Here is a 144,179-nt window from a genome sequence, read left to right on the forward strand (position 1 = left end):
GTGTGCTCCTCTTCTTTCTAGAAGAGTGACTTTTTGGCAAGGGGAGGTGATTTGGATGACAGTGGGTCTCTGCCTGCCTCCCAATACACTGCAGATTCATGAGGCACAAAAAAAATAAAGAACAGGGAGCCACACAGCCCAAGTAGAGCCACCAAATAGTTGGGAGAGTCAAAAACAAGAAGCGCTGAATTGAGTTATCCATATTTCTTTAAGCTACTCCACTTACAGGCACAGACACACACAAAAACACACAAAGACACAAAGACCCACACATGCAGACATTCAAAAATCACAACACTTCCAGAGACACAGAGCCCAGAAGATTCTGAGACTCCATGGTTCTGCAAAAAGTCTTACCTTGAGGGACCAACACTGGGGAAAACAGTAGGGCTATACCTGGAAATCACAGTGGGTCAAGTTTCAAAAAGGCTCACCCCTTCAATGTCTAGGCAGGTCTGAGGCATCTGATGATTCTTTTGGATCCTTAGGTATTTTGTGGTTTATTTCTGGGGTCTGCTTGATGTTTCTTCAGGCTGGCTCATGTCTGCCCTCTCACAGGATTATGGGACTATCTTGTAAATACAACAGAATAAATGGTGAGAGTCCACCGCCATTATCCCTCTACAGAGGTCTCCTTCTCTGTGAAGCCACAGAAACTTGTCCCTAGGCAAAGGTGGCATTTATTGTCAACCTACCCAGAGCTCACACTTCAGACCTGATGCCCTGAGACTAGCAAATTCGTGAGGCAGGCTAGGATGTCCAGCTCTCAGAGATGTCAGCTGCCTAGGCAGAGGATAATGGTACAGGCACATCTAGCCTGGTATGGGGAAAAAGGCTGCCTGTGATAACCCACTTCTGGATCCAAAAAGTCTAGATCATAGAGACCTTTTGGGAACTCAATGTAGTTGGGTTACACTGAAGCAGGAGTCTTTTTAAGACTGTGAGTTTGTCGCTGCAAACTTCTCCTCTGTCTCTATTCCCAAAAGAGGCTATGTGCAATAATCGGGTCCCATAGGGATTTGAATACAATTTGGTACGTTTTTGAGTGGTCTTTGGGTGGTAGAATCAACACTGAGAACCAAGAGGTAGGTGTCAGTGAAAGATGGTCAGTCTTTTGAGCTCACTGACTCCCTTCATTCTGTACATCACAGGGGCTCTATGGGAAAGGAAGAAACCTCGACAAAAGCAAGTCCAAAATAAAACATTTTTGTCACACCTCAAACTGGCCTCTCACGGGTGCAGATGAGGCTGAGACAGTGTCTCAAAGGCTGCCTGTGGAGATTGCAAGACAGAAAAGAGTGTCCAGTAGTGTTGATTAGGGGCAATGTATATCGGCTCTGAAAGGAAGGAAAATGAAGGCTCACTGGAGAGAAAAAGCTGACTGTGTGGGAGTCCAAGCAATATTCAAAGATTTATGTCAGAGGACCCAAAAGCCTCCTGAAAAGTGCAAAGAACTTCAGCCCTCACAAGGAGACCATGACCCACAACTTGGAACATAGCCAGCTTATGTATAGTACTTTTTGCTTCCTGAAATTTTTGGTAACTGAAAGACCTGTAGCGAGAGGCAGTCCCATCCAGCAAGAGCCAATGAAAGATCCACTCCACAATGAGGAAGGACCTGCAGATGAAGGGAAACAGAGTCAAGATTAGCATGCAAATACAGACATAGCGGCCTGCTTCTCATCTTACAGGAATCATGCAACCCTCCAATAAAACTGGGAGAACAAGAGTTTCCATGTTGGTGGCTGTAATGAGATTTATGCTATTAAAAGTATCTCATCTGTCCAGCCATTAAAACGTGACAGTTTTTAGAAAGAAACACTAATGCAATGGATTCCCATGAGAGTTGTCCTCCATGAACTGGGAAACTTTTATTGTAGAAGACATAGAGATGGACCCAGGAAACCATAGGCTGAAGAGAAACATGAAAGTCAGGAAAAGAAGAAACAAGTGTGGAGGCCACATCCCACCCAGCATCTATCCATCACACTCTCCTTTGTCTCTGGATGTGAATGCTCCCACATCAAGACTATTCCAGGATGGCCTCAGTGTGTCCTCAAAGTGTTCCGTGCACATTGCAGTACTTTCACCTGTACAAGGCTATAGAGTGGGAAGCACCTTCTGTGTCATCTGTCTTCATTTTTATTGCAGGTGATGTTGTGGGACCCCATGCACTCCTCACCACATTGTATCCCCTCAAACCTACCTGAAGTTATTGCTACTCACGCCCTATGTCCCAGGATGAAATCCCAAGATGACGAAGGAATGACCCCCAAGACATGAATCATCTGCTCGGCTGCAAACCAAATTCAAGGTTAATTCAAGGGGCCCTGTAGACAGGACTGCTCTTGTCTCTCTCTGGTTTGGCCACAAGAAAATGAAACACTGGGAGAAGTGTCTATTTGGTGTGATGTGCTCATCTTCTTTCTACAAGTGTGGCTTTTTTTTACACACACAATGCCACACACACAGTCAAACATCCAATATTCACATCACTCCCATAAAAACACACAGTCCAGCAGCTCCTGAGGCTGTGTTGTTGTGCCAAAAGTACCATCTGGGAGGGAGCCCCAGAGCAAAATTAGAGCCATGCAGACAGGCCACCAAAAGGTTGGGAGACTCCAAAAAAGGAAGTGCTCTACTGCATTAGCAACATCCATTTAAGCAGTCTTCATTTAGTCACACACGCAGAAACACAATGCCACACACACACACCGACATCCAACACTTGCAACACTTCAACAGAAAGGTTGGGAGACTAAAAAAAGAAGCACCAAAGTGAATTTGCCACATTATTTTAAGCACACTCCACTTGCACACACACACACACACACACACACACACAATGCCACACACACGCAGACATCAAAAACTCACAACACTCCCACAGAATAACACAGCTTGGCAGCCCATGAGGCTGTGTAGTTCTGCAGGAATCCCCACCTGGGAGAGAGCAACCCCAAGAAACACAGGCAGGCTGTACCTAGAAATCAGAGTGGGGCAAGTTTCAAAAAGATTCACCTCTACAACGTCTAGGCAGTCCTGAGTAATCCTGCAGATGCTTTTCTACTTTTAGGGATTTTGTGGTTCATTCCTGGCACTGTGCTTAAAGTTTCTTCAGGGTGACTCATGCCTGCCCTCCCCTAGGATCATGGGACAATCCTATGGATACCACAGAAAAGACCGGCAAGAGTCCACCACTGATGAAACTATACAGAATACTTTTTCTCTGCCAGCCACAGGGACTTTTCACAATGCAATGCTGACATTAGTTGTGATGCTACCCAGGGCTCACAATCTGGCCTGGTGCTCTCAGACTAGCCCATGCACATTCATGAGGCAGGCTTGGGAACCCAGCTGTCAGAGCTGTCAGCTTGCATAAGCAGAGAAAAATTGTAAAGGCAGAGCAGGTCTGCTATCAAGAAAAATGCTGCCTGTGGAAACCCACTGTGGGACCCTTAATGTCTCAACCTCAGAGCACTTTTGGGCCATTTCCGTGGTTGCATCCACCGAAGAAGAAGACACTTTGAGACAGTAAGCTGGTGGCTGGAAATTGCCCTTCTGACTCCATTCTCCAAAAAAGCTGTGTGCAAGAATCAGGCCTGATAAGCATTGGAATATGGTCTGGTGTGTTGTTGAGGGTTTTTTGGGTGACAGAATCATATCTGAGACCCCACTTGCAGTTGTCGGCAAAAGATAGCTGGGCTCTTGTCCTCATGGCATCCTTTTATCCTGGGCCTTGCAGGAGCTCTCTGGAAAAGGTAGGAACCATGGCAAAGGCAAACCAAGGTGGAGCCCTATTCTCATACATCGGACAGGTCTTTCACGGATGAAGATGAGTTAAGACACTGTCTCAGAGGCTGTCTGTGGCTATGGAAAGCCTGGAAATCATTTCTAGTAGTTCTGTTGAGGGGCACTGTTGATTTCTCATGAAAGCAAAGAAAAATCAAGGCACACCTGAGAGTCCAAACTGCCTCATTGTGCAGTCCATGCAATGTCCAAAGATTCCTGTCAGAGGAACAAAAAGGCACCTACAAAGTGCAAACAACCTCAGCTTCAACAATGAAACAATGACTCACAACCAGGAGCACAGCCAGCCTACCTAAAGTTGCTTTTGCTCTCAGAAATCCCTGGCAGCTAAATAATCTGTGGCCAGAGCCAGTATCATTCAGCAACACCCCATGTAAGAGCCCTTCCAGAAAGAGAAATTCATCCAAGGGAGACATGGCTGACTTCTTCTGGTCCTACAGGAATTATGCAGCCCTCTGATAGAAGTGGGAGAATAAGAGTTCCTTTGTTGGTGGTTGCAGTAGAAATCTATGATTTTAAGAGTATCAAAGCTGCTTAGTCATTAAAACTTAACGGTGTTTAGAAGGAAACTGTCATCCAATGGATTCCCATAAGAATTTGTCTCTGTGAAATGAACATGTTTAGTGTAAAAGTGGTTGAGCCAGACCCAGGAAACCCTAGGTTGGTGAGGAACATGGAAGTCAGGAAAAGAAGATGCAAGTATGGAGGCTACATCCCACCAAATATCTATCCATTCCACACCCATTTTGGCTGCAGGTATGAAAGCCTTCAAATTGGGAGTTTGCCAGGATGGCCCAAATTTGCACTTCAAACATTTTTGCATGTTGGAGTATTCCCACCTGAACACTGTGCCATGGCTTTGGTTGCCTGTGCAATTAAGTGACTGTGGGGATGAATTTGGAAGGACTTTCTGTGTCTTCTGTCTTCATTTTTTTTTTCAGGTGAAGTTGCGGGACCCCATCCACCACAAACCAGATTGCATGGTCACTCCTATCTAATCTTATTGCTGCTCACTCTACATCCCAGAATAAAATCCCAAGATAATGGCATAGCTCCTTCTCATGACATGAAGCGCCCACTCAGACAGGAACAAAATTCTTGGTAAATTCAAGGGGCCATGTGGACAGGAATGCTTGTGTCTCTCCTTGGGTTGGCCACAGGACAATGAAACACTAGGAGAGGTCTGTTTATTGGTGTGGTGCACTATTCTTCTTTCTAGAAAAGTGGGTTTTTTGCAGTGGGAGGTGATTTGGATACCTTCTAGTCTTGGTCTGCCTCTCAATTCACTGTGAATTCATGATCCACAGAAAAATGAAGAATAGTGAGCCCCAGAGCCCAAGTGGAGCCACACAGACAGGCCAATAAACATTGAGAGTTTTTTTTTCTTAAGAAGAGCTGAAATGTGTTAGTCACATTATTTTAAGCAGACTGCACTTACAGGCAGGCACACACACACACACAAAATGCCACACACACACACACACAGATTTCCAACACTCACAGCACTCTCACAGAAAACATAGCCCAGCAGTTCCTGAGGCTGCCTTGTTCTGCAGGAATTTCCAGCTGGTAGAGAGCAACCCAAGGAACACAGAGGCAGACTGTACCTTAAAATCACAGTGGGTCAAGTTTCAGAAAGACTCACCCTAAAATGCCTAAGCAGGCCTGAGAAATCTTGAAGATCCTTTTGGATCCTTAGGGATTTCTTGGTTTATTCCTGTGGCTGTTCTTTATGCTTCTTCAGGCTGGCTCATGTCTGCCCTCTCCTAGGATCATGAGACTATCTGTGGATTTCACAGAGAAGACAGGCAAAAGTATACCACTGATGCAACTCCATAGTAGTCTCCTTCTCTGACAAGAGGCAGGGACTTGTTGCTAGGCAATGGTGAAATTCATAGTGGTGCCTGACTGAGCTCACAATCAAGCGACATGCCCTGAGACTAGTGCTTGTGCATTTGTGACACAGGCTCCAGTACCAGGCTATCAGAGATGTCAACCTGCCTAAGCTGAGGAAAATGTTACAGGCAGAGATGCCCTGGTATTGGAAAAAAAGGTTGCCTGAGAAAACACATGATGGGACACTAAAAGTCTCAACCTCATAGCCCCTTCGGGCCATCTCCATGGTCAAGTCCCTCTAGGGAACATTTCAAGTCTGTGACATGGTAGCTGGAAACTGCTCTTCTGACTCCATTCCCAAAAGAGGTTGTTTCAGGAATTGGGTCCCTGGGGATTGAAATATAGTCTGGCATCTTGTTCAGGGTTCTTTGGGAGATAGAATCATACCTGCAACCCCAGAGGCGAGTGTCAGGGAAAGATACTTGAGCTCTTTACCTCACTGCCTCCCTTCATTTTGGGCCATACAAGGGTTATCTGGGAAAGGCAGGAAACACAACAAAGGTATGTCCAAGGTGAAGCTGTGTTCTCATACCTCGGCCTGGCCTCTCCCAGGTGCAGATGAGGTTGAGGCAGTGTCTCAGAGGCCATCTGTGACAATATCAGCCTGAAAACTCTGTCCAGTAGTGTAGTTGAAAGGCACTGTAGATTCCTGATGAAAGCAAAGTGAAATTAAGGCTCACCTGAAAGAATGGGCTGCCTTTTGATGTAGTCAAATCAATGTTCAATGATTCCTGTCAGAGGACCCAAAAGCCTCCTGTAAAGGGTAATCAACCTCAGCCCACAAAATAAGACAATGACCCACAACCTGCAGCACAGCCAGATTACCCAAAGTCCTTTTGGTGCTCAAAAATTGTTGGCAGTGGAATAATCTGTGGTGAGAGGCAGACCCACTAAGCCACAGCCAAATAAGAGAGTCCCTCCACAATGAGAAGGCCGTGCAGGTGAAATGAAACAGAGGCTAGATTACCACATAAAAGTTAGACAAGTCTTCCTCCTTCTCATCCTACAGGAATCATTAAGTCCTCCCATAAAAGTGGGAGAATAAGAGTTTCCTTCTTTGTGACTACAACAGGAATTCATGGTTTTATAATTATCAATGCTTCTCAGTCATTAAAATGTGATATTGTTTAAATGGAAACATTCACCCAATGGATTCCCATGAGGTTCATTCTTCTTGAACTGGGAAATGTTTAGTATAGAAGTCACTGGGCCATAAATCCTAGGCCAATGAGAAACATGGAAATCAGGAAAAGAAAAGGCAATTCTGGAGGCAACATCCCACAAAGCATCAATCCATCCCATTTCCATTTGGATTTGGGTTTAAAAGCTCTCAAATCGGGAGTTTGCTAGGATGGACAAAATTTGCATTGTGAATGTTCCTTCCATATTGAAATACTCCAAAATGAACACCAGGCCATAGAGTGGACTGTTTGTGCAATTAAGGGAATGTGGGTATGGAGTTGGAAGCACCTTCTGTGTCATCTGTTTTCATTTTTGTTGTGGGTAAAGTTGCAGGATCCCATACACAACTCAACAGATTATATCCATACCTTTATCTGACCTTATTGCTGCTCATACTCTATGTCTCAGGATGAAATCCTAAGATGATGGAGGAGTGTCTCTTCATAACATGAAGCACCAGCATGCCTGGGATCAAAATTTGAGGTTAATTCCAGGGGCCCTGCTGAAAGGACTGCTAGATTCTCTTCCTGGTTTGGCCACAGTACAGTGAAACACTGGAAGGTATCTGATTACTGGTGTGTTGTGCTCTTTTTCTTTTTAGGTGAGTTTTTTTTTTTTTTTTTTTTTTTTTTGGCCTGGAGAGGTGATTTTGATGCCATGACATCTAGCCACTCCTCCCAATTCATGTGGATTCATGATCTACAAAAAATAAAATAAAATAAAAAGAAAGAACATGGAGCCCCTCAGCCAAAGCATAGCCACACTGACAGTACACTAAAAGGTTGAAAGACTCAAAAAAAAGAAAAAACAAAAAAAGTAGTGCTGAGTGCATTAGCAACATTCATTTAAGCAGACTCCATGTACAGGCACACACACACACAGAAACACACACAGACACACACAGAGTGCCAAACACACACACAGACATACAACACTCACAACACTCCCACTGAAATACACAGCTCGGTAGCTCCTGAGGCTGTGTTGTTCTGCCAGGAGCCCCATCTGGGGGAGAGTAACCCCAGGGAACACAAGCAGGCTATGTATAGAAAATCAAGGTGGGGCAAATTTCAAAAACACTCACAGCTATAACATCTAGTGTGGCCTGATGAGTCCTACAGATTCTTTTGGATATTTAGGGATTTCCCAGTTTACTCCTGGTGTTCTGATTGCCATTTCCTCAGCTTGGCTCACATCTAATCTCTCCCAGGATCATGAGATTATCCCACAGTTCACACAGAGAAGAAATAACAGTGGGGCAAGTCTCAAAAAGACTCACACCAACAAAGTCTAGGCTGGCCCGAGGAGTCCTGCAGATTCTTTTGTATACTTATGGATTTCCTGGTTTATTCCTGGGGTTCTGCTTGCTGTTTCTTCAGGTTGGGTCATGTCTGACCTCTCCTAGGATCATGGGACTATCCTTCAATTCAGACAAAGAAGACAGGCAAGAGTCCACCGCTGAGTCACCTCCATGGAGGTTTCTTTGTCTGCCAAGAGGCAGGGACTTTTCACCTGGCAATGGTGAAATTTATTATGATGCTAGACAGAGCTGACAATCAGGCCACGTGCTCTGAGACTAGCATGTGCACATTCATGAAGCAGGCTCAAAAGATAGGTTCCCAGACCTCTCAGCTATCTAAGCAGAGGAAAATGGTACATACAGGCAGAGATGGCCTGGAACTGGAAAAAGGACTGCCTGCCAAAACACACTGAGGGACCCTAAAAGTCTCGACCTCATGGCCTCTTGAGGCCATCTCCATTGTCAAGCACCACTGGAGGATGAAACATGTAAAGATTGTGAGATGGTCACTGGAAATGGCTCTTCTGATTCCATTTCTGAAAGACGCTTTGTGTAAGAATCGGGTCCCATGGGGATTGGAATATAGTCTAGTGTGCTGTTGAGGGTTCACTGGGTGATAGAATCATACCTGCATCCCCAGAGATAGATGACATCAAACGATGTCCGAGCTCTTTACCTCACTGCATCCCTTCATTTTGGGCTATGCAGAGGCTCTCTGGGAAAGGCAGGAAGCACAACAAAGGCTTGCGCAAGGTGGAGCAGTGTTCTCATACCTCAGCCTGGCCTCTCACAGGTGCAGATAGGTTGAGATAGTTTCTTAGAGGGTGTCTGTGGTGAAAGCAGCCAAGAAAATTGTGTGCAGTAGTCCTGTTGAAGGGCAGTGTAAATGCTCCAAAAAAGCAAAGTATAATCATGGTCCACCTGAAAGAATGAGCTGTCTTTTGCTGGAGTCAAAGCAATGTTTAATGATTCCTTTCAGAAGACCCAAAAGCCTCCTGTAAAATGCAAACAACCTCAGCACCCAGAGCAAGACAATGACCCACAACCTTGAGTGCAGCCCACCTCCACAAAGTCTCTTTTTCTCTCTGAAAATGCTGGCAGCTAAATTATTTGTGGTGAGAGGCAGTCCCATCCAGCAACAGCCCAATAAAAGAGATTGTTCACAATAAGAAGGACTTGCAGATGAAATGAAACAGAGACTAGATAATGAGGCAAAAGCCAGACACAGCTGCCTGTTTTAGATCCTACAGGAAGGATGCAGCCCTTCAATAGATGTGGGAGAACAAGTGTTTCCTTATTGGTGGCTGTACTGGGAACTTACAGTATTAAAGGTATCACAGCTGTCCAGTCATTTAAATGTGACCATGTTTAGAAGAAAAAACTCATGCAATAGATTCTCATGAGGGTCGTTCTCTGTGAACTGGGAAATTTTTGGTGTGGAAGTCATTAAGCCAGACCCAGGAAACCCTAGGCCAATGAGGAACATGGAAGCCAGAAAAGGAAGAGGCAAGTCTACAGGCCACAACCCACCTAGCATCAATCCATTCCACTCTCATTTGCCTCCAGGTATGAAAGCCCCATAATTGGAAGTTTGCCAGATTGGCCCCTAATTTGCACCCAAATGTTTCTTGTACATTGTAGTACTCCCACTTAAACACTGGGCCATGATGTGGACTGCTTTTGCAATTAATGGAATACATGGATTTCATTGAAAGTAACTATTATGCCATCTGTCTTCATTGTTACTGCAGTGAAGTTGTAGTACCCCATTGACCACTCACCAGATTGTATCCTCACCCATATATGTAACCTTATAGCTGCTCACACTGTATGCTCCAGAATGCAATTCCAAGATGATGAATGAGTGTACCCTCACAATTGAACCACATGCTCAGCTGGAAACAAAATTCAAGATAAATTTGAGTCCCTGCAGAGGGGACTGCTAGTGTCTCTCCCTGTCATAAGCTCAGGACAATAAAACACTTGGAGATATCTCATTTTTGGTGTTGTGTGCTCCTCTTGTGTCTAGAAAAGTGGCTTTTTTTTCCACAGGTGGAGGTCATCTGGGCACTGGTGGATTTTGGCAAATGTCTCAATTTGCTTCAGATCTGGAGTCTGAAAGTGCCTAGCCACATTCCTTTCAGCTGACTCAGCTTACAAGCACACATAATGAAACACACACTTACGCACACAAACACAAAATAACACACACACACAGATATCCAACACTCAAAACACTCCCACAGAATCACACAGCTAGACAGCTCCTGAGGCTTAGTGTTTCTGCAGGAAGCCCCACCTGGAAGAGAGCAACCCCAGGGAACATAAGCTGGCTGCAGAGAGAAATCAGTGGGGAGAGATTTTTAAAAAGTCACATCTACAATATCTAGGTAGGCATGAGGAATCCTGCAGATCCTTTTGGATCCTTAGCAATTTTGTTTTTTATTCCTGGGGCTGTGCTTGATGTTTCTCCAGGCTGGATCCTGTCTGTTTTGTCCCAGAATTATTGGACTGTCCCATGGATCCAACAGAGAAGATAGGCAAGACTACATAACTGACACACCTTCACAGAGGTCTCCTTCTCTGTCAAGCTGCAGGAACTTGTCACTAGGCAATGGTAACATTCATTGTGATGTTAGCAAGAGCTTACAATCAGGCCTTGTGCCCTGAGACAAGTGCATGGGCATTTGTGAGTCTGGCTTGGACACTGGGCTGTCAGAGCTGTCAGCCTGCCTAAGCAGAGGAAAATGGTACAGGCAGGGTTGGCCATGTATCAGGAATAAGACTGCCTTCAAAATCCCACTGTGGTACCCTAAAAGTCTCGACCTCAAGGCCTTTTCAGGCCATCTCCATAGTTGCTTACCACTGGAGAAGGAAGCATTTCAAGAATGTGAGGTGGTTGTTGGAAACTGCTCTTCTGACTCCATTCCTGAAAGAGACTCTGTGCAAGACTTGGGTCCCATGGGGATTGGAATATAGCCTGGTGTGTTGTTGATGGTTTACTGGGTTGTAGGATCATACTTGAGACCCCAGAGGTGGGTGTCAGTGAAAGATGGCAGGACTGTTGACCTCACTGCCTCCCTTTATCCTAGGCCTCGCATGGGCTCTCTGGAAATGCAGGAACAATGACAAAGGTAAGTCCAATATGGAGCAGGTTCTCACACCCCAAACTGTCCCCAGATGAGCACATACGAGGTTGAGACCGTGTGTTAGACGCCATCTCTGGTGTTGGGAATCCTTAAAAATGATGTCCAGTAGTGATAGCAAGAGGCTCTGTTTTTTTTCCCATGAATGCAAAGAAACAGTAAGGCTTGTCTAAGTAAATGAGCTGCCTTGTGCTGGAGTGCAAGAAATGTTCAAGAAATGTTCAATGATTGCTGACAGAGGACCCCAAAGACTTCTGCAATGTGCAAACAACCTCAGTCTCCCTGAAATCCCTGGAAGCATCAGTCCCATCTAGCAAGAGCCCAATGGAAGAGCATCTACACAATGAGAATGCCATGCACATGAAATGAAACATAAGCTATATTACCAGGCAAAAGCCAGACATGGCTGTCTGGTTCTTATCCTACAGGAATCATGCAGTGTCCAATAGAAGTGAGAGAATGAGTGTCTTTTTATTTGTGGCTGTAATGGGAATTTACAGTTTTAAAATATCAAAGCTGTCCAGTCATTAAAACGTGACAGTGTTTAAAAGAAAACACTCACCCATTGGATTCCCATGGAGGTCGTTGTCTGTTAACTGAGAAACATTTAGTGAGGAAGTCCTTGAGCCACACCCATGAACCCTAAGCTGATGAGGCACATGAAAGTAAGGAAAAGAAGAGGCAAGTGTGGAGGCCATATCCCACCCAGCATGAATACATTCCACCCCATTTTGCTTCAGGAATGAAAGTCCTCAAATCGGGAATTTGCCAAGATGGAACAAATCTGTACTCCAAATGATTCTTCCACGTTGGAATACTTTCACATGAACACCAGGCCATAATTTAGACTGCTTGTGCAATGAAGGGAATGTGGTGATGGAGTTGGAAACACCTTCTGTGTCAACTGTATTTTTTGTGCAGGGGAAGTTGTGGGACTCCATCTGCCCCGCACCAGATTGTATCCTCACTCTTATCTGACCTTATTGAGGCTCACACTTTATGTCCCAAGATGAAATCCAAAGATGATGGAGGAGTGCTCTCTCATGCCATGAGGCACCTGCTCAACTGGGAACCAAATAATAGGTAAATTCAAGGGGTCCTGCAAAGAGGCTGCTAGTGTCTCTCACTGGATTGGATGGAGGATAATAAAACACAGGATAATGTCTGTTTTTTGTGTATGGTGTGCTTCTTTTCTGTCTAGAAGGGTGGCTTCTTTTGCAGGGAGAGGATTTCAAAGCTGGTGGGTCTGGGCCTGTCTCCCAATTTACTGTGGATCCATGATCCACAGAAAAATGAAGAAAACGGAGACCTGCAGCCCAAGAAGAGACACAGACAGGCCACCAAAATGTAAGGAGACAAAAAAATAAGCACTGAAGTGTGATAGCCACATTACTTTAAGCAGAATCCACTTACAGGCACACACACACATAAACCTACACACAATGTCTCACACACACACACACACCCAGATATCCAATACTTGCATCACCTTCACAGAAACACACATCCCAGCAGCCTGAATAGTTCTGCAAGAAACCCCACCTAGGAGAGAGCAGCCCTGGGGAACACAGGCAGTCTGCACCTAGAAATCACAGTGGGGTAAGTTTCAAAATACTAACCCCTACAACATCTAGGCAGGCCTGAGGAATCCTGCAGATCTTTTGGATCCTTAGGTATTTCATGGTTTATTCCTGGGTCTCTGCTTGACATTTCTTCAGGCTTGCTCATATCTGCCCTCTCCTAGCTTCATGGGACAATCCTGTGAATCCCAAGAGAAGACAGGCGAGAGTCCACTGCTGACGAACCTCAATGGAGGTTTTCTTCTCTGCCAAGCCTCAGCGATTTGTTGCTAAGCAATGGTGATGTTCATTGTGACACTAGTCAAAGCTTACAATCAGGACCAGTGTCCTGAGAGTAGCCCATGGGCATTTGTGCAGTGGGCTGGACATCTGACTGTCAGAGCTGTCAGCCATCCTAAGTAGAGTAAAATGGTACAGGCAGATCTGGCCTATGATCAGAAAAAAGCTGCCTGTGAAAACCCACTGCAGGACCCTAAAAGTCTTGATTTCATGGGCCCTTCTGGCTGTCTCCTTGTTAAGTTCCTGCTGGAGGAGGAGGCATTTTGACTACTGTGTGGTGGTCACTGGAAACTGCCCTTCTAACTCCATTCCTGAAAGATGATGTATGCAAGAATCAACTACCATTAATTGAAATATAATCTGGTCCATTCTTGTGGCTTCTTTGGGTGACAGAATTACACCTGAGACCCCAGAGGTGAATGTCAGCAAAGAATGGATGGTCTCTTGATCTCACTGTCTCCCTTCATCCTGAGCATTACAAGAGCTCTCTGGGAAAGGCCGGAACCAGGACAAATGCAAGTCCAAAGTGGAATAGTGTTCTCACACCTTGGACTGGCCTCTCACGGGTGCAGATGGGGATGAGAGAGAGTCTTGGATGCCATTTGTGGTGATGGCAAGTATGAGAAGTGTGTCCAATAGTGCTGTTGAGAAGAACTGTGGATTCCCCATGACAGCAAAGAAAAATTAAGGCTCACCTGTGTGAACAAGCTGCCTTGTGCTGGAATCCAAGAAATGTGCAATGATTACTGCCAGAGCATTCAAAAACCTCCTGCAAATTGCAATCAACCTCAGACCCCACAATGAGAAAATGACCCAAAACCTTGAGCACACCCAGCCTAATCAAAGTCTTTTTTGCTTTCTGAAATTCCTGGCATCTAAGTAATGTGTGACATGTCAGTTCCATCGAGCAACAGTGAATGAAATCTCCCCTTCAAAATTAGGAGGCCTTTCAAATGAAATGAAACAGAGACTAGATTACCAGGCAAAAGCCAGTTACGGCTGCCTGCTTCTCATCCTACAGGAATCATGGAGCCCTCTGACAGAAGTGGGAGAAAAAGAGTTTCCTTCTTGGCAGCTGTAATGGGAATTTATGGTTTTAAAAGTATCACAGCTGCCCAGTCATTAAAACGTGACAGTGTTTAGAAGAAAAAAACATGTAATAGATTGACATGAGAGATGTTCTCCATGAACTGGGATAAATTTAGTGTGGAAGTCATTAAGCTGGACCCAGGAAACCCTAGAAATATGGAAGTCCAGAAAAAAAGAGGCAAGTGTAGAGGCCACATCCCTCCCAGCATTAATCCATCCCACTCCCATTTGGCTCTGGGTATGAATGCCCTGGAATTGGCAGTTTGCCAGGATGGCCCAAATTTGCACTCCAAATGTTCGTTGCACTGTAGGGTACATTTACGTGAACACTGGGCCACTTGTGCAATGAAATGAATGTGGAGAATTTGGAAGCACCTTCTTTGTAATCTGTCTTTATTTTCCTTGCAGGTTAAGTTGGGGAAACCCATCCCCCCCACCATATTTTATTTTTCATCCTAATTGACCTTATTGCTGCTCACACTGTATCAGGATAAAACTTCAATACCATCAATGAGTGCCCAATCAAGACATGAAGCACCTGCTTGGCTGGGAACCAAATAATATGTAAATTATTAAATAAATAATTTAAATATATAACAAATAAATAATTTAAATTATTAAATAAATATAAATGGGGCCCTGCAAAAAGACTACTAGGATATCTCCCTGGATTGGATGGAAGACAATGAAACACTGGAAGATGTCTGTCTTTTTGTGTGGTTTGCTTCTCTTCTCTCTAGAAGAATGGCTTTTGTTTCAGGGGAAGGGTATTTGGATGCTGGTGGGTCTCAGCCCTCCTCCCAATTCACTGTGGATTCATAATCCACAGAAAAAATAAAGAAAGCTGAGCCCTGAAACCCAACTAGAGCCACAAAGGCAGGCTACCAGTAAATAGAAAGATTTAAAAAAAGCAGGGCTGAAGTGCATTAGCCACATTCCTTTAACCAGAATCCACTTACAAGCACACACATACACACAAAGACACGTAAACCTACACACAATGCCACACACATCCAAGCAGACATGCAACACTCACATCACTTTCACAGAGACACACAGCCCAGCAGCTTCTGAGACTGCATGGTTCTTACAGGAAGCCTCACCTGGGAGAGAGCAACCCAGGGCAGCACTGATGGACTGTACCTAAAAATCATAGTTGAGCAAGTTTCAAAAAGATTGACCCCTACAACTTCTAGGCAGGCCTGAGGAATCCTGCTGATCTTTTCAGATTCCTAAGGATTTCACAGTTTATTTCTAGGTCTCTGCTTGACATTTATTTAGGTGGGCTCACATTACCCTCTTCTGGGATCATTGGACAATCCTGTGGATCCCACAGAGAAGACAAGGGAGAGTCCACTGCCAATGAATCTCAAGGGAGGAATCCTTCTCTGCCCAGCTGCAGGAACTTGTTGCTTGGCAACAGTGGCATTCATTGTGATGAGAGCCAAAGCTAAAAATCATGCCAGGTATCATGAGAATAGTGCGTGCATATTTGTAAGGCAGGTTGGGGCTCCTGGCTGCCAGAGCTGTCAGCCTGCCTTAGCAGAGGAAAATGGTACAGGTAGAGCTGGCCTGGCATCAGAGAAAAGTCTGCCTGAGGAATCCAAATGTTGGACCCTTAAAGTCTCACCTCAGGAACACTTCTGGAGTCTCCTTGGTCAGGGCCAATGGAGGAGGATGCGTTTCATGTCTGTGAGGTGGTCGCTGGAAACTGATCTTCTAACTCCATTCCTGAAAGAGGCTATGTGCAAAAATCAGGCTAAAGGGTGTTTGGAATATTATCTGGTGTGTTTTTGAGGGTTCTTTGCATGATAGAATCATATCTGAGATCCCAGAGGCAGATATCAGCCAAAGATGGTGGGGCTCTTGACCTCACTGCCTCCCTTCATCTTGAGCTTTGCAGGGGTTCTCTGGGAAAGCAGGAATCTTGACAAACACAAGCCCAATGTGGAACAGTGTTCTCACACCTTGGACTGTCTTTTCCTGGATGCAGAGGAGGTTGAGACAGTGACTCAGAGGCTGTCTGTGGTGATGGCAAGCCTGAAAATGCTGCTAAGTACAGCTGTTGGGAAGCACTGTGGATGAAAGCAAAGATAAATCATGGTTTGACATTGGAATGAGCTGTCTTGTGGTGAATTCAAAGAAATGTGCAATGATTAATGTCAGAGGACTCAAAAACATCCTGCAAAATGTAAACCATCTCAGCCCCTACAACAAGACAGCAACTCCAGTCCTGGAGCACAATCAGCCTACCCAAAGTTTTTCTGTGCTCTGAAATCCATGGCACTAAATAATTTGTGGTGAGAGACACTCACATCCAGTAACAGCCTAATGAAAGCACCCCTCCAAAATGAGAAGGCCATGAAGATAAAATGACACAGGCTAGATGACCAGGCAAAAGCTAGACACGGCTGCCTGCTTCTCATCCTACAGGAATCCTGCAGCCCTATGATAGAAGCGGGAGAACAAGAGTTTCCTTGTGGACATCTGCAACAGCAATTTGTGGTTGTAAAACAATCACAGCCCCTGATTCATTAAAATGTGACAGTGTTTAGAAGGAAACACTCATGCAATGGATTCCCATGAAAGTCATTCTCTGTGAACTGAGAAAAGTTTAGTGTAGAAGTCATGGAACCAGAACCTGAAAACCCTAGACCAATGAGAAGCATGGAATTCAAGAAAAGAAAATGCAAGTATGGAGGCCACATCCCACCTAGGATCAATCAATTCCACTACCATTTGGCTATGACTATGACAGCCCTCAAATAGGGAGTTCACCAGGATGTCCTCAATTTGCACTCCAAATGTCCCTTTCACATTGGAGTACTTCCACCAGAACACCGGGTCATTGTGTGGACTGCTTGTGGAAATAAGGGAATGTGGGATGAAGTTGGAAGCACTTCTTCCATTTGTCATTTGTCTTCAATTTTTTTTGGCAGGTAATTTTGAGGGACCTCATCCACCCCTCACAAGATTGTATATTCATCCTTATCTGACCTTTTTGTGGCTCACACTCTGTCTCCCAGGATAAGAACCCAAGATGAAGGAGGACTGCCCTTCGCAACATGAAGCACCTGCTTAGCTGGTAACCAAATTCTACATAAATTCAAGGGGCACTGTGAACAGGACTGTGAGTGTCTCCCCCTGGGTTGGCTGCAGGACCATGATATGCTGGGAAATATCTGTATTTTGTTTTTTGTTTGTTTGTTTCTTTGTTTTTGGTGTGGTGTGCTCCTCTTCTTTCTAGCAGAGTGGCTTTTTTTTGCAGGGCAAGGTGATTTGGCTGCTGGCGTTTCTCAGCCCTCCTCCTAATTAACTGCGGATTTATGATACAGAGAATAATGAACATGGAGCCCCATAGACCAAGCAGGGAAACACATACAGGCCACCAAAATGTTGGGAGACTCAAAAATAAAAAGCACTGAGGTTCAGTAGCCACATTCTTTGAAGCTGACTCCACTTACAGGCACACACACACACATGCACACATACACACACACAAACAAGCAATGCCATACAAACATGCAGACATCCAACACTTGCAACAATCCCATGGAAACACACAACCCAGCAGATCCTGAAGATGTGTAGTTCTGCAGGAAGCCCCATCTCATATAGAGCAACACAGGGGAACGCAGGTAGACTGTACCTACAAATTACAGTGGGACAACTTTCAGAAAGACACCCCTACAACATCTTGGCAGGACTAAGGAACCCTGCAGATCCTTTAGGATATGTAGGGATTTCACCCTTCACTCCTGGGCTGTGCTTGAGGTTTCTTCAGGCTCTCTCACGACCTCTCTTTCTTGGATGGGATTGTCACATGGATACTACAGAGAAAACAGACGAGAGTCCACAATTGATGCACCACCATGGAGGTCTTCTTTTCTGCCAAGCTGCAGGAACTTTTCACTAGGCAATAGTGACATTCATTGTGATGCTAGCCAGAGCTCACAATCAGGCCATGTGACCTGAGACTAGCGCATATGCATTCATGAGGCAGGCACAGGGCCCAGGCTGTTAGAGCTCTCAGCCTGCCTAAGCAAAGGAAAAAGATACAGGCATAGCTGATCTGATATTGATAAAAATGCTACCTGTGAAAACTAACTGTGGGAGGCTAAAATTCTTGAACTGACAGCCCTTTTGGTCCATCTCTGTGATCAGGTCCTGCTGGGAAGAAAATGTATTTCAAGACTGTGATATGGTCTCTGGAAACAGCTCTTCTAACTCCATTCCTGAAAGAGTCTTTGTGCCAGAATCAGGTCCCATGGGAATTGGAATAGACCCTTGTGTGTCACTGAGGGTTCTTGGGGTGATAGAATCATACCTGAGATACCAGAGGTGGGTGTCAGTGAAAGATGGCCAGGCTCTTGACCTTACTGCCTCCCTTCATCCTGGGACTCACAGGGGTTCTTTGTGTGATAGAGGTATACCTGAGAGCCCAAAGGAAGTTGTCAGTGAAAGATGGCTGAGATGTTGACCTGACTGACTCTCTTCATCCTGGGCCTTGCAGGGGTTCTCTGGGAAAGGCAGAAACTTTGACAAAGGCAAGTCCAAGGTGGAGCCATGTTGTCACACTTCAAACTGGCCTCCCACAGGTGCAGATGAGGTTGAAACAGTGTCTCCAAAGGTGTATGTTGTGATGGCAAGTCTTAAAATGGTGTCTAGCAGTGTTGAGGGTACTGTGGATTCCCCAAGAAAGCAAAGAAAAATCAAGGCTGACCTGAGAGAATGAGCTACCTTTTGCTGGAGTCCAAGCAATGTTCAATGTTTCCAGTCAGAGGACCCAAAATTCTCCTGCGAAGGGCAAGCAACCTCAGCCCCCACAATGAGACAACGACCCAAAAACTGGAGGACAGCCAGCCTACCCAAAATCTCTTTTGCTGTCTGAAATCCCTGGCAGCTATATAATCTGTTTTGAGAGGCAGTCCCATCTGGCAACAACCCAATGAAAGAGATATTCCACTATGAATAGGCCATGCAGATTAAATGAAACAGAAACAAGATTATCAGGCAAAAGCCAGACACAGCTGCCTGTTTCTTATCCTACAGGAATCATGGAGCCCTGTGATAAAATTGGGAGAATAAGAGTTTTCTTGTTGGCAGCTCTAACAAGAATTTATGATTCTAAAGTATCAGTGCTATCCAGTCATTATAATGTGGGTGTTTAGAAGGAAACACTCACACAATGGATTACTTTGAGGGTTGTTTTCCATGAACTGGGAAAGGTTTTGTGTGGAAGTTGTTGAGCCAGACCCAAAAAACCCTAGGCTGATGAGTAACATGGAACACAGGAAAAGAAGAGACAAGTTTGGAGGGTATCATGTGAACAAGTCCCCAGTATTTCAATGCAGGTTCTTTTCTATTTTCCCTAAATGTCAGCTGCTCTGAGAAGTAAAGAGAAAGAGTACAAAGAGATGGATTTTACAGCTAGGCTACCAAGGGTGACATCGCATATTGGTAGATTCCGTAATGCCCAAGTGAGCCTCAAAACCAGTAAGTTTCTATTAGGGATTTTAGAAGGGGAGGGAGTGTGCCAACAGGGGGTAATTCGGAAAGATCACATGCTTCAAAGGGCAATAAAATATCACAAGGCCAAGGTAAAAATTTGAATTACTGATGAGGGTCTGTGTCCTGCTGTGCATGCATTGTCTTGATAAACATCTCAAGAGGAAACAAGTTTAAGAGCAGATAGCTGATCTGACTAGAATTTACCAGGCAATTTCCCAATCTTAGTAAGCCTGAGGGCACTGCAGGAGACCAGGGTGTATTTCAGTCCTATCTCAACTACATAATACAGATGCTCCCATAGCAGCCGTCTATAGAACTATCCCCAGAAATGCATTCATTCCCCAGGGTTACTCCATGTTGGGAAAAGGATTCAGCAACATTTCTTCTACTTGCACATCTGTCTATAGGCTTTCTGTGAAAAGAAAAATATGGATATATTCTGCCTGACCCCACAGTCAGTCAGACCTTATGGTAATCTTCACTTTTTCCCTGAATGCCACTGTTATTCTGTTCTTTTTCAGGTACACCTATTTCATATTGTTTAAACACCCATGTTTTACAATCAGATTTCATATTATTCAAACACACATTTTACAAACATTTTGTACAGTTAACACAAAAATCACAGGGTCCTGAGGTGACATACATCCTCAGCTCACAAAGATAACATGATTAAGAGATTAAAGAGGCACAAGAAATTATAATAGTATTATTTGGGGAAGTGATAAATGCCCATGAAGTCTTCACAATTTATGTTCAGAGATTGCAGTAAAGACATGTGTAAGAAATTATAAAAGTATTAATTTTGGGAACTGATAAATGTCTATGAAATCTTCACAATTTATATTCTTCTGCCATGGCTTCAGCCGCTCCCTCCATTCCAGATTTCTGACTTCCCACAACATCTCTCCCTTTCTTTTTATATAAATATGCCATGGGAAGGAAGTCGTTCATTTTCTCGATTTTGATCCAGGATTCTTCAACTTGTCCAGCACACTAAAAACCAGCTGACTAAGCAGAGAAATGTAGTTCCAAAATTTACTACAGTGGAGCCCCCAATAGACTTAATCCAGTCATGGGGGTTAGTCCAAAAGGATTTTCTGTCACCTGATATAATGCCTCAGCTCCAGGCACAATGGATAAATGAGCTTGAGAGGCTTCAAAAATGTGTTTTTTTTTAATGCAGTTATGTCCAATGATAAATTATCTTCCCCACCCAGAAGCCATCCTTTGACCATTTCCCATGAATGATCAGTCTCTTTGTAGGAATATGGTGTGATAAAGAAATCAGAAGCATTCCAATCACAGTACATTTGCATGTGATGTCAGAGACTCACTACCCAAACTCCAAGCCAAATAACAGTCTTAAATGGTTAATTTGATTAACCAGTTTTTGATCAATGCCTTGTTGAGAATTCCACATTTGGGTGGAATTGGCTTGCCAATTATTAACAAAATGAGCCATTTGAATAGATAGATGTAATGCCATTCTAGCACTGATGGCCATTGCAATGACTTTAATTAGGCCCATGATCACAGTGATTAAAGTGAAAAAAATCTCTTATATCTTTTGAGAATTCGCTTTAACACTTCATTAATTAAATGAACTGAGGGAGAGGATTCTCATGGTCTGGACAAAGTTGCTGGAATCCCTATTCATTCTGGATTTTGAATCAACATTACAATTTTTCTGGAGTCCAAACGGGAGTTAATACAAGTGTATAGATGACAAATAATGCATTGGACAGATTGACTGTTCATCCAAATTTTGATATTTCCCACTAACAGCATGTAAAGGGGCTTAACACAACTCTGTATAGAAAGAGTCAGGTTGGAGGTAAGCAAAGCAGAATTTCTGAATCTACATTGATACTGAGGGAGAGGGACGGTAGTGGGACAACAGACAGAAAAGTTTCCCCTTCCATACTTGTAGTCTAGACATGGCAAAAGCCAATTTCCAAAGTTCTTTGTGTTCTGGGCTCAGGAAACAGAATATCATATGACACCTCAGGACAGGTAATGCGTTTATCTTCCCATTTTAAGGGAAAGAATGAGCTGAACCTCCTATGCAAAGTAGAAGGATGATTCTCATTCTCCCTATAAGAAATAAAACAAGTAGCCTCCAGGCATTCCCTTCTGCCAGAGGAGCAATTGTTTTTTAAATAGGCCTTTGGTGTCTAGTCTATTACTAAACCATATGAGTCATTTTTTAATATCACTGCATGTGAGTTAACACAATCTTCCCAAATTAAAGTTTTAGTTGGGTTCTCAAAATGTTTAGGGCATTGCTTTCCTGCAAGTTTATATTGAAAGTATGGGGTATCTCCTATAACTCCCCCTTTCATTTCTCTTAAAGGAGAAAGGGAGAGGCCAGAGACAAAATATCCAGATTTCTCTGTAGCTAATCTCTCCAGAAGACAAGCAGCCCAGACTTGAGTTTCAGGATGGATACAATCAGGTGCAAGTCTGAGATACAGAGGTGGGTGTTTATAACCTATAGTAACATTAGATGCAGCACCTTCTTTCCTGGTTGAGTGGGGCAATGGTCATCTGTAGCTCCATGCATCTACACACTATTGTTAGTATAGATTTCTGCAAGAGCATCCATCCAGGTGTGAGGTTGAATGAGAGGAGGAAAAGGCACATAAGCCCAATAAGAATCATTTTGTGTACCAGGTAATTCAGTGTGAAAGGGAACTGGTGAGACAGAAAGTTTAATGAGGATAATCTTTTTTTTTAAGTTAATTTATTTTATTTTTTTTATTTTTTTATTTTATTTTATTTTATTATTATTATACTTTCAGTTTTAGGCTACATGTACACAATATGCAGGTTAGTTACATATGTATACATGTGCCATGCTGGTGTGCTGCACCCATTAACTCATCATTTAGCATTAGGTATATCTCCTAAAGCTATCCCTCCCACTGAGGATAATCTTTAAATAAATCTATTGTGAGGAGATCCAGTGCTGAAGGAGGAAGAGGAGAACAGAGGGATGTTATTTTCAGGCTATTAGAAATGGTGAGATTTTTATTTTTGTAAGGAGAAAAGGAAAGGTACTTAGGAGAAGTGGGATTAGTTAGAGGGGTCTCTGTTGTCATTAGGGAGATTTGAACCAGACCCATTTTGATTTGGTGTGCCAGCTACTGAGGAGTCTGCACAGATCTTACCATGTCTGAGGGTGGTCTCTGACACAGACGTCTTTTCCCTGTGGTTTTCATTGTCAGTATTCACACGAAGTTTAAGTCTCCCAGGGGGCAACCAGACAGGGGATTGATGATCTCCTGGTGAAATGCAAGCATATCCTCTCCTCCACGTTATAATTGTGACAGGTTCCCAGGTATTGGTTTGGGGGTTTTTCCATAATACCTGCTTGCTTTCATTTAGGGTGAATTTTTTGCCTGTACAATGGCGTTTAGCTGCAGTTAGATTATTGTCCTTAGAAAAGTTTAAAAATTTAAAGTAAACAATGCTAAATGTAACTGCGAGTTGGGGGGTAGTTAAATTATGTTTTTGTAGTTCAGACTGTTTGGAGAATTGAGTTTTTAAGGTGCAATTGGCCTGTTTCACCACAGCCTGTCCCTGAGGATTGTAAGGGATTCTGGTAATATGCAAAATTCCCCATTGTTGTATAACTAAATCAACAGCCTTACTAACATACCCAGAGGTGTTGTCTGTCTTTATTTGATATGGAATCCCCATAACTGCAAAGCAAGAAAACAGATGTTTTTTAACATGGGCCATGCCTTCCCTGGTTTGGCAAGTAACCCAGACAAAACCTGAGAAGGTATCTACAGAAGCATGCACCACGAAAGTCTTCCAAAGGAGTTAATATGAGTCACATCCATTTGCCATAAATAGGAATTTAGCCTCTGGGATTAATGCCAGGTTCCTGATTTGGAAGTACAAAAAGCTGGCACTGAGGACAGCTGTGAACAATAAGCTTAGTCTCTTTCCAGTTGAGAACAAATTTATCTCTTAATCCAGCAGCATTGACATAAGTGAGATTACAGAACTCTTGAGTTTCTGGGGTTACAAAAGAGACCAGTCAACTTTATAGTTACCAGCAGACATGGGTCCTGTAAAGTGGTATGAGATGTAATATATGTAATATATAAAAGGTGTTTGCACTGGTGAACCACCTGTTATAACCTTGAAAATAAAGAAGCCAATTCAGAATTATCAATATGGTTGATAGTAGTGGTTTCTATATTTTTAGTGTCATGCACAACAAAAGCAGAATCAGAGACAATATTTCAAATTTTGGTGAAATCCTGTAAGGCAGTAACTACAGCAGCTAACGCTGCCTTTTGAGTAGAGGTATAAAGGGTAGAAACAAGCTTGTCTGTAGGACATGTATAACCAGCATTTCCATTACTGGAGCCATCAGTGAACACTGTAATGGCCTCAGGAATGGGCTGATCTTTGGACAATCAAGGGACCATCCAAGAAGTCATTTTTATAAAATCAAACATTTTGTATTTAGGATAATGATTGTCAATAATGCTGATAAAATCAGCCAAGTGAATTTGCCACACTATGGAAGGTTGAAAAGCCACTTGAACTTCAAGCCAATTTAAAGGAACTACAATTAAATTTGGATCAAATCCAGAAATTTTGAGTATTCTATACCATGCTTGTACAATTAAGATGGCCATTTGGTCCAGATGAACAGAGAAAGTTTTTGACACAGAATGAGGAAGAAAACACCACTCCACTAAATCATTATGTTGAACTATTAGCCCAGTAGGGGAGTGTAATGGAGCAAAAACCAAAAACTGCAAAGGCTGAGACAGCTGTACTCTAGATAACTGAACAGTATGGATTCTTTATTCCATGAATTTCAGTTTTAGTAAAGCCCCAGGGGTCAAAGTCCTGGGAGTGTGGAGATCAGAATCTCCCCACATTGTAGAAAACAAATTAGACAGGGCATATGTTGGAATGCCTAAAGTAGGTCTTAAATAATTAATGTTATCCAAAATTTTTTGGAAGTCATTTAAAGTTTTCAAACAATCTCTCCAAATCTGAACCTTTTGAGATTGAATGTATTGTTTATTGGCCACCCTTCCTAAATATTGAACGGGAGTTCTCTGTTGAATTTTATCCTGAGCAATGTGTAATCCAGCCTCTGTGACTTGGTGGCTTAAAATTTGATGTCAATTAATTATTTATCAGTGGGTGCAGCAATTAAAATATCATCAATATAATGAAGAATATAGGCCTAGGGAAATAGGACTTGAACTGGTTAAAGCACCGGTCCAACATAATGTCAGATTGTAGGGCTATTCAGCATTCCCTGGGGAAGAACTTTCCATTGATAATGAGCTGCAGGTTCCTGATTATTGATAGGTGGTACAGTAAAACCAAATTTTTTGCAATTTGATTTATGTAAAGCAATAGGAAAAAAACAATCTTTAAGATCAATAACTATCAGAGGCCAATTTTTAGGTATTAAAGCAGGGGCAGGTAGGCTGGGTTGGATGGCTCCCGTAGGTTTAATTACTGCATTAATGGCTGTTAAACTGGTTGCTATCCACCACTTGCCTGATTTCTTTTTCACTAGAAACACAGGAAAGTTCCAAGGAGAGAGAGAAGGTTCCACATTTCCAAGTTGTATCTGTTCAAAAACCAAGTAGTTAAAGCCTCCAGTTTTTCTTTAGAGAGCTGTCACTGTTCAATCCAAACAGATGTGTCAGATTTCCATTGTAAAGGGATAGGATCAGAAGACATGGCAGAGCTAACCATTGAAAAGTATATCCTAAACCAGCACTGTTCTCTTTTACAGTAACTAGGAGGGGTTCAGTAATCCTTTCATGTTTTGGACCAAGACTGAGTCCTGGAACAAACTCCATGTTTTCCATTATATGTTGACTGGAAGCACTATAACAGTTATGTGGAATATTAATTTCAGCCCCCGCATTGTGCCAGCAAATCTTTACCCCAAAGATTAATAGGGATTGGTGTGATATAAGGCTGAATTGTACCATTTTGACCATAAGAGCCAGTGCAAGGCAAGATAAATTTGCTCTGGTAAACTCCATCAGCTTTTCCAACACCTACTAGTCCCATGTTAGTGAGATGTTTAAGCCAGGAGGAAGGCCATAAATTAGAGAAAATAATAGAAACATCAAACCCAACATCTACTAGGCCCTCCAACTTTTTTCCTTGAATGTGTATGATGCAGGTGGGCCACTGTTTAGAGATTACTTTAATCAAATAAGCACCCTTTTCACCACCAGAGCCCATCCCAGGGCCATGTGTCTCATCTCCTTTGTTTAAAACAGCATTAGGCAGTAAAACAATTGAGCAATTGACTCACCAGCCAGAAGGGAAACAGGAACTTTGGCTAACAGTATGAGTTTAATCTCCTCTAGGGAATCAGAATTAGTCAGACCAGTATGAACGGTGATTCTTTTAGCAGAGGTGAATGCCCTATACCAGGCCAACTAAACCTTGAGGTAAAGGGCCAGTGACCCCCATGGAGACAATTAAGGGCAAATAATTAGATAGTAAGTTTAGAGAAATAGTACAGAGATTGATCACCCTGTCCCCTATTGTGGAATTGGGCAAGCATTGTACTGAGACAGAAGAAGAGCCTGGGACCCATCTGGCTTGTCTGTAGGTAAATTTGTTTGTGCTGGTGGCTGTGTTGGGAACACTTGAAGTGGAAATGCAATGTTGGTTTGAATCTGAGGTGTCCCATTTGATATTGGGGTCTGGGATTGGCCCCACTTCCCTGGTTCTGTGGCAGGAGGTTTCCATCTATATCATACCTAGAGTAGCAAGTACTTGCCCAATGTTTACCTTTGTGAAAACATGGGCAAACAGTAGCAGCAGCATTTGGCCATGTTTGTTGAGCTGGCTTAGCTGCTCAACAGTTTTTAACAGTGAAATTTTTTCGAGTATGACTAAGTTGACTGCAATTATAGCAGACTCCAAGAAAAGGATCAGTGGAGCCAGTTTGATTGCTGTCCTTCATGGCCTGTGGCCACAGAATAACTTTGTGTGTCTCTGATCCATTGCTTTCACAAGCTTTAATATGTACAGGCAACAACTCTTGGCCAGGTAAATTTTGTCACTGGATGGAATGCATGGCCATTTTACACTTATGTTTTGCATTCTCAAAAGCTAGCACACGAAGGAGAATAACTTGAGTGCACTCATCAGAGACATATTTTTCAACAGCATCTTGTAATTAAGCTGAAAAATCAGGATATAATTTAGTGTGACCTTGTTTAACAGTAGTAAAAGAAACAGGAGCTTGGCCTGGGGCAAATAATTTATACCAAGCCCTCATACACACCATTGTTACTTGTTCTGTGGTAAGAGCATCAAAGCCTAATTGAGCATAAGTATTAGAAAAAATATCAGAGCCTGTGAGCTGAGCCTGAGTAATTAGAATGCCATCAGCCCAGTTTAGCTAAGCCTGTAGATGGGCCTCCTAAGACCATCAGTTACGGAATTCTAAATGCTGAGATGCGGTTAGAACAGCTTTTGCCAATCAGTCCCAGTCTAAAAGAAGCAAAACGACCTCAGTACAGAAACTTTGCAATACCATTTTAACATAAGGAGAAGTAGGACCATACTGAGTATAAGAATCTTTAAATTATTTTAAAATGTAAGATTGGGCGTTGCATAACGACACATTTCTATGCCTTCGGTGGTAGGAGGTTCTAGCGTGACCAGATCAGCTGATGCATCTAATCCACTTGTTTCTTTGTTTTGGCATAATTAACGTTGCATTGCAGTTTCAAGAAGAAGCATCTGAGACAGAACCAGCATAGACGTAATAGAAAATCATGTGTAGATAAGGGAACTGAGGGTGAGGGTGTTTAACCGGTATGGGAGTGTGAGAAATGGACATTGTGGGAGCAGAAGAGGCAGAAGTATACTGGTGATTACTGGCCTCCATGTGTGAAGAAGAGTACAGAGAAGCAGTCTTACTGGATGGAAGTGAATGGTTGAGGAATGAAAACAACAGAAGGGTGAGGGGCTACAGTGGATGTGGGAGGACCTGAAGAATTATAGATAAATTGTAGTTTTTGGTCCTGGAGCCATTAGGTGTCTCTGGAGCCAAAGGCTGCAAATGTTTGAAGATGGAAGAATTAGTATATATATGGTCCAGGGCTGTCTGAGTTGGGGCCGTAGGAGCTACAAGTACTGGCTTTTCATGAAAATAAGTAAGATCATCAGGTGGTGGCATTAAGCCAAAGTCACAGCAGTTAGATATTGAATTCTCAACATCATAAGGTGGGGGAGGAGTAGGAAAAAGGGGAGGCTGATCAGATAATGGAGGCTATGCTGCAGAGGAAAGCTGAGGAAGAGGTAAAGGGTCACCAGATTCAGAAAATTGTGGTAACTGTAGGAGGTCATGGGATTGGCATGTCATTAGGATGGCATGTACCAAGGCCCGATCACCCCAAACAGTGATGAGAACATAATTTCTTGTTGAAACCAGAGCCCAGAATGTTGCAACATGATCCCATAGTTATGTATCTAAGGTTCCTTTTTCAGGAAACCAAGGGCAGTGTTCTTCCACCACCTTGAATAGAGTGATCATATTTTCCATGGGCACTCAAACACTTCAACGTTTTAACAGGTCTACATCTAAGGTTCCTTTTTCAGGAAACCAAGGTCAATGTTTTTTCACTGCCCTGAATAGAGTGACCATATTTTCTATGGGCACTCAAACCCTTTCCTGATTTAGCCAGAGTTTAATATAGAAGAAGTAAGTATAATGTTTAGATGCCTTGTGACTCATAATTAACCCAGACAATACACAGGCAGACTCACCAGCCATCAGGGAGCAGAAAAAGTATTTCTCTGGCCTGAACTGATGAACATTTCTCCACAGCTACCAAAGAGAATAGGGTTCCAACATGCACTTAGGAGAAAGAAAAACCACGTTGGCATGCCAGATATCAGGGGAACTAGCCCCCGATATTTCAATGTTGCTTCTTTCTATTTTCCCTAAGTGTTGGCCAGTCTGAGAAATAAAGAGAAAGAGTACAAAGAGAGGAATTTTACAGCTGGGCCACTGGGGGTAACATCACACATTGACATGTTCCATGATGCCCACCTGAGCTTCAAAACCAGTAAGTTTTTATTAGGGATTTTAGAAGGGGAGGCAGTATACCAACAGGGAGTAAGTCACAAAGATCACATGCTTCAAATGGCAATAAAATATCACAAGGCCAAGGCAAAAATTAGAATTACTGTTGAGGGTTTATGTCCTGTGGTGTGTACATTGTCTTGATAAATATCTTAGCAGGAAACAGGGTTTGAGAGCAGACAACTGGTCTGACTAGAATTTATCAGGGTGGAATTTCCCAATCCTAGTAAGCCTGAGGGCACTGCAGGAGACCAGGGCGTATGCCAGTCCTATCTCAACCGCATAAGACAGACATTCTCAGAGTGGCCATCTATAGACTTACCCCTGAGAATGCATTCCTTCCTCAGGCTTACCCCATGCTGGGAAAAGAATTCAGGGACATTTCTCCTACTTGCACATCTGTCTATAGTCTTTCTGTGAGAAGAGAAATATGGCTGTATTCTGCTTGACCCCACAGGCAGAGAGACCTTAGGGTTGTCTTTGCTTTTTCCCCGAAAATCACTGTTATTCTGTTATTTTTCAGTATACACTGATTTTGCATTGTTCAAACACCCATGTTTTACAATCAGATATCATATTGCTCATAGACATGTCTTACAAACAATTTGTACAGTTAACACAATCAACACAGGTTCCTGAGGTGACATTCATCCCAAGCTTACAAAGATAATGTTATTAAGAGATTAAAGTGAAGACAGGCATAAGACATTTTAAGAGTATTAATTAGGAAAGTGATGAACTTCCATGAAATCTTTACAATTTATGTTCAGAGATTGCCATAAAGACAGGCATAAGAAATTATGGAAGTATGAATTTTGGGAACTGATAAATGTCTTTGAAATCTTTGCAACTTATGTTCTGCCATGGCTTCAGCCAGCACTTCCATTCAGGGTCCCTGACTTCCCACAACAGGAGGGCACATTCAACCCAGCCTCAATCCATTCCATTCCCACTTGGCTCCAGGTATAAAACCCCTCAAATTATGAGTCTGGCAGGATGGCCCAAATTTGCATTACAAATATTTCTTCCAGACTGGAGTACTCCCACCTGAACAAGGGGCCATTGTGTGGACTGCTTGTGCAATTAAGATGATGTGGGGATGGAGTTGGAAGCACCTTCTGTGTCATCAGTCTTCATTGTTTTTTGCAGGTGAAGTTGTGGGACCCCATTCACCCCACTCCAGATTGTATTCTCACCCTTATCTGACCTTATTGCTGCTCAAACTCTCTGTCCCTGAAAGAAATCCCAAGACAATGAAGGGGTGCCCCCTCATGATGTTATGCACATGCTCAGCTAGGAACTGAATTTCTGGTAAATTCAAAAGGCTCTTTGGGAAGACTTCCAGTGTTTCTCACTGGGTTGGCCACAGAACAATAAAACACTGGGAGATGTCTGTTCTTGGATGTGGTTTGCTTCTCCTCTTTCTAGAAAAGTGGGACTTTTTTTCCTGGGGGAGGTGATGTGGACACTGGTGGGTCAAGGAAGTGTCCACATTCACTGTGGATTCATGTTCTACTGAAAAATTAAAGACCAAGTAGCCTCGTAGCCCAAACAGTGCCACACAGACAGGCCACCTAAAGATAGGGAGACTCAAACAAACAAACAAAAAGAAGCACTGCAGTGCCTTACCACATTTATTTAAGCAGACTCCAATTAAAGGTGTACACACGCACACACACAAATACACAAAGACACAATGGCACAAAGCCACACCTACACACAGACATCCAAGACTCACAGCCCTCCCACATAAACACACAGACCAGCATCTTCTGAGGTTGTGTTTTCCAAAGGAAGCCACACCTGGGAGAGAGCAATTCTGGGGAACACAGGCAGGCTGCACCTAGAAATCACAGTGGGGTAAGTTTCCAAAAACTCACATCTACAACACCCATGCAGGCCTGAGTCATCCTACAGATAGTTTTGTAACCTTAGGGATTTTATGGTTTATTCCTGGGGCTCTACTTGACATTTCTTCAGGCTGGCTCATATCTGCCCTGTCCTAGGATCATAGAACTATCCCATGGATCCCACAGAGAAGACAGGTGAGAATCCATGGCTGATGTACCTCCATGGAGGTCTCCTTCTCTGCCAAGCTGAAGGGACTTCTTGCCAGGCAATGGTGACATTCACTATGATGCTAGCCAGAGTTCAGAATAAGGACTTGGGCCCTGAGACTGGCACACGTGCAATCATAAGGCAGGTTGGTTGCCCAGCTGTCAGAGTTGTCAGCCTGCCTAAGCAGAGAAAAATGGTACAGGCAGAGCTGGCCTGGTGTTGGGAAAAATGCTGCCTGTGAAAAACCTCTGTCGGATCCTAAAAGTCTTGACCTCAGGGCCCCTATGGGCCATCTCCATGGTCAAGTCCCATTGAAGGAGAAGGTGTTTGAGACTGTGAGGTGGACTCTGGAATCTGCTTTTCTGACTCCATTACCGAAAGTGGCTTTCTGTAAGAATTGGGTCCCCTGGGAATTAGAATTTGGTCTGGTGCATTGTTGAGAGTTCTTTGCTGATAGAATCCTACCTGAGAACCCAGAGGTGGGTGTCAGCAAAATATGGCCAGGCTCTTGACCTCACTATGCTCCTTCATCCTGGACCTCACAGGGGTCTCTGCAAAGGCAATAACCACCAAAAAGGCAAGTCCAAGGTGGAGCAGTGTTCTAACACCTTGGGCTGGCCTCTCACACATGCACGTGAGATATAGACTTTGTCCCAGAGGCCATCTGTGTGATGGCAACCTGAAAAGTGTGTCCCATAGTGCTGTTGAGGGGCACTGTTGATTCCCCATGAAAGGAAAGAAAAATCCAGGCTAGCCTGAGAGAGTGAGCTGCCTTGTGCTGGAGCCCAAGCAATGCTCAATGATTCCTATCAGTGGACCCAAAAGCCTCCTGAAAAGTACAAACAACCTCAGCCCCCACAAGGAGACCATGAACCTGGATTGTCCAGCTTACCCAAAGTCCCTTTTTCTCCATGAAATCCCTGGCAGTCAATAGATCTGTGGTGAAAGGCAGCCCTATCCAGTAACAGCCCAATGGAAGACCTCCTATACAATGAGAAAGAATGTGAAGATGCAATGAAAGAGAGGCTAGATTACCAGGCAAAAACCAGAAATGGCTGCCTGCTTCTCATCCTACAGGAATCATGCTGCACTCTGAGAAAAGCTGGAGAACAACAGCTTCTTTGTTGGTGGCTGTAACTTGAATTTATGCTTTTAAAAGTAGCACAGCTGACCAGTCATTAAAACTTGAGAGTGTTTAGAAGAACCCACTCATACAATGGATTACTTTGAGGCTCTTCCTCCATGAACTGGCAAACATTTAGTGTGTAAGTCGCTGGGCCAGACCCAGAAAACCCTAGGCCCAAGAAAAACATGGAAGGCAGGAAAAAAAGAGGCAAGCATTGAGGCCACATCCCATTTTGCATCTATCGATCTCACTCCCATTTTGCTCTGGGTATGAAAGCCCTCAAAATTGGAGTGTGCCAGAATAGTTCTTGTTTGAACTCCAAATGTTTCCTGCAGTTTGGAGTACTCCCATGTGAAAAATGGACCATGGTGTGGTCTGATTGTGCAATTGAGGAAATGTGTGGATGCAGTAGGAGGCAACCTCTGTGTAATCTGCCTTCATATTTTTTGTAGGTGAAGTTTTGGGACACCATCGACCCCTCACAAGATTATATCCTCAACCCTCTCTGACCTGATTGCTGTTCACAATTTCTGTCCAAGAATAAAATTTTAAGAAGATGGAAATTGCCCCCTAATGATGTGATGCAGCTGCTCAGCTAGGAAATGAATTTGAGGTAAATTCAAAAAACCTTGCAGACAGGACTGCTATTGTTTCTTCCTGGGCTGGCCACAAAGCAATTAAACACTGGGAGATGCCTGTTATTGGATGTGGTGTGCCTCTCTTCTTCCTAGAAGAGTGTTTTTTTGGTTTGTTTGTTTGTTTGTTTTTGTGTTTTTTTCTTTGTTTTTTTTGCAGGGGGAGGTGATGTGGACACTGGCATGTCACAGCCAGAGCCCAAATTCACAGCAGATTCATGATCCACATAAAAATTAAAGAACACTGAGCCCCACAGCTCAAGCAGAGCCACACAGACAGGTCACCTAAAAGTTGGGAAATTCAAAAAAAATGGGTGCAGTGTGTTAGCCACATTCCTTTAAGCAGACTCCACTAATAGGAACATGTACACACACACACACACATAAACACACAAAGGCATGAAGCCACATTCACACGCAGACATCCAAGTCTCGCCACACTCTCACAGAAACACAGAGCCTGAAAGCTTCTGAGGTGTCAGGGTTCTACAGGAAGCCCCACCTGGGAGAGAACAAATCTGGGGACCACAGGCAGAATGCACCTAGAAATCACAGTGAGACAAGTTTCAAAATGACTCCCCTGTACAACATCTAGGTAGGCCTAAGGCATCCTACAAATCCTTTTGTAACCTTAGGGATTTTATGGTTTATTTCTGGGGCTCTGCTTGACATTTCCTCAGGCTGGCTCATGCCTGCCCTCTCCTAGGATCATGGGACTATCAGATGGATCCCACAGAGAAGACAGTTGAGAGTCCACAACCAGCATACCTCTATGGAGGCATACTTCTAAACCAAGCCACAGGGACTTGTAGGTAGGCAATGGTGGCATTAATGGTGATGCTAGCCAGAGTGCACAATCAGGATTGTTGCCTTGAGACTAGCACATGTGCATTCCTGAGGCATGTTGTGGTACCTGAATGTCAGAGCTGTCAGCCTGCCTAAGTGGCAGAGAATGGTACAGATAGAACCAACCTGGTATCGAGAAAGATTTGCCTGGGAGAAGCCACTGTGGGATACTAAAATCTCAACCTCAGTGTCACTTTGGGCCATCTGCATGGTCAGGTCCTGCTGGAGGAGACATTTCCAGAGTATGAGTTGCTGGCTGGAAACTGTTTTTCTGACTCCATTTCTGATGGGTCTTTGGGTGATAAAATCATACCTGAGAACCCAGAGGCAGGTGTCAGTGAAACATGGCCAGGTTCTAGACTTCACTGCCTCCCTTTATCCTGGGCCTCTCAGGGGCTCTATGGAAAAGACAGGAACCACAATAAAGGCAAGTCCAATAAGAAGCAGTGTTCTCACACCTCAGACTAGACTTTCAGGGGTGCAGATGAGCTTGAGACAGTGTCTCAGAGGCCATCTGTGGCAAATAGCAAGGCTGAAAATGCTATGCAGTAGTCCTGTTGAAGGGCACTGTGGAATCCCCATGAAAACAAAACAAAATCAAGGCCCACCTGAGAGAATGAGCTGCCTTGTGCTGGAGTCAATGAAATGTTCAATAATTCCTGTCAGAAGACCCAAAAGCCCCCCAGAGTGTACAAACAACCTCAGCCCCCACAACAAGACAGTGACCAACAACATAGAGTGCAGCCAGCCTACCCGAAGCCCCATGTGCTCCCTGAAATCTCTGGCAGCCAAAGATCAGTGGTGAGGGGCAGTCCCATTCAGCAAGAGCCCAATGAAAGATCCCCTCCACAGTGAGAAAGGATGTGAAGATGAGATGAAACAGAGCCTGGATTACCAGGCAAAAGCCAGATACTCCTGCCTGCTTCTCATCCTACAGAAATGATGCAGCAGTTCTCTTATGGCTGTGGGAGAACTAGAGTTTCTTTATTGGTGGCTATAACCAGAATTTAGGCTTCTAAAATATTACAGCTGCCCAGCCATTAACATGTGACAGTATTTAGAAGGAAACAGTCATGCAAAGGATTCTCATGAGGGTCATCCTCTGTGAACTGTGCACTGCTTAGTGTGGTAGACATGGAGCCACACCCAGGAAACCCTAGGCTGAAGAGAAACATGGAAGTCAGGAAAATAAAAGACAAGTGTGCAGGGCACATTCTGTTCAGCATCAATACATTTCACTCCCATTTGCTTCTGAGTATGAAAGCTATCATATCGGGAGTTTGTTAGGATGTCCCCAACTTTGCACTCCAAATGTTCCTTGAACTTTTTAGTACTCCCACCTGAACAATGGACCATTATGTGGGCCACTTGTGCAATTAAGGGAATGTGGGGATCCAGTAGGAAGCAACTTCTGTGTCATCTGTCTTCACCTTTTTGAAGGAGAAATTGAGGTACTCTACTTACTTCTCACCAGAATTGTATCCTCACCCCATCTTACCTCATTGCTGTTCACATTGTTTGTCCCACCATGAAATCACAAGATGGCGGAGGAGTGCCACATGATGACATGAAGCACCCACTCAGGTGGGAACCGAATTCAAGGTGAATTCAAGTGGCCCTTCAGACAGGACTGCTAGTGTCTCTAAGTGGGTTGGGTGCAGGATGATAAAACACAGAGAGATGTCTGTTTTTGGATGTGGTTTCCTCCTCTTCTTCCTAGAAGAGTGGTTTCTTTTTTGCAGGGGGAGGTTATGTGAATGCCACTGTGTCTCAGCCAGTCTCCCAATTCACTGTGGATACATAATCCACAGAATAATAAGAAACACGGAGCCCCACAACCCAAGCAAAGCCACACCGACAGGCCACCAAGAGGTTTAGAGATTCAAAAAAAGGAAGCTCCGCAATGTGATAGACACATTCCTTTAAGCAGACTCCATTTACAGCCACAAAAACACATACACAAATACACACATACACACACAAAGCCACACACACACACTCAGATATCCAACACTCACAACACTCCCACAGAAACATCCCACACAGAAGCTTCTGAGGTTTTGTGGTTCTGCAGGAATTCCCACCGGAAAGAGAGCAACCCTAGGGAATACGGGCAGCCTCCACCTAGAAATCACAGTTGCGTAGGTTTCAGAAGACTCACCCACACTATCAAAAGACTCACCCACACAATATCTAGGCATGCCTGAGCCATTCTGCAGATTCTTTCAGATCCTTAGGGATTTTGTGGTTTTTTTCCTGAAGATTTGCTTCACTTTTGTTCAGTCTTGTTCACGTCTGCCCTCTCCTAGTGTCATGGGACTATCTCAAGGATCCCACAGAAAAGAAAGGCAACAGTCTATGGCCCATGAACCTCCACGGAGGTGTCATTGTTGGCCAAAATTCAGAGACTTGTCATTAGGCAACTGTGGCATTCATTGTGATTCTAGCCAGAGCTCAACGTTAAGGCTTCATTCGCTGAGACTAGCAAATGTGCAGTTGAGGATGGCTAGTGCACGTGGATGTAAGCTGACAGTCTGTCTAGGCAGAGGAAAATTGTACAGGTAGAGATGGCTTGGTATTGAGAAAAAGGCTGCCTGGGATAGCACACTGCAGGACCCTAAATGTCTCTACATTAGGGACCCTTTGTGTCATCTCCGTGATTGGGTACCTCTGGAGTAGTAGGCATTTTGAGACTGTGAGGTGGTGGCTGGAAACTGCTCTTCTGACACCATTCCCAAAAAAGGCAGTGTGCAAGAATCTGGTTCTAAGAGGATTGGAATATAGTCTGGTGAGTTGTTGAGTTTTCTTATTGGTGACTGTAATTGGAATTCACGGGTTTAAAAGGAACAAAGCTGCCCAGGCATTAAAACCTGACAGAGGAAACTCATGCAATGGATTCCCATGAGGGTCATTCTCTGTGCACTGGGAAATGTTTAGTGTGGATGTGGTTGAGCCAGGCCCAGGAAACTTTAGGATGACAAAGAACATGGAAGTCAGGAAAAAAAAGAAACAAGTGTGGAGGCCATATACGACCCAGCATCAATCCATTCCACTCACATTTGGCTCAGGGTATGAAAATTCTTAAATCAGGATTTTGCCAGGATGGGCCCAATTCACACTCCCACTGTTCCTTGCACATTAGAGTATTCCCACCTGAACACTGAGCCATTGTGTGGACTGCTTGTGCAATTAATGGCATTGGGGAATGGAGATGGAAGCACTTTCCATGTCATCTGTCTTTATTTTTTTTTCAGGTGAAGTTGTGGACCCCATCCACTCCTCATCAGGTTGTATTTTAACCCTTATTTGACCTTATTCCTGCTCACACTTTATGTCCCAGAAAGAAATCTCAAAACGATGGAAGACTGCCTCCTCATGAATGTGAAGCACCTGCGGGGCTGGGAACTGAATTCCAGGTACATTCAAGGGCACATGTGGACAGGAGTGTTAGTGTCTCTCCCTGGGTTGGCTGCAGGGCAATGAAACACTGAAAGATGTCTCTTTTTTGGCGTGGTATGCTCCTCTTCTTTCTAGAAGAGTGGATTTTCTTGCAAGGTGAGGTGACTTGGGTGCCGGCGGGTCTCGACACACCACTCAATTCACTAAGGATTAATGATCCACAGAAACATAAAGAACACGGAGCTCAGGAGCTCAAGCAGAGCCACACAGACAGGGAACAAAAAGATTTTGAAACTCAAGAGAAAAGAAGCACTGACATTTGTTAGCCACATTTCTTTAAGCAGATTACACTTACAGTCACACACACAAACATACACACACACACAAGGCCACACACACATGCAGACATCCAACACTTGCAACACTCCCAGAAAAACACAAAGCCTGGCAGCCTCTGAGGCTGAGTGGTTCTTCAGGAAGCCTCACCTCAAAGGTTGTGACCTCTCAGAGGTTCCACCTCAGTTTGTGATGGCAACACTCTGGAAAACAGGTGGGCTGTACATATAAATCAAATTGGGGCAAGTTTCAAAAAGATGCACCCCTACTATGTCAAGGCAGGACTGAGGCATCCTGCAGATCATTTTGGATCCTTAGGGATTTTACAGTTTATTCCTAGGGCTGTGCTTGATGTTTTGTCTGGCTGGCTGATGTCTGCCTCTCCTAGGATCATAGGGCTATCCCTAGGATTCCACAGAGAACAGAGGGGAGAATCCACTGTCAATGCATCTCCACAGAGGTCTCCTTCTTTGCCAAGCCACAGGGATTTGTCTGTAAGCAACAGTGGCACTCATTGTGACACTTGCCAGAGCTCACAGCACAGGACTGGTGCCCTGAGACTAGGGCATGCACATTCACAATGCAGGCTTGGGCAAGCGGTTATAATAGCTTTCACCCTGCCTAAGCAGAGGAGAGTAGTACAAGCAATGCAGGTCTGTGATTGTAAAAAAGGCTGACTCTGACAACCCATTGCAGTACTGTAAAGGTCTTGACCTGAGGGCCCATTCTGGTAGTCTCCATCCTTGGCTTTCACTGTAGAAGAAGGCATTTCAAGACTGTGAGGTGGTCACTGAAAACTGCTCTTCTGACTCCATTCCTGAAAGAGGCTGTGTGTAAGGACTGGGCTACATGGGGATGGGAGTATAGTCTGGTGTGTTTTTTGGCAGCTTTTGAGTGATGGAATCATACCTGAGACCCCAGAAGTGGGTGTCAGCAAAAGATGTCTGGGTCCTTGATGTCACTGTTTCCCTTTGTCCTTGGCCTCACAGGGGCTCTTGGGGAAAGGCAGGAAAAATGACAAAAGCAAGTCCAAGATGGAGCAATATTCTTACACCTCCAACTGGTCTCTCATGGGTGCAAATGAGGTTGAGACAGTGTCTCAGTGGGTGTCTGTGGTGATTGCAAGTCAGAAAGTGGTGTCCAGTGGTGCTGTTGAGGGGCAATGTGCACGTTTCATGGAAGCAAATAAAAACTAAGACTCACCTGACAGAATGAGCTGACTTACACTGGATAAGTCCCAGTAATGTTAAAGATTCCTGTCAGAGGACCCAAAGCCTCCTGCAAAGTACACACAAAATCAGACCCCACAATGAGACCACAGCCCACAACCTGGAGCCTAGCCAGCCTACCCAAAGTCCTTTTTGCTCCTTGAAATTTCTGGCAGCCAAAAGATCTGTGGCAAGAGGCAGTCTCATCCAGCAAGAGCAAAATGAAAGATCCACTCCACAATGAGGAAGGACATACAGACGAAGTGAAAAGAGTCAAGATTACCAGGAAAATGCAGACATGGCTGCCTGCTTCTCATCTTACAGGAATCACGCAACTCTCTGATAGAAGTGTGAGAACAAGTGTTTCCTTGTTGGTGGCTGTAACCTGAATTCATGCTTTTAAAAGTATCACAGCTGCCCAGTCATTAAAACTTGAGAGTGTTTAGAAGAAAACACTCATGCAATGGAATCCCATGAGTTTTGTCCTCCATGAACTGGGAAACTTAGTGTGGAAGATGTGGAGTCATTCCCAGGAAACTCTAGTTCAACAAGCTGCATTAAATCCAGGAAAAGAAGAGGCAAGTGTGGAAGGCTCATCCCACCTAGCACCAATACATCCAACTTCCATTTGGCTTTGGATATGAAAGCCCTGAAATTGAGAGTTGGCCCATATGGCCCTAGTTTGCACCCCAAATATTCCCTGTACATTTGAGTATTCCCACCTGAACACCGGGCCATGATGTGAACTACTTGTGCAATTAATGGAATGTGGGGATGCAGTTGGAAGCATGTTCTGTGTGACTTGTCTTCCCCTTATTTGCAGGTGAAGGAGAAGTGGGACCCCAGCCACCCCACACCAGATTGTATCCTCACCCCTATCAGACCTTATTGCTCCTCACACTGTCTCCCAAGAATGAAAACACAAGCTGACGGAGGAGTGCCCTTTACAACATGAAGCACCTGCTCGTCTGGGAATTGAATTTTAGGTAAATTGAAGTTTTATTGCAGAGAGGATTGCTAGTGTCTCTAGGTTGCCTGCAAGGCAATGAAAGAGTGGGAGATGTCTGTTCCTGGGTGAGGTGTGCTCCTCTTTCTTTCTAGAAGAGTCTATTCTTTCCTTTTTTTTTTTTTTTTTTTTTTTTTTGCACGGGTAGTTGATTTGGACAGGAGTGTGTCTCAGCCAGCCTCCCAATTCACTGCGGATTCATGACTCACAGTAAAATAAAGAAGATGGAGCTCTGCCTCCCAAGCAGAGGCACACAGAAAGGTGCCAAAAGGTTCGGAGCCTCAAACAAATGAAGCGCTGCAGGGGGTTAGCCACATTCCTTTAAGCAGACTCCACTCACAGGCATAAACACACACACACACACAAAAAAAATAATAAAGAAAAATAAAGAAAGAAAGAAAAACAAGGCCACACACATGCAATCATCCAACAATAACAACACTCTGACAGAAACACACAGCCCAGCAGCTTCTGAGGCTGTTGGTTCTGAAGGAAACCCCACCTGGGAGGGAGCAACACTGGGGAACACAGGAGGGCTGTACCTAGAAATCACAGTGGGACAAGTTTCAAAAAGACTCACCCTACATTGTCTAGGCAGGCCTCAGGCATCTTGTAGATGCTTTTGGATCCTTTGGGAACTGGCGTTATATTCTTGGGGCTTGGATTACTTTCTTTCAGGCTGGCTCAGGTCTGCCCTCTCTTAGATTCATGAAATAGCCCATAAATCACACAGAGAAAACAGCGGAGAGTCCACCACCAGCACACCTCCAAAAAGGTCTCCTTCTCAGCCAAGCCGCAGGAACTTGTTGCTAGGCAATGGTGGCATTCACTGTGATGTTAACTAAAGCTAACAGCTCAGTCCTGGTGCCTTGAGACTAGAGCACTCGCATTTGCAAGGCAGGTTAGGGCACCCAGTTGTCAGAGCTGGCAGCCTGATTAAGCAGAGTAACATGGTACAGGCAGAGCTTGCCTGGTATTGGGAAAAAGGCTACCTGCAATAACCCACTGCTGGACCCAAAAATTCTACACCATAGGGCCCTTTTGGACAGTCTCCATGGTCATGTTCTGCTGAAAAAGAAGTCACTTTGAGAGTGTACGGTGGTCTCTGGAATCTGTTCCTATGCTTCCATTCTCAAAAGAAGCTGTGTGCAATCCCATGGGGATTGGAATACCATCTGGTGAGTTTTTGAGGGGTCTTGGGTGGTGGAATCATTGTTGAGAACCAAGAGGCTTGTGTCAGCAAAATGTGGCTTGGTCCTTGACCTTATTTCCTCCCTTCACTGTGGGCCTCAGAGGGGCTCTCAGGGAAATGCAGGAACCATGCCAAAAGCAAGTCCAATATAAAGGATTGTTCTCACACCTCAAACTGGCCTCTCACAGGTGCAGATGAGGTTAAGGCAGTATCTCAGAGACTGTCTCTGGCTATTCCAAGACAGAAAATTGTGTCCAGTAGTGCTGATGGGGTTAATGTGGGCCCCCAGTGAAAGCAAAGAAAAATGAAAGCTTAGCTGCCCGAACAAGCTGACTTGTACAGGATTCCAAGCAATATTCAAAGATTCCTGTCAGATGACCCAAAATCCTCCAACATAGTGCAAACAACATTAGCCCCCACAAAGAGACCACAGCCCACAACCTGGAGCATAGCCAACCTACACAAAGTCCTTTTTGCTTCCTGAGATTCCTGGCAGCCAAAAGATGTGTAGTGAGAGGCAGTCCCATCTAGCAAGATCCAATGAAAGATTTACTTCACAGCGAGAAAGGATGTGCAGATGAAGCAAAACAGCCAAGATTATCAGGCAGATGCAGATATGGCTGCCTGCTTCTTATTCCACACATGTCATGCAACCATCTGATAAAAGTGGGAGAACAAGAGTTTCCATGTTGGCAGTTGTAACAGGAATTTACGTGTTTAAAACTATAACAGCTGCTCAGTTAATAAAATGTTACAGAGTTTAGGGAAAAAAAAAAAACTCATGCAATGAATTCCTATGAAGGTCTTCCTCTATGAACTGAAAAACTTTTAGTGTGGAAGTCACGGATCCAGACCCAGAAAAACTAAGGCCAATAAAGAACATGAATGTTAGAAAAAGAAGAGGCAAGTATGAAGGACACATCCCGCCTAGCATCAATCCATCACACTCTCCTTTGGCTTTGGGTGTGAAAGCATGCACATTAGGAGTTTATCAGGATGGCCCCAGTTTGTACTTGAAATATTCCCTGCACATTGGAGTACTTCCACCTGAACACCAGGTCATGGAATTGGAATCACCTTCTGTGTCATTTGTCTTTTTTTTTTTGCAGGTGATGTGGCAGGACCCCATGCACCCCTCAAAAGATTGTATCCTCACCCCTACCTGACCTTATTGCTGCAAGGTGGAATCCCAAGATGATGATGGAGTGCCCCCTCATGGCATGATGCACCTGCTCTGCTGGGAACCAAATTTGAGGTAAATTAAAGGGGCCCTGCAGACAGGATTGCAAGGGTCTTTCCCTGAGTTGGCTGTGGGACAATAAAACACTGTGAGATGTCTCTTTTTTTGGTGTGGTGTGCTCCTCTTCTTTGTAGAGGAGTGGCTTTTTTTGCAGGGGGGACGCTATTTGGAAAACGGCATGTCAGCTCGCATCACATTTCACTACGGATTTATCATCCAAGGAGAAATAGAGAACACGGAGCCCCACAGCCCAAGCATAGCCACACACAGCAACAAACAGAATGTTGGAAGATTCAAAAAAGAAGAATCACAGAAGTGCATCAGCCATATTATTTTAAGCAGACTCCACTTACAGGCACACACACACACACACACAAACACACAATGCCACACACAGGCAGACATACAACATTCACAACATTCTCACAAGAAAACACAGCCTGGCAGCCCCTGAGGCTGCATGGTTTTGCAGAAAGCCCCACCTGGTTGAGAGCAACCCCAAGAAACACAGTTGGGTTGTACCTAGAAATCACTGCGGGGCAAGTTTAAAAATGACTCAAAGTTTAGGCAGTCTTGAGGATTCCTGCAGATCCTTTTGCATCCTTAGGGATAGTGTGGTGCTCACCATTCTGGCTGGCTCACATCTGCCCTCTCCTAGGAATTTGGGATAAACCCATGGATACCACAGAGAAGACAGGCGGGAGTCCACCACCAATGCACTTCCACAGAGGTCTCCTTCTCCACCAAGCCACAGGGACCTGTTGCTAGGCAATGGTGATATTCACTGTGAAGCTAGCAAGAGCTCAGAATCAGGTCTGGCGCTCTGAGACTAGCTCATGTGCATTTCTGAGGTAGGCTCCGGCATCTGGCTGTCAGTTCTGCCAGCTTGCCTAAGCAGAGAAAAATGGTACTGGCAGAGACGGCCTGGTATCTAGAGAAAGGATGCCTGCAAAAACCCATGTCAGGAAACTAAATGTCTTGACCTCAGGGCCTCTTCAGTCCATCTCCATAGTCAGGTTTCACAGAAGGGGGAGGCATTTGGAGACAGTGAGCTCATCATTGGAAACAGCTTTTCTGATTCCATTCCCAAAAAGGCTATGTGCTAGAATCGCATCCCATGGGGATTGGAATATGATCTGCTGTGTTGTTGAGGGTTCTTTAAGTGATGCAGACACCAGAAACGGGTGTCAGTGAAAGATGGCCAGACCCTTGACCTCATTGCCTCCCTACATCCTGGGCCTCACAGGGGCTGTCTGGAAAAGGCAGAAACCATGACAAAGACAAGTCCAAAGTGAAGCATTGTTCTTACATCTCAAACTGGCCTCTCACAGATGAGGTTGAGACAGAGGCTCAGAGGCCATCTGTGACCACTGCAAACTGGAAAAGGAGGTCCAGCAGTACTGTTGAGGGAAAATGTGGAACCCCCTTTAAAAAGAAACAAAAAGAAATCAAGGCTGGCCTGAGAGAATGAAATGCCTTGTGCTGGAGTCCAAGCAATGTTCAGCGATTCCTGTCAGAGGACCCAAAAGCCTCCTGCAAAGTGCAAACAACCTCAGCCCTGATAATGAGACCACAACTCAACACCTGAATGGCAGGCAGCCTACAGAAAGTCCCTTTTGCTCCATGAATACCTTGACAGCCAAGAAATGTGTGTGAGAGGCAGTACCATCCAGCAACAGCCCAGTGAAACAACCCCTCCAAAACGAGAAAGGATGTGCAGATGAAAAGAAACAGAGCCTAGAATGTCAGGCAAAAGACAGACATGGCTACCTGCTCCTCACCCTACAGAAATCTTCCAGCCATCTGAGAGAAGTTGTAGAACAAGAGTTTCTTTGATGACAGCTGTAAGGGGAATTCACAGTATTAAAAGTATCACAGTTGCCAAGTAACTAAAACATGATAGTGTTAAGATGAAACACTCAAGCAATGGATTCCCAAGAGTATTGTCCTCTGTATTGGGAAACATTTAGGGTGGAAGATGTTTAGCCAAACCCAGAGAAACCTAAGCTGATGACAAAAATGGAAGTCAGAAAAATTGAAAAAAAGAGGCAAGTGTGTGGAGGCCACATACCACCCAACATCAATCTACCCCACTCCCATTTGGCTCTGTATATAAAAACCCTCAAATCGGGAGTTCGCAGGACGGACCCAGTTTGCACTCCAAATGTTCCCTGCATGTTAGATTACTCCCAACTGAACACTGGGCCATGGTGTGGACTGCTGTGCAATTAAGGGAATGTGGGGATGCATTTGGAAGCACTTTTTGTCATCTGTCTTCATCTTTTTTGCAGGTGAAAATGTAGGTCCACATCCACCCCTCCACACATTTTATCACCCACCTCTGTGATGTTATCACTGCTTACACTGTCTGTCCAAGAATAACCTCATAAGACAATGGGGAAGTGCCCCCTCATGAGGTGAACCCCTGCTTGGCTGGGAACTGAATTTGAAGTAAATAAAAGAAGTCCTGCAGACACGACTGCTAGTGTCTCTTCCTGGGTTGGCTGAAGGACAATGAAACACAGGAAGATGTCGGTTCTTGGGTGTTGTGTGCTCTTCTTCTTTCTAGAAGATGGGCTTTTTTTCTTTTTTTATTTCAGAAGGAGGTGGATTGTACCCCAATGAGTCTCAGCCAGCCTCCCAGTTCATTGTGGATTAATGATCCACAGAAAAATAAAGAACACAGAGCCCCACATCCTAAGCAGAGCCACACAAACAGGCCACCAAAAAGTTGGAATACTCAAAATAAGGAAGCACTGGATTGCGTTAGCCACATTCCTTTAAGCACACTCCACTTACAGGCACACACACATTCACGTACACACACACACTAAGACACACGTACATGCAGACATCCAATACTTGCAACACTCTCACAGAAACACACAGCGTGGCAGCTCGAGGCTGCATGGTTCTGCAGGAAGCCATACCTGGAAGAGAGCAAGCTGGGGGAACACAGGTGGGCTTTACTTAGAAATCACATTGGGGTAAGTTTCAAAAAGACTCAGCAGTGCAAAGTTTAGGCAGGCCTGAGGAATCCTGCAAATCTATTAAATGGTTAGAAATGCTGTGGTTTATTCCTGGGCTCTGCTTTATGGTCCTTCAGGCTGGCTCATATCTGCCCTCTCTTAGGATTATGGGAAAATCCAAGAAGAAGACAAGCTACAGTCCACCGTTGGCACACTTCCATGGAGGTCTCCTCTTCCACCAAGCTGCAGGAGCTTGTCACTAGGCAAGGGTGGCTTTCATTGTGATGCTAGTGAGAGCTCACAATCAGACCTTGTGCCCTGAGAATAGAGCATGAGCATTCGTGAGTTAGGCTCAGCGCCAGGCTATCAGAGCTTTCAGACTGCCTAAGCAAAGAAAAAATGTACAGTCAGGGCCAGCCTGGTATCACAAAAAAAGGCTACCTGCAATAAGCCACTGTGGGATTCTAAAATTCTTGACTCTAGGGCCCCTTGGGGATGTCTCTGTGGTCAGGACCCTCTGGAGGAGGATGTGTTTCTAAACTGTGAGATGGTTGCTGAAAACTGCTCTTCTGACTCCATTCCCAAAAGAGGCTGTCTGCAAGAATCTGGTTTCTTTGAGAATGGAATATGGTCTGGTGAGTTATTGATGATTTTTTGTGTGATGGAATCACACCTGAGACCCCAGAGGCAAGTGTCAGCAAATGGTGGCCAGACCATTAACCTCACTGCCTCCCTTTATTCTGGGCATTACATGGGCTCCCCAGGAAAGGTAGAAATGATGAAAAAGGCAAGTCCAACGTGGAGAAGTGTTCTCACGCCTCTGACTGGCCTCTCAGAGGTGCAGGTCAGGTTCAGACAGTGTCTCAGAGTCCATCTGTGGTGATAGCAATTGTGAAAAGGGTGTCCAGTAGTGCTCTTGAGGGGCAATGTGCACCCAGCATGAAAGCAAAGAAAAATCAAGGCTCTCCTGAGAGAATGAGCTGACCTGAGCTAGAGTCCAAGAAACATTCAAAGATTCCTGTCAGAGGAACCAAAAGCCTCCTGCAAAGTGCAAGCAACCTCAACCCCCAAGAAGGAGGGAAGCCAGCCTACTTGAAGTTCTTTTTGTGCTCTGAAATTGGTGGCAGCAAGAAGATCTTAATTGAGAGGCAGTCCCATCTGGCAACAGCCAAGTGAAATATACCCCCAACAATGAGAAAGTTCTTGCAAATGAAATGAAACAGAGCATAGATTACCAGACAAAAGCCAAACATGGCTGCCTGCTTCTCATACTACAAGAATCATGCAGCCCTCCAATAGAAGTGGGAGAATAAGAGTTTCACTTTTAGTGGCTGTAATGACAATTTATACTTTTGAAAGTATCACAGCAGCTCAGTCATTAAAACATGACAGTGTTTAGAAGGAAACACTCATGTAATGCATTTCCATAAGGGTTGTCCTCCATGAACTGGGAAACATTTAGTTTGGAAGATGTTTAGCCAGATCCCAGAAATTCTAGGCCAATGAGGAACATGAAAGTGAGGCAAAGAAGAGGCAAGTGTGAAGGACTCATCCCACCTAGCATCAGTCCATCCCTGTACAAAAGTCCTCAAATTGGGAGTTTGCCAGGATGGTAAAACCAATGTTCCCTGCACTTTGGAGTGCTCAAACCAGAAAACTGGGCCATGTTGTGGACTGCTTCTGCAATTAAGGGAATGCAGAAATGCAGTTGGAAGCACATTCTGTGTCATCTGTCTTCATTATTTTTACAGGTGAAGTTGTGGGACCCAATCCATCCCTCCTCAGATTGGATTCTCACCCCTAACTGACCTTATTGCTGCTCACACTCTCTATTCCATGATGAAATCCCAGGAAGATGGAAGTGAATAATCTGCTTGGCTGGGAGTCAAATTTGAGCTAAATTCAAGAGGCCCAGTGGACAGGAATGCTAGTGTGTCTTTCTGTGTTTGCTGCAGGACAATGAAACACTGGGACATGTCTGTTCTTCGGTGTGATGTACTCTTCTTTTTTCTAGAAGAGTGTACTATTTTGGTTTTTTTTGTTTGTTTTTTGTTTTTTGGTTTTTTTTTTTTTTTTCAGAAAGAGGTTGTTTGGAACCCAGCACATCTCAGCCAGCCTCTCAATTTACTGCAGATTCATGATCCACATAAAAATAAACAACGCAGAGCCCTGCGGTCTGAGCAGAGCCAGACAGAGAGGCCACACAAAGGTTGGAAGACTCAAAAAAGAAAAGCGCTGCAGAGTGTTACCCACATTTCTTTAAGTAGACTTTATTTAAAGGCACACAAACACACACACACTAAGTCACACATACACGAAGACGTCCAACACCCACAACACTCTGACAGTAGCATACATCCCGACAGCTTTTGAAGCTGTGTGATTCTGCCTGATGCCCCACCTGAGAAAGAGCAACCCTGGGGAACACGGGCGTGCTGTACCTAGAAACCAAAGTGGAGTAAGTTTCAAAAAGACTCATGCTAACAACATCTAGGTAGGCCTGAAACATCCTGAAGATGTTTTTGTATCCTTAGGGAATAAGTGGTTTATTCCTTGGGATATGCCTGACCTTTCTTAAGGCTGGCTCATGTCTGCCCTCCCCCGTGATCATGGGTCTATTCTATGGACCCCAGAGGGAAGACAGGCAAGAGTCCACCACTGATGCACCTCCACTCAGGTCTCCTTCACCACCATGTGGCAAAGACTTGCCGATAGGCAATGGTGGCCTTCAATGTGATGCTGGCCAGAGTTCACAGCTCAGGCCTGGCGTCCTGAGACTAGCTCATGCACATTCACAAGGCATAGGCAGAGGCGGCCTGGTAAAGAAAAAGAAGACTGCCTGCAATAACCCACTGCAGCACCCTAGAAGGTTGACCTTAGGGCCCCTTTGGGACATCTCCACGGTCTGGTCCTGCAGAAGGAGAAGACATTTTGGGACTGTGAGTTGGTCACTGAAAACTACTCTTTTGGCTCCATTCCTGAGAGGCTGTGTGCAAGAATCGTGTCCCATCAGGATTGGAATATAGTCTGGTGAGAGGTTGAGGGATCTCTGGGTGATGGAATCATACATGAGATCCCTGAAACACATGTCGACAAAGGATGGCTGGGCCCTTACTCTCACCCTCTCCCTTCATCTTGGCCCTCACAGTAGCTCTCTGGGAAAGCCAGGAATGACGACAAAGGCAAGTCCATGTTGGAGAAATATTTTCACACCTTGAAATGTCATCTCACAGGTGCAGGTGAGGTTTAGACAATGTCTAAGATTCCCTCTGTAGCAATAGCGAACCTGAAAGGGGGCAAAATAGTGCAAATGAAGGGATTGTGGAACCTCATAACATCAACAAAAAATTAAACTTCCCCTGAGAGAATGAGGGGACATGTGCTGGGGTTCAAGCAATGTTCCAAGATTTTTGTCAGAGGACCCAAAATCCTCCTCCAAAGTGCAAACTACCTCAGTCCCCTCAAGGAGACCACTACCCACAACCTGGAGCACAGCCAGCCAACTCAAAGTCCTTTTTGCTTCCTTAAATCTGTGGCAGCTAAAACATCTATGGTGAGAGTCAATCCCATGCAGCAACAGCCCAAGGAAAGACCCCCTTTACAATGAGATAAGACATGTATATGAATTGAAACAGCCTAGATTACAAGGCAAAATCTAGACACAGCTGCCTGATTCTCATCCTAAAGGAATCATGCAGCCCTCCAAAAGAAATGGGAGAATAAGAGTTTTCTTGTTGGTGGATGAAAGGGGAATTTACGGTTTTAAAAGTATCACGGTTGCCAAGTCATTAAAAAGTGACAGTGTTAAGAAGAAAACACTCAGGCAGTGGATTCTCATGAGGGTTGTCCTCCCTGAACTGGAAAATGTTTAGCTTGGAAGACATTGAGCCAAACCCAGAAAACCCTAGGCCGACAAGAAACATGGAAGTCAATAAACTGAGAGGCAAGTGTGGAGGCTACATCCCACCCAGCATCAATCAATCCTACTCGTATTTGGCTCCGAGTATGAAACCCTTCAAAACGGGGGTTTTACAGGATGGCTCTAGTTTGCACACTAAATGTCCTCTGCACATTGGAATCCTCCCACCTGAACACTGGGCAATGGTGTGAACTGCTTGGGCAATTAAGGGAATGTGAGGATGCAGTTGGAAGCATCTTTTGTGTCATCTACCTTCAACATTTTGCAGGTGAAGGTGCAGGACCACATCCACCAATCACCAGATTTGTATCCTCACTCCTATCTGTCCTTATTGCTGCTCACACTCTCTGTTCCAGAAGAAAATCCCAGGATGATGCAGGAGTGGCACCTCATGATGTCTAGCCTGCTCTGCTGGGAATTGAATTTGAGGTAAATCCCAAAGGCCATGCAAACAGGACTGCTAGTGTTTCTCTGTGAGTTAGCCACAGGACAATGAAAAACTGTGTGAGGTCTTTTCTCAGGTGTGGTGTGCTCCTCTTCTTTTTTGAAGAGTGGATTTTTTTTTTTTTTTTTTTGCAATAAGAGATGATTTGGAGCCTACTGGGTCATAGTCAGCCACCCAATTCACTGCGGATTCAAGATCCACAGAAAAATAAAAAACACAGATGCCAAGAAAAACAGCAGAGACAGGTCACCAAAAATTTGGGAAAGTCAAAAAAAAAGAAAACTGCAATGCATTAGCCACATTTATTTAATCAGACTCCAATTACAGGCACACACACACATACACACACACAATACCATACATATATGCAGACAATGAAACACTGAGAGAAGTCTGTTTTTCCATGTGGTGTGCTTCTCTTCTATCTAGAATTGTGGCTTTTTTTTTTTTTTTTTTTTTTTTTTTGTAGAAGGTGATTTGGACACCAGTGAGTCTCATCATGCCTCCCAATTTACTATGGATTCAAGATCCACAGAGAGTCAAGCAGAGAGACAAAGAATGCCACCAAAAACATTTTGAAATTAAAAAAAGAAAAAAAGAGAAGAAGAAGAAGCACTGATGTGCTATAGCAACATTACTTTCAGCAGACTTCACTAACGTGGACAGACACACACCCACAAAAACACACAATACCACACACACACGCCGACATCCAACTCTCACAACACCCCCACAGAAACACACAGCTGGGCACCTCCTGAGGCTGCATGGCTCTGCAGGAAGCCCCACCTGGGAGACAGCAACCCCAGAAAACACAGGTGGGCTGTGTTGGGAGGCATGCTGAGACTTGCCGGTGTCCAAATCACCTCCTATAAAAAAAAAAAAAAAAATCCACAATTCTAGATAGAAGAGAAGCACACCACATGGAAAAACAGACATCTCCCAGTGTTTCATTGTCTGCGTATATGTATGATATTATGTGTGCGTGTGTGTATGTGTGTGTGTGTGTGTGTGTGTGTGTGCCTGTAATTGCAGTCTGATTAAATAAATGTGGTATATTTCAAAAAGACTCACCCCTACAAAGTCTAGGCCAGCCTGAAAATTCCTGCAGATCCTTTTGGATTTCTAACAATTTCACCATTTATTCCTGGGGCTGTGCTTGATGTTTCTTTAGGCTAGCTTATGTCTGCCCTCTCATAGGATCATGGGAGTATTACAAGGATTACACAGAAGGCAGATGAGAGTCCACCGCCAATGAACCTCCACGGAGGTCCCCTTCTCTGCCAAGCCACAGGGCTTGTCGCTATGCAACAGTGACATTCATGGTGACATTAGACAGTGCTCACAATCAGGCCAGGTGACCTGAGACTAGTGCATGTGCATTCTTGAGGCAGGCTGGGGCACCTGGATGTCAAAGCTATCAGCCTTCCTAAGGAGAGAATAATGGTACAGACAGAGCCAGGCTGGTATCAGAAATAAGGCTACCTGCAAAAACCCATTGCAGGACTCTAAAATTCCCAGCCTCAGGGACCCCCTGGGCTATCTCAGTGGTCAGGTCCTGCTGGAGAAGGAGGCATTTTGTGACTGGGAAGTGGTCAGAAAAAACTGCTCATCTGACTCCATTATTGAAAGAGGCTGTGTGCAGGAATCTGGTGCATTGGGGATTGGAATATAGTCGTGTGTTTTTGAAAATTTTTTGGGTGATAGAATCATACCTGAGACCCCCAGAGGCAGGTGTCAGTGATAGACAGCTGGGCTCTTGACCTCACTGCCTCCCTTATCTTGGGCCTTGCAGGGCCTCTCTGGGAAAGGCAGAAACCACAACAAAGGCAAGTCAAAGTTGGAGCAGTTTTCTCACACCTTGGACTGGCATCTCATGGATGCAGATGAGGTTGAGACAGTGTATCAGAGGCTGTCTGAGGCAATGGAAAGCCTGAAGAGGATGTCCAGTAATGCTGTTAAGGAGCACTGTGGATTCCCCAAGAAAGCAAAGAAAAATCAAGACTCAGCTGAGGGAAAGAGCTGACTTGTGCTGGAGTCCATGCAATGTTCAGTAATTACAGTCAGAGAACACAAAAGCCTCCTGCAAAGTACAAGTATACTCAGCCCCCACAATGAGACAATGACCCACAACCTGGAGTACATGCAGACTACTCAAACTCCCCTTTGCTCCCTGAAATCCCTAGCAGCTAAATAATCTGTGGCCAGAGGCAATCCCATCCAGCAACAACACAATGAAAGAGCCCCTCAAAAATAAGGAGACCATTCAGATTAAATGAAACAGAGGCTAGATTACAAGGCAAAAGCCAAACACTGCAGCCTGCTACTCATCTTACAGGAATCATGCAGCCCTCCAATAGAAGTGGAAGAACATGAGTTTTCTTGTTGGATGCTGCAAGGGGAATTTATGGTTTTGAAACCATCAAAGCTTCCTAGTCATTAAAATGTGACAGTGTTTAGAAGAAAACACTCATGCTCACAATCAGGCCTGGTGCCCTGAGACTGCAGCATGCACATTCATGAGGAAGGCTCAGGCTCTGGCTGTCAGAGATGTCAGCAGCCTAAGCAAAGGAAAATGGTACAGGTAGAGCAGGCTTAGTATGGCCAAAAATGCTGCCTGCAAAAACACACTGCAGAACCCTAAAATTCTCAATCTCAGGGCACCTTTGGGCCATCTCCGTGGCCAGTTCCACTGGAGGGAGAGATATTTGGAACTGTGTGGTGGTCACTGGAAGCTGCTCTTCTGACTCCATTCTCAAAAGAATGCGCAAAGTGTGCAAGAATTGGACCCCTTGGGGATTGGAATTTGGTCTGATGTGTCGTTGAGGGTTCTTTGGGTGATAGAATCATACCTGAGACCACAGAGGCAGGTGTCAACAAAAGAAGTCCAGGATCTTGTCCTCATTGCCTCTCTTCATCCTGAGCCCTGCATGGCCTCTCAGGGAAATGCAGAAACCCCAAACAAGGCAAGTACAAGGTGGAGCAGTGTTCTCACACATTGGACTTGCCTCTCAAGGGTGCACATAAAGTTGAGACAGTTCTCAGAGGCCATCTGGAGTGAAAGCAAGCCTGAAACTGATGTCCAGTAGTGCTTTATAGAGGAACTGTAGATTCCCCATGAAAGCAAAGAAAAATGAAGGCTTACCTGAGAGATCCAGCTGCCTTGTGCTGCAGTCTAAACAATGTTCAATGATTCCTGTCAGAGGACAAAAAACCTCCTGCAAAGTGCAAACCACCTCAGCCTCTGCAAAGAGATAAAGACACAAAACCTGGAGTGCAACCAGCCTACCTGAAGTCTCTTTTGCTCTCTGAAATCCTTTGCAGCTAAATAATCTGTGGCCAGGGACAGTCCCATCCAGCAACAGCCCAACGAGAGATCCCCTTTACAATGAGAAGGCAGTACAAATAAAATGAAAGAGGGGCTAGATTACCAGGCAAATGCCAGACATGGCTGTCTGCCACTCATCCCACAGGGATCATGCAACACTCTGACAGAAGTGGGAGAACAAGAGTTTTATGTTGGCAGCTGTAAAGGAAATTTATAGTTTTAATAGTATCAAAACTGTCCAATCATTAAAACGTCTAGTGTTTAGAAGGCAACAGTCATGAAATGGATTTCCATGAGGGCCGTTCTCCATGAACTGGGAAATGTTTAGTGTGAAAGTCATTGAGCCAGATCCAGGAAACCATAGGCCAATGAGGAACATGGAAGTCAGGAAAAGAAGAGGAAAGTGTGGAGGCTGCATCCTACCCAGCATCACTTCATTTCACTCCCATTTGGCTCAGGGTGTGAAAGCCCTCAAACCGAAAGTTTGCCTGCATGGCTGCACTTTGCACTCCAAAGGTTCCTTGTATGTTGGAGTACTCCCAACTGAACACCAGGCCATAGTATGGACTGATTGTGCAATTAAAAGAATGTGGGGATACATTTGGAAGCATCTTTTCTGTCATCTGCCTTCATTTTTCTTGCAGGAGCAGTTGCAAAGCCCCTTCCACCCCTTACCAGATTGTATACTCATTCCTATCTGAACTTATTCCTGCTCACACTCTGTGTCCCAGGATGAGATACTAAGATGTTGGAGGAGTATCTTCTCACAAGCTGAAGCACCTGCTCAGCTGGAAGCCAGATTTGAGGTAAATTCAATGGGCCCTGTGGAAAGGACTTCTAGTGTCTCTCCTTCGGTTGGCTGCATGACAATAAAACACTAGTAGATTCTGTGTTTTGGTGTGGTGTGCTCCTCTTCTTTCTAGAAGAGTGGCTTTTCTTGCAGGGGGAGGTGATTTGGATGCTGGCAGGTCTTGGCCTGCTTCCAAATTCACTGTGGATTCCTGATTGATAAAAATAAAAAGAATACAGAGTCCCAGAGCTGAACAGAGCCACAGAGAGGTGCCACCAAAAGATTTTGACAATTAAGCAAAAAAAAAAAAAAAATAGAAGTACTGAAGTGCATTAGCTTCATTCCTTTAAGGTGACTGCACTTACAGAAATGCACCAACACACATACAAAAACACCCAATAACACATATACATGCAGACATCCAACTGTTGCAACACTCCCACAGAAACACATAACGCAGCAGCTCCTGAGTCTGTGTGGTTGTGCAGGAAGCCCCACGTGGGAGAGAGCAACTCTGGATAACACACGAGGGCTGTACCTAGACATCACAGTGGGACACATTTCAAAAAGATTCACTGCTGCAATGTCTAGGCTGGCCTGAGGAATCCTGCAGATGCTTTTGGATTTTTAGGCATTTCCAGGTTTATTCCTGGGGCTGTGCTTGTTGTTTCTTCATGATGGCTCAGAGAAGCCAGGAAGACAGAGAAGACAGGAGAGAGTCCATTGCCTACGCACCTCCACAGAAATGTTCAAGGACCCACAACCTGGAGTGCAGCCAGCCTAACTGAAGTTTGTTTTGGTCTCTGAATTACCTGGCAGCTAAACAATCTGTGGAGATAGGCAGTCTCATCCAGCAACAACCCAACGAAAGAGCCCCTTCACAAAGAGAAGTTTGTGCATATGAAATTAAACAGAGGCTAGATTACCAAGCAAAAGCCAGACACGGTTTCCTGCTTCTCTTCCTATGGGAATCACACAGCTCTCCAACAAAAGTGAGAGAACAAGAATTTCCTTGTTGGCGTCTGTAATGGGAATTACGATTTAAAAATATCAAAGCTGTCCAGGCATTAAAACATGACAGCGTATAGAAGAAAACACTCACACAATGGACTGCCATGAGGGTCATTCTCCATGAAGTGGGAAATGTTTAGCATGGAAGACATTAAGCCAGACCTAGAAAACCCTAGGCAGATGAGGAACATGGAAGTGTGAAAAAAATTAGGCAAGTGTGGTGCCCACAACCCATCAGGCATCAATCCATTCTACTCCCATTTGGCTCCGGGTGTGAAAGCCCTATAATCCCCAGGATGACCCAAATTGGCACTTTAAATGTTCTTTACATGTTGCAGTACTCCCACCTGAACACCGGGCCATGGTGTGGACTGCTTGTGCAATTAAGTGAATGTGGAGATGGAGAAGGAAACACCTTCTGTGCCATCTATCTTCTTTTTTTTTCTTTTTTTCTTCTCTTTTTTTCAGGTGAAGTTCCTGGACCCCATCCACCCCTCATCAGATTGTATCCTGACCCTTATCTGACCTTATTGCTGCTAACACACTGTGTCACAGGATGAAACCCCAAGAGGATGGAGGAGTGCCTTCTCATGGTGGGAAGCAACTGCTTGGCTAGAAACCTACGAAAATTCAAGGGGCTCTGTGGATAGGACTGCTAAAGTCTCTCCCTGGGTTGGCTGCAAGACAATAAAACACTGGGAGAAGTCTGTATTTGGTGGGGTTGTGCTTCTATTCTTTCTAAAAGAGTGTCTTTTTTTTTTTTTTTTTGCAGGGGAAGGTGATTTGGGCTTGAGTGGGTAATGGCCCACCTCCCGATTAACTGCAGTTTCATGATCCACAGAAAAATAAAGAATGTGGTATCATGGAAAATGCTCCCTCTCATAACCTACTGTGGCACCCTAAAATTCTCAACCTTAGGGCCCCTTTGGGATGTCTCTGTCTTAGGTCTCACTGTAGAAGGAGGCATTTCAAGACTGTGAGGTGCTTGCTGAAGAATGCTTTTCTGAATCCATTCCCAAAAGTGGCTGTGTGCAAGAATTGTGTCCTATGAGGGTTGGAATATACCCTGGTGATTTGTTGAGAATTTTCTGTGTGAAGGAATCATATCAGAGACCTGAGAGGTTTGCATCAGTGAATGACGGCCGGGCCCTTAACTGCCTTGCCTCTTTTTATCCTGGGCCCTACAAGGGCTTTCTGGGAAAGACACGAATCACAACAAAGGCAAGTTCAGGAGGAAGCAGTGTTCTTAACAAAGGAAGCTGTGGTCTCACGGGTGCAGATGATGTTGGAAAATAGACTCAGAGGCCATCTGTCCTGATTGCAAGCCTGAAAAGGGTGTCCAGCATTGCTCTTCAGGGGCAATGTGGACTTAGCATGAAAGCAAAAATCAAGGCTCAGCTGAGAGAATGAGCTGACTTGTGCTAAAGTCCAGGAAACATTCAAATATTCCTGTCAGAGGACCCAAAGCCTCCTGCAAAGTTCAAACAATCTCAGCCCCCCACAAAGAGACAATGGCCCACCACCAGGAGCACAGCCAGCCCAACTGAAGTCAATTTTGCTCTTTGAAATTGGTGGAAGCAAAAAGATCTTTGGTGAGAGGATGTCCAATCCAGCAACAGCCTAATTACAGACATGACTGCCTGCTTCTCATAGTACAGAGATCATGCAGCCCTTTGATAAAAGTGTGAGAACAAGAGTTTCCCTTTTGCTGGCTATAAAGGGAAATTATGGTTTTAAGAGTATCACAGAAGCTCAGTCATGAAAAATTGATGGTGTTTAAAAGGAAACACTCCCATAATGCATTTTTATGATGGTCGTTTTCTATGAACTGGGAAACGTTTTGTGTGGAAGATGTTGAGCCAGACCCAGGAAACCCTATGCTGATGAAGAACATGGAAGTGATAAAAAGAAGAGGCAAGTGTGGAGGCCAAATTCCACCCAGCATCTGTCCATCCCAGTCCCATTTGGCTTCAGGTTTTAAAGCTAAAACAGCAGTGTGCAAGTTGGCCCTGGTTTGCACTACAAATGTTTCCTGCATGGTGAAGTACTCCCACCTGACCACTGGGCCATGTTGTGGACTGTTTGTTCAATTAAAGGAATGCAGGGGTGCAGTTTGAAACACTTTCTGTGTCATCTGTCTTCACCTTTTTTGCTGGTGAATGTATGGGACCACATCTACCCCTCACCAGAATGTATGCTCACCCCCACCTGAACTTATTGCTGCTTACACTCTCTATCCAAGGATAAAATCCCAAGATGATGCAGGAGTGCATACTCACGATGTAAAATACCTGCTCTGCTGGGAAAAAAACTCAAGGTAATTTCAAGGGTCTATGTGGACAGGACTGCTAGTGTCTCTCTCTGGGTTGGCTGAATTGCAATGAAACACAGGGAGATGTCTGTTCTTGGGTGTGTGTTCTCTTCTTTCTGGAAGTGTGCATTTTTTTTTCATGGGGAGATGGTGGGGACCTTGGCTAGTCACAGCCAGCCTACCTATTCATTGTAGATTCATGAAACACATAATAATGAAGAACAGGAAGCCCCATGGCCCATGCAAAGCCACATAGGCAAGTCATTCAAAGGTTAAGAGACTAAAAAATAAAACACCCTGCAGTGTGTTAGCCACATTTCTTTAAGCAGAATACACTTACAGGCACACACACAGACACACACACACAAACACACAAAGTCACACACACACGAAGACATCCAACAATAACAACATTTCCACAGAAACACAAAGCCAGGTAGCTTCTGAGGTTGCGTCTTTCTGCAGGAAGCCCCACCTGGGACAGAGTAACCCCAGGGAACACAGGACGGCTGAACCTAGAAATCACAGTAGGGCACATTTCAATAAGACTAATCCCTAAAACATATAAGCACACTGGAGGCACACTGCAGATTCTTTTGCACCCTTAGGGATTCCATCTTTTATTCCTCTGGCTCTGCTTGACGTTTCTTCAGGCTGGCTCACATCTGCCCTCTCCGAAGATCATGAGACTATCCCATTGATCACACAGAGAATACAGGCAAGAGCCCACCACTGACGCAAATCCATGGAGGTCTCCTTCTCCACCAAGCAGCAGGGACTTTTCTCTAGGCAAAGGTGGCATTCATTGAGACACTAACCAGAGCTCACAGCTCAGGCCTGGTGCCCTGAGATGAGCACATTTGCACTAGTGAGGCAGACTTGGATGCTGTCCTGTAAGAGCTGTCTGCCTCTGTAAGCAGAGAAAAATGATACAGGCAGAGCCGTCCTGGTATTGGGAAAAATGTGCCCTGTGATGACCAACTGTGGTGCCCTAAAAGTCTCAACCTTAGGGCCCTTACATGCCATCTCCATGGTCAGGTTACACTGGAGGGAGGGTTGTTTTGAGACTCTGAGTTGGTCTCTGGAAACTGCCCTTTTGAGTCCATTGCTGAAATATGCTCTCTGAAAGAATCAGTTTCCTTGGAAATTGGATTATAGTCTGGTGAGATGTTGAGGGGTCTTTTCTTTGGGTGATGGAATTATACTTCAGACTCCAGAGACAGGTATGAGTGAAAGGTGGCCTGGCCCTTGACCTAAATGCATTCTTTCATTCTGGGCTGTGTAGATGCTCCATGGAAAAGACAGGAACCACCAAAAAGGGAAGTCAAAGGTGAAGCAGTGTTCTCAGACCTCAAACTGGCCTCTCATGGGTGCAGATGCAGTGGGGACAGTGTCTCACAAGCCATCTATGGCAATTGCAAGTCTGAAAAAAGTATCCAGTATAGCTGTTGAAGGGCAATGTGGACCCCCCATGAAAACTAATAAAAATGAAGGCTAGTCTGAGAAAATGATCTGACTTGTGCTGGAGTCCAAGCAACGTTCAAAGATTCCTGTCAGAAGATTAAATACCTCCTGGAAATTGCAAACAACCTCAGCCCCGACAATGAGTCCATGACCCAAAGCTGGTTTGCAGCCATAATAACAGAAGTCCCTTTTGCTTTCAGGAATCCCCAGCAGCCAAAGGATCTGTGGTGAGAGGCAGTCTCATCCTGCAACAGCTTAATGAATGACACCCTCCACAATGAGAATGGACAAGTAGAAGAAATGAAACAGAGGCTAGGTTATCAGGCAAAAGCCAGACAAGGCTGCATGTTTCTCACCATACAGGAATCATACATTCCTCTCATAAAAGTGGGAGAAGAAGGGTTTCCTTGTTGGCATCTTTAGCAAGAATTTATGGTTTTAAAAATATCAAGCTTCCCAGTCATTAAAATGTGAGAGTGTTTAGAAGGAAACACACATGAATAGGATTCCCATGAGGTTAGTCCTCAGTGAATTTGGAAATGTTTAGTGTGGAAGACATTGATCCAGACTCAGGAAACCCTAGGCCAACATGGAATTCATGAAAAGAAGAGGCAAGTGTGGAGGCAACATTTGATGAAGCATCAATCCATCCCACCCCCATTTGTGTCTGGGTATAAAAGACCTCAAATTGGGATTTTGCCAGGGTGGCCCCAGTTGGCACTCCATGTGTTCCCCACATGTTGGAGTACTCCCATCTGAACACCAAGCCATGGTGTGGACTGCTTGTGCAATTAAGGGAAGGTGTGGATGCAGTTGAAAGAACTTCTGTGTCATGAGTCTTAAAATTTTTGTAGGTGAAGGTGCAGGACACTATCCACCCCTCACCAGATTGTATCCTCACCCCAATAGGACCTTATTGTTGTTCACACTATCTGTCCCATAATGAAATCCCAAGAAAATGAAGGAGTGCCACCTCATGGTGTAAAGACCTGCTCAGCTGGGAACCTAATTCCTGGTAAATTCAAGAGGCCCTTTGAACATGACTGCCAGTGTTTGTCCATGCAATGTCCACAAAGCAAAGAAACACTGAAAGATGGCTGATCCATACATAGGCCAAGAAAAGGTTGGGACTCTCAAAAAAAGAATCACTGCAGTGCACTAGCAGCATTCCTTTAAGCAGACCCAACTTACAGGGGCGCACACACATATATACACACACACACACAAACACAACCAAAGCCAAAAAGACACAACCACATGGAGACATCCAACACTCACAACACTCCCAAAGAAACAAACTTCCCAGCAGCTTCTGAGACTGTATGGTTTATTGCAGGAAGCCCCACCAAAGAGAAAGCAATTCTGGGGAACACAGGTCCAGTGCACATAGTAATCACAATGGGCTAAGATTCAAAAAGACTAGCAACTACATCTAGGCAGTCCTGAGTCATCCTACAGATCATTTTGGAATGTTAGGGATTTAGCAGTTTATTCATGGGGCTCTGCTTGACCTTTCTTCAATTTGGATCATGTCTGCCCTCTCCTAGGATCATAGGGCTATCCCGTGTATCCCACAGAGAAGAGAGGCAAGAGTCCACCACGGATGCAACTCCACGGAGGTTTTCTTCTCTGCCAAGGCACGGGGACTTCTCACAAGTCAATGATTACATTCATTGTCATGCAAGCCAGAGCTCACAATCAGGCCTGCTTCCCAGAGACTAGCACCAGCACAATTGTGAGGCAGGCTCAGGCACTATCCTGTCAGAGCCGTCAGCCTGCCTAAGCCAGCTAAAATGTTACAGGCAGAGCCAGCCTGATATTGGCAAAAAAAGATGGCTATGAAAAGCTACTGTGGTACTCTAAAAGTCTCAACCTCAGGAACCCTTTGGGATGACTCCGTCTCAGCCTTCTGAAGGAGAAGGTATTTGGAGACAGCAAGGTGGTCACTGGAATCTGCTACTCTGACTCCATTGGCAAAAGAGGCTGTGAGCAAGAATCTGGTCCCATGGGAATTAGAATATAGTCTGGATTGTTGTTGATGGTTCTTTGGGTGATAGAATCATACCTGAGACCCCAGAGGGGGGTGTCAGAGAAGGAATGCCGGGCTCTTGACCTCACAGCCTCCCTTCACCCAAGATTTAACAAGGGCACTCTGGGAAAGGCAGGAACTATGACAAAGGCAAGTCTATGGTGGAGCAGTGTTCTCACACTTCAGACTGGCCTCTCTTGGGTGCAGATGAGGTTGATATAGTGTTGCAGATATTGTCGGTTATGATGGCAATCCTGAAATGGTGTCCAGTAGTGCTGTTGAGGGGCAATGTGGATTCCCCATGAAATGAAAGAAAAATCAAGGCTGACCTGAGAGAATGAGCTGCCTTGTGCTGGAGTTTAAGCAATGTTCAATGATTCCTGTCAGAAGACACCAAAGCCTCCTGCAAAGTGCCAAAAACCTCAGATCCCACAAGGATACAATGACCCAAAATCTGGAGAACAGCTAGCATCCCTAAAGTCCTCTCTGCTCTCAGAAATCCCTGGCAACTAGATAATCTGTGGCAAGAGGCCATTCCATCCAGCAATGGCCCAGTGAAAGAGCCCTTCCACAAAGAGAAGGCCTTGCAGATGAAATGAAACAGAGGCTAGATTACCAGGCAAAAGCCAGACTGACTGCCTGATGCTCATCCTACAGGAATCATGCAATTGTCAAACAGAAGTTGGAGAAAAAGGGTTTATTTGTTGGTGGGTGTAATGGGAATTTATGGATTTAAAACTGTCAAAGCTGCCAGTCATTAAAATGTGACAGTGTTTAGAAGGAAATATTCAGGCAATGGATTCCCATGAGGGTCGTTCTCCATGTATTGAGAAACATTTAGTGTGGACGCCATTGTGCCCTAGGCAGAAGAGGAACATGGAAGTCAAAAAAAAAAAAAAAAGAAGAAGAAAATGGAAGGGTGGAGGCCACATCCCACCCAGTCATTCCATTTTACTCCCATTTGGCTCTGGGTATGAAAGCTTTCAAATAGGGTGTTTGCCAAGATAGCCCAAATTTGCACTCCAAATGTAGTACTAGCACATTGCGGTACTCCCACCTGAAAACTGGGTTATGGTGTGGACTCCTCGTGCAATTAAGGGAATGTGGGGATGGAGTTGGAAGCACCTCCTGTGTCATCTATCTTCATTTTTTTCTGCAGCTGAAATTGCGGGACCCCATCCACACCTCAACATATTATATGATCAACCCTTAATGCTCCTCACACTTGGTGTCCTAGGATGAAATCCCAAGATGATGGAGGAGTGTCCCCCCATGACATGAAGCACCTGCTTGGCTGGGAAACAAATTCGAGGTAAATTCAAGGAACCCTTCGAACATGACTGAAAGTGTCCCTTTTTGGGTTGACTGCAAGTGAATGAAATAGTGGAAGATGTGATTTTTGGTGTGTTGTACTCATCTCCTTCTAGAATAATGGATTTTTTGAAGTAGAATTTATTTGGATGCTGCAGAGTCTTGGCCTGCCTCCCAATTCATTGCAGATTCATGTTCAAAAAAATAAAGAAAGAAATAACATGGAAATTTGCATCCCAAGCAAAGCAGACAGGTCAACAAAAGGTTGAGAGACTTAAAAAAAAAAAAAAAAAAAGAATCGCTGAAGTGCTTTAGCCACTTTAAGCAGACTCCACTTACAGACACACACACACAGACAGACACACACAACACACAAAGCCACAAGAACACACAGACATGCAACACTTGCAGTACTCCCACAGAAACATGCAGCCCGCAGTTCCTGAGGCTTTGTGGTTCAGCAAGAAGCCGCATCTGGGAGACAGCAACACTGGAGAACACTGGCAGGCTGCTACTAGGAATCACAGTGGGAAGAGTTTCAAAAAGACTCACCCCTACAATGTCTAGGCATGCTTGAGGAATCCTGCATATTCTTTTGGATCCTTAGGGATATTGTAGCTTATTCCTGGGAAAGTGTGTGACGTTTCCTTAGGGTAGCTCTCATCTGCCCTCTCAGAGAGTCATGGGACTATCCCATGGAAACCACAGAGTACTCAGGTGAGAGTCCACTGCCAGCCCACCTCGATGGAGGTCTTTTTTCCTGCCAAGCCACAGGGACTTGTTGCTAGGCAATGGAGACATTCATTGCAATGGTAGTCAGAGCTCACAATCAGGGCTGGTGCCCTGGTGCACATGAGAATTTATGAGGCAGGCTCTGACCCCTGGATTTCAGAGCTGTCCACCTGCCTAAGCAGAATAAACTGGTACAGGCAGAGTGGGCCTCTTATCTGCTGACAGGCAGCCTGATAAAATCGAATGTGGAACACTCATTGCCTCTACCTCAAAGCCCCTTTGGGCCATCTCTATCTCTGTGATTGGCTCTTGCTGGAGGAGGAGGCATTTTGAGGCTGAGGTGGTCATGGGAAAGTGCTATTCTAATTCCACGGGTGAAAGAAGCTGTGTGTTAAAAATGAGCCCCATGGGGAATGGAATATTATCTGGTGTGTTGCTGAGGGTTCTATGTGTAATAGAATCATACCAGAGACTCCAGAGGAGGGTGTCACTGAAAGACACCCTGGCTCTTGACCTCACAGCCTCCCTTCATCCTTGGCCTCATGGGGGTCTTCTGGAAAAGGAAGAAACCATGACAAAGGCAAGTCTAAGATGCAACAGAGTTCTCATACATCAGACTGGCCTTTCACGTGTGCTGATGAGGTTAAGACAGTGTCTCACAGGCCATCCGTGGCAATGGCAAGCCTGAAAATGGTGTCTACTAGAGCTGTTCAGGGACACCATGGATTCCCATGAAAGAAAAGAAAAATCAAGGCTTGTCTGAGAGAATGAGTTGCCTTGTGCTAGAGTCCTAGCAATGTTCAGTGGTTTCTGTCAGAGGTCCCAAAAGCTTCCTGGAAAATGCAAATAACCTCAGCCACCAAAACAAGACAATGACCACAGTCTGGAATACAGCCTGCCTATTCAAAATCCCTTTTGCTCTCTGAAAGCCCTGGCTGCTAAATTATGTGTGGAGCATGGCAGTCCCATTTAGCAACAGCCTAATGAAAGAGCCCCTCCACAATGGGAAGGCCTTGCAGATGAAATGAAACAGAGGCTAGATTACCAGGCGAAACCCAGACATGGCTGCCTGCTTCTCATTCTTCAGGAATCATGCGGCTCTTCAGTAGAAGTGGGAGAACAAGAGTTTCCTTGTTGGCAGTTGTAACAGAAATTTATGGTTTTAAAAGCGTCAAAGCTGCCCAGTCATTAAAACATGACAGTGTTTAGAAGAAACACTCCCACAATGGATTTCCACGAAGGTCTTTCTCTGTGAACTGGAAAACATTTACTGTGGCAGTCATTGAGCCAGATTCAGGCAACCATAGGCAGAAAAGGAACATGGAAGTCAGGAAAAGAAGAGACAAGTGTGGAGGCCACATCCTTCCCAAGATTAATCCATCCCACTCACTTTTGGCTCTGGGTATGAAAGCCCTTAAATTGGGAGTTTGCCAGGATAGCCCCAAATTTCACTCCAAATGTTGCACGTTTGAGTACTCCCAACTGAATATTGGGCCATGGTGTGGACTGCTTGTGCAATTAAGGAAATGTGGGGATGGAGTTGGAAGCAACTTCTGTGACATCGTCTTTATTTTTTTGCATGTAAAGTTGCAGAACCCCATTCGCACCTCACGAGACTGTATCCTCACCTCTAACTAACCTTATTTCTGCTCACAATCTATGTCCCAGGATGAAATACCACAATGATGGGGGAGTTCCCCCTTATGACCTGAAGCCCCTGCTGGGCTGGGAACAGATTTTGATGTCAATTTACTGGGGTCTTGCAGACAGAACTGCTAGTATCTTTCCCTAAATTTGCCGCAGGACAATGAAACGCTGGGAGATGTTCATTTTTACTGTGATGTGTGTCTCTTCTTTCTAGAATACTGGCTTCTCTTTGCAAGAGTAGGTGATTTGGATATTGGCAGGTCTTGGCCCACCTCCAAATTCACAGTGGATTCATGATCCACAGAAAATTACAGAATACAGAACTCCACAACCCAACAGAGACACACAGATGGGCAACAAAAGGTTGGGGACAAAAAAAAAAAAAGCAGCACTGAAGTGCAGTAGCCACATTCTTTTAAGCAGACTCCACTTACAGGCATAAACACACACACACAGACACAAACACACTCACACAGAAACAAACACACAATACCACACACACAGACATCCAACCCTTGCAACACAGCCACAGAAACACAATGCCTGGCACCTCCTAAGACTGCATGTTTTTGCTGGAAGCCCAATCTGGGAGAGAGCAACCTGGTGGAACACAGGCAAGCTGTACCTACAAAGCACAGTGGAGCAAGTTTCAAAAAGACTCAATCCTACAACGTCTAGGCAGGCCTGCAAGTTCTGCAGATCTTTTTGAATCCTTCAGTATGTTGTGGTTTATTCCTGGGCCTTTGCTTATTATTTCTTCAGGCTGGCTCGTGTCTGCGCACTTTTAATTTTATGGGACTATCTCATGGATCCCACAGAGAAGACAGGTGAGAGTTCATGGCCAACACCCTTCCATGGAGATCTCCTTCTTTGCCATGTTGAAGGGAAATGCTGCAATGCAATGGTGACATTCACTGTCACAGCACTGAGCTGATAGAGCTGTCAGCCTGCCTGAGCAGAAAAAAAATAGTACAGGTAGACCCATCCTGATATCAGAAAACAGGCTACCTGAGCATACCCACTGCAGGACCCTAAAAAATGTCGGCCTCAGGACTTTTTCATGCGGTCTTCATGGTCGGTTCCCGCTGGCAGAAAAGGTGTTTCAAGACTGTGAGGTGGCTGCTGGAAAATACTCTTCTGACCCTATATTCCAGAAAGAGCCTGTGCATAAGAATTGAATCCCTTAAGGAATAGAATATAGTCTGATGTGTTTTTGAGGGTTCTTTGGGTGGTGGAATCATACCTGAAACCCCAGACATGGTGTCAGTGATAAATGACTTGTCTTTTCTCACAGCCTTCCTTCATGCTGGCCCTCACAGGGGCTTTCTGGAAAAACAGAAAACAAGACAAAGTTAAGTCCAAGTTGGAGCAGTGTTCTCACACTTCAGACTTGCTTTTCATGGGGACAGAGGCTGTAGAGACAGTGAGAATGAGTTGCCTTGTTCTGGAGTCCAGTCAATGTTCAGTGATTCCTGTCAGAGGACTCAAAAGCTTCCTTCAAATTGCAAACATCCTCAGCCTCCACAATGAGACAATGACACAGAACCTGCAACACAGCCAGCCTGCCTGAAGTTTTTTTGGCTCTCTGGAATCCCTGGCAGCTAAATAAACTGTGGTGAAAGGCACTCCTATCCAGCAACAGCCCAATGAAAGAGCCCCTCCACAATGAGAGGGCCATGCATATAAAATAAAATAGAGGTTAGATTACAAGGCAAAAGCCAGAAATGGCTGCCTGCTTCTCATCCTGGAGGAATCAGGCAGCCCTCTGATAAAAGTGGGAGAACAAGAATATCCTTGTTGGAGACTGTAACAGGAATTTGCAGTTTTAAAATTATCAAAGCTGCCCAGTCATTAAAACATGACAGTGTTTAGAAGGAAACACTCACGGCCAGCTGTGGTGGCTCAAGCCTGTAATTCCAGCACTTTGGGGACACTGAGGTGGGCAGATCATGAGGTCACAAGATCAAGACCATCCTGGCTAACATGGTGAAACCCTGTCTCTACTAAAAAAAAAAAAAAAAATAGCCAGGTGTAGTGGTGGTCACCTGTAGTCCCAGCAACTTAGGAGGCTGAGGCACGAGAATGGCATGAAAGCAGAAGGTGGAAGTTGCAGTGAGCCGAGATCTCACCACTGAACACCAGTCTGGGAGACAGAGTGAGACTCCATATCAATTAAAAAAAAAATTCAAGGGACTATATGGACAGGACTGCTAGTGTCTGTTGCTGGGAGACACACTGGTCACTGGACAATGAAACACAGAGATATCTGTTTTTTGGTGTGCTGTGCTCCTCTTCTTTCTAGAAGGGTGGCTTTTTTTTTTTGGCCAGAACAGTTGATTCAGACATTGTCTTTTCTAAGCCTGCCTCCCAATTCACTGCGGATTAATAATCCACATAAGAATAAAAAACACTGAGCCCTGTAGCCCAAGCAGAACCACACAGAGAGGCCAACAAAAGGTTGAGGGTTGAGGGACTCAAAAAAAAAAAAAACAGAAGAAGAAGAAGAAACACTGAAATGCATTAGCCAAATCCCTTTAAGCAGACTTCACTTACATGGACACATGCACACACACACAATCACACAATGCCACACACAGAGGCAGATATTCAACACTCACAACACTACCACAGAAACACACACCATGGAAGCTCCTGAGGCTGTGTGGTTCTGCAGAAAACCCCACCTGGGAGATTGCAACCCCAGGGAACACAGACAGGAGTAATTGAAAATCACAATTGGGCAGGTTTCAAAGAATCACTTTTACAATGCCTATGCAAGCCTGAGTAATCCTCCAGACACTTTTGAATCCTTAGGAATTTCTCAGTTTATTTCTGAGGCTGTGCTTGACGTTTCTTCAGGCTGGCTCATGTCTGCCTTCTCCTAAGATCAATAGACTGTCCTGGGGTCCCACAGAAAACACAGGTGAGAGTCTATGGCTGACACACCTCTACAAAAGTCTTCTCCTTAACCAAGCCAAAAAGGACTTGTTACTAGGCAATGGTGACATTCATTGTGAAGCTAGCCAGAGCCCAAAATCAGGCCTCTTGCCCTGAGACTAGCACATGCACATTCATGAGGCAGGCTTGAGTAACCAGCGGTCAGAGTTGTCAGCCTGCCTTAAGAGAGGACAATGGTACAGGTAGAACCAGCATGGTATTGGGAAAAATGCTGCCTGGGAAAACACACTGTAGGACCATAAAAGTCGCAACCTCAGGGCCCCACAAGCCATCTCTATGGATGAGTCCTGCTGGAGGAGGACATGTTTTGAGACTGTGAGGTGGTCGCTGGTAACTACTCTTATGACTCCATTCCTGAAAGAGGCTGTGTGCCAGAATTGGGTCCCATGAGGATTGGAATATAGACTGGTGTGTTTTTGAGGATTCCTTGGGTAATAGAATCATACTTGAGACCACAGAGGTGGTTGTCTGTGAATGATGCCTGGGCTCTTGATGTCACTCCCTCCCTCTACCCTTGGCCTCGCAGGGGCTCTTTGGGAAAGGCAGGAACCATGACAAAGGCAAGTCCAAGGTGGAGCAGTGTTCTTATACCTCAGACTGAACACTAGAGTGTGGAGATGAGGTTGAGATATTGTCTTAGAGGCCATCTGTGGCAATGTCAAGCCTGAAAAACATATCCAGTAGTGCTGTTGAGTGGTACTGTGGATTCCCCATGAGAGCAAAGATAAATCAAGGCTCACCTGGGAGAAGGAGCTGCCTTGTGCTGGCATCAAGCAATCTTCAATGATTCCTGTTAGAGGACCCAAAATCCTCCTGCAAAGTGTGAACAAGCTCAGCCCCCATAACAAGAAAACAATCCACAACCCAGAACACAGTTAGCCTACCCGAAGTCCCTTTTGCTCTTTTAAATATTTGGCAATTCAATAATCCATGGTGAGAGGCAGTCTCATCCAGCAACAGCATAATGCAAGAGTCCCTCCACAATAAAAAGGCCACGCAGATAAAATAAAACATAGGCTAGATTACCAGGCACAAGCCACAAACAGCCGTCATCTTCTCATCCTACAGGAATCATGCAGTTCTCTGTTAGAAATGGGTAAACAAGTGTTTCCTTCTTGGCTACTGCAACAGGAATTTACCATTTTAAAAGTATCAAAGCTGCCCAGTCGTTAAGACATGACACTGTTTATAAGAAAACACTCATGTAGTGGATTCTCTTGAGTGTCATTCTCCATGAACTGGGAAATATTTAATGTGGAAGTCACTGAGCCAGACCCAGGAAACCTAGACACAAAGAGAAACATGTAATTCAGGAAAAGAAGAGTTAAATGTGGAAGTCACATCCCACCCAGCATCAATTCATTCCACTTCCATTTGTTTCTGGGAATGAAAGCCCTCAAATTGGGAGTTTGTCAGGATGGTCCTAATTTGCATTCCACATGTTCCCTGCACACTGCAGTACTCCCACATGAACACCGGGAAATAGTGTGGACTGCTTGTGAAATTTTGGGAATGCAGGGATGGAGTTGGGAGGACATTCTGGGTCAGCTGTTTTCACTTTTTTTTGCAAGTGAAGTTTCAGGACCCCTTCTACCCCTCACCAGATTTTATCCCCAACCTTATCTGTCCTAACTGTTGCTCACACTTTATGCCCCAGAATGAAATCCCAAGGCAATGAAAGAGAGCCCCCTCACAATGTCAAGGACCTGCTCAGCTGGGAACCAAATAGGAGGTAAATTCAAAGGGTCATGCAAAAAGGGCTGCTAGTGTCTCTTCAGTGGTTTGTTCACAGGACACTGGAGATGTCTGATTTTTGGTGTGGTGTCCTCTTCTTTTTTCTAGAAGAGTGGCTTTTTTTTTTTTTTTTTTTTTGCAAGGGGAGGTGATTTGGACTCCAGCAAATATTGGCATGCCTCCCAATTCACTTGGGAATCATGATGCACAGAAACATAAAGAACATGGAGCCATGCAACCATGCAACCCAAGCAGAGCCACACAGACAGGCCAACAAAAGGTTGGAAGACAAAAAAAAAAAAAAAAGAACACTGAAGTGCATTAGCCACATTCCTTTAAGCAGACTTTATTACAGACACACACACATACAATGCCAGAGACACATGCAGACATCCAACACTAGCAACACTCCTACAGAAACACACAGTCTGACAGCACCTATGTTGCATGATTATGCAGGAAGCCACACCTGGGAAAGAACAACCCCGGGGAACACAGGAGTGCTGTACCTAGAAATCACAGTGGGGCAAGTTTCAAAAGGACTCACTCCTACAACATGTAGGCAGGTCCAAGGAATCATAAGATTCCTCTGGATTTTTAGGGATTTTGAAGTTTATTCATTGATCTGTGCTTGACATTTCTTCAGGCTGGTTAACATCTGTCCTCTACTAGGATCATGAGACTTTCCCATGGAACCCACAGAGAAGACAGAGGACAGTCGGCTGCTGCAGCACCCCCAAAAAGTCTCCTTCTCTGCCAAGCCCCAAGGACTTGTCTCTAGGAAACGGTGACATTCATTGTGACACAAGCCAGGGCTCACAATCAGGCCTGGTGTTCTGAGACTAGTGCATGCACATTCATCAGCCAGGATCGGGCCGTCAGAACTGTCAACCTGCCTAAACAGAGAAAAATGGTACAGGCAGAGCTGGCCTGGCATTGGGAAAATGGTTGCATGTGACATCCCACTGCATGCCCCTGAAATTCTAGACCTCAGTGCCCTTTCGTACCTTCTTCGATGTGGGATCCTGTTGGAGAAGGAGGAGTTTCAGGACTGTGAGGTTGTCCCTGAAAACTCTCTTCTGACTCAATTTCTGAAATAGGCTGTGTGCAAGAATCGAGACCCATGGGCATTGCAATATAGTCTGGTTTGTTGTTGAGGGTTCTTTAAATGATAGAAATGTACCTGAGACCCCAGAGGTGTGTGTCAGTGAACAATGGTCAGGCTCTTGACCTAACTGCCTCCCTTCATCCTGGGCTTTGCAGGGGCTCTCTGGGAAAATCAGGAGCCACAACAAAGGCAAGCCCAAAATGAAGCAGTGTTCTCACACCTCAGACCGGCTTTTTGTGCATGCAGATATGGTTGACAGAGTGTCTCAGATGCCCTCTGTGGTGATGACAAGCCTGAAAAACCTGTCTAGTAGTGTTGTTGAGGGTCACTGTGGATTCCCCTTGAAAGGAAAGAAAAATCAATGCTTGCCTTAGAGAAAAATCAAGGCTGCCTTGATTCTGGAGTCTCTGCAGTGTTCAATGATTCCTGTCAGAGAACTCAAAAGCCTTCTGCAAACTGCAAAGAACCTCAGCCCAACAATGAGACAACAACCCACAACATGGAGCACAGTCAGGCTACCCAAAGTCCTTTTTGATCTCTGAAATGCCTGGAAGCTTAATCCTTTGTGGCTAGAGGCCGTATCATCCATCAATAGCCCAATGAAAGAGCTCCTTTACAATTTGAAGGCCATGCAGATAAAATGGAAGATAGGCTAGATTACCAGGAAAAAGCCAGAGATGGCTGCCTGATTGTCATCCTACAGGAATCATGCAGCCCTCTGATAGAAGTGGGTGAACAAGAGTTTTCCTGTTGACAGCTGTAACAGGAATTTAGTGTTAAAAATATGAAACTGCCCAGTCATTAAAACCTGACATTGTTTAGAAGGAAACACTAATTCAATGGATTCCCATGAGGGTTGTTCTTCATCAACTGGGAAATGTTTAGTGTGGAAGTCATTAAGCCAGACCCAGGAAACCCTAGGCTGATGAGGAACATGAAACTCAAAAAAGAGGCATGTGTGGAGGCCAAAGCCCACCCAGCATCAATCAGTTCCACTCCCATTTGGATACAGGAATGAAAGCCCTCAAATCAGGAGTGAACCAGGATGGCCCCAATTTGCATGGCAAATGTTTTTTGCACATTAGCATACTTCAACCTGAACCCTGGGCCACAGTGTGGATTGATTGTTCAACTCAAGGAATGCAGGGATGGAGTTGGAAGCACCTTCTGTGGCATCCGTCTTCATTTTTTTCTGCAGGTGGAGTTGTGGGAACCAATCCACCCCTCACCAGATTGTATGCTAACCCCTATTTAACACTATTGCTGCTCACACTTTATATCCCATCATAAAATCCTAAGGCGGTGAAGAAGTGCACCCTCATGATGTGAATCACCTGCTCAGCTGGGAACCAAACTGGAGTTCAATTCAAGGACACCTCCAGATAGGACTGCCAGTGTCTCTCCCTGGTTTGGCCCCAGGACAATGAAAAACTGGGAGATGTCTGGGTTTTTGGTGTGGTGTGCTCCTCTTCTTTCTAGGAGAGTGACTTTTTTTGCAGGCAGTGTTGATATGGACACCAGCACATCTCTGCATGCCTTCCAATTCACTGCAGATACACAATCCACAGAAAAGCAAAACAAAACAAACAAACAAACAAAAAACACGGAGCCCCACAGACAAAGCAGAGCCACACAGACAAGCCACCAAAAAACTGGGAAACTCATAAAAAAGAAGTGCTGAAGTGCATGAGCCACATTTCTTTAAGCAGACTTCACTTACAGGCACACACACACACAAACACGCAGTGCCACACACACATGCAGACGTTTAATACTTGCAACAGTCCCCACAGAAACACACAGCCTGATGCTCTTGAAGTTGCGTGGTTTCGCAGAAAGCCCCACCTGTGAGAGAGCAACTCAGGGGAACACAGCAGGCTGTACCTAAAAATCACAGGGGGGCAACTTTCAAAAAGACTCACCGCTACAATGTATAGGCAGGCCTGAGAAATCCTGAAGATAATTTTGTATCCTCAGGAATTTCTCACTGTATTTTTGGTGCTGTGCTTCATGTTTCTTCTGGCTGCCTCACTTCTGTTTGCTTCTAGTATCATGGACTAGACTATCTCAGGAATTCCACAGAGAAGACAGTCAAAAGTCCTTCACTGATGCACCTCCACAGAAGATTCCTTCTCCACCAAGACACAGGGACTTTTCACAAGGCAATCATGACATTCCTTGTGATGCTAGCCAAATCTCACAATGATGCCTGCTATCCTGAGACTAGCCCATGTGCATTCATGTGGCAGGCTCAGGCACTGGGCTATCAGAGCTATCAGCCTGCCTAAGCAGAGAAAAACTCTACAGGCAGAGTCGGCCTGGTATCAGGAAAAAGCCTGCCTGCCAAAACCCACTGCAGGACCCTGAATGTATGGATCTCAACATCCATTCAGGCCATCTCTGAGGTCAGGTCCCAATGGAGGAGGAGGCATTTCAAGACTGTGAAGTGGTCACTGAAAACTGCTTTTCTGACTGCATTCCTGAAAGAGGCTGTGCATGGAATTGAGACCCATAGAGATTGGAATATAGTCTTGTTTTGTTGACTCTTCTGTGAGTGATAGAATCATACCTGAGACCCCAGAGGTCATTGTCATTGAAAGACAGCTGGGGTCTTGACCTCACTGTCTCCCTTCATCCTAGGCATCACAGGGACTCTCTGGGAAAGGCAGGAACCCTGACAAAGGCAACTCTAAAGTGAGGTTGAGACAGTGTCTCAGGGGCCATCTGTGGTGATGGTAAGCCTGAAAAGGGTATCCCGTATTGCTGCTGAGAGGCATTGTGGATTCCCCATGAAAGCAAAGAAAAATCAATGCCTACTTCAGAGAAAGAGCAGCCTTGTTTTGCAGTCCAAGTGATGTTTAATGATTCCTGTCAGAAGACCCAAAAGCCTCCTGCAAAGTGCAAACAACCTAAGCCCCAACAATGAGACAACAAAGTGCAGTCAGCCTACCCCAGGTCCCTTTTGCTCTCTGAAATCGCTGGCAGCTACATAATCTGTAGGAAGAGGAAGTCCCATCCACCAACAGTTCAATGAAAAAGGCTCTCCAAAATCAGAAGGCTGTGCAGATGAAATGAAACAGTCTAGATTACCAGATAAAAGCCTGACATGGCAGTCTGCTTCTCATCCTACAGGAATCTTGCACCCCTCTGATAGATGTGAGAGAACAGTTTTTTTATTTGTTTCTTTGTTTTGGCAGCTGTAATGGGAATGTACAGTTTTAAAAGCATTAAAGCTGCCCAATCAATAAAACGAGAAAATTAATGGAAGTCATGAAAAGAAGAGGCATATCTGGAAGCCGCATTCCACGCAGTATCAATCCATTCCACTCACATTTGCCTCCAGGTATGAAAGGCCTCAAACTGGCAAATTTGCCAGGATGGCCCCAATTTGCACTCCAAATGTTCCTTAAGCATTGGAGTATTCTCACCTGAACATTGAGCCATGGTGAGGACTGCTTGTTCAATTAAGGGAATGCAGGGATGGATTTAGAAGCACCATCTGTGATATCTGTGTTTATTTTATTGTTTTGTTGTCATTGTTGTTCTTTCTTCAGGTGAAGTTGTGGAACCTCATCCATGCCTCACCAGAGTGTATCATCACACCATCTGACCTTATTCCTGCTCACACTCTATGTCCCAGGATGAAATCCCAAAATGATGGAGGAGTGCCTCCTCATGACATGAAGCACCTGCTCAGCTGGGAACTGAATTTGAGCTACATTCAAAAGGCCATGTGTACAGGACTGTTTGTGTTGGACTCACCCTGTGTTGGCCATAAAACTATGAAACACTTCTCCACTTCTCTAAAGAATGGTGGCTTGTTTTTGCAGACAAAGTTGATTTGGATGCCAGCGATTCCTGGCCCATCTCTCATTTCACTGTGGATTTATGATCCACATAAAAATAAAGAACATGGAGCCCTGAAGCCCAAGCAGAGCCACACAGGCCACTAAAAGATGGGGAGAAAAAAAAAAGAAGTGCTGAAGTGTGTTAGCTGCATTTGTTTAAGGAGACTCCACTTAAAGGCACACACACAAACACAAACACAGAGAGACACACACAAAGACACAAACACACAATGCCTCACACACGCACACATCCAAAATTCATAACACAGCCACAGAAACATATGGCCTGGCAGCTTCTGATGCTGCATGGTTCTTCAGGAAGCCCCACCTGGGAGACAGCAACCCCAGGGACACAGGCAGGCTGAATCTAGAAATCACAGTAGGGCAAGTTCTAAAAAGTCTCACACCTACAATGTCTAGGCAGGTCTGAGGAATCCTGCAGATCTTGGATCCTTAGGAATCTTATGGTTTATTCCTGGGGCTCTGCTTGACATTTCTTCAAACTGGCTCCAGTCTGCTCTTTTCCATGACAATGGGACAATCCCATGGATTCCACAGAGAAGATAGGTGAGAATCTAGAGCTGATGCACCTCCACGGAGGTGCCAAGCTACAGGGACTTGTCCCTAGGCACTGATGACATTCATTGGGAGGGTATCTAGAGCTCACAATCAGGATAGGTGTCCTGAGGCTACTGCATGGGCATTTGTGAGACAGACTATGGCCCTTGGCTGTCATAGCTGTCCACCTGCCTAAACAAAGGAAAATGGTACAGGCAGAGCTGGCCCAGTATCATGAAACAAATTTCCTGCAAAAAACCACTGCAAGACACTAAAAATCTAGACCTCATGGACTCTTCCAGCCTTCTGCATGGTCAGGTCCCACTGGAGAATGAGGCGTTTTGACACTGTGAGGTGGTCGCTGGAAACTGCTCTTCTGACTCCAGTCCCAAAAGATGCTGTTTGCAAGTATCAGGCTCCATGTTAATTGGAATATAGTCTGTTGTCTTCTAGAGGGTTCTTTGAGTGATAGAATCATATGTGAGTCACAGGGATGAAATTCAAGGGGCCTTATTGGGGGGACTGCTAGTGTCTCTCCCTCATTTGGCCACAAGACAATGAAACATTGAAAGATATCTGGTTTTTGGTGTGGTGTGCAGCTGCTCTTTCTAGAAGAGTGGCTCTTTTATTTTGCAGAGGGAGGTGATTTAAACAACGGCAGGTCTCAGGCTACCTCTCAATTTGCAGAGGATTCATGATCCACAGAAAAATAACAAACAAGGGACCCCACAACCCAAGCAGAGCCACATAGACAGGCCACCTAAAAAGTTTGGTGACTCAAGAAAAGGAGTGATGAAGTGAATTAGTCACATTCATTTAAGCAGACTCCACTTATAGGCACACACATACACACATACAAACACACAATGCCACACACACACACACTCAGACATCCATAACTTTCAGCACTCCGACAGAAACACAGACCTGCAACTCCTGAGGCTGCATGGTTTTGCAGGGAGCCCCACTGAAGAGACAACCACCCCAGGGAAAACAGGTAGGCTGTGCCTAGAAATCAAACTGGGGCAAGTTTCAAAAAGACTTACACCTACAAACCCTAGGCAGGCCTGAGGAATCTTGCAGATCTTTTGTATCCTTAATGATTTCACAATTTATTCCTGGGGTTGTGATTGACGTTTCTTCAGCCTGGCTCATGTATGACCTCTCTTGGTATCATGGGACTGTCCCATCTATCCCAAAGAGAAGACAGGCAGGATTCCACAGCCTACGCAACTCAATGGAGGTCTTCTTCTCCTTCAAGCTGCAGGGACTTGGCACTAGGCAACAATGACGTTCATTCTGACACTACCCAGGGCCCACAATCAGTCCTGGTGCTGTGAGACTGTGCATACACATTCGTGAGGCAGGCTCCAGTGCCAGGCTGTCAGGGCTGTCAGCCTGCCTAATCTGTGGGAAATAGTACAGGCAGAGCCAGCCTGGTATTGGGAAAAATGCGGCCTGCAAAAACCCACTGTCGGACACTAAATATCTCAACCTCATGGTCCCTTTGGGTCATTTCCATGGTCGGATCTCGCTGGAGGAGAAAATGCTTTGAGACTCTGAGGTGTTCACTGGAAACTGTTATTCCGACCTCATTCCCAAATGAGGCTGTGTGCAAGAATCAGATACCATGGGGATTGGAATACAGTATGGTGTGTTGTTGAGGGTTCTTAAGGTGATGGAATCATACCAGAAATCATAGACGCTGATGTCAGTGAAAGATGGCCAGTCTCTTGACTTCACTGCCTCCCTTCATTCTTGGCCTCACATTGCCTCTCTGGGAAATGCAGGAACCAAGATAATGGGAAGTCCAAGATGAAACAGTGTTCTCACACCTCGTACTGTCCTCTAATGGGTGCAGATGACATTTATTCAGTGTCTAAGATGCTGTCTGTAGAGATGGCAAACCTGAAAATGGTGTCCATTAGTTCTGCTGAGGGGCACTGTGGATTCCCTGTGAAAGGAAATAAAAATCAACACTCACCCAAAAGAACAAGCTGCCTTGTCCTGGAGTCCAAGCAATGCTCAATGATTCCTTTCAGAAGATCCAAAAGCCTCCTTCAAGGTGCAAATAACCTCAGCCCCCACAAAGGAACAAAGACTCATAACCAGGAGCACAGACAGCCTAATGGAAGTCCCTTTTGCTCTCTGAAATCCCTGGCAGCTACATAATCTGTGGTGATTGTCAGTCCCATCAAGCAACAGTTTAATCAAATAGCCCCTCCAAATTGAGAAGGCCATGCAGATGAAATGAAACAGAGTCTAGATTACCAGCTAAAATCCTAACACAACTGCCGGCTTCTCAACCTACAGCTTTCGAGTCATTAAAACATGATAGTCTTTAGAAGGAAATATGCAATGGATTTCCATGAGGGTTGTTATCTGTGAACTGGGAAATGATTAGTGTAAAAATCATTAAGCCAGGCCTAGGAAACCCTAGGATGATAAGAATCATGAAAGTCCCAAAAAGAAGAGGCATGTCTGGAAGTCACCTCCCACCTATCATCAATCCCTTCCACTCCCATTTTGCTCCAAGTATGAAAGTCCTCAAATTGGAAGTTGGTCAGGATGGCCCCAATTTGCACTTTAAATGTTGCTTAAGCATTGAAGTACTCTCACCTGAAAGTGGAGCCATGATGTGGACTGCTTCTGCAATTAAGGAGATGCAAGGATAGAACTGGAAGCACATTCTGTGTCATCAGTGTTTATTATTATTATTATTATTATTGTTATTATTATTATTATTATTATTTTGCAGGTGAAGTTGTGAGTCCCCTTCCACCCCTCATCAGATTGTATCCTCATCTCTATCTGACCTTATTGCTGCTCACACTCTATGTCCCAAGATAAAACTCCAAGATGATGGAGGATTGTCACCTCATGACATGAAGCACCTGTTCATTTGGGAACAGAATTTGAGGTAAATTAAGGTGCCCAGCCTACAGGACTACTTGTATATCTCCCTGTATTGGCCATAGGGATATGAAACACAGGGTGAAGTCTGTTTTTTTGATGTGGTGTTCTCCTCTTATTTCTAAAACAGTTACTTTTTTTTTTTTTTTTTGCAGAGGTGTTTGATTTGCATGCCGGCAGTTCCTGGCACACCTCCAAATTCACTGTGGATTTATTATCCATATAAAAATAAAGAACATGGAGCCTCACAGCCCATGCAGAGCCACACAGGCCACCAAAAGGTGGGGAGACACAACAAAAAGAAGTGCTGAAGTGCATTAGCCACATTCCTTTAAGCAGACTCCACTTACAGGAACACACATACAAACACATACACACAAAGACAGAAACACACAATGCCTCACATACACTCACACATCTGACATTCACAACATTCCTACAGGAACACTTAGCCTGGCATCTCCTGACACTGTGTGATTCTGCAGGAAAACCCACCTGGGAAAGAACAATCCTGGGAAACACAGGCGGGCTGTACCTAGAAATTACAGTAGGGCAATTTTCAAAAAGACTTACTCCTGCAAGATCTAGTCAGGCCTGAGGAATCCTTCAGATTTTCTTGGATCCTAAGGGATTTTGCATTTTATTCCTGGGACTCTGCTTGACATTTCTTCAGGCTGGCTCATGTCTGCCCTTTCCTAAGACAATGGGATAATCCACTGGATCCCACATACAAAACAAGAGAGAGTCCACCGCTGAACCAACTCCACAGAGGTCTCTATCTCTGCCAAGCCACAGGTACTTTTCGCTAGGCAATGGTGACATTCAATGTGACACTAGTGAGGGCTCACAATCAGGCCAGGTACCCTAAAACTAGTGCACGTGCATTTGTTTGGTAGGCTACAGCCCCTGGCTGTCAGATCTGTCAGCCTGCCTAAGCAGAGGAAAATGGTACAGTCAGATCTGGCCTGGTATTGGGAAACAGGCTGCCGGTGAAAAGTCACTGTGGGGCACTAAAAGTCTAGACCTCAGGGACCCTTCATACCATCTCCATGATCAGGCCCTACTGGAGGAGGAGATGTTTCAAGGCTATGAGGTTGTCACTGGAAACTGCTTTTCTGACTCCATTCTAGTAAGAGGCTGTGTGCAAGAATCCGGTCCCATGCAGATTGGAATACAGTTTGGTGTATTGAAGAGGGTTCTTTGCATGATAGAATCATATCTGAGACCCCAGAGGTGGGTTTCAGCAAATGATGGCTGGGCTTTTGACCTCAATGCCTCCCTTGATCCTGGACCTCACGGGGGCTATCTGAGAAAAGCAGAAACCAAGACAAATGCAAGTCCAATGTGGATCAGTGAACTCTCACCTTAAATTGGCCTCTTACAGATGGAAATGAGCTTGAGTCAGTGTCTCAGAGTCTGTCTGTGGCCATGGCAAGCCCGAAAATCATGTCCAGTAGTACTGTCAAGGGGTACTGTGGATTCCTCATCAAAGCAAAAAATAATCAAGGCTCACCTGAGAGAACAAGCTAAGTTTTTTTGGAGTCTAAGCAATGTTCAATGATTACTATTACAGTACCCAAAATTATCCTGCAAAGTTAAAACCACTTCAGCCCCTACAAAGAGAAAATGGCCCACAACCTGGAACTCAGCCAGCCTACCCAGAGTCCCTTTTACTTTCTGAAATTCTTGGCAGCTAAATAATCTGTTGCTGGAGGCAGTCCTATGGAGCAACATCTCAATGAAACAGCTCCTCCACAATAAGATGGCCATACAGATGCAATGATACAGAGGCTAGATTACCAGACAAAAGTGAGACACAGCTGCCTTCCTCTTATCCTCCAGGAACCATGCAGCCCTTTGGTAGAAATGAGAGACAAAATTTCCTTATTTGTGGCTGTAATGGTTATTACCACTTTTAAAACTATCAAAGCTGCCCAGTCATTAAAACATGACAGTGCTTACAAGGAAACACTCAGGCAATGGATTCCCTTGAGGGTCACTCCCCATTAACTTGGTGACATTTATAGCGGAAGTTGTTGAGCCAGAACCAGGAAACTCTAGGGTGATGAGAATCACGGAAGTCAGGAAAAGAAGAGGCAAGTCTGTAGGTCACAACTCACCAAGCCTCAATCCATCCCACTCCCATTTGGCTATTGGTATGAAAGCCCTCAAATCGGGAGTTTGCCAGGATGGCCCCAATTTGCACTCTTAATGTCCATAGTATATTAGAGTACTCTCACCTGAACACCTAGCCATGGTGTGGACTACTTATGCAATTAAGGAATTGTGGGGATGGATTTGAAAGCACCTTCTGTGTTATCTGTCTTCATTTGTTTTGCAAGTGAAGGTTCAGGATTCCATCCACCCCTCACCAGAATTTATCCTCACTCCTATCTGCACTTGTTCCTTCTCACAATCCAGGTCCCAGGATGAAATCCCAAGACGATGAAGGAATACCCCCTCATGAGGTGAAGCACCTGCTCATCTGGAAACTGAATTCAACATAAATTCAAAGGGCCCTGCATACAGGACTGATAGTGTCTCTCCCTGATTAGGCCGCAGGACAATAAAACACTGAAAGATGTCATTTTTTTTGGTGTGGTGTGCTTCTCTTCTTTCTATAAGAATGGCTTTTTTTTTTTTTTTTTTTTTTTGAGATGGAGTCTCACTCTGTCGCCCAGGCTGGAGTGCAGTGGCATGATCTTGTCTCACTGCAAGGTCTGACTCTTGGGTTCACGCCATTCTCCTACCTCAACCTCCTGAGTAGCTGGGTCTACAGGTGCCCTCCACCATGCCCAGCTAATCTTTTTTCTTTTTTTTTGTATTTTTAGTAGAGGTGGGGTTTCACCACATTAGCCAGGATGGTCTCAATCTCTTTACCTCATGACCCACCCACCTCAGCCTCTCAAAGTGCTGGGATTATAGGAGTAAGCCACCGCACCTGGCCTTTATTTATTTATTTATTTTTATTATTATTATTTTTTTTTGCCAAGGAAGGTGATTTAAACTATTGTGGGTATTGGCCCACCTCCCAATTAACTGCAGATTCATGATCCACAGAAAAATAGAGAATAAGCACCCCATAGCCCAGGCAGAGCCACACAGACAGGGCACATAAGGGTTTGGAGACTCAAAAACAAGAACTGAGGAAGGGCATAGCCACATTCATTTAAGAAGATTCCATTTACAGACACAAATACATAAACACACACACAAACCACAATGCCACACACACACACAGACATCCACTGTTCACAACACTCCCACAGAAATACACAGCCTGGCAACCCCTAAGGCTGCACGGTACTGCAAGGCACCACATGTGGGAGAGAGTCCCCCCACTCCCCACCCCAGGGAACACAGACATGCTGTTCCTATAAATCACTGTGGGGCAAGTTTCAAAATGACTCACAACTAGAATATCTAGGCAGGCCTGAACAATCCTGCAGATTTCTTTGTATCTTTTGGGATTTTGGAATTTGTATTTGGAATTGTGCTTGATGTTTCTCAGACTCTCACATCTGCCCTCTCTTGGGATCCTGGGACTATCCCACCTATCTTACAGAGAAGACAGGTGGGAGTCAGTGGGCAACAAAACTGCATGGAAGTGCCCTTCTTCTCCAAGTGGCAGGGACTTGGTGCTAGGCAATAATGACATTTGTTGTCACTCTACCCAGAGGTCACAATCAGGCCTGGTGTCCTGAGACTGGTGCATGCACATTTGTGAGGCATGCTGCAGCACCAGTCAGTCTAAGCTGTCAGCCTGCCCACGCAGTAAAAAATGGTACAGGCAGAGACGGCCTGGTATCAAGAAAAAGGCGGCCTGGAAAAACCCAGTGTGGGACACTAAAATTATCAACTCAGGGCCCCTTTGGATTGTTTCCATGGTTGGGTCTTGCTGGAGGAGGAAGCATTACAAGACTCTGAGGTGGTCACAGGAAACTGTTCTTCTGAGTTCATTCCCAAAAGATGTTGTTTGCGAGAATCTGCTACCATGGGGATTGGAATATAGTATGCTGTGTTGTTGAGGGTTCTTTGGGTGATAGAATCATGTCTGAGACCCCAAGGGTGGATGCCAGTGAAAGATGGCTGTGTTCTTGACCTCACAGCTTCCTTTCATCCTGGGCCTCACAGAGGCTTTCTGAAAAATACAGGAACCAATGCAAAGGCAAGTCCAATATGAAGCAATGCTCTCACATCTTGTATTGTTATCTCTCAGGTGCACATAAGGTTTAGACAGTATCTCAGATGCCATCGGTAGTGATGGCAAGCCTAAAAAGGGTGTCAAAAAAATGGCTCACCTGAGAGAACAAGCTGCCTCTGCTGGAATCCAAGCAATGTTTAATGATTCCTGTCAGGAGACCCAAAACCCTCCTACAAAGTGCAAACAACATCAGCCTCCACAACAAGACAACTACCCACAACGTTGAGTTCAGCCAGCCTAACAGAAGTCATTTTGCTCTTTGAAATCACTGGCAGACACATCATCTATGGCAAGAGGCAGTTCCATCCAGCAACAATTCAATGGAAGAGCCCCTCCAAAATAAAAGGTTGTGCAGATGAAATGAAACAGACTCTAGATTATCAGGTAAAAGCCTGACACGGATGTCTGCTTGTCATTCTACAGGAATCATGCACCCCTTCAACAGATGTGAGAAGACAAGTGTTCTGTTGGCAGCTGTAATGGGAATATATGGTTTTAAAAGTATCAAAGCTTCCCAGTCATTAAAACATGACAGTGCTTATAAAGAAACATTAACGCAATGGATTCACATGAGAGTCATTCTCCATGAACTGAGAAATAGTGTGGTAGTCACTGGGCCAGACCCAGGAAACCCTAAAACGATGAGAACCATGGAAGTCATGAAAAGAAGAGTCATGTCTAGAAGCCCCATCCAACTAGCCTTAATCCATTCCACCCATATTTGACTTCAGGTATTAAAGCCCACAAATTGGCAGTTTGCCAGGATGGCCCCAATTTGCATTCCAAATGTTCCTCACACGTTTCAGTACTCATACCTGAACACTGAGCCATTGTCTGGACTGCTTTTGCAGTCAGGGGAATGCAAGGATGGCATTGGAAGCAATTTCTTTGGTATCTGTCTTTATTCATTTTTTGCAGGTAAAGTTGTGGGACCCCATCCACTTTTCACCACAATGTATTCTCACCCCATCTGACTTTGTTGCTGCTTACACTCTATATACCAGGATAAAATCCCAAGACAATGGAGGTGTGCCACCTCAGGATATGAAGCACCTGCTTCACTTGGAACAGAATTTGAGGTAAAATTAAGGGGCCCTGCAGGCAGGACTTCTAGTGTCTCTTCCTGTGTTGGCCATAGGAATATGAAACACAGGGAGATGTCTGTCTTTTGATGTGGTCTGTTTTTCTTTTTTTCTACAACACTGGCTTTTCTGCAGAAAGAGTTGATTTGAACGCTGGCAGTTCCCTGTCCACATATCAATTCACTGTTGATTTTTGATCCACATAAAAATAAAGAACACGTGACCCACCACCAAAGCAGAGACACACACACAGGTGAACAAAAGGTGGGAGACAAAAAAAAAGCACTGAAGTGCGTTAGTCACATTTTTTTAAGATGATTCCAGTTACATACACACACACACACATAGATAGAAACACACCATGCCTCACATGCAGACACATCTGACATTCTCAACACTTTCACAGAAACACACAACCCGGCAGTGCCAGACACTATGTGGTTCTTCAGGAAGCCTTACCTGGGAGACAGCAACCTCAAAAAACACTGGTGGGCTGTACCAAGAAATCACAGTAGAACAAGTTTCAAAAAGACTTACCCCTGCAAGGTCTAGGCTGGCCTGAGGAATCCTGCAAGTCTTCTTGAAACCTTAGAAATTTTGCAACTAATTCCTGGGGCTCTGTTGGAGGTTTATTCAGGCTGGCTCAAGTCTGCCTTCTCTTAGGATCATGGAACAATCCCATGGATCCTGCAAAGAAGACAGGCAAGTCCTCACCCAATGCACCTCCACAGAGGTCTCCTTCTCAATCAAGCCACAGGAACTTGTCTCTAGGCAAAGGTAACATTCATTGTGATGTTATCCAGTGCTCACAATCAGGCCTGTTCCCCTCAAACTAGTGCATGCGAATTTGTGAGGTAGCTTCCTGTGCCAGGCTGTCAGAGCTGTCAGCCTACCTAAGCAGAAGGAAATGGTATAGCCAGAGCCATCCTGGTATCACAAAAAAGCTGCCTATGAACACCCACTGTGGGACCCTAGAAGTCCGGAACTCAGGGCCTTTTCAGGTGGATTCTGTGGTTGGGTCCTACTGGAGCAGGAGGCATTTCCAGACTGTGAGGTTGTCTCTGGAAACTGCTCTTCTGACTGCATTCCTGAAAAAGGCTGTGTGTCAAGATTCAGGTCCACTGGGAAATGGTGTATAGCCTGGTGGGTTGTTGACTGTTCTTTGGGTGATAGAATCATACCTGAGACCCCAGAAGTGGGTGACAGTGAAAGATGGCTGGGATCTTGACCTCACTGCCTCCCTTCATCCTGGACTTCATAGGGGTTTTCTGGGAAAGGCAGGAAACAGGACAAAGGCCAAGTCCAAGTTGTAACAGTATTATTACACCTCAGGCTGGCCTCTAACTGGTGCAGGTGAGGTTGAGAGAGTGTCCTAGAGGGCATCTGGGGTGTTGGCCAGCCTGAAAAGCATTACATGAAAAGTAATGCAGTTGATGGGCACTGTGGATTCCCCATGAAAGCAAAGAAAAGTCAAGGCTTGCCTCTGAGAATGAGCTAACTTATTCTCATTCAAATAATTGAACAAGCCATGTTCAATTATTTATCTCAGAAGACCCAAAATCTCACTGCAAAGTGCAAACAACCTCAGCACCAACAACGAGACAACCACCCAAATGCTAGAGCTCTGCCAGGCTACCCGAAGTCCCTTTTGCTCTCTGAAATCCCTGGCAGCTCAGTAATCTGTGGAGAGAGGCATTCCAATCCAGCAACAGCCCAATGAAAGAGCTCCTCCACAATGAGAAGGCCTGGCAGATGAAATGAAACAGAGGCTAGATTACCAGGCCAAAGTTAGACATGGCAGCGTGCTTCTCATCCTGAAAGAATCATGCAGCCCTCTAATAGAAGTGGGAAGACAATAGTTTTATTGTTGGTGGCTGTAACACAAATTTCCGATTTTAAAACTATCAAAGTTGCCCAGTCATTAAAACATGACAGTGTTTAGAAGGAGACTCTTATGCAATGGATTCTCATGAGTGTCATCCACTGCAAACCGGGAAGTATTTACTGTGAAAGTCATTGAGCCACACCCAGGAAACCCTAGGACAATGGGGAACATGGAAGTTAGGATAAGAATAGACAACTGTGGAGGCCACATTCCACACAGCATCAATATATTCCACTCCAATTTTGCTCCAAATTTGAAAGGTCTCAAATTGGGAGTGCATAAGTATGGCCCCAATTTGCACTCCAAATGTTCCTTGCATGTTGGAGTACTCCCACCTCAACACCAGGCCATGGGGTGGACTTCTTGTGCAACTGAGGTGAGGAGAGAGGCCACTTCTTTTCTGTCTCCTCTCTCTGAAGAGAAGAAGAAAGTAAAAGCTAACAAACAGCAGGAATGATATCAGTGGCAAGACAAGCTGGTGCCCCTAGTGACCAGCCCTGAGGCTAAAAGGTTAACCCACCCCTGTAACTACATGTGCTATCTATAGATCTCAAACTATCACCACCGTTTCCTGTGGAATCCCTTAGAGTTGTATACCCTTAAATGGTCCAGGAATTCTTTCTTCAGGGAGCTTGTTTCTGGAGACATGAGTCTGCCAACACTCCCAGACAAATGAAGCCACTTTCTACTTTAATCTGGTGTCAGAGGGGTTTTGCCTGCCAACTATGCTGCTACATTTCTTGGTTCCCTAACCGGGAATGAGATGATTAATGGACTGTGGAGGCAGCCCCAAGGCAGCTTTGGCCTTCCCTGCAACGTATCTCTGCAGGGGACTCCTACCAGCTTCAGCAACACACATCCTGAGAGCACTCCTGTGCAGACATTTTCCCCAGTGGAATGCCTCATCGGAGCAGTACACTGCAGGCCTCTACAAAGGATCAATGCAGTGGCTGTACACCAGGAAGAAACTGGTGATTGGAGTCCAAACATCTGGAATTTGGTAGAACTGGTCCCGGGATCTTGCCCACTGCATTTGAGTGGAAAAGTGGCCTGATAACCCAGTATTTGCCCTTATTGGCACTTTGGTATTGATTTTCATTTGGCTTGACTTGTTTGCAAGAAGAAAAGTGAAAGTGAGTGGGTGCTTGAGTTAGAGATGAGCGAGATGATTGAGTGACCCCTTTACCCTTTCCTTCTTGTGGTGTGTGTGTTGTTTTGACTCAGGAAGAAGATGGGTGGAACACAAAGTAAGCCCATTTGGTTAGAAACCATGCTGAAAAATTTTAAGACACCTGGAAAACTTAGAACTTTGTGTGAGATAGACTGGCTGGCATCTGACTCCACAAAAAAACTTGAGGAAAAATAAACATTGAATCGGAATGAATCATAGAACATTGATTAGAATAATACTTGATGTTCGTGATGATTGTGGTACAAGACAGTTTTACGTATGTTTTTAGTATTTTTGTAGTTTAGGAAAATATTTTCTAAGACCAGTTTTAGATGACTCATATTTCTGTAGTAATATTCAATGTGCTGTATCTACTTGGTTTTTAGAAGAAAGTTAGAAGTTGAATTCAGGCACTTTCTTCCAATACAGCTAATTATGTCTCATTCTCTTTGATAAGCCATAGAATTGGGTTAGCAATTGTAATTACATCTGTGACTTCTGCACTTATGGTGCAAATTCAGAGAAATGTAAATTGCAAGTGAGATTTTCTGGTGTTGTTGGCATTCCAGGTTTTTTATTTTTGTCCAGTGTTGTATTTGAATAATTTGAATATGTCTGCTTCTATAAATAAATTTTTGAATACTAGAAATGGGCTGGCCATCAGAGGGAAGCCTAGATAGGTCCTTTCTTTCAAATGTGTGGCACAAGTTGACTGGTAAGCCAGGATACCCAGACCAGTTTCTGTACACAGACACTTGGTTACAGCTAGTTTTAGACCCCATCCCCACCCCCACAGAGTAGTTGAGAGGACAGGCAGCAGTAGTACTAGCAGCAAAGAGACAAACAGCCAAGGTAGAATCCCACAACACCCACCGAGCAGAATTGGCTCCTAAAGTCCTGACCAAAAATCATAGGACTCATGGCAAGAAATGGTGCCAGTGGCCCCCCACTTCACCAAGAAGGAAGGCCTCCTACTCCTGAGCCCACTAGGTCCAAACTTCAAAATGACCTACATATCCCTAGGCCACCCAGAGCAGAAAAGAAAGGATGTGAGACATTGGGTGAAAACCCTCTATTGGAAACTCGTTTGAGGCATAGAACTGGGATAGAAATGCCCCTGCAAGAGCAATGATATTCTGGGGTAGACAAGGATGGGCATATTGTGGAAAGGTATGCCTTTGTATACTAACCCTTCACTTCTGCTGATCTCCTCAATTGGAAAAACAATATCCATCCTATGCCAAAAAGCCTCAGGCTATAACTTATTTCCTCCAAACTATTATTCAAACACCCACCCTCACATGGGCTTATCACCATCAGTTGCTCATGTTTGTCTTTAACACAGATTATAAAAGGAGAGTGTTCCAAGCAGCAACTAAGCAGCTGGAATAATATATTCCAGCTGATTACCAAAAAGACCAAGAATATGTGAGAATACAACTACCAGGAACAGACCTCCAAAAGGATCTAAATGAAAGACAGCATAGGCAAAGTCTAAACCAGTACAGGGAAGCCCTTCTGGAATTGTTAAAATAGGGAGTTCAGAAGGCCATAAATGTTCTATAATAGACTAGGTGAGACCTATCATATGTACACTGTCTTTGTTCCCAATAGCCCTGAAAATCAGCACATGATTAACATGTTTTAGCTACTCAAAGTATAGAAGACATTAGAAGAAAACTGCAGAAACAGGCCGGGTTTGCCAGCATGAATACTTCAGTTATTGGAGATATCCAACCAGATGTTTGTAAATAGAGATGCAGTAAGCTGCAGAGGCTACCATACAGAGAGTGAATGCCAAGCCTGGTGAAATATCGACCTTCTAGCTGCAGCTATTATAGGGGTCCCTCCAAAGTCCTGAGGGAAGGGGAGTCTCAGGAAATATACCCGGTCTGGTCATCCACACTTGCAGTATAACCAGTGTCCTTGCTGTAAGGAAATAGGACATTGGAAGGACAAGTGCCCCAGATTGAAAGGGAAACAAGGTGACTCTGAGCAGGAGGCCTCAGACAAGGATGAAGGGGCCTTGTTCAATCTGGCAGAAGTGTTATTTGACTGTGGGGGTCCGGGCTTATGTGCAGTAGTAACCACCCAGGTCACCCTCTTTTCCACAAAGAGTAGTAATATAGTCAGATACACAGGGATCTTAGCAAAGTAAACTTTCTGTTTGCCCTAGATCTGCACTGTAGGGGATGGAGGGGTCATTAAGCAATTCACCAGTTCCTGTACATGCTTGACTGCCCCTTGGCCTTTGGTAGGAAGGGACTTAGCAAGCTGAGAGCCACCATCTGTTTTACAAAGCCCTGCTCTTTACAGCTAAAGTTACCTGGAACGAGAGTCATCATGGCCCTTATGGTTCCTCATGAGGAGAAATGGAGACTCTTTGTACCTGAGTCAAGCTAAGATATAGGAACAGCTCTGGCTAACTGATGGCCAAAATTGTGAACAGAAAAGAATCCTCCAGGGTTGGCAATTAACTAGGCCCTCTTACTCATAGAAGATAAGCCTATGGCCCAGCTGGCCAGGCAAAAACAGTCCCCAGTCCCCAGAGACTCTCTTGAAGGCACACAGGCCCATCTCAAGCAGCTGAGGGGCTTTGGAATTATAGTCCCTTGTCAGTCTCCATGGAACACTCCCTGCCTGTCTGTTCCCAAGCCAGGGATCAAGGACTACAGGCAGGTACTGGAGTTGTGCTCGGTCACCCAAGCTACAGTGACTTTGGCCAAGACTGGTAGCCTAATTCTCCAAACAGCTAGGTCGTGTTTCTAAAGTTTAGCCCCCATGTTTGAAAGCCTTGGCAGCAACTGCCCTGCTAGCACAAGAAGTGGATAAACTAACTCTTGGGCAAAACCTGAACATGAAGTCTCCCCATGCTGTGGTGTTATCAATGAATACCAAAGGACATCATCAGCTAACAAATGCAAGACTAACTAGGTACCAAACTTGCTCTGGGAAAATCCCCTCATAACTTTTGAAGTCTGCAACACCTGGAACTCCACCACCTTACTCCCAGTATCAGAGAGCCCAGTTGAATATAACTGTGTAGAGGTGTTGGACACGGTTTATTTTAGCAGGCTTGACCTTCAAGACCATCCTTGGACATCAGTAGAGTTGGAGATGTACGTGGATTGGAGCAGCTTGTGAATCTACAAGAAGAGCAGTCACACACTGCAGAGGAAACCAGCAAGCTTGCACCTCGATTGCCTTGGAGAACTCCCAAGCTGGCGCAGAAGCTAAGCAAGCAGCATCCACCCCCTACCAGGCAACATTCACAACCCCCTTGCTATATCAGGTACCTGACCTTGTACCTATTTATTCTAAAGAAAAGAATGACTTTCTCCAGGTAGAGGGAGGGCGTGTGATAGAAGAGGGATGGATTCTGTTATTGGATGGAAGAATTGTCCTGCCACAACTACTAGTAGCCACAGTGGTACTGGCTGTGCCTGAGACCACTCACCTGGACCAAGAGTCACTTAAAAAGTTGTTAGGCCATTACTTCTGCATTTCACATCTGTCAGTCCTTGCCAAATGGTGGCACAGCAGTGTGTCACTTTTCCACAGAACAATGCTAGTCAGGGTCCAACCTTCTTGCCCAGCATACAAGCTTATGGATTAGCCCCCTTGAAAACATCCAAGTAGACTTCACTAAGATGTCCAAATGTGGACGTAACAAGCATTTGCTAGTTCTAGTGTGTACATACTCTGGGTGGGTGGAGGCCTATCCAACACAAAATTAGAAAGCTCGTGAATTAACCCATGTGCTTCTCCAAGATATCATTCCTAGGTTTAGACTGCACTTATGAATGAGCTCAAAGAACATGCCATCATTTGTTGCTGACTTGGTACTGTGCCTGAGACCACTCACCTGGACCAAGAGTCACTTAAAAAGTTGTTAGGCCATTACTTCTGCATTTCACATCTGTCAGTCCTTGCCAAATGGTGGCACAGCAGTGTGTCACTTTTCCACAGAACAATGCTAGTCAAGGTCCAACCTTCTTGCCCAGCATACAAGCTTATGGATTAGCCCCCTTGAAAACATCCAAGTAGACTTCACTAAGATGTCCAAATGTGGACGTAACAAGCATTTGCTAGTTCTAGTGTGTACATACTCTGGGTGGGTGGAGGCCTATCCAACACAAAATTAGAAAGCTCGTGAATTAACCCATGTGCTTCTCCAAGATATCATTCCTAGGTTTAGACTGCACTTATGAATGAGCTCAAAGAACATGCCATCATTTGTTGCTGACTTGGTACAAAAGTCAGCAAAGGTATTGGAAATGACATGGAAACTACATACTGCTTATCCACCATAGAGTTGCAGAAAGATGAAGCAGGGGAATTGGACTATCAAAAATAGTTTAGATAAAGTGTCTTAAGAAAAGGATTAAAGCTGGTAAGCTATCCCTAAGGTATTGTTTAAGATTAAATATATTCCTTCTAAAAGAACAGGATATGTTCCCCTTATGAAATATTATATCATAGACCCCTTCAATGCTACAGGGACTCCCAGGCACTCGTTGAGAGCTAGGTAAAATTGAGTTACAGCAACAGCTACAGGCTTTAGGGAAAATTACACAAACAATTTCAGCCAGGGCAAATGAGAGGTGCCCAGTTCACCCTTTCATCCCAGGTGATTGGTTGTGGAGCAAGGATTGGAAAGTAGCCCTCTTGTAGCCACAGGTGGAAAGGACACCAGGCTGTCATCTTGACAACTCCCACAGCCATAAAGGTAGAGAAAATTCCAGCCTGCATCAACCATAGCCACCTAAAACTGCAGTACCTGAGACCTGGGAGGAGAGACCAAGTGCAGACCACACCTGCAAGATGACCTTGAAGAAGATGGCAAGCCCTACTCCAGTCACACCCAGAAGCTGACTGGTCCACACATGGCCAAATCATGAGGAAACTCATTGTGGGACTCATTTTTCTTATACTTTGGATGTGTGCAGTAAGGACTTCAACTGACTTTCCTCACACTGAGGACTGTTCAAGTTACTGAGGTGGGGAAAAAAGTTAAAGCAGTCTTTCTGTTTTATACTTATTATGAATGTACTGCAACTTTAAAAAGGATGACTTTGTATAATGCCATCCAGTACAAGGTGTGCAGCCCAGGAGGTAACCAGCCTGACGTGTTGATAACCCATTAGAACTATTTGATCCCCGTTGGAAAACAGAAAAGTATGTAACTCTAGGAATCAGTGGAAATGGACTGGATCCCTGAGTAAATATTTTAGTCTAAGGGGAGGTCCACAGGCACACTTGCAAGCCAGTTTTTACTCCCCTGTATGGTACCTGTACTTTTACCACCTTAGTTCATCAAAAGACCACAGCACAAGTGCATTACATAAATCACTATCAATCTGTCTCACAGAAAGATCTGGGTAATGAAGATGAGAGAGAACTCCCACTAGTAAGTGAGGTTCTCAAAGTGGCGGATGTGGAGACAGACCATTTCTTTTACTGTCTCCTGTTCTCTGAATAGAAGGAGGAAGTAAAAGCTGAAAAACAACAGGAATGGAATCATTGGCAAGACCAGCTAGTGCCACTAATGAACAGGCCTGAGGTTAAAGTTTAACCCAGCACCCTAACAACATGTGTTATATCTAGATCTCAATCTATCACAACCCTTTCACTTGTAACCCCTTAAAGTTGTAAACACTTAAAAGGGCCAGGAACTCTTTCTTCCAGGAGCTCAGTTCTTGAGATAGGAGTCTGCCAACACACCCAGTGAAATAAAGCAACTTTCTTCTTTAATCTGGTGTCTGAGGGGTTTTGTCCATGGCTAGTCCTGTTACAAAGGGAATTCAGTGATGGAGTTGGAAGAAACTTCTGTGTCATTTGTGTTCATTTTTTTTTTTTTGCAGGAAAAGTTGCAGGACCCCATCCACCCCTCACCCACTTGTATCATCACCCCTATATGATCTTAATGCTGCTCACACTCTATGTCCGAGGATAAAATGCCAAGATGATGAAGGAGTGCTGCCTCATGATGAGAAGCACTTGCTCACCTGGGAAGCAAATTCGAGGTAAATACAAGGGGTCCTGTGGTAAGGACTGCTAGTGTATCTTCATGGGTTGGCCTCAGGACAATGAAACACTGGGAGATGTCTGTTTTTTGTTGTGTTCTGTTCCTCTTGTTATAAGAGAGTGGCTTTTTTTACTTTTTCTGCAGGGAAATGTGACTTGGATGCTGACATTTCTCAGCATGCCTCCCAATTCACTTCACATTCGTAATTCACAGAAAAATAAAGAACACAGTACCCCACAGCAAAAGCAAAGCCACATAGGCCAGCCACAAAAATATTTGAGACTTTAAAAGAAAGAAGTGCTGAAGTGTGTTAACCACATTCCTTTAAGCAGACTATACTTACCATCACACACACACACAAACACACAATGCCACAAACACAGGCAGACACCCAACACTTGCAGCACTCCCACAGAAACACACAGCCTGGAAGCTCCTGAGGCTGCCTGGTTCTGCAAGAAGCCCCCACCTGGGAGACAGCAACCCCAGGGAAAACAGGCTGGCTCTACCTAGAAATCACAGTGGTGTAAGTTTCAAAAAGACTCACCCCTACAATGTCTAGGCATGAATGAGGAATCCTGAAGATCATTTTGGATTATTAGGGATTTTGTAGTTTCTTGCTGGAACTCTGCTTGAGGTTTCTTCAGGCTGGCTCATGTCTGCCCTCTCCTAGGATCATGGAACAATTCCATGGATCCCACAGTGAAGACAGGTGAGAGTTCACCTCCAACGCAACTCCACAGAGGTCTTCTTCTCCACCAAGCCACAGGGACTTGTTGCTAGGCAACGGTTACATTCATTGTGATGGTAGCCAGAGCTCACAATCAGGCCTGGTGCCCTGAGAGAAGTGCATGCCCATTTCTATGGCAGCCTCTGTTGTCTGTCTGTCAGAGCTGTCAGCCTGCTTAAGCAGAGTAAAATGGTACAGTAAATTGAATTGGCCTGTTAGCGAGTAAAAAGGCTGCCTGTGAAATTCCACTGTGGGACCATAAGTGGGGACCTCAGGGTCTCCATGGCCATGTCATGCTGGAGAAGAAGGTGTTTCAAGACTGTGAGCTCATCACTGGAAACTGCTCATCTGACTCCAGTCTCAAAAGAGGCTGTGTGAAAGAATCAGGTACAATGGGGATGCAAATATAGGTTGCTGTGTTGTTGAGGGTTATTTGGGTGATAAAATCATACCTGAGACCCCAGCAGCTGGGGTCAGTGAAAGGTAGTTGGGCCCTTGAACTCACTGCCTCCCTTCATTTTGGGCCCCACAGGGGCTGTCTGGGAAAGGCTGGACCTAAGACAAAGGCAAGTCCAAAGTTGAACACTGTTCTCATACCTTGGACTGACCACTCATGGGTGCAGATGAGGTTGAGACAGTGTCAAAGGACATCTATGGCATGGCAAGCATAAAAAGTTGTCCAGTACTGCTGTTTAGGGGTACTGTGGATTCTCCATGAAAGCAAAGAAAAATAAAACCTCACCTGTCTAGAATGAGCTGCCTGGTGCTGGAGTCCAAGCAATGTTCAATTCTTCCTGTCAGGTGATCCAAATGCCTCCTGTAAAGTGGAAGGAGCTTCAGCCCCCCAAATGAGACAATGACCCGGAAGCTGAAGTGTGGCCAGCCTACCTGAAGTCCCTTTTCCTCTCTGAAATTCTGGTAACTAAATTATCTGTGCAGAGAGGCAGTCCTTCTGAAAAACAGCTTAATGAAAGAGCCCCTCCACAATAAGAAAACCAGGCAGATGAAATGAAACAAAGGTTAGATTACCAGGCAAAAGCCAGACATGAGTGCCTGCTTCTCATCCTGCAGAAATCATGCAGCCCTTTGATAGAAGTGGGAGAACAGGAGTTTGCTTGTTGGTGGCTGTAACAGGACTTTACGGTTTTAAAAGTATCAAAGCAGTTCAGTCATTAAAACATGACAGTGTTTAGAAGGAAACACTCACACAATTGATTACTGTGAGGGTTGTTCTTTGTGAACTGGGAAATTTCTAGTGTTGAAAGTCATTAAACCAGACCCAGGAAAGTGTAGGCCAATGAGGAACATGGAAGTCAGGAAAAGATGGGGCAAGTGTGGAGGCCACATCCCACCTAGCATGAATTTATTCCACTCCCATTTGGCTCCGGGTATGAAAGCCCTCAAATCGGGAGTTTGCCAGGATGGCCCTAGCTTGTACATTCACCTGAACACTGAGCCATGGTGTGGACTGCTTCTTCAACTGAGGGAATGTGGGGATGGTGTTGGAAGTACCTTCTGTGTCACCTGTCTTCAGGTGACAACCTTCACCAGATTGAATTCTCACCCCTATCTGATGTTATTGCTGCTTACACTCTGTCCCAGAATAAAATCCCAAGATGATGGAGGAGTGCCCCCTCATGACATGAAGCACTTGGTAAGCTGGGAACTGAATTTGAGGTAAAATGAAGGGGTCCTGCAAGCAAGACTGCTAGTGTCTCTGTCTGGGTTGGCCACATAACAATGAAACACTAAAAGATATCCATGTTTTGGGGTGGTGTGCTCCTTTTGTTTCTAGAAGAGTGGCTTTTTGTTCTGTAGGGGAGGTTATTTGGACATGGGTGGGTTATGGCCTGCCTCCCAATTCACTGAGATTTATGATGTGGCTCAAGCAGAGCCACATAGACAGACCACCAAAAGGGTTGGAGACTCAAAAAAACAAGCCCTGAAGTACATTAGCCACATTCATTTAAGCACTCTCCGCTTACAGGCACACAGACACACAGACACACAAACACACACACACAAAATGCCACACACATGCAGACATCCAATGCTCACAACAGAAACACACAGCCCAGCAGCTCCTGAGGCTTCATGGTTGTGCAAGAAACTTAACCTGGCAGAGAGAAAACCCAGGGAACACAGGCAGGCTTTACCTACGAAGCATGTTGTGGCAAGTTTCAGAAAGACTCACCAATACAGCATCTAGCCAGGCCGAAAAAATCCTGCAGATCCTTTTGGATCCTTAGGAATTTTGTGGTTTATTCCTGGGGCTATGCCTGATGTTTCTTTAGTCTGGTTCATGTCTGCCCTCTCCTATGATCATGGGACTATACTGAGGCTTCCACAGGGAATAAAAGTGAGAGTTCACCACTGATGCACCTCCACAAAGGTCTCCTCCTCAGCCAAGTCACAGGGACTTGTTGCTAGGCACATGTAGCATTCATTGTGACTCTAACCAGAGCTCAGATATAAGCCCTAGTGTCCTGAGGCTAGCACTAAAATTCTCGACCTTAGAACCCCTTTGGGACGTCTGAATCTTTGGGTACCGCTGGAGGAGGAGGTGTTTCAAGACTGTGAGGTGGTCACTTAGAAGATCTCTTCTGAATCCATTCCTGAAAGACCCTTTGTGCAAGAATAAGGACCCATCTAAATCGGAATATAGTCTGGTGAGTTGTTGAGGGGTTTTTGTGTAATGGAATCATACCTGAGACAACAAAAATTAGTGTCAGTAAAATATAGCCAGTCCCTTGATCTCATTGTTTCCCTTCATCATAGTCTTCACATGGGCTCTCTGCAAAACATAGGAAACATGAAAAAGGTAGGTCCAATGTCGAGCAGTTCTTACACTGAACTGGAGTGTCAAGGGTGCAGATGACATTGTGAAATTGTCTCAGAGGCCATTTTTGGCAATTGCAAGCCTGAAAAATGTGGCCAGTATTGCTGCTGAGGGGCAATGTGGGCCCAACATGAAAGCAAAGAAAAACCAAGGCTCACTTGTGAGAATGAGCTGACTTGTCCTGGATTTCCAGAAATGTTCAAAGGTCTCTGCCAGAGGAATCAAAAGCCTCCCGCAAAGTGCAAAAAACCTCAGATTTTACAGCAAGCCCGTGACACAAAACCTGGAGCACCACTAGCCGACCAAAGTCCTTTTGCTGACTGTGAAAAGATCCATTGTGAGAGGCAGTCCCAGAGAGCAAAAGCTCAATGAAAGACTCTTTTTACAATGAGAAGGGAAGTGCAGATGAAGTGAAACACAGCCTCGGTTACTAGGCAAATCCAAACACGGCTCCCTGCTTCTCGTCCTACAGGAGTCAAGCCGCCTTCCAATAAAAGTGGGAGAACAAAAGTTTCCTTGTTGGTAGCTGTAATAGGAATTTATTCTTTAAAAATAAATACAGCTGCCCATTCATTAAAACATGACAGTGATTAGAAGGAAACACTCATGCAATGGATTCCAATTAGTTCAACCTCCGTGAAGTGGGAAAGGTTTAGTGTTGAAGATGTTGAGCCACATGCAGCATACCATAGGACTATGAGGAATATGGAAGACATGAAAAAAAGAGGCTAGTGTGGAGGCCACATTTCACCCAGAACCAGTCCATCCCACTCCCATTTGGCTTTGTGTATGAAAGTCCTCAAATCTGTAGTTTGCCAGGATGTCCCCAGTTTGCACTCCAAATGTTCTCTGCATGTTGGAGTACTCCCACCTCAACAATAAGCCATGGTGTGGACTATTTCTGCAAATAGTGGAATGTAGGGATTTAGTTGGAAGAATCTTCTGTGTCATCTGTCTTCACCTTATTTGCAGGTGAAGTTGTGGGACCCCATTCACCCCTCACAAGATTGTATCCTCACCCCTGTCTGACCTTATTGCTGCTCACACTATCTGTCCAAGGATGAAAACCCAAGGTGAAGGAGGAGTGACCCTCATGACTTGAAGCACTTGTTCACCTGCAAATAGAACCTGAGGCAAATTCAAGGGTCCTTGTAGACAGGATTGCTAGTGTCTCTCCCTGGGTTGGCCACATGACAATGAAAAACTGGGAGATGTCCACTCTTGGGTCTGGTTTGACCCTCTTCTATCTAGAAGAGTTGCTTTTTTTGCAGGGCGGTGAATTGGACAGTGGTGTGTCCCAGCCAGCCTCCCAACTCACTGCAGATTCATGATTCACAGAAAAATAAAGAACACAGAGCTCTACATCCCAAGCAGAGGCATACAGGAAAACAATAAAAAGTTGGAGACTCAACAAAATGAAGCACTGCAGTGCATTAGCCACATTCCTTTAAGCAGACCCCACTTACAGGCACACACATACACACACACACAAATGCACAAAGTGAAACACAGAGGCAGATATCCAACACTCACAGCACTCCCACAGAAACACACAGCCTAGCAGCTCCTGAGGCAGCATGGCTCTGCAGGAAGCCACACCAATGAGGGACCAACACCAAGGAACACAGGAGGGCAGTACTTAGACATCACAGTGGGGCAAGTATCAAAAGGACTCACCCCTCACTCACTCACAGGGGTGAGGATACAGTGCCTAGACAGACCTGAGGCATCTTGCAGATCCTTTTAGATCCTTCTGGAATCCACGGTTTATTCCTGGGGCTCTTACTGACATTATTTCAGGCTGGTTCATGTCTGCCCTCTCCTAAAATCATGGGACTATCTAGTAATTCTCACAGAGAAAACAGGTGAGAGTCCACCACCAACATCTCCTGTAAAAAGGTCTTCTTCTATGCCAACCTGCAGGAACTTGTCTCTAGGAAATGGTAACATTCACTGTGATGCTAACCAAAACTCACAGCTCAGTCTTTGTGCCTTGTGACCAGTGTCTTCTCATTTAAGAGGCACATTCTGGGGCCTGGCTGTCAGAGCTGTCAGTCTGACCAAAAAGAGGAACAAAGAACAGGCACTGTGATAAACCACTGCCAGACCCAAAAAGCCTAGACCATAGGGCCCTTTTGGGCAGTCTCCAAGGTCGAGTTCCACTGAAGAAGTCATTTTGAGACTATGAGGTGGTCGCTGCAATCAGATACTCTGCCTCCATTCTGGAAAAAGGCTTTGTGCAAGAGGCAATTCCTACAGGGATTGTAATACAGTCTGGTGAGTTATTGGGCCTCACAGGGGCTCTAGGGAAATGGTAAGAACCACGACAAAAGAAAGTCCAAGATAAAGCATTGTTCTCACACCTTAAACTGACCCATCACGGGCACAGATGAGGTGGAAGCAGTTTCTCAGTGGCCATCTGTGGTGAATGCAAGCCAGAAAAGGGTGTCCAGTAGTGCTGATGAGGGGCAATGTGGAACCCTCATGAAAGCAAAGAAAAATGAAGGCTCATCTGAGCAAATAAGCTGACTTGTGCAGAAGTCTAAACAATGTTCAAAGATTTTTGTCAGAGGACCCAAAAGCCTCCTACAAAGAGCAAACAACATCAGACTCCACAAGGAGACAAAGACCCAAAACCTGGAGCATAGCCAGTATATGCAAAGTCCTTTTGGCTTCCTGAAGTTCCTGGCAACCAAAAGATCTGTAGGGAGAAGACAGTCCCATGCAGCAAAAGCCAATGAAAGAGCCACTCCACAGTAAGAAAGGACTTGCAAATGAAGTGAAACAGAGCCAAGATTACCAGGCAAATGCAGACATGGCTGCCTGCTTCTCATCCTAAAGGAATCATGCAGCCCTCCAATAAATGTGGGAAAACAAGAGTTTCTATGTTGGTGGACGTAATGGGAATTTATGCTTTTAAAAGTATCACAGCTGCCTAGTCACAAAACATGTCAGAGTTTAGAAAGAATCCATCACAAAATGAATTCCCAAGAGAGTCATCTTCCATGAACTCGGTAAGGTAACTTTTAGTGTGGAATACGTGTAGCCAGACCCAGGAAACCTTAGGGCCAAAGAGGATCATGAAAGTCAGGAAAAGAAGAGACAAGTGTGATGGCCACATTCCATCCAGCATCAATCCATCACCCTCTCCCTTGCCTTTGGGTATGAAAGCCCTCACATTGGGAGTTTGCCAGGATGTCCCCTGTGTGTACTCAAAATTTTCCCCATGCATTTGAGTACTTCCACCCGAACACCAGGCTATTTAGGTGGAAACAACCTCTGTGTCATCTATCTTCTTTTTTCTCTTTTTTTTTTTTTACAGGTGCAGTTGTGGTATCCCATGCACCCCTCCCCAGATTTCATCTTTACTCCTATCTGACTTTATTGCTGCTGACACTCTGTGCACCAGGATGAAATTCAAAGATGATATTTGAGTGTCCCCCTACCCCACCAAGACATGAATTACTTGCTTGGCTGGGAAGGGAATTAGAGGTTAATTCAATGTGCCCTGTGGAGAGGACTGCTAGTGTCTCCCCCTGGGTTGGCTGCAAGACAATGCAACACTGGGAGATGTCTCATTTTTGGTGTGGTGTGCTCCTTTTCTTTCTAGAAGTGTGGATTTTCTCACACACACAATGCCACACACACACTCAGACATCCAAAATTCATGACACTCCCACAGAAACACACAAACCAGCTACTACTCAGACTGTGTTGTTGTGCAGGTAGCACCACCTGGGAGAGAGCCCCACAGCCCAAACAGACCCACACAGAAAAGCCACCAAAAGGTTAGGAGATGCAAATACAGCAATCACTGAAGTGCGTTCACAATATTCCTTTAGGAAGACTGCACTTACAGTCTCTCACACACACACATACAAATACACAATGCCACCACGTGCACGTAGACATCCAACACTCACAGCATTCCACCAGAAAGATTGGCAGACTAAAGAAGAAAGAAGTGCTGAAGTGTGTGTGTTAGGCATATTATTTTAAGCACACTCCACTTACAGGCACATACACACACACATACACAAACACTCAATGCTATACACACACACAGCCACCCATCACATGTGACACTCTCATAGAAAGGCAAAGACTGGCAGCTCCTGAGGCAGTGTGGTTCTGAAGAAATCCCAACCTGGGAGACAGGAAGCCCAAGAAACACAGGGAAACTCTACCTAGAAATCACGGTGGTGCAAGTTTCAAAGAGACTCAACCCTATAAACTTCTGGGTAGGGAAGTCAGGTGAGAGTCCAATTCTGATGCATTTCCAAGGAGGTCTCTTCCACCAAGCCACAGGGACTTGTCAGAAGGCAGCAGTGACATTCCTTGTGATGTTATCCAGCACTCACAGTCAGGCCTGGTGCTCCGAGACTAGCACATGTGCATTCCTGAGGCAGGCTAAGGCAAGCTCAGCGCTGTCAGTCTGCCCAAGCAGAGGAAAATGGTACAGGTAGAGCCTGCCTGGCATAGGGAAAAATGCTGCCTGCAATAACCCACCACTGGACACAAAAATACGGATGATAGGTCCCTTTTCGTCAGTCTCCAAGGTTGGGTTTCACAGAAGGAGAAGTCATTTTGAGACTGTGAAGGGGTTACTGCAATCTGCACCTCTGTCTCCATTCCCAAAAGAGGATGTGTGCAAGAGTTAATTCCCATAGGGATTGAAATACCATTTGGTGAGTTTTTGAAGCATCTCTGGGTAATGAAATCATCACTGAGACCCAAGAGGTGGGTGTTAGTGAAAGATGGCTGGGCCCTTGACCTCACTGCCTCCCTTCATCCTGGGCCTCACAGGGGCTCTCTGGGAAATACAGGAACTGCAACAAAAGCAAGACCCAGATAAAGCATTGTTCTCACACCTCAAACTGGCCTTTCACAGATGCAGATGTCGTTGAGAGAGTATCTCTGAGGCAGTCTGTGGCAATTGCAAGACAGAAAATGGTATCCAGTAGTGCTGATGAGGAGCAATGTGGACTCCCTGTGAAAGCAAAGAAAAATGAAGGCTCACCTGAGCAAACAAGCTGATTTGTGCAGGAGTATACAAGCAAAGTTCAAAGATTCCTGTCAGAGGACCCACAAGCCTCCTGCAAAGTGCAAACAACATCAGCCCCCACAAGGACACCATGACCCACAACCTGGGGCATAGCCACCATAGGCAAACTCCTTTTGGCTTCCTGAAATTTGTGGACAGTGAAAAGATCTATAGCAAGAGGCAGTCCCATCCAGCAAGAGCCAATGAAAGATCCACTCCACAGCAAGGAAGGACAAGCAGATGAAGTGAAACAGAGCCAAGATTAGCAGGAAAATGCAGAGCATGGCTGGCTGCTTCTCATCCTACAGGAATCATGCAGCCCTTCGATAAAAGAGGGAGAACAAAAGTTTCCATATTGGCAGTTGTAATGGGAATTTATGCTTTTAAATGTCCCATATTGCCCAGTCATTAAAATGTGACAGAGTTTAGAAAGAAACAATGATGCAATGGATTCACATGAGAGCGGTCCTCTGTGAACTGGGAAACTTCTAGTGTGGAAGATGTGGAACCAGACCCAGAAAACTCTAGGCCAAAGAGGAACACAGAAGTCAGGAAAAGAAGATACAAGTATGGTGGCCACATCCCACCCAGCATCAATCCATCACACTCTCATTTGACTCATTTGGCTCCAGGTATGAAAGCCCTCACATTGAGAGTTTGCCAGCCTGGCCCCAGCTTGTTCTCAAAACGTTCTCTGCATGTCCACCTGAACACCAGGCGATTTACTTGGAAGCAGCTTCTGTGTTATCTATCTTCACTTTTTTTTTTTTTTTTTTTTTTTTTTTTTTTTTTTTTTTTGCCGGTGATGTTGCAAAACCTTGTACAACCCTCACCAGATTTTGTCCTTAAAGCTATCTGACTTTATTCCTACTCATACTCTATGTCCCAGGATGAAACTGAAAGATGATGGAGAGTGCCCCACCCCCAACAAGATGTGAATTACCTGCTCAGCTGGGAACAGAATTCAAGGTTAATTCAAAGTGCCCAGTGGACAGGACTGCTAGTGTCTATGGCTGGGTTGGCCTCACGACAATGAAACACTATGAGATGTCTCTTTTTGGGATGGTGTGCTCCTCTTCTTTTTAGAAGAGTGGCTTTTTTTGAACACACAATGCCACACACATCAGACATCCTACATTCACAGTACTCCCACAGAAATACACAGCCCAGCCGCTACTGAGCCTGCATTGTTGTGCAGGAAGCACTACCTGGAGAGAGTCCCACAGCCCAAGCAGAGAAACACAGGCCACAAAAATGTTGGAAGACTCAAAAACAGAAAGCACTGAAGTGTGTAAGTAATATTCCTTTAAGCAGACTCCACTTAGAGTGACACACACACACACACACACACAATGCCACACAAACATGGAGACATCCAACACTTGAAACACTCCACCAGAAAGGTTGGGAGACTGAAAAAAAAACAAGAAGGAAAAAGGGCTGAAGTGGGTTAGCCACATAATTTCCAGCACACTCCACTGACAGATGCACACAGACATACCCTATGCCACACACACACATAGACATCCAACACTCGCAACACTCCCACAGGAAAACAGAGTTCAGCACTCCTGAGGCTATATGACTGCAGGAATCCCAACCTGGGAGACAGCAACCACAAGAAACCTCCGTTGGCTATACCTAGAAATCACAGTTGGACAAGTTTCAAAAGATGCATACCTACAACGTCTAGGCTGGCCTGAGAAATCCTGCAGATGCTTTTGCCTGTGTTTAAGCAAGCTGACATCCTAAGCAGAGAAAAATGGTACAGGCACAGTAGGCCTGTTGTTGATAAAAAGGCTGTGTGTGAAAACTCACTGAGGGACCCTAAATGTCCTGACCTCAGGGCCCCTTTGGGGAGGAGGTATTTTGAGATAGTAACCTGTTCACTGGAAACTGCCCTTCTGACTCCATTTTTGAAAGAGGCTGTGTGCAATAATTTGGTCCCATAAGAATTAGAATATAATCTGTTGTGTTTTTGAGGGTTCTTTGGGTGATAGAATCATACCTGAGACCTTAGAGGTGGGTGTCAGTGAAAGAAGGTTGGGCTCTTGACCTCACTGCATCCCTTCATCCTGGGTGTCTCAGAAGCTCTTAGGGAAAGGTAGAAACCACGACAATGGCAAGTCCAAGGTGGAAGTGTGTTCTCATATCTTGGACTGGTCTTTCACTGTGCAATTGAGGTTATTCTCATACCTCAGACTGGCCTTGGACTGTGCAGATAAGGTTGAGACAGTGAAACACTGCAAGATATCTGCTTCTGGTGTGGTGTGCTCCTCTTCTTTCTAGAAGAGTCATTCTTTTTTATTTATTTATTTATTTTTCAGGAGGAGTTGATTTTGACACCTGCTTGTCTTGGCCCACCTCCCAATTCACTGCAGATTCATGATCCACAGAAAAATAAGGAACACAGAGCCCCACAGCACAAGCAGAGCAACAGACAGGCAAACAAAGATTGAAACATTAAAAAAAAAAAAAAGGAGAGGAAGCACTGAAGTGCATTAGCCACATTATTTAAGAAGACTCCACTTACAGCCACAAACACATTCTCAAACACATAATGATACACACACACACATCCAACATTTGCAACACTCCCACAGAAAAACATAGCCCAGCAGCACATGAGACTGCATGTCTCTACAGGAATTCCCACCTGGGAAAGAGCAACTCCAAGGAGCATAGGCAGGCTGTACCTAGAAACCACAGTGGGGCAAGTTTCAAAAAGACTCACCCCTGTAATATCTAGGCAGGCCTATGAAATCTTGCAGATCTTTTTGGATGCTTAAGGATTTTGCAGTTTATTCCTGTAGCTATGCTTGAAGTTTCTTCACGCTGGCTAACATCTGTCCTCCCCTAGGATCATGAGACTATCTGTGGATTTCACAGAGAAGACAGACAAGAAGACACTGCTGATGCACCTCCATGGACGTCCCCTTTTCCACCAAGATGCAGATACTTCTTGCTAGGCAACGGTGACATTTATTGTGATGCTAGACAGAGCTCACAGTCAGACCAGGTGCCTTGAGACTACTGCATGTGCATTTGTGAGGCAGACTCACAAGCCAGGTTGTCAGAGTTGTCAGCCTGCCTCAGCAGGGTATAATGGAACAGGCAAAGCTGGCCTGGTATTGAGAAAAAGGCTGACTATAAAAACCCACTGCAGGACCCTGAAAGTCTCAACCTCAGCAACCCTGCTGGCCATTTCCTTGGTCAGGTCCTGATAGAGGAAGAGGTGTTTCGCGACTATGATGTGGTCACTGGAAACTGCTCTTTTAACTCCATTAGCAAAAGAGGGAGTGTTCAAGAATTGGGTCCCAAGGGGATAGGAATATAATCTGGTGTGTCATTGAGTGTTCTTTGGGTGAGAGAAACATACCTGAGACACCAGAGGTGGATGTCAGCAAAAGATGATTGGGCCCTTGAACTCAATGCCTGCCTACATTCTGAGCCTTGCAGGGGCTATCTATGAAAGACAAGAACCATGACAAAGGCAAGTCTAATGTGGAGCAGTGTTCTCACATCTCGGACTGGCCTCTCACTTGTGCAGATTTGGTCAAGATAGTGTCTCTGAGGCCATCTGTGGTAACGGCAAGCTTGAAAATGGTGTGCAGTGCTGCTGTTGGGGGGCACTATGGATTGCCCAAGAAAGCAAAGAAAAATCAAGGCTCACCTAAGAACGAGCTGCCTTTGCTGGAGTCAGGCAACGTTCAAGATTCCTGTCAGAAACCAAAAGCCTCCTGCAAAGTGCAAACAAATGCAGCCTCTATGATGAGACAATGATCCACAACATGGAGTGCAGCCAGTTTATCAAAGTCCATTTTACTCTCTGAAATACCTGGCAGCAAAATAATCTGTGGCAAGTGGCAGTCCTAGCCAGCAACAGCCCAGTGAAAGGGTGCCTCCACAATGAGAAGTCCATGCAGATGAAATGAAACAGAGCCTAGATTACCAGGCAAAAGCCAGACATGGCTGCCTCCTTCTCACCCCACAGGAATCATGCAACCCTCTGATAGAAGTGGGAAAACAAGAGATTCCTTATTGGCAAGTGTAACAAGAATTTACCATTTTAAAACTATCAAAGCTTCCCAGTCCTTAAAACATGACAATGTTTAGAAGGAAACACTCATGCAATGGATTCCCAGGAGAGTCGCTCTCTGTGAACTGGAAAACAGTTAGTGTGGAAGTCATTGAGCCAGAAACAGGAAACCCTAGATTGATAAGAAACGTAGAAGTCAGGGGAGAAAAGGCAAGTACGGAGGTCACATCCAATCCAGCATCAATCAATTCTGCTCCCATTTGGCTCCTGTATGAAGGCTCTTAAATGGGGAGTTTACAAAAATGACCCCAATTAGCCCTCCAAATATTCCTTGCAGGTTAAAGTACTCCCACCAGAACACTGGGCCATAGTGTGGACTGCTTGTGCAATTAAGGGGATGCAGAGATTAAGTTGGAGCACCTTCTGTGTTATCTGTCTATGTTTTGCAGGTTAAGTTGGGGGACTACTTCCACCCCTCACCAGATTGTATCCTCACCCCATGTGACATTATTTCTGCTCACAATCTTTGTCCCAGAATGAAATCCAAGATGATAGAGGAGATCTTCCTCACAACATGAAGTATCTGCTCAGCTGGAGACTGAATTCAAGGTAAATTCAAGGGGCCATGCACATAGGTCTGTGAGTATCACTTTCTGGTTTGCACTAAGGACAATAAAACACTGGGAGATGTCTTGTTTTTTTGGTGTGGTGTGCTCATCTTCTTTCTAGAAGAGTGGATTTTGTTTCAGGGGAGGTGATTTGGACACCTGTTTGTCTCAGCCCACCTCCCATTTTACTGCAGATTCATGATCCACAGACAAATAACATGAAGCCCCACAACCCAAGCTGAGCCACACAGACAGGTCACCATAAGTATGAGACTCAAAAATAAAAGAAGTGCTGCAGTGCATTGGCCACATTCCTTTTAGCAGACTCCACCTACAGGCACACAAACACACACACTAACACACTGCCACACAAACCCACAAAGACATCCAATACTTGCAACTTTCCCATGGAAACACACTGCCTGGCAGCTACTGAGGCTGTGTGGTTCATCAGAAATCCCCACCTGGGAGAGAGCAACCCCAGGGAACACAGGCAGGTCGTACCTAGAAATCACATAGGTTTCTAAAAGGTTCACACCTACAACTTCTAGGCAGGCCTGAGGAATTCTGCAAATCCTTTTGGATCCCTAGGCAGTTCACCATTTATTCCTGGGGCTCTTGATGTTTCCTCAGTCTGGCTCATGTCTGCCATTTTCTAGGACTATCCTGTGAATCCCACAGAGAAGACAGGTGTGGTTCCACCACCGATGCACCTCCATGGAATTCTCCTTCTCTACCAAGCCCCAGCGCTTCTCCCAGGATCATGAGACTATTTGTGGATTTCACAGGGAAGACAGGTGAGAGTATACTGCTGGCACACCTCCACAGAGGTCTCCTTCTCTGGCAAGAGGCAGTGACTTGTCACTAGGCAATGACGACCTTCTTTGTAACTTTTGCCAAAGCTCACAATCAGGCCTGATACCTTGAGACTAGCACATGTGTATTCATGAGGGTGGCTCAGGTGCCTGACTGTCAGAGCTGTCAGCCTGCCTAAGCAGAGAAAAATAGCACAAGCAGAGATGGCCTGGTATCAGGACAAAGGCTGTGTGTGAAAACCAACTGCAGGACTTTAAAATTCACAAAAGCTCAGGGCCCCTTCCATTCATCTCCATGATTGGTTCCCGCAAAGTAGAAGGTGTTTTGAGATGGTGACTTGGTCTCTGGAAACTGCTCTTCAGACTCCATTTCTGAAAAGTCTATGTGCAAGTATCAGGTCCCATGGTGATTGGAGTATAGTCTGCTGAGTTGTTGAGGATTCTCTGGGTGATAGAATCATACCTGAGACCCCAAAGGTGGGTGTCAGAGAAAGATGGCTGGTCTCTTGACCTCACTGCCTCCCTTTATTTTGGACTTAACAGTGGTTCTCTGGGAAAGGCAGCAACCTCAAAAAGGCAAGTCCAAGATGGAGCAGTGTTCTCACACCATGGACTGTCTTCTTACGGGTGCAGATGAGGTTGAGACAGTGTCTCCAAGGCTGTCTGTGGCCATGGCAAACCTGAAAAGTGTATCAAGTACTGCTGTTGATGGGCACTATGCATACCTTATGAAAGCAAAGAAAAATCAATGCTCACCTGAACAAATGATCTGCCTTGTGCTGATGTCCAAGCAATGTTCAAAGATTACTGTCAAAGGACCCAAAAGCCTCCTGTAAAGTGCAAACAACCTCAGCCCACAGGACGACACCATAGCTCACAACCTGGATTGCAGCCAGCCTACCGAAAATTTCTTTTGCTCCCTGAAATCCCTGGCAGCCAAAAGATCTGTGATGGAGCCCTCAGAAATAATGTCCCATATCTACAACTATGGGATCTTTGACAAACCGGACAAAAACAAGCAATGGAGAAAGGATTCCCTATGTAATAAATGGTGCTGGGAAAACTGGCTAGCCATATGGGGAAAGCTGAAACTAGATCCCTTCCTTACACATTATACAAATATTAATTCAAGATGGATTAAAGACTTAAATGTGAGACTTACACCATAAAAACCCTAGAAGAAAACCTAGGCAATACCATTCAGGATATAGGCATGGGCAAGGACTTCATGTCTAAAACACCAAAAGCAAAGGCAACAAAAACCAAAATTGACAAATGGGATCTAAGTAAACTAAACAACTTCTGCACAGCAAAAGAAACTACCATCAGAGTGAACAGGCAACCTACACAATAGGAGAAAATTTTTACAACCTGCTCATCTGACAAAGGGCTAATATCCAGAATCTACAATGAACTCAAACAAATTTACAAGAAAGAAACAAAAAACCCCATTAAAAAGTGGGTGAAGGATATGAACAGACACTTCTCAAAAGAAGACATTTATGTGGCCAAAAAACACACACAAAAAAAATGCCCATCGTCACTGGCCATCAGAGAAATGCAAATCAAAACCACAATGAGATACCATCCCACACCAATTAGAATGGCAGTCATTAAAAAGTCAGGAAACAACAGGTGCTGAAAAGGATGTGGAGAAATAGGAACACTTTTACACTGTTGGTGGGACTGTAAACCAGCTCAACCATTGTGGAAGTCAGTGTGGTGATTCCTCAGGGATCTAGAACTAAAAATACCATTTGACCCAGCCATCCCATTACAGCGTATATACCCAAAGGATTATAAATCATGCTGCTATAAAGACACATCCACATGTATGTTTATTGCGGCACTATTCACAATAGCAAAGACTTGGAACCAACCCAAATGTCCAACAATGATGGACTAGATTAAGAAAATGTGGCACATATACACCATGGAATACTATGCAGCCATAAAAAATGATGAGTTCATGTCCTTTGTAGGGACATGGATGAATCTGGAAACCATCATTCTCAGCAAACAATCACAAGGACAAATACCAAACACCATGTGTTCTCACTCATAAGTGGTAATTGAACAATGAGAACACATGGACACAGGAAGGGGAACATCATGCACCGGGGACTGTTGTTGGGTGGGTGAAGTGGGGAGGGATAGCATTAGGAGATATACCTAATGCTAAATGAAGAGTTAATGGGTGCAGCACACCAAAATGGCACATGTATACATATGTAACAAACCTGCAAGTTGTGCACATGTACCTAAAACTTAAAGTATAATAATAATTAAAATTAAATTAAATTAAATTTAAAAAGATCTGTGATGAGAGGTAGTACCATCCAGCAACAATCCAGTGAAAGACCCCTTCCACAATGAGAAAGGACATGAAGATGAAATGGAACAGTGCCTAGAATGCCAGACAAAAGTGAGATATGGCTGCCTGCTTCTCATCCTACAGAAATCTTACAGCCATCTGGTAGAAGTGGTAGAACAAGAGTTTCCTTGATGGCAGCTGTAACAGGAAGTCATGGTTTTAAAAGTATCACAGTTGCCAAGTAATTAAAATGTGACATTGTTAATATGAAATACTCACACAATGGATTCTCATAAGGGTCATAATCACTGTAAGGGAAAATGTTTACTGTGGAAGACGTTGAGCCAGACCCAGGAAACCCTAGGCTGATGAGGAACATGGAAGTCTGGAAAAAAAGAGGCAAATGTGGATGCCACATCCTACCCAGGATAAATTCATCATACTCCCATTTGGCTCTAGTATGAAAGCCCTCAAATTGGAAGTTTGCAGGATGGCTTCAGTTTGCACTCCAAATATTCCCTGCACATTGTAGTACTCCCACCTGAACACCAGGCCATGGTGTGGACTGCTGTGCAATTAAGGGAATGCAGGGACGCAGTGTGAAGCACATTCTGTCTTCTGTCTTCACCTTTTTTCAGGTGAAGATGCAGGTCCTTATCCACCCCTCACCACATTGTATCTTCATCTCTCTGTGACCTTATTGCTGATATTCTCTGTTCCAGAATGAAATCCTAAGATGATGGAGGAGTTCTCCTTCACGATGTGAAGCACCTGCTTGGCTGGGAACTGAATTCGAGGTACATTTAAAAAGCCCTGCAGACAGGACTGCTAGTGTCTCTCCCTGGGTTGGCTGAAGGACAATAAAACACTGAGAGATGTCTGTTCTTGGGAGTGGTGTGGTCCTCTTTCTAGAAAAGTGGCTTTTTTTGGCAGAAGGAGGTGGTTTGTTACCCGGCAGTTCTCATCCTTCCTTAGACTTCATTGCAGATTCATAATCCACAGAAAAAGAAAGAATACAAAGCCCTGAAGCCTGAGACAATCCTCTAAAAAGTTGGAATACTTAAAAAAAAGGGGGCTGCAGTGCTTTAGCACCATTACTTTAAGCAGATTCCCCTTACAGACACAAACACACACACACACACACACACACACACACAGCCACACATACATGCAAACATCCAACACTCTCAACACTCTCACAGAAACACAAAGCCTGGCAGCTTCTCAGGTTTCGTGGTTCTGCAGGAAGCCCCACATGGTAAACAGCCACCCAAGGAACACAGATGGGCTTTACCTACAAATCACAGTGGGGCAAGTTCCAACATGACTCACCCCTGCAACATCTAGGCAGGCATTAGAAATACTGCACATCTTTTAAATCATTAGGAATGCTATGGTTTATTCCTGAGCCTGCCCTTGAGGTTTCTTGAGGCTGGCTTCTGTCTGCCCTCTTCTAGCTTCATGGGACTGTCCCATGCATTTTACATAGAAGACAGGCAAGAGCCCACTACCTATGCCCCTACATGGAGGTTTCCTCCCTCAATCCACAGGGACTTGTCATTAAGCAATGGCAGCATTTATTGTGACACTAGCCAGAACTCCCAAACAGGCCTTTTTCACTGAGGCTAGAGCATGTACATTTGCCAGGTAGATTCGGGAACCTGGCTGTCAGAGCCGTCAGCCTGCCTAAGCAGAGGAAAATGATATAGACACAGATGGCCTGCTATAACGAAAAAGTCTGTCTATGTTAACCAACTGCGGGACCCTAAAATTATTGACCCTAGAACCCCTTCAGGATGACTCTGTGGCTGGGACCCACTGAAGGAGGAGGCTTTTCCAAACTGTGAGGTGGTCACTGAAAACTGCTCTTCTGACTCCATTCCTGAAAGAGGCTGTGTGCAAGAATCAGGTCCCATGGAGATTGGAATATAGTCTGGTGAGATGTTGAGGGGATTTTATGTGATGGAATCATACCTGAGACCCCAGAGGCAGCTTTCAGTGAATGGGGGCTGGGCCCTTGACCTCATTGCCTCCTATCATCATGGGCCTGGCAGGGGATCTATGAGAAAGGTGGGAACCATGACAAAGACTGGTCCAAAGTCAAGCAGTATTCTTACATGTGGAACTGGCCTTGCACTGGTGCAGATGATGTTGAAAAATGTTCACAGAGGGTGTCTGTGGAAATTGCTAGTCTGACAAAGTTGTCCATTAATGCTGTTAAGGGGCAATGTGGACCCAGCCTGAAAGGAAAGAAAAATAAAGGCTTGCCTGAGAGAAGGAGCTGACTTGAGCTGGAATATAAGAAACTTTCAAAGATTTCTGTCAGAGGAACCAAAACCTCCCAAGAACTGCAAACAACCTCAGCTCTCACAAAGAGACCACAAATGTTTCTGAAATCATTGGCAACAAAATCTGTATATAGAGGCAGTCCCATCCAACAACAGTTAATGCTATACACCCTCCACAATGAGAAAGGACTTGCAGATGAAATAAAACAGAGTGTAGATTAACAGAAAAAAGCCAGACACGGCTGCCTGCTTCTCATCATACTGGAATTATGCAGCCTTTTGATACAAGTGGGAGAACAAGTGTTTGCCAAGGGCTGGACACAGTGGCTTATGCCTGTAATCCTAGAACTTTGGGAGGCTGAGGTGGGAGGATCATGAGGTCAGGAGATTGAGACCATCCTGGCTAAAATGGTGAAACCCCATCTCTACTAAAACTACAAAGAATTAGCCAGGCATTGTGCCAGGCACCTGTAGTCCCAGCTACTTAGGAGGCTAAGGCAGGAGAATGGCATGAACCTGGGTGGCAGAACTTGCAGTGAGTGGAGATCATGCCACTGCACTCCAGCCTGGGCAACAGAGTGTGACTCTGTCTAAGAAAAAAAAATGAATTTCTCTGTTGGTGGCTGCAATGCGAATTTATGATTTTAAAAATATCACAGCAGCTTTGTCATTAAAACGTGACCATGTTTAGAAGAAAACACTGATGAAATACATTCCCATGAGGGTCATCCTCTGTGAACTGGGAAATGTTTAGTGTCAAAGATGTTTAGCCAGACCCAGAAAATTCTAGGCCAATGAAGAACATGAAAGTGAGGAAAAGAAGAGGCAAGTGTGGAGGCCATATCCCACACAGCATCATTCCATCCCACTTCCCCTTGGCTCCGTGTACAGAAGCCCTCCAATAGGGAACTTGCCAGCATTGCCAAAGTTCGCGTTAACATTGTTTCCTGCAACTTGGAGTACTCACACCAGAAAACTGGGCCATGGTGTGGAATCCTTTTGCAAATAAGGGAATGCTTAAATGCAGTTGGAAGCACCTTCTGAGTCAACTGTTTTTACCATTTCTACAGGGGAAGCTGTGGGACCCCATCTACCCTTCACCAGATTGTATCCTCACCCATATCTGACCTTATTGCTGCTCAAACTCTGTCCCAGATTGAAATTCCAGGATGATGGAGGAGGGCCCCCTCACGATGTGAAGCACCTGCTCAGCTGGAAACCAAATTCGAGGTTAATTCAAGAAGCCCTGCAACATGACTGGTAGTGTCTCTTTTTGGGTTGGCTGCAGGACAATAAAACATCCTCCAGGAATCATGCAGCTTTTCTATAGAAGTGGGAGAGCAAGAGTTTCCTTGTTTGTGGCTGTTGCAGGAATTTACAGTTTTAAAAGTATCACTTCTGCCCAGTCATTAAAACATGACAGTGTCTAGGAGGAAATACCCACACAATGGAATTCCATGAGGGTCATTTTCCATGAACTGGGAAACGTTGAGTTTGGAAGACATTGAGCCAGACCAAGGAAACCCTAGGCCGACGAGGAACATGGAAGTCAGGAAAAGAAGAGGCAAGTGTGGAAGCTACATCCCACTCACATTTGGCTCCATGTTTGAAAGCCCTCAAATTGAGAGTTTGCCAGGATGGCCCCAGTTTGCACTCCAAATGTTCCCTGTGTGTTAGAGTACTCCCATCTGAAAATGGGGCCATGGTCTGGACTGCTTGTGATAGTAAGGGAATAGGAGGATGCAGTTGGAAATAACTTATTTGTCATTTCTCTTCACCTTTTTTCAGGTAAAGGTGTGGTACCCCATCCACCCCTCACCAGATTGTATCCTCACCTCTATCTGACTTAATTGCTGCTCACACTCTCTGACCCAAAGTGAAAGCCCAAGATGATGGATTAGTGCCTCCATACAAGGTGAAGCACCTGCTCAGCTGGCAACCGAATTCGAGGTAAATTCAAGGGGCCCTGTGGACAGTACTAGTGTCTATCACTGGGTTGGCCACAGGATTAAAAAACACTGGGAGATGTCTGTTCTTGAATGTGGTGTGCTCCTCTTCTTTCTAGAAGAGTGACTGTTTTTCCAGGGAAAGGTGATTTGGACCTCTGCCAGCCTCCCAATTCACAACAGATTCATTATCCACAGAAAAATAGAGAATATTAAGCCCTGCAGCCGAAGCATAGCGACACCGACAGGCCACCAAAATGTTAGGAGACTCGAAAAATGAAGCACTACAGTGCGTTAGCCACATTTTTTTTAAGCAGACACCACTTACAGGCACACACACACACACAAATACACAGACACCCGAAGCCACACACACACACACAGATATCCAGCACTCCCAATGCTCCCACAGCAACACCCAGCCCAGCAGCTTCTGGGTTGTGTGGTTCTTCAGGGAGCCCCTCCTGGGAGAGAGAAACCACAGGGAAAACAGGCTGTACCTAGGAATCACAGTAGGGCAATTTTCCAAAAGACTCACCCCTACAATAGCTAGGCAGGCTGAAGGCATTCTGCAGATCTTTTTGGATCCTTATGGATTTCAGGGCTTATTCCTGGCTCTGCTTGACATTTTTTCAGTCTGGCTCAAGTCTTCCCTCTCCTGGGATCATGGAACTATCCCATGAATCCTACAGAGATGATAAGCAAGAGTCCAATGCCAACGCCCTTCCATGAAATCCTCGTTTTCCTCCAAGCCATAGGGACTTGTCGCTAGTCAACGTCAGCATTGATTATGACGCTAGCCATAGTTCACATCTAATGCCTGGTGCCCTGATATTAGTGCATGTCCATTCATGAGGCAGGTGGTTGTGCCGGGCTCTAGGAGATGTCAGCCTGACTAAACAGAGGAAAATGGTACAGACAGAGCCAAAATGGTATTGGAAATAATGTTGCCTGTGATAATTCAGTGCAGAACTCTAAAATTTTGAGCTTAGGGCACCTTTGGGCCATCTCCAGGTCATTCCCTCTGGAGGAGGAGGCATTTGATACTATGAGGTGGTCGCTGGAAAGTGCTCTTCTGATTCCAGTCCTAAAAGAGGCTGTGTGCAGGAATCGGGTCCCATGGGTATTGGAATATAGTCTGGTGAGTGGTTGAGAGGTCTTTGCATGATGGAATCATACCCGAGACCCCACAGGTGGATGTCAGCGACAGATCACCAGGGCCTTGGCCTCACTGCCTCCCTTCATTTTGGGCCTCACAAGGGCTCTCTGGGAAAGGTAGGAACCACAACAAAGGCAAATCCAGTGTGGAGCAGTGTTCTCATGTTCTCACACCTCGAACTGGCCTTTCACGGGTGCAGATGACATTGGGACAGTGTCTCAAAGGTTGTCTGTGGTGATTGTAAGCCTGAAAAGGACATCTATTAGCACTGTTGAGGAGAATTGTGGACCACCCCCCAACACCATGAAATGAAAGAAAAATCAAGACTCCCCTGACTGAATGAAGTTACTTGCGCTGGAGTCCAGGCAATGTTCAAAGATTCCTGTCAGAGAATCCAAAGCCTCCTACAAAGTGAAAACCACCTGAGCCTCCACAGTGAGACAACAACCCACAACCTGGAGTGCAGCCAGACTACCTGAAGTTTCTAATTTTCCCTGAAATCCCTGGCAACCAATAAAGCGTTGGCAACAGGCAGTCCCATTCAGCTGTAGCACAGTGAAAGAACCCCTCCACAATGAGAAAGGATGGGCAGATCCAATAAAACAGATCCTAGACTACCAGAAAATGCCACACACAGCTGCCACCTTCTCATTCTACAGGAATCATGCAGCTCTCTGATAGAAGTGGGAGAAACAGAGTTTCCTTGTTGGCCATTGGAATGGGAATTTATTGTTTTAAAAGTATCACAGCTGCCCAGACATTAAACCAAGACAGTGCTTAGAAAGAAACAATCATACAATGGATTCCAATGAAGATCATCCTTGTGAAGTGGAAATGCTTATTGTGGAAGACATAGATCCAGACCCAGGAAACCTTAGGTTGATGAGGAACATGGAAGTCAGAATATGAAGATGAATATGTGGAGGCCACATGCCACCAGCATCAATCCCTCCCAATCCCATTTGGCTCCTAGTATGAAAGCCCTCATACATGGAGTTAGCCAGCCTGGCCCCAGTTTGTACTCCAAATGTCCCCTGCATGTTGTAGTACTCCCATGTGAACACAGGGCCATGGTATGGGCTGCCTGTACAACTAAGAGAATGCTGGGATGCAGTTGGAAGCAATTTGTGTGTAATCTGTCTTCTTTTTTTTTTTTTTTTTTTTTGCAGGTGATGGTGCGGCATGGCATCCACCTCTCACCAGATTGTATCCCCACCCCTATCTGACCTTATAGCTGCTCACACTCTCTATCCCAGACTGAAATCCCAAGACAATGGAGAAGGTCCCCCTGATGACATGAAACACCTACTCCTCTGGGAACCAAATTCGAGGTAAATTTAATAGGCCCTGCAGACAGGAATGATAGTGTCTCTCTATAGGTTGGCTGAAAGAAAATTAAACACTGGTATATTTCTGTTCTTGGGTGTGTTCTGTTCTTTCTAGAAGAGTGGCTGTTTTGGCAGAGGGAGGTGATTTGCACAGTGGTGTTTCTCAGCCAGCCTGTGAATTCTCAATTCACAGCAGATTCATGATCCTCAGAAAAATAAAGAACACAGATCCCAACAGCCCAAGCAGACCCACACATACAGGCCATGAAAATGTTGGGAAACTCAAAAAATAAAAAAAAAAGAAAAGAAAGAAAGAAAAAAAAGAGTCACTGCAGTGCGTTAGCCACATTCCTTTAAACAGACTCCCCTTAAAGGCACACACACACTCAATCACACATACAAACTACCACATACATGCAGATTTCCAACACTGGCAACACTCTCACGAAAACACATAGCCTGGCAGCTTCTTAGGCTTGTTGGTTCTGGAGGAAGCCCTGCCTTTGAAAGAGCAATCCTGGGGAATACAGGCAGCCTGTACCTACAAATCACAGTAGGGTAAGTTTTAAAAAGACTCACCCCGGCAAAGTCCGGGAGGCTTGAGGCATCCTCCAGATCCTTTTGGATCCATAGGGATTTTGCAGTTTATTCCAGGGGCTGTGCTTGACTTTTCTTCAGGCTTCCTCACCTCCTCCCTCTCCTAGCCTTACGGGACTATCACGGGAATCCCACAGAGAAGTTAGGCGAGAGTCCACCACTGACTCACCTCCACGGATTTCTTCTCTGCAAAGCCACAGAGACTTATGCATAGGCAATGGTGGCCTTCTTTGTGATGCTAGCTGGAGCCCATAGCTCAGTCCTTGTGCCTAAGAGTATGCAGGCTTGGACGAGAGGCTGTCAGACCTGTCAGCCAGCCTAAGCAAAAAAAAAAAAAAAAAGAAAAAAAGATACATGAAGAGCCGGAATGGTATTGAAAAAAATGCTGCCTGCAATAACGCAGAGAGGGACCATAAAATTCTTGACCATAGTGCCCCTTCAGGTCATCCCTGTGGTCAGGTCCTGCTGGAGAAGGAGGTGATTTGAGACTACGAGGTGGTCTTTGGAAATGCTACTCTGACTCTGTTCCTGAAAGAGGCAGTGTGCAAGAGTCGGGTCAAATGGAGATTAGAATATAGTCTGGTGAGTTGTTGAGGGCTCTTTGTGTGGTGGAATCATATATGAAAGACCAGAGGTGAGTGTCAGCAAAAGATGGCTGGGCTCTTGACCTCACTGCCTCCCTTCATTCTGGGCCTTGCGGGGGATCTCTGGGAAAGGAAGGGACCATGAAAAAAGCAAGTCCAAGGCAGAGCAGTGTTCTCTCATCTCTAGCTGACCTCTAACGGATTCAGATGATGTTGAGACAGTGTTTCAGAGCCCATCTGTGATGATTGCAATCCTAAAAAGGGTTTCCAGTAGTGCTCTTGAGGGACAATGTGGACCCATAATGAAAGCAAAGAAAAATCAAGGCATTCCTGAGAGAACCACCTGACTTGTTCTGGAGTCCAAGCAACATTCAGATATTTCTGTTACAGGACTCTAAAACCTCCCACAAATTGCAAACAGCATTGGCTGCAGCAATGAGACCATGACCCACAAGGTGGAGCACAGCCAGCCTACCCAAATTCCCATTTGCTTTCAGAAATCCCTGGCAGCCAAAAGATTTGTGGTGAGAGGCACTCTCATCCAGACACAGCCCAGTGAAAGAGCCCCTCCACAGTGAGAAAGGACATATAGATGAAATGAAACAGAGTCTAGATTACCAGGCAAAAGACAGAAATGGCTGCCTCTGCTTCTCATCCTAGAGGAACTGTGCAGCCCTCTGACAGAAATGGGAGAACAACAGTTTCCTTGTTGGTGGCTGCAATAGGAATTTACAGTTCTAAAAGTATCACAACTCTCCAGTCATTAAAACGTGATAGTGTTTAGAAGGAAATATTCACTCAGTGGATTCCCATGAGGGTCATCCTCCATGAACTGGGAAATGTTTAGTTTGGAAGACATTGAGCCAGACCAAGGATACCCTATGCTGACAAGGAACAGGAAAGTCAAGAAAAGAAGAGGCAATTGTGGAGGCTGCATCCCATCCAGCATCTATCCATTGTCCTCCCATTATGCTTCAGATATAAATGCCCTCAAATCAGGACTTTGTGAGAATGGCCCCAGTTTGCACTGAAAATATTCCCTGAACATTGGAGTACTCCTACCTGAACAATGGGGATGGTGTGGACTGCTTGTGCAATTAAGGGAATTCGGGGATGCAGTTGGAAGCACCTTCTGTGTCATCTGTCTTCAACTTTTTTGTAGGCTAAGGTGTGGGACCCCATCCACCCCTCAGCAGATTGTATCCTTACCTGTATCTGTCCTTATTGCTGCTCACACTCTCTGTTCCAGAAAAAAATCGTGAAATGATGGAGGAGTTGCCCCTCATGACATGTAGAACCTGCTTTCCTGGGAACCAAATTCAAGGTATATTCAAAGGGCTTTGTGAACAGCACTGCAACTGTCTCTCCCTGGGATGGCTGCATAACTATGAAAAACTTTGTGATGTCTGTTCTTAGGTGTAGTTTCCTCCTATTCTTTCCTGAAAAGTGACATTTTTGCAGGAGGAGGGGACTTGGACCCTGGTGGGTGACAGCCAGCATCTCAATTAACTGCCGATTCATGATCCACAGAAAAATAAAGAACATGCATCCCAAGTAAAGCAGCACAGAGAGACCACCAAAAGTTCTGGACACTCAAAAAAAAAAAAAATGCTACTGTGCAATAGCCACATTCCTTTAAAAAGACTCCACTAACAGACACACACACACAAAAACACACAATGCTACACATATGCAGACTTCCAACATTTGCAACACTGCCACAGAAACATACATCCTGGCAGCTCCTGAAGCTGTGTGGTTCTGCAGGAAACCCCACATGGCATAGAGCAACCACGGGCAACACAGTTGGGCTGTAACTAGAAATCATAGTGGGACAAGTTTCAAAAAGACACTCCTACAATGCTTAGGTAGGCCTGAGGAATCTACTTCTGCCCTATCCTAGGATTGTGGGACTATGTCATGGATCCCACAGAGAAAATAAGCAGGAGTCCATGCAGATGCATCCCCATGAAGGTCTCCCTTTTCTGCCAAGCCACAAGGCCTTGTTGCTAGGCAATGATAACGTTCATTGTGATGCTCAAAAAAGCTCACAATCAGGCCTGATGCCCTGAAACTAGTGCATGCACATTCATGAGGTAAGCTCAGGCACCTGGCTGTCAGATCTGTCAGCATGCCTAACCAAGGAAAATGGTACAGGCAGAATCTGCCTGGTATCAGGAAAAAAACAGCCTGTGAAAAACTATTGCTGGACCCAAAAAGTCTCCATCTCAGGGCCCCTTCATCTGTCTCTGTGGTTGGGTCCCACTGGGGGAGAAGGCATTTTGAGACTATGAGATGGTCTCTGGAAACTGCTCTTCTTACTGCATTCCCAAAAGAGGATGTGTGCCAGAATCAGGTCCCATGGAAATTCTTTTATAGTCTGGTGTGCTGTTGAGGGGTTTTTGGGTGATAGAATCTGACTGACTTTGTTGAGGGTTTTTTGGGTAAAAGAATCATACTTGAGACCCCAGAGGCAGGTGTCAGCAAAAGATGGCCCAGCACTTGACCTGTTCTTACATGAGACTGGCCTCTCACTGGTGCAGATGATGTTGAGACAGTGTCTCAGATGCCATCTGTCATGATGGCAAGGCTGAATAGTATGTGCAGTAGTGCTGTTGAAGGTCACTGTGGATTCTCCATGAAAGCAAAGAAAAATCTAGGCTCACATGAAAGAATGAACTGCCTTGCACTGGAGTACAAGCAATGTTCAGTGATTCCTGTCTGAGGACCCAAAAGCCTCCTGCAAAGTGCAAACAACCTCAGCCCTGCCAATGAGACAACAACCATAATGTGGAGCCCATCCAGCCTACATGAATTCCCTTTTACTCTCTAAAATCCCTGGCAGCTAATTAAAGTGTAGTGAGAGGTAGTCCCATCCAGGAAAAGCCCAATGAAAGAGCCCCTCCCCAATGAGAAGGCCATGCAGATGAAATAAAACATGCTAGATTACCAGGCAAAAGCTAGACACGTTTGCCTGCCTCTCATCCTTCAGAAATCATGCAGATTTCTGATACAAGTGGGAAAACAAGAATTTCTTTGTTGGTGGCTGTAACACAAATTTACAGTTTTAAAAATACTAAAGCTGTGCAATCATTAAAATGTGACAGTGTTTAGAAAGAAACACTCACGCAATGGAATCCAATGAGTGTCATTCTTCATGAACTGGGAAATGTTTAGTGTGGAATTTGTTGAGCCAGACCCAGGAAACCCTAGGCTGACAAGGAACATGGAAGTCAGGAAAAGAAGAGACAACTGTGGAGACCTCATCCCACCCAACATCAATACATTCCACTCTCATTTGGCTCTGTGTACGAAAGGCCTCAAATCAAGAGTTTGCGAGGATGGTCCCAATTGGCACTCCCAATGCTCCTTTCACATTGCAGAACTCCCACCCGAACATTGAGCCATGGTGTGGATTGCTTGTACAATTAATGAAATGTGAGCATGGGGTTAGAAGCACCTCCTGTGTCATATGTCTTCATTTTTATTGCAGGTGAAGTTGTGGGATCACTTCCACTTCTCATCAAATTATATCCTCACTCCAATCTCACCTTATTCTTTCTTATACTCAATGTCCCAGGTTGAAAACTCAAGATGATGGAGAAGTGCCCCTTCACAACACGAAGCACCTGCATTGCTGGAACCCGAATTCACGGTAAACTCAAGGGCACCTGCAGACAGGACTGCTCGTGCCTCTCCCTGGGTTGGAGGCAGGACAATTAAACAGTAGCAGATGGCCATTTTTTTGGTGTGGTGTGCTCTTCTTCTTTCTTGAAGAGTGGATTTTTATTTATTTATTTATTTATTTATTCATTTATTTATTTATTTATTTATTTATTTTTGCAGGGGGAGGGATTTGGACACCAGCAGGTCCCAGCCTGCCTCCCAATTCACTGTGGATTCATCATACACAGAAAATCCAAAAACATAGAGCCATGCAGGCCAAGAAGAGCCACATATAAAGGTCAAACAAAAGGTTGGGAGGCACAAAAAAAGAAGCATTGTACTGTGGGATCTGGTCAGCAGCCCACAATGCAATGGGGTTCTCTCTTTGTCCCTAGGTGGATTGGCAGGTTGAGAAATAATAGACACACACAAGATAGTGAAAGCTGCGTCCAGGGGCATCACTGTTTTCTGGTCCCGAGGTGCTAACAATGCACTGGATACAACAGCATTTATTATTAAGTTTAGTGAGGGTGGGGGTAGGTTAGTTAGGGATTAGGGTCATTTGATTATGAGGTAAGATGGTCACATGGGGATGAAGTAGTTCTTTAACATAACATTTGTATGTAGAAATACAGTACACTTATATGTACAAGTACAGTATACAGAGATAAGAATTTATAATACAGTGTGTGCATCAGTAATTTCTAACAGAGCCTTAGAACAGAAACACAGTCTTTCCATAACCTATGATTAGCAAGATATTAATCACTAGTAACAATTGCAACAAAGCTGGTTACAAACAATCCATGAAGCTAGACAACCGGTTAGACCAGAAATTCTCAGAAAGGAGTATGCCTTAACCCGAAAGAGGCCTAGAAGAGCCACGGCAAGATGAGGGCATTTATAGCCCTATCTTATCCATATGGACAGGTGCCCCCCATGCATCCATTTATAGGCTCTCTATGGGGTAACATTCCATTCCCAGAGCCATGAACATCTGCTTTTCTTGGATAGGAATCTTGATGTTGTGAAACCTCCCTGACTACATGTCCATTCATAGGCTCTCTGCAGCTGGAAGCACATCACGCACTGTTGGCTCATTCTGGCAGTCCAACCTGGCATTGTCTTTACACAATCCTGCAGGCAACTTGTATTTACAATAATTAGGAGCATTTCATCTTTTATTCCATAGCAATAGTTTCAGGGGGTCTCCCTATAGTGGTGAAGTGCAGTAGCCACGTTTCTTTAAGCAGCCTGCACTTACAAGCACACGCACACAGACACAAAATCACACGATGCCACACACACACGTAGACTTCCAACACTCACAACACTCCCACAGAAACACATAGTCTGGCAGCTCCTGAGGCTGTGTGGTTCTGCAGGAAGCCACCCCTGGCATAGAGCAAGCCTGGGGAAAACAGACAGCCTGTAACTAGAAATCACAGCGGGGCAAGTTTCAAGAAGACTCACACCTACAAGGTCTAGGCAGGCCTAAGGTATCCTGCAGATACTTTTGGATTCCTAAATATTTTGTGGTTTATTCCTGGGGCTGTGCTTATGTTTCCCATGCTGGCTTTCATCTGAAATCTTCTAGGATCATGGGACTATCCTGCAGATTCCACAGAGAAGACAGGTGACAGTCCACCATTGATGAACCTCTACAGAGGTCTCCTTCTCTGCCAAGAGGCAGGGACTTGTGTCTAGGCAATGGTGATATTCTTTGTGACACTAGCTGGAGCTCACAATCTGGCCTGGAGACTAGCGTATGTTCATTCATGAAGCAGGCTCAGGCACCCAGCTCTCAGAACTGTCAGCCTTCCTAAGCAGAAAAAACAGTAGAGGCAGAGATGGCCTACCTTCAGGAAAAAAGGCTGCCTGTGAAAACCCACTTCAGGACTCCAAAACTCTCAGCCTCAGGGCCCCTTCAGGCATTTTCTGTGGTCGGGTCCTGCTGGAGGAGGAGATGTTTCAAGACTGTGAAGTTGTCACTGGAAACTGCTCTTCCAGCTTCATTCCCATAGGAGGCTGTGTGCCAGAATCGAATACCATGGGGATTGGAATATAGTCCAGTGTGTTGTTGAGGGTTGTTTGGGTGATAGAATCATACCTTAAACCCCAGAGGCAGGTGTCAGTGAAAGATGGCTGGGTTCTTGACCTCACTGTCTCCCTTCATCCTGGGTCTTGCAATAGTTCTTTGGGAAATGAAGGAACCATATAGCAAAGCCAAGTCCAATGTGGAGCTGTACTTTGGACTGGCCTCTCATGGATGCAGATAAAATTGAGACCTTGTCTCAGAGGTTGCCTGTTGTGATGGACAAGAGTGTCCAGTGGTGCTATTGAGGGTCACTGTGGATTCAAAATGAAAGCAAACAAAAATCAATACTCCCCTGAGAGAATTGAGCTGCATTGTAGTGGAGCCCAAGAAATGTTCAATATTTCCTGTCAGAGGACCAAAAACCCTGCTGCAAAGTGAAAACAACCTCAGTCACCACAATAAGATAATGACCCAAAACCTGCAGTGTAGCCAGCCTACCCAAAGACCTTTTTGCTTTATGAAATCCCTGGCAGCTAAATAAGTTGTAGTGAGAGTCCCCCCAATCCAGCAGCAGCCCAATAAAAAGCACTTCCACAGTGAGAAGGTGGTGCAGATGAGATGAAACAAAGGCTAGATTACCAGGAAAAAGCTATACACGGCTCCCTGATTTTCATTCTTCAGGAATCATGCAGCCCTCCAATAAAAGAGGGAGAACAACAGTTTTCTTGTTGGTGGCTGTAATGAGAATTTATGGTTTTAAAAGTGTCTAAGATATCCAGTCACTAAAATGTGACTGTTAGAAGGAAACACTCGTGCAATGGATTCCCATGAGGGTCATTCTCTGTGAACTGGGAAATGTTTAGTGTGGAAGTTCTTGAGCCAGTCATAGAAAAGGCTAGGCTGATGATGAACACGGAAGTCAGGAAATGAAGAGGCAAATCTAGGGGTCACATCACACACAGAATCAATGCATTCCACTCCCGTTTGCCTCTGGATATGAAACCCCTCATATAAGGAGTTTGCCAGAATGGCCTCAATTTGCATACCAAGTGTTCCTTGCAGGTTGGAGTACTTCCACCTGAAACCAGGTCATGGTGTGGACAGCTGGTGCAATTAAGGGAATGCGTGGATGGTGTTGGAAGCACCTCCTGTGTCATCTGTCTTCCTTTTTATTTTTGCAGGTTAAGTTGTGGGACTCCATCCACCCCTCAGCAGATTGTATACTCACCCATATCTGACCATATTTCTGCTCACATTCTATGTCACAGAATAAAATCCCAAGACAATGGAGGTGCATCCCTTCAGGACATGAAGTACCTGGTTGAATTCGAGGTAAATTCAAGGGGCCCTGCAGACAGGACTGCTAGTGTCTCTCCCTTGGTTGGCCACAGGATGATAAAACACTGGGATATGTTTTGTGTGTGTGTGTGTGTGTGTGGTGTTTTCCTCATCTTTCTAGAGAGGGCATTTTTTTTCAGGGGGAGGTAATTTGGATGCTGGGGTGTCTCAGGCCACCTCCCACTTCACTAAGGATTCATGATCAACAGAAAAATAGAGAACGTGGAGCCCTGCAGCTCCAGCAGAGCCACACAGACAGGCCAAAAAAAGATAGGAGTCTCAAACAAAAAGGAGTGCTGAGAGTTTTAGCCCCATTCCTTTAAGCCAACTCCACTTACGGGCACACACACAAAAAAACACACATAGACACACACACCCACACATTCAACATTTGCAACACTCCCACAGAAACACACAGCCTGGCATCTCTAGAGGCTGCATGGTTCTTCTTGAAGCCCCATCTGGGAGACTGCAGTCCTGGGAAAAAAATGGGGGCTGTACCTAGTTATCACAGTGGGGCAGTTTCTAGGAGACTCATTTCTGCAACAACATCGCGGACCTGAGAAATCCTGCAAATACTTTTGGAACTTTGGGGATTTCACAGTTTATTCCTTGGGCTGTGCTTGAAGTTTTTCAGGCTGGCTCATGCCTGCCCTCTCTTAGGATCATGGAACTATCCCATGGATCCCACAGAGAAGACAGGCAAGAGTACACCATGGATGCACCTTCACAGAGGCCTCTTTCTCAGCCAAGCATCAGGGACTTGTCACTAGGCAACAGTGACATTTAATGTGACACTAGCCAAAGCTCACAATCAGGCCTGGTGCCCTGAGACAAGTGCATGCATATTTGTGAGGTCAGCTTGGGAACTCATCCATCAGAACTGTCAGCCTGCCTTAGCAGAAAAAGGGTACAGGCAGAGCCAGTTTGTTATCATGAAAAAGGCTGCTTGAGAAAATCCACTGTGGGACATTAAGAGTCTCAACCTCAGGGCCCCTTGGGGCCGTCTCCATGTTCATGTTTCTCTGGAGGAGGAGGTGTATCAAGACTGTGAGTTAGTTGCTGGAAACTGCCCTTCTGAATCCATTTTCAAAAGAGGTTGTGTGCACGAATCAGCTTGCATGGGGATTGGAATATAATCTGGTGTGTTGTTGAGAACCCAGAAGCTGGTTTGAGCAAAAGATGGCTGTTTTCTTGACCTCACTGCCTCCCTTCATCATGGTCTTTGCAGAGGCTCTCTGCAAAAGGCAGGAACCATGACAAAGGCAAGTCCAAAGTAAAGCAGTGTTCTGACACCTGGGACTGGCCTTTAACAGGTGCAGATGAGGTTGAGATAGTGTCTCAAAGACTGTTTGTGGTGATGGCAAACCTGAAAAGGGTGTCCAGTACTATTTTTGAGAAGCACTGTGTATTCCTCATGAAAGCAAAGAAAAATCAATGCTCACATGAAAGAATGAGCTGCCTTGTGCTGGAGTCCAAGCAATGTTCAATGACTCATTTCAGAGGACCCAAAAGTCTCTGACAAAGTGCAAACAACCTCAGCCCACACAGCAACACAAGGACACACAACCTGGATCTCAGCCAGCCTGCCTGAAGCCCCTTTGGCTCTCAGAAATCTCTGGCAGCTAAATAATCTGTGACAAGAGGCAATTCCATCCAGCAAAAGCCCAATGAAGTAGCCCCTCCACAATGGGACAGCCATGCCAAAGAAATAAAACAGAAGCTAGATTATCAAGCAAAAGCCAGAAATGGCTGTCTGCTTCTCAACCTACAGGAATCCTGTAGAGCTCTGACAGAAATGGGAGAACAAGAGTTTCCTTATTGGTGACAGTAATGGGAATTTATATTTTTAAAAGTATCAAAGCTCCCTAGTATTTGAAACATGATAGTGTATAGAAGGAAACATTCATGCAATGGATTCTTATGGGGGTTGTTCTCCATTAATTAGGAAATGTTTAGTATGGAATTCATTGAGCCAGTCCCAGGAAACCATATGCCAATGAGAAACATGAAAGTCAGAGAAAGAAGAGGCAACTCTGGAGGCCACATCCCACCCATCATCAATCCATTCCATTCCCATTTGACTCCAGGTAAGAAAGCCCTCAAATCAGGAGTTTTCCAGGATGGCCTAAATTTGCACTCCAAATTGTTCTTTTGCTTTGGGATACTCCCAACTGAACACTGGACCATGGTGTGGACCACTTGTGCAATTAAAGTAATGTGGAAATGGAGTTGAAAGCTCCTTTTATGTCATCTGTATTCATATTTTTTTGCAGATGGAGTTGCAGAACCCTATCCAAATCTTACCAGATTGTGTCCTCACCCCATCTGACTTTATTGCTGTCCACACACTCTTTCCCAGTGTGAAATCTCAAGTCGATGGAGGAGTGCACCCTCAGGAATGAAGCACTTTCTTGGCTGGAAACTGAATTATAGGTAAATTCAAGAGGTTATAGGGACCAGAGTTCTACTGTCTCTGGGTAAGCTGCATTTTAATGAAACACTGGGAGCTGTCTGTTCTTGGGTGTGGTGCTCTCCTCTTCTTTCTAGAAGAGTGCCTTTTTTTTTCAGGGGCAGATAATGGGGAACCCAGCTTGTCAGAGACTGCTTAACTAATCGTTGCTAATTCATGATCCACAGAAAAATAAAGAACAGGGAACACCACAGTCCAAGCAGAGACACACAGACAGGCCACCAAAAGGCTGGGAAAATAAAAAATAAAAAAGCACTACAGTGTGTTAGTTACATTCCTTTAAGCAGAATTCACTTACATACACACACACAGAGACACACACACAAACACACAAAGTCACACACACATGCGGACATCCAACATTTGCAACACTCCCACAGTAACACACAGCCCAGTAGCTTCTGAGGCTGTGTTGTTGTGCAGGAAGCCCTTACTGGGAGAGAGAAACCATGGGGAACAAAGGAAGGCTGAACTTAGAAATTACAGTGGGACACATTTCAATAAAACTAACCCCTACAATGTCTAGGCAGGCCTGAGGAATTCTGCAGATCCTTTTGAACCTGTAGGAATTTTGTGCTTTATTCCTAGGGCTCTGATTGACATTTCTTCAGGCTGGCTCACATCTGCCCTCTCCTAGGATCACGGGATTATCCCATGCATCCCACAGAGAAGACAGGTGAGAGTCCACCGCTGATGCACCTCCACAGAGATCACCTTCTCCACCAAGCCAGAGAGAATTGTCACTAGGCAAAGATGGCATTCATTGTGACAGTAGCCAGAGCTCACAGCTCAGGCGCATTGCCCTAAGACTAGCACATCCACATTAGTGACTCAAACTGGAGCACCAGGGTGTCAGAGCTGTCAGCCTGCCTAAGCAGAGGAAAATGGTACACTCAGAGCTGGCCTGGTATCAGGAAAAAGGCTGCCTGTGATAACCCATTGCAGGATCCTAAAAGTCTCGACCTTAGGGCTCTTATATGCTGTCTCCATGGTCATGTAACACTGGAGGAAGAGCCGTTTCAAGACTGTGAGGTTGTCACTGGAAGCTACTCTTCTGACTCCATTCATGAAAGACGATTTGTGCAAGAATCGTGTCCCATGGGGATTGGAATATATTATGATGAGATGTTGAGGGGTCTTTGGGTGATGGACTTATACCTGAAATGCCAGAAAAAAAAGGTGTCAGTGAAAGATGGCCTGGCCCTTGACCTCACTGCATTCATTCATCCTGGGTTGCACAGGTGCTATCTGGGAAAAGCAGGAACCATGACAAAGGCACATCCAAATTGAAGCAATGTTCTCAGAGCTTGAACTGGCCTCTCACAGGTGCAGATGAGGTTCAGACAGTGTCTCAGAGGCCACCTGTGGAGATTGCAAGCCTGAAAAGTGCATCCAGTAGTGTGGTTGAGGGGCAATGTGAATACTCCATGAAAGCCAAGAAACATCAAACATCACCTGAAAGTACAAGCTGACTTGTGTTGGGGTCCAAACAATGTTCCAATATTCCTGTCACAGAAAGAAAGAGCCTCTTTCAAAATGCAAACAACCTCAACCCCCACAAGATAATGACTGAAAACCCGATGTGCAGCAAGTCTAATCTATAACCATTTTGCTTCCTGAAATCCCTGGCAACCAAAATATCTCTGGCAAGACGCAGTCCCATCCAACAACAGGCCAATGAAAGAGCCCATCCACAATAAGAAGGATGAGCAGATGAAATGAAGCAGAGGCTGTATTACCAGGCTAAATCTAGACACAGCTGCCTAATTCTCATCATACAGGAATCGTGCAGCCCTCCGATAGCACAGAGAAAAGAAGAGTTTCCTTTTCAGTGGCTGTAATGGAAATTTATGGTTTTAAAGATATCAAAGCTGCCCAGTCATTAAAATGTGAAAGTGTTTAGAAGAAAACACTCACTCAGTGGATTCCCATGAAGGTTGTTCTCCATGAACTTGGAAATGTTTAATTTAACAGTCATTGAGCCAAGCTCAGGAAACCACAGGTCAATGAGGAACATGCACATCAGGAAAAGAAGAGGCAAGTTTGGAAGCCACATCCCACCCAACATCAATTCATTCCACTCTCATTTGTCTCTGGGATTGAAATCCTTCAAATTAGAAGTTTGCCTGGATATCCCCAATTTGCACTAAAAATGTTCCTTGCACATTGCAGTGCTCCAATCTGAAGCTGGGTTATGGTGTGGACTACTTCTGCAATTAAGGGAATGTGGGGAAGGAGTTGGAATCAGCTTCTGTGCCATCTGTCTTTTTTTTTTTTTCAGGTGAAGTTCTGGGGCTCTATCCAGGATACATCACAAGATTGTATCCTGAATCCTATCTGACCTTATTCCTGCTCATACTCTATGTCCCAGAATGAATGCCCAGATGAAGGAGGAGTGCCCTCTCATGACCTGAAGAACCTGCTTGGCAGTGAGCTGAATTCGTGGTGAACTCAAGGAGTCATGAGGACAGAACTGCTAGTGTCTCTTTCTGGGTTGGCCACAGGACAATGAAACACTGGGAGATGCCCATTTTTTGGTGTGGTGTGCTCCACTTCATTCTAGAAGAGTGGCTTTTTTTGCAATGGTAGGTGACTTGGACACTGGCAGGTCTCAGCCCACCTCCCAATTCACTGTGGATTCACGATCCACAGAAAAATACAGAACATGGAGCCCCAGAGCCCAAGCAGAGCCACACAGACAGGCCACCAAAAGTTTGTGAGACTTAAAAAAAATGAAGCACTGAAGTGCGGTAGCCACACTCTTTAAACAGACTCCACTTACAGGCACACACAAACACACACACACACAAAAAAAAATCACACACCTATGCCAACATCCAACTCTCACAACACTCTTTCAGAAACACAGTTTGTCAGCTCCTATGGCTGCGTGGTTCTGCAAGAATCTAAACTGGGATAGAGCAACCCCAGGGAATACAGGTGGGTTGTTCCTAGAAATCACAGTGCTGCAAGTTTCAAAAGGACTCACACCTACAAAGTCTAGGCAGGCCTAAGGAATCCTTAAGATTTTTTTGGATCCTTAGGGATTTTGAGGTATATTCCTAGTGCTGTGGTTGAGGTTTCTTCAGGCTGGCTCTCATTTGCCCTCTCCTAGGCTCATGGGACTATCCTGCGGATTCCACAGACAAGACAGGTGAGAGTTCACCAACCACGCAGCTCCATGTAAGTCTTTTTCTCTGCCAAGATGAAGGGACTTGTCGCTAGGCAACAATGACATTCATTGGGATGCTCACTAAAGCTCAATATCAGTCCTGGTGCCCTGAGACTTGTGCATGCACATTCGTGAGGCAGGCTTGGGTGCCTGGCTGTCAGACCTGTCAGCCTGCCAAAGCAGAGGAAAATAATACAGGCAGAGCCGGCCTGGTATTGGGAAAAATGCCGCCTGTGAAAACCCACTGTAGGACCCTAAAACTCTCAACCTAAGGCCCCTTTCTGGCCATCTCTCTGGTTGGGTCCTACTGGAGGAGGAGGTGTTTCCAGACTGTGAGGTGGTCGCTGGAAACTGCCCTCCTGAATCCATTCCTAAAAGAGTCTATGTGCCAGAAATGAGTCCCATGGTGATTGGAAAATTGTCTGGTGTGTTGTCCAGGGTTCCTTAAGTGATAGAATCATACCTGAGACCCCAGTGGTGGATGTGAGTGAAAGATAGCCTGGCTCTTGACCTCATTGCCTCCCTTTATTTTGGGCCTTCCAGGGGCCATCTGTGAAAAGCAGGAATCAAAACAAAGGCAAGTCCAAGGTAAAGCAGTGTTCTCACACCTCATACTGGCCTCCCACAGGTGCTGATGTGATTCAGACAGTGTCTTAGAGGATGTATGTGGTGATGGCAACTCTGAAAAGGGTGTCCAGTAGTGCTGTTGAGGGGCACTGTTGAATCCACATGAAAGAAAAAAAAAAATCACTGCTCACCTGAGAGAACAAGCTTCCCTGTGCTGGAGTCCAAGTAATGTTCAATAATACCTGTCAGAGGACCCAAATTCCTCCTGGAAAATGCAAACAACCTCAGCTCTTGCAATGAGACAAGCACCACAACCTAGATTGCAGCCAGCCTACCCAAAGTCCCTTTTGCTCTCTGAAATCCCTGGCAGCCTAAAGATCTGTGGTGAGGGGCAGTCCCATTCAGCAACAGCCCAATGAAAGAGACCCTCCGCAATGAGAAGGCCATGCAGATGAGATGAAACAGAGGCTAGGTTACAAGGCAAAGGCAGACATGGCTGTCTGCTTCTCACTTTTCAGGAATCATGCAGCTCTCTGACAGAAGTGGATGAACACGAATTTCCTTATGGCAGCTGTAACAGGAATTTACGGTTTTAAAAAATTCAAAGCTGCACAGTCATTAACACATGACAGTGCTTAGAAAGAAACAGCAACACAATGGATTTTCAAAAGGCCTGTTCTCCGTGAATTCTGAAACGTTTAGTGTGGAAGATGTTGAGCAGACCCTAGGCTCAGCCTAGGAAACCCTAGGCCTGCAAGGAACATGGAAGTCAGGAAGAGAAGAGGCCAGTGTGGAGGCCACATCCCAGACAGCATCAATCCATTCCACTCCCATTTGCCTCTGGGTATAAAAGGCCTCAAATCTGGGGTTTGCCAAAATGGCTCCAATTTGCAGTCCAAATGTTTTTTGCATGTTAGAGTACTCCCACCTGAACACTGGGCCAAGGTATGGACAACTTGTGCAATTAAGGAAATGCAGGGATGGAGTTTAAAGAAGGATCTTTGTCATTTGTATTTATTTTTTTTTGCAGGTTAAGTTGCAGAACCCCATCCACTCCTCACCAGATTGTATCCTCACCCATATCTGAACTTTTCCCAGCTCATATTCTATGTCCCAGGATGATATCCCAAGATGAAGGAGGAGTGCCCCATCATGACATGAAGAACCTGCTTAGCTGGGAGGCAAATTCTATGTAAATTCAGGGGTTTCTACAGAGGACTGCTAGTGTTTCTTTCTGGGTTGGCCACAGGACAGTGAAACACTGGGAGATGTCCATTTTTTGGTGCGGTGTGCTACTCTTCATTACAGAAGTGTGGTTTTTTTGCAGGGGCAGGTGATTTGGACATTGGCAGGTATCTGCCCACCTCTCAATTTACTGTGGATTCATGATCCACACAAAAATAACACAAAGCCTCACAACTGAAGCAGAGCCAAACAGACAGGCCAACAAATGGTTGGGAGACTCAAAAAAAATGAAGCCCTGGAGTGTGTTTGCCACATTCCTTTAAGCAGATGTGACTTACAGGCACACACACATGCACACAATAACACACTATACCACACACACACACACACACAGACATCCAACACTCGCAAGACTCCTGAAGAAACACACTGCTTGTTAGCTTCTGAGGCTGCATGGTTTTACCAGAATCCACTTTTGGGAGAGAGTAACTCAGGGGAACATGCAGGCTGTAACTAGAAATCACAGTGGAACAAGTTTGAAAAAGACTCACCCTTACAATGTCTAGGTAGGCCTGAGGAATCCTGCAGATACTTTTGCACTTTTAGGGATTTTTTGTTTCATCCCTGGGCCTCTGATGTTTCCTTTGGCTGGCTTGCATCTGCTCTCTCATAGGATCATGGGACTATCTCTTGGATCCCACAGAAAAGACAGGCAAGAGTCCACAGCCAACATACCTACAGGGACAACGTACCTTCTTCCTCAAGAGGCAGGAACTTGTCACTAGGCAATGGTGACATTCATTATGATGCTAGCCAGAGCTCACAATGAGGACTGGTGCCCTGAGACTAGTGCATATGCATTCCTGAGACAGGTATAGGCACCTAGCTGTCAGAGCCATCAGTCTGCCTAAGGAGAGAAAAATGGTACAGGTAAAGCCAGTCTGGTGTTGGAAAAAAGGCTGCCTGCGAGAAACCACTGTCAGACCCTAAAGTCTCAACCTCAGGGCCCCTTCAGGCCATCTCCATGGCCAAGTCTTGCTGGAGGAGGAGGCATTTTGAGACTGTGCGGAGGTGACTAGAAACTGCTCTTCCTACTCCATTCCCAAAGGATACTTTTTGCAAGAATCACATCCCATGGGAATTGGAATTTTGTCTGGTGTCTTGTTGAGTGTTCTTTGGGTGATAGAAATATACCTGAGACCCCAGAGATCGGCGTCAGTGAAAGATGGCTGGGCTCTTTACCTCACTGTCTCTCTTCACCCTGGGCCTTGCTGGGGCCCTCCACAAAAGACAGGAACCATGACAAAGGGAAGTCCAAAGAGGGCCAGTGTTCTCACCTCGGTCTGGTCTCTCAGGGGTGCAGATGAAGCTCAAACAATGTCTCAGTGCCCTCTGTGGTGATGGCAAGCCTGAAACTGGTGACCAGTAGTGCTGTTGAGGGGCACTGTGGATTCCCTATGAAAGCACAGAAACATCAAAGCTCACTTCAGACTTGCCTTGTGCTTGAATACAAGTAATGTTCAATGATTCCAGTCAGAGTACCCAAAAACCTTCCGCAAAGTGCAAACAACCTTAGCACTCATGATGACACCACAAACCACAACCTGGATGAAGTCAGCCTACCCAAAGTCCCTTTTCATCCTTGAAATCCCTGGCAGCCAGTATATCTGTGGTGAAAGGCAATCCCATCCAGCAACAGCCCAATGAAAGACCTCATTCACAATGAGAAAGGACTTGCAGATGCAATGAAACAGAGGCTAGATTACCAGGCAAAAGCCCAACACAGCTGCTTGCTTTTCATGCTAGAGGAATCATGCAGCCCTCCAATAAAAGCGGGAGAACAAGAATTTCTTTATTGTGGCTGTAATGAAAATTTATGTGTTAAAATTATCACATCTTTCCAGTCTTTAAAACGTGACAGTGTTTAGAAGAAAACACTCATGCATTGGATTCCCATGAGGGTCATCCTCCATGAACTGTGAATTGCTTAGTGTGGAAGATGTGGAACCAGACCTAGGAAATCCTAGGCGAAAGAGAAACATGGAATTCAGGAAATGAAGAGACAATTGTGCAGGGCATATCACAACCAGCATCAATACATCCCACTCTCATTTGGCTCAGGGTGTGATAGCTCTCAAATCGGGAGTTTGTCAGGATGGCCCCAGCTTGCACTCCAAATGTTCCCTCAATATTCTATTACTCCCACCTGAACACCAGGCCATAATGTGAACTGCTTGTGCAATTAAGGGAATGTGGGGATGCAGGTGGAAGCACCTTCTGTGTCATCTGTCTTCACTGTTTTTGCAGGAGAAAGTGAGGAACTCTATTTACCCCTCACCAGATTGTATCCTTACCCCTATTTTACCTTGTTGCTTCTCACATTCGCTGTCCAAGAATGAAATCACAAGATAATGGAGGAGTGCAATGTGAGGACATGAAGCACCTGCTCAGCTGGGAACACAATTCAAAGTAAATTCAAAAGGCCCTTCACATAGGACTGCTAGTTTCTCTCCCTGCAATGACACACAGAGAGATGTTTGTTTTGGGGTGTGATGTGCTCCTCTTCTTTCTAGAAGAATGGCTTTTTTTGCAGGGGGAGGTAACTTGAACCTATGTATCTCTCAGACAGTCTCCTAATTCACTGCAAATTCAAAGTCCACAGAAAAATAAGGGACACAGAGCCCTGCAATTCAAGCAGAGCCACACCAACAGGCCACCAAAAGGTTTGGAGATTCAAAAAAAGGAAGCGATGCAGTGCGTTATCCACATTCCATTAAGCAGACTCCACTTACAGCCACACACAAACACATAAACACACCCACACAAAGCCATACACATGCAGACATCTAACACTTACAACACTTCCACAGAAGAACACAGCACGGCAGCTTCTGAGTTTGTGTCGTCCTGCAGGAAGCCTTAATTGAAAGACAGGAACTTTGGGGAACACAGGTGGGCTGTAGCTTGAAATCAAAGTGGGGTAGGTTTCAAAAGACTCACTCCTACAACATCTAGACATGCCTGAGGCATCCTGCAGATCCTTTAGATCCTTATGAATTTTGTGGTTTATTCCTGAAGCTCTGCTTGGTGTTTCTTCAGGCTTGTTCATATCTGCCTTCTTCTAGGATCACGGGACTATCTTGAGGACCCACACTTCCACAGAGGTCCCCTTCTCTGCCAAGATGTATAGACTTAGGCCACTGTGGCATTCATTGCAATGCCAACCAGAGCTCAAAACTAAGGCCTCGTGCCCTAAGACTAGCAAACGTGCATTTGTGAGGATGGCTCAGCACTGGCTGTCATCCTTCCTAGGCAGAGGAAAATGGTACAAGTAGAGCCGCCTTCATACTGAGAAAAATGTTGCCTGGGGTAATACACTGTGGTACTCTAAATGTCTGGACCTTAGGGCCGCTTCTTGTCATCTCCATCGTTGGGTCCTGCTGGAGTATGAGGCATTTCGAGACTGTAAAGTGGTGGTTGGAAACTGTTCTTCTGACTTCATTTCCGGAAGAGGCTGTGTGCAAGAATCTGGTCCCAAGGGGATTGGAATATAGTACGGTGAGTTTCCTTGCTGGCAGTGGTAGTGGTAATTTATGATTTTAAATGGGATCTAATTAAACTAAAGAGCTTCTGCACAGCAAAGGAAACTACCATCAGAGTGAACAGGCAACCTACAAAATGGGAGAAAATTTTTGCAACCTACTCATCTGACAAAGGGATAATATCCAGAATCTACAATGAACTCCAACAAATTTACAAGAAAAAAACAAACAACCCCATCAAAAAGTGGGCGAAGGACATGAACAGACACTTCTCAAAAGAAGACATTTATGCAGCCAAAAAACACATGAAAAAATGCTCACCATCACTGGCCATCAGAGAAATGCAAATCAAAACCACAATGAGATACCATCTCACACCAGTTAGAATGGCAATCATTAAAAAGTCAGGAAACAACAGCTGCTGGAGAGGATGTGGAGAAATAGGAACACTTTTACACTGTTGGTGGGACTGTAAACTAGTTCAACCCTTGTGGAAGTCAGTGTGGCGATTCCTCAGGGATCTAGAACTAGAAATTCCATTCGACCCAGCCATCCCATTACTGGGTATATACCCAAAGGACTATAAATCATGCTGCCATAAAGACACATGCACACATATGTTTATTGCGGCATTATTCACAATAGCAAAGACTTGGAACCAACCCAAATGTCCAACAATGATAGACTGGATTAAGAAAATGTGGCACATATACACCATGGAATACTATGCAGCCATAAAAAATGATGAGTTCACGTCCTTTGTAGGGACATGGATGAAATTGGAAATCATCATTCTCAGTAAACTGTCGCAAGAACAAAAAACCAAACACCGCATATTCTCACTCATAGGTGGGAATTGAACAATGAGAACACATGGACACAGGAAGGGGAACATCACACTTCGGGGACTGTTGTGGGGTGGGGGGAGGGGGGAGGGATAGCATTGGGAGATATACCTAATGCTAGATGACGAGTTGGTGGGTGCAGCACACCAGTATGGCACATGTATACATATGTAACTTACCTTCACGTTGCACACATGTACCATAGAGCCTAAAGTATAATAATAATAATAATAATAATAATAATAATAATAAAAAGAAAAAAAAAGACTTAAGTGTAAAATGTGGATATATAATAATACAAGAAAATTTCTGGACATTGGCTCAGAAAAGAACTTATGACTAAGACCTGAAAAACACAGGCAACAAAAACCAAATTGGATAAATGGCCCTTAATTAATCTAAAAACAATCTACACAGCAAAATAAATCATCAACAAGGTCAACAACCTGCAGAATGAGAGAAAATATTTGCAAACTATGTATCCAACAGGGAACTAATATGCAGAGTATACAAGAAAGTCAAACTACTCAACAACAACAAAAAATTTCATTAAGAAGGAGATAAAGAACATGAATCGATGTCTTTCAAAAGAAGACATACATTTGGGAGGCTGAGGCAGGCGGATCACCTGAGGACAGTAGCTCGAGACCAGCCTGGCCAACATGGCAAAACCCTGTCTCTACTAAAAATACAAAAATTAGGCTGGCACGGTGGCTCACTCCTGTAATACCAGCACTTTGGGAGGCCAAGCTTGGTGGATCCTGAGGTCAGTAGTCTGAGACCAGACTCGCCAACATAGCGAAACCCTGTCTCTACTAAAAATACAAAAATTAGCTAGGCATGGTGGTGTACACCTGTAGTCCCAGCTACTCGGGAGGCTGAGGCAGAAGAATTGCTTGAACCCCGGAGGCGGAGGTTGCAGTGAGCTGAGATAGTGCCATTGCACTCTAGCCTGGGCGACAAGAGCAAAACTCCATCTCAAAGAAAAAAAAAATCCTTGAACCCGGGAGGCAGAGGTTGCAGTGAGCCAATATCACCCCACTGTACTCCAACCTGGGTAACAGAGTGAGACTCCCTCTTGAAAAAAAAAAAAAAGACATACAAATGGCAAACAGTAAATGAAAACATGTTCAACATCACTAATTATTAAAGTAGTGCAAATGAAAATCACAATGAGATATCATCTTACCTCTCTCAGTCAGAATGACTATGATTAAAAGGGCAAAAAACAACAGATGTTGGTAAGGATATAGAGAAAGGAGAACTCTTATATACCCTTGGCGGAAATGTAAATTAGTAGGACTTCTAATGAAAACAGTATGATTTCTCAAAGAATTAAACTAGAACTGCATTTCCACTGAGCAACGCTACTAGTAGGCAACACCCCATCTCCCCAGAGGAAAGGTAGTCCGTATATCAAATACATACCTTGCATGTTTATTGTAGCAACATTACCAGTGACAAATATATGGAATCAACCAGAGTACCCATCAATGAATCATTGGATGAAAAATGTGATTATATATACACAATGCCATACTACTCAGTCATGAAGACAGAATAAAACCACATATTTTGCAGCAATATAGATGGAACTGGAGGTCATTTTTCTTAAGAAAAACAGGCTAGATACAGAAAATAAAATATAGCATGCTCTCACTCACAAGTGGTTGATAAAAAATGTGTTTGCATGGATGTACAGAGTGAAATGATAGACAGTGAAGACTTGGAAGTGTAGGGGGAAGAGGGGTTGAATAGTGAGATATCAATTAGTAAATACATTGTTTGTCATTATAGTGATGAATACCGTGACTTAAGCTCTATGTAATCTATGTAACAAAATTGAACTTGTAACACATATTTTTGGCAAATAAAATTTAAATAAATAAATAAATAAATAAATAAAAGTATCAAAGCTGCCCAGTCATTTAAACATAACAGTACTTAGAAAGAAACACTCACACAATGGATTCCCATGAGGGTCATTCTCCATGCAGGGGGAAACTTTTAGTGTGTAAGTGATTAAGCCAGACTCAGGAAACCATAGACTGACAAGGAACATGGAAGTCAGGAAAAGAAGAGGCAAACGTGGAGGCCACATCCCATTCAGCATCAATCCTTTCCACTCTCATTTGGCTCCAGGTATGAAAACCCTCAAATCTGGAGTTTGCCAGAATGGCCCCAATTTGCACCCCAACTTTTCCTGGGAAGTTGCAGGACTCCACTTGAACACCAGGCCATTGTGTGGACTGCTTGTGCAATTAAAAGAATGTGGGGATGTTCAACTTCTGTGTCATCTGCCTTCATTTTTTTTTTTTTGCCGGTGAAGTTGCAGGACACCATTTACTCTTCCCCAAATTGTATCTTCACTCCTATCTGACTTGTTCACAATCTATTTCACAGAAGGAAATCCCAAAATGATGGAGGAGTCTTTCCTCATGATGTGAAGCACCTGCTGGGCTGGGAACCGAATTTGAGGTACATTCAAGGGGACCTGCAGACTGGACTGCTAGTGTCTCTCTGTGGGTTGGCCACAGGAAAATAATACACTGACAGATGCCTCTTTTTTGGTCTGGTGTGCTCCTTTTCTTTCTAAAGGAGTCCATTTTCTTCCAAGGTGAGGTGACTTGGATGCCTACATGTATCAGCCTGCCTTCCAATTCACTGCAGATTAATAATCCACAGAAATATAAAGAACATGGACCTCTAGAGCCCAAGCAGAGCCACACAGAGAGGCCACCAAAAGGTTTTGCGACTCAAAAAAAAAAAGTGCTGAAATTCATTAGCCACATTCCTTTAAGCAGACTCCACTTACAGGCACACACATACACACACACCAAGCCACAAACACAAGAAGACATCCAACACTTGCAAAACACTCCCACAGAAACACAGCCTGGCAGCTTCTGAGGCTGCCTGGTTCTACAAGAAGCTCCACCTGGAGGAACAAACCTGGGGAAAACAGCTGGGCTGTACCTAGAAATCACAGTGGGGCAAGTTTCAAAAAGGCTCATCCTACAACCTCTAGGCAAGCCTGCAGCATTGTGCAGATTTTTTGTATGCGTAGGGATTTCTCAGTTTATTTCCAGGGCTTTTCCTCACATTTCTTCAGGCTGGCTCACTCTGCCCTCTCCTAGAATGATGGGACTGTTCCTTGGATCCCACAGAGAAAACAAGGGAAAGTCCAACACCAAAGCACCTCCGCGGAGGTCTCCTTTTCTGTGAAGCTGCAGGAGTTGTCACTAGGCAAAGGTGGCATTCATTGTGACTCTAGCCAGAGACCACAGCTCAGGCCTTGTGCCCTGAGACAAGCATGTGGGCATTCATGAAGCCGACTCTGGCACCCGGATGTCCTCTGCCTAAGCAGAGGAAAATTGTACAGGCAGAAAATGTTTGGGAGCAGGAAAAAGGCTGCCTGTGATATGCTACTGTGGGGCCCTAAAAGTCTCCACCTGAGGGCAACTTCAGGACATCTCTGTGGCTCAGTCACACAGAAAGGTGAGATGTTTTGAGACTCTGAGGTGGTTACTGAAAAATTCTCTTCTGACTCCATTTTTGAAAGAGGTTGTGTGCAAGAATCAGGTCCCCTGGGGATTGGAATACAGTCTAATGTGTTGTTGAGGGGTCTTTAGTTAATGGAATCATACCTGAGATACCAGAGGTGGTTGTCAGTGAAAGATGACTGGGCCCTTAACCTCACTATCTCCCTTCACCCTGGGCCCCACTGCTGCTCTCTGGGAAAGCCAGGAACACTGACAAAGGAAAGTCCAAGGTGGAGCAGCATTCTCACACCTTGAAAAGGCCTATCATGCATGCAGATGATGTTGAGACAATGTGTCACATGCCCTCTGTGGTGATTTCCAGCCTGAAAAAAGTATCCAGTAGTGCTGTTGAGAGACACAGTGGACCACACATGAAAGGAATGAAAAATCAAGGCTCACCTGAGAGAACCAGCTGATTTGTGCTGGAGTCCTAGCAATGTTCCAAGATTTCCATCAGAGGACCCAAAATCCTCCTGCAAAATTCAAACAACCTCAACTCCCACATAGAGACCATGACTCACCACCTGGAGCCCAGCAAGCCTATTCAAAGTTTCTTTTGCTCCCTGAAATCCCTGGCAGCCAAAAGATCTGTGGCAAGAGGCAGTCCCATCCAGCAACGCCCTCCAGGATGAGAAAGGATGTGCAACTGAAATGAAACAGAGCCTAGTTTACCAGTTAAAAGCCAGGCATGATGGCCTGCTTATCATCCTACAGGAATCATGCAGCCCTCTGATAGAAGTAGGAGAAAAACAGTTTCCTTGTTGGTGGATGTAATGGGAATTTATGATGTTAAAACTATCACAGCTGCCCAGTCATTACAATGTGACAGTGTTTAGAAGGAAACACTCAAGCAATGGATTCCCATGAGGGTCATCCTCCATGAAATGGGAAACATTTAATGTGAAAGACTTAGAGCCAGACCCAGGAAACCCTAGGTGCATGAGAAATAAGGGAGTCAGAAAAAGAATAGGCAAGTGTGGAGGCCACAACCCACCCATCCTCAATCCATCTCACTCCCATTTGGCTGCGGGTATGAAAGCCCCCAAATCAGGAGTTTGCCAGGGTATCCCCAGTTTGCAATCCAAATGTTCCCTACACGTTGGAGTACTTCCAACTGAACACCATGCTATGAGGCTGAAAGTACCTTTCGTGTCATCTGTCTTCATTTTTCTTGCAGGTAAAGTTGTGGCACCCCATGCACCCCTCACCAGGTTGTATCCTTACCTCTATCTGATCTTAATGCTGTCCACACTCTATGTCCTAGGATGAAATCCCAAAATGATTTTAAAAATGTGCCCCCCACACCCCCAAGACATGAGTCACCTGTTCAGCTGGGAAGGGAATTTGAGGTTAATTCAAGGGACCCTGTGGACAGGACTGCTAGTGTCTCTCCTGGGTTGGCCGAAGGACAATAAAACACTGAAAGATATCTTTTTTGGTGTTCTGTGCTCCTATTCTTTCTAGAATGGTGGTTTTTATGGCACACACAATGCCACACACACACAGACATCCAAAATTTGCGACACTCTCACAGAAACACCCAACCCAGAAACTACTCAGGATGCATTGTTGCACAGGAAACACCACCTGGGAGACATCCCTACATCCCAAGCAGAGCCACACAGACAAGCCAAAAAAAGTTTGATAGACACAAAAAAAGGAAACGCTGAAGTGCGTTAGCAACATTCCCTTAAGCAGACTGCACTTACAATCACACACACACATATACACAAACACACAATGCCACACACACATTCAGACATCCAACACTTGCAACACTCCACCAGAAAGGTTTGGAGACAAAAACAAAAAATGAAGCACTGAAGTGCATTAGCCACATTATTTTAAGCACTCTCCACTTACAGGCACACAAACACATACAAACAAACACACAATGCCACACACACAGGCAGACATCCAAGGTTCATAACAATCCCACAAAAAAGAAGTTGGACAGCTCCTGTGGCTATGTGGTTCTGCAAGAATCCCAACCTGGGAGAGAGCAACACCAAGAAACATAGGGGAAACGTGCCTAGAAATTACAGTGGGGTAAGTTTCAAAAACAGTCAGTCCTATAATGCCTCGGCAGGCCTGAGGATTCCAGCATATCCTTTTGCATCCCTAGGGATTTTGTGGTGTATTCCTGGAGCTGTGGTTGATGTTTCTTCAGGCTAGGATCATGGGACAATCCCATGGATACCACAGAGACTAGTGCCTGTGCATTCTTGAGGAAGGATCAGGCACCTGGTTCTCAGAGCTGTCAGCCTGCTTAAGCAGAGGAAATTGGTACAGGCAAAGCTGTCCTGACATGGCCAAAAAAACTGCCTGCAAGAGCAGAAATGAAGGAAATAAAGACACAAAAAACCCTTCAAAAAATTAATGAATCCAGGAGCTGGATTTTTGAAAGGATCAACAAAATTGATAGACCACTAGCAAGATTAATAAAGAAAAAAAGAGAGAAGAATCAAATAGATACAATAAAAAATGATAAAGGGGATATCACCACCAATCCCACAGAAATACAAACTACCATCAGAGAATACTACAAACCTCTCTAAACAAATAAACTAGAAAATCTAGAAGAAATGGATAAATTCCTCAACACATACACCCTCTCAAGACTAAACCAGGAAGAAGTTGAATCTCTGAATAGACCAATAAGAGGAGCTGAAAATGTGGCAATAATCAATAGCTTATCAACCAAAAAAAGTCCAGGACCAGATGGGTTCACAGCTGAATTCTACCAGAGGTACAAGGAGGAACTGGTACCATTCCTTCTGAAACTATTCCAATCAATAGAAAAAGAGGGAATCCTGCCTAACTCATTTTATGAGGCCAGCACCTTCCTGATACCAAAGCCAGGCAGAGACACAACCAAAAAAGAGAATTTTAGACCATATCCTTGATGAACATTGATGCAAAAATCCTCAATAAAATACCAGCAAACAGAATCCAGCAGCACAACAAAAATCTTATCCACCATGATCAAGTGGGCTTCATCCCTGGGATGCAAGGCTGGTTCAATATATGCAAATAAATAAATGTAATCCAGCATATAAACAGAACCAAAGACAAAAACCACCTGATTATCTCAATAGATGCAGAAAAGGCCTTTGACAAATTCAACAACCCTTCATGCTAAAAATTCTCAATAAATTAGATATTGATGGGACATATCTCAAAATCATAAGAACTCTCTATGACAAACCCACAGCCAATATCATACTGAATGGGCATAAACTGGAAGCATTCCCTCTAAAAACTGGCACAAGACAGGGATGCCCTCTCTCACCACTTCTATTCAACATAGTGTTGGAAGTTCTGGTCAGGGCAATTAGGCAGGAGAAGGAAATAAAGGATATTCAATTAGGAAAAGAGGAAGTCAAATTGTCCCTCTTTGCAGACGACATGATTGTATATCTAGAAAACCCCATTGTCTCAGCCCAAAATCTCCTTAAGCTGATAAGCAACTTCAGCAAAGTCTCAGGATACAAAATCAATGTACAAAAATCACAAGCATTCTTATACATCAATAACAGACAAACAGAGAGCCAAATCATGAGTGACCTCCCATTCACAATTGCTTCAAAGAGAATAAAATACCTAGGAATCCAACTAACAAGGGATGTGAAGGACCTCTTCAAGGAGAACTACAAACCACTGCTCAAAGAAATAAAAATGGATACAAACAAATGGAAGAACATTCCATGCTCATGGGTAGGAAGAATCAATATCGTGAAAATGGCCATACTGCCCAAGGTAATTGACAGATTCAATGCCATCCCCATCAAACTACCAATGACTTTCTTCACAGAATTGGAAAAAACTACCTTAAAGTTCATATGGAACCAAAAAAGAGCCCGCATCACCAAGTCAATCCTAAGCCAAAAGAACAAAGCTGGAGGCATCACACTACCTGACTTCAAACTATACTACAAGGCTACAGTAACCAAAACAGCATGGTACTGGTACCAAAACAGAGATATAGATCAATGGAACAGAACAGAACCCTCAGAAATAATGCCACATGTCTACAACTATCTGATCTTTGACAAACCTGAGAAAAACAAGAAATGGGGAAAGGATTCCCTATTTAATAAATGGTGCTGGGAAAATGGGCTAGCCATATGGAGAAAGCTGAAACTGGATCCCTTCCTTACATCTTATACAAAAATCAATTCAAGATGGATTAAAGACTTAAACGTTAGACCTAAAACCATAAAAACCCTAGAAGAAAACCCAGGCATTACCACTCAGGACATAGTCATGGGCAAGGACTTCATGTCTAAAACACAAAAAGCAATGGCAACAAAAGCCAAAATTGATAAATGGGATCTAATTAAACTAAAGAGCTTCTGCATAGCAAAGGAAACTACCATCAGAGTGAACAGGCAACCTACAAAATGAGAGAAAATTTTCACAACCTACTCATCTGACAAAGGGCTAATATCCAGAATCTACAATGAACTCAAACAAATATGCAAGAAAAAAACAAACAACCCCATCAAAAAGTGGGTGAAGGACATGAACAGACACTTCTCAAAAGAAGACATTTATGCAGCCAAAAAACACATGAAAAAATGCTCACCATCACTGGCCATCAGAGAAATGCAAATCAAAACCACAATGAGATACCATCTCACACCAGTTAGAATGGCATTCATTAAAAAGTCAGGAAACAACAGCTGCTGGAGAGGATGTGGAGAAATAGGAACACTTTTACACTGTTGGTGGGAGTGGAAACTAGTTCAACCCTTGTGGAAGTCAGTGTGGCGATTCCTCAGGGATGTAGAACAAGAAATTCCATTTGACCCAGCCATCCCATTACTGGGTATATACCCAAAGGACTATAAATCATGCTGCCATAAAGACACATGCACACGTATGTTTATTGTGGCATTATTCACAATAGCAAAGACTTGGAGCCAACCCAAATGTCCAACAATGATAGACTGGATTAAGAAAATGTGGCACATATACACCATGGAATACTACGCAGCCATAAAAAATGATGAGTTCATGTGCTTTGTAGGGACATGGATGAAATTGGAAATCATCATTCTCAGTAAACTATCGCAAGAACAGAAAACCAAACACCGCATATTCTCACTCATAGGTGGGAATTGAACAATGAGGACACATGGACACAGGAAGGGTAACATCACACTTCGGGGACTGTTGTGGAGTGGGGGAAGGCGGGAGGGATAGCATTGGGAGATATACCTAATGCTAGATGACGAGTTGGTGGGTGCAGCGCACCAGCATGGCACATGTATACCTATGTAACTAACCTGCACATTGCGCACATGTACCATAAAACCTAAAGTATAATAATAATAAAAATAAAAATAAAAAAACAAAAAAAAAACTGCCTGCAATAACCCACTGCCAGATCCAAAAAGTCTGGACCACAGGGCCATTTTGGGCAGTCTCTGGGGTCAGGTTCTGCTGAAGGAGGAGTCTTTTTGAGACTGTGAACTGGCCATTGTAAACTGCATCTCTGCCTTCATTCCCCAGAGAGGCTGTGTGTAAGATTCCATTCCCATGGGGATCGGAATGCCCTTTGGTGAGTTTTTGATGGGTCCTTTGGTGATGAAATCATTGCTGAGACCCAAGAGGCAGGTGTCAGGAAAGATGGGTGGCCCCTTGACCTCACTGCCTCCCTTCATCCTGGACCTCTCAGGGACTCTCCGGGAGAGGCAGGAACCACGACAAAAGCAAGTCCAAGATAAAGCATTGTTCTCACACCTCAAACTGGCCTCTCAGGGGTGCAGATGAGGTTGAGACAGTGTATCAGAGGCATCTGTGGTGATGGCAAGCCAGAAAAGGGTGTCCAGTAATGCTGATGAGGTGCAAAGTGGACCCCCCATGAAAGCAAGGAAAAATCAAGGTTCACCTGAGAGAACAAGCTGACTTGTGTGAGAGTTCAAGCAATATTCAAAGATTTTTGTCAGAGGACCCAAAAGCCTCCTGCAAAGTGTGAACAATGTCACCCTCCACAAGGAGACCATGACACACAACCTGGGGCATAGCCAGTTTACACAAAGTTATTTATGCTTCCTGAAATTCCTGGCAGCCAAAAGATCTGTAGCAAGAGGCAGTCCAATCCAGCAAGAGCCAA

At 44.8% G+C, this 144,179-nt stretch overlaps 1 long non-coding RNA gene across 2 annotated transcripts; it reads right to left on the reverse strand.

Annotated features, from left to right (window-relative positions):
* Nucleotides 1-15,513: 15,513 nt before the first annotated feature.
* LOC129053397 (uncharacterized) lies at nt 15,514-92,153 on the reverse strand. Of its 2 annotated transcripts, none has more exons than XR_008518279.1 (5): nt 91,947-92,153; nt 75,807-76,070; nt 65,154-65,236; nt 52,433-52,531; nt 15,514-16,357 (listed from the first exon to the last, which is right to left on the reverse strand). It is a non-coding gene; the product is annotated as an uncharacterized LOC129053397 (long non-coding RNA). The 2 variants fall into 2 exon arrangements; XR_008518278.2 differs by lacking the exon at nt 15,514-16,357 and adding an exon at nt 44,900-45,241 and having other exon boundaries at nt 91,947-92,134.
* Between the last annotated feature and the right edge of the window lie 52,026 nt (nt 92,154-144,179).

Source organism: Pongo abelii, chromosome Y, assembly GCF_028885655.2.
Source record: "Pongo abelii isolate AG06213 chromosome Y, NHGRI_mPonAbe1-v2.0_pri, whole genome shotgun sequence".
Classification (NCBI taxonomy): Eukaryota; Metazoa; Chordata; class Mammalia; order Primates; family Hominidae; genus Pongo; species Pongo abelii.